We start from the raw sequence: 144,179 nt of genomic DNA on the forward strand, positions 1-144,179 counted from the left end.
GTGAATGGGGAAAAATACTTGTTATATATTATGTGAATATCCTATGGCTTGGGACAAAACTTCCAGGGACAGTATCATATACAGATTCAAAAAAATGCTATACTGAAAAATATAGAAATTACAATGATTCACTCTGGGAAAATTGTGTTGAATGATTTAGTGAAAGTGAGAATGCATCAGAAGAGTGTGATAAAGTGATTTAAAGAAATGCATAGTATTCATTATAAAAAAGTTATCCCGGTAGTTTCCTATTATATTATTTTATATATAATTTTAAATATAGAGTAAAAATAATATGAAGTATTGATACATAGGTATTTGACTATTTGACATAGATTTCTAAAAGCATGGATTTGGGGCTAATAATTTACTTTTTAATTTTAAAATTTCCTCCTTGGGAAAATGGAAGGCTGTAGTTGAATATACAAGGCAGTGGGTGTTGGGTGTCAATTGCTTGCAAGTCCTGTCTAATGTGTCAGGAGCCAGTGGATGGGTTATCTCTACAGGAATATAATCAATAAGGTGTGTATTCAGGTTGAGCTAACTGCTTGTCACTTTTTCTCTCCCAGGAAGTGCAGCTAAAGAAAATAGTCATTCTCTTCTTAAAGTATTAAGATCCAGGCCAAAGGAAATGGAATAGCTAGCAGCTGTTTAAAATGTGGGAAACATAGCACTGCTAACCAGTTATCCACTCCAAATGAGAAATGTGATGTGCTAGAAAACATAATGGAGAAACATGGTTGGGTTCTAGAGGTAAGTACATAGTCCCTCTGTGAAATTGAGGCATCTGATAATTTAGAGGGCACGAATTTCAGGAGCTGACCGAAGTGGGAAACCCAGGAAAGAGAAACACGTCTTATAAGGCCTCCAAGGGCACTTAGTTTTCTGCTAGTCTTTCTAGGAATGCAGATGCCTGGCAACTGAAGCACATAGAACCATCTATTCAAATCTGCAAATACTTGTTTAAAAAGGCTACTCAGAGGACAAAGCATATTTTCAAACTGTGAATTAGAAGCTTCAAATAGAATCGAAGCTCAGAAAAGATTATATGCCTCGAGGAAAGAACAGCCGTGTTCCTAATGATGTTTAGGTTCAAGTTCATAAATGCTCAAACTGGAGAGCCCGTAAAGCATCCAGCAGTTTGGTTGCTTTCTTTTGAGGAATGTGAACTGAATAGATTCTTTTTCTTTTAAGAGGAATCAGCTCTTGCTCTAACTGTTGGTCCACGGACTAACACATGTGTTAAGAAGAAACCACATATTGGCTGAAACTAATGGAGTTGCATTGCCTTTGATGTGGCCTGGCATAAAATTTGGTCCATAATGAGCAACAGACACCAACTCTGTCTAGCTCAAGCTTCAACGCTGGATGTTATTGGCAGGTTGAAATGCAGTTGCTAGGTGGCTGACTAGGGTCACCCAATTACTAAGGGAATCACTCCCACACACATGGCTGGACTAGACCTTGAGTGGTTTAAGCACTGAAAAAATTGTGTCTCTTCATATATGTAATCCAAATGGAAAACAGCACTAAACCACAAAGTAAGTAAAGTTTTTGCTATTCCCAAAATGAGTATTTTAATTCTTTTGAAATTTTGACATTTTAAAAACCTTTTTTCCTCCATTTTTGATGCCTTTGCCATGCTGGTGTTCAGTACATGCTGAATTTATTTAATGGACAAGTAAACACTTCACAAACACTAGCCTCACAGTGAATCACCCTTATATTGTGCTGAGGGGGATGTAACTTATTAAAACCTCAAAGGAGGGCAACTTGGTAGTATTAGCAAAATAAAACACGCACACAGTCTTTGGCTCGACAATTCTCCTTCTAGGAACTCATCTACAAAAGCACTCACACTTGTGCAAAGTAATACACATGCAAGGTTATTTAGCAAAATGATAGAAATAGTTTTCATACTCATAAAAAAATTAGACACATCGAGAGTGAACTGTTATAGATTTTTCTTTAAAAAATGAGAGAATTCTTTATGTATTTTAGAGGCATTATCTTTAAGATATAATGTTAAATAAAAAGCAAATGTTCAAGATAATGTATATAGTGCCATTTGTGTAACATACACATTTACTTCTGTATGTACAGAGCACTTCTGGAAGGACACATCAAAACTGGCAGCAGCATTTGTCTCTTAGGAGTAGAACTGAGGAGTTAGTTGGCCAGCAGAGATGAGAGAGGGGGTTATTTTTCACCGCATTTTTAATCTTTTGAATATTATAGCATTTATAACTAGCTTTCCAAAAAGGAATAAAATCAAATAATCTAGGAAAACTAATTTTTGTGTTAACAAATGACAAACCACCATATGTCTTAAACCCTTGCAGCAACTTAATAGTTAAAACCATGGAAGGAAAAAAGGGGGAATGCCAACGATATGTTTTATTAAGAAAGGGAAAGATGGATTCTCAGATCTGATTCATATTACTGCACATGTGTTCCGTGGGCTATCAGTGTGGGCATTACCTGAGAGCTTGTTAGAAATGCAGAATTTCAGCTCCCACCCCAGACTCACTGAACTGGATTACACAGTTTAAGAAGATTCCTGGATTGAATACACGCTAAGGTGTGAAAAACACTGTTCTATATTCCTCTTCCACTATTCCTCTGTGTCTATGGTACAGCTGTTTTTGTTTTGTTTTGTTTTGTTTTCTGAGACAGGGTGTTACTCTGTCGCTCAGTGCAGTGGCATTATCTCAGCTCACTGCAACCTCTGCCTCTCAGATTCAAGTGATTCTCCTGCCTCAGCCTGCCAAGTAGCTGGAATTACAGGCGCCCGCCATGACGTCTCACTAATTTTTGTATTCAGTAGAGACAAGGTTTTGTCACGTTGGCCAGGCTAGTCACGAACTACTGACCTTGAGTGATCTGCCCACCTTGACCTCCCAAAGTGTTGGGATTATAAGCCTGAGCCACTGCACCTGGCCTATTGCTGTTTTTTTTTTTTTTAAACCAGTGTTAGGTGTTTGGGGACAAACTAAGCTTTGCTTGACCTGGCACAATTATTGACAGAAGCCAGAAATCTAACCTCATTTTTTTTTATATTCTTTCTCAGACTGTGTCCTTTTTCCTCTACAGTATGCTGGCGATGACTGCTGGTTTTCTCTCATATTTGTTCTCTTCTTCTTCCTCAGTAATAAAACTCTTAACTTCTTGTTAGGCACATGGAAGACCATGTAATGGTTATATTCCTCAACCATCCTCATACCTAGATGCAGCCAAGTGACTAGGTTCTGGCTGAAGGGGTGTTTGCATCTCCTGGGACATGTCGTTAAAGAGAGGAGCTGTGCTCTTTTTGAATGTTCCTCCTTCATTTTTCCTGAAATAGGAATGCAATGTCTAAAGCCCTAGCAACCTTGGGTAGCCTTGGGAGTCGGGAGTGGGAACCATGCTTAAAAAGCAACTGGAGAAAAGAAGCCTAATGCAACCATGAGATCCTGGAGCCTGACATACAGGTAAAACTCAGCATTTACCTATTAATAATTAATGATGAGTTTCACATCTTGAAGGCGATTTTTTAATGTAAATAAAATTCTGAGGCTTTTGAATGTAGATGCAAGAAGGCCCCTGACCTCTGTGTGTGTGTGTGTGTGTGTGTGTGAGCACCTATTTGTGTTTGGAGCATCAGAGCTAATTGATGAACCATAATCAACTAAAAAGTCATGTTTATGGTATTAAGATACATTCTAATTATCATTAATACAATTTTCCTAGAAAAGAAAGATGAAGGAGGTAAAGTTGCAAGTGATTTCAGTGTAGTGGAAGGAAACTAATTAGGTAGGCGGGATAGACATGGCCTCAAGATGGTGACCCCTTATGCAGGAAGGTACCCCATGGTAAAGAAGGCCACCTGTGTGTGTGTAGTCAGGTGAATATGCTTTGTATGTGAATGAATTATATATGTGAGCCACACACACGTACACTCACACCTATACACATCAATCAATTGCACATTTGCTCTTTCATTCAATATCTATTTTATTTCAGGTGCTAGGTAGGTGCTGCTGATATAAAGATAATAAAAACTAATGTTTATTGAGAAACTCATATTATTCAAGAATTATGTTGAAAGCTTTAGAGTATCCCATTAAATCCTCCCTAGAATACTTTGAGGAGGTATTTGAAATGAACATTTCTAACTTTTTAAAAAGAAGAATGAATATAAACTTTTATTTTTCTTTCATTTCAACAAATAAAAGAGAGTTTCTAGTTTTAGCTCGACACAAATTGAACTAGAATCAAATTTATATCTGTCAGAAAAATAACAAGTAGGTGACCGTTTAGTTTTTAAAATTTTTTGAATTTTTAATTTTTGTGGGTACATAGTAGATGTATTTATTTATGGGATACAGAAGATGTTTTGATACAGGCACGCAATGTGAAATAAGCACATCATGGAGAATGGGGTATCCATCCCCTCAAGCATTTATCCATTAAGTTGCAAACACTCTTTAAGTTATTTCAGAGTTAGCTTACTATTGACTATAGTCACCCTGTTGTGCTGTCAAACAGTAGGTCTTATTCATTTTTTCTAACTTTTTTTTTTAATACTCATTAACCTTCCCACCAGATAACCTTTTAAAGTAGAGGCTTGTCTTCAAAGCTTGAAACATGTGGCTCAAAATATTGTGATATGTGTTACTAGAGAAACAAGTGTGATGCCAGAATTAGGGTTATAGCTGACACAAAACAAGTTGTATCTGTTTCTCGAAATTGCGATGTCAGTATGCATGCCACTTGTATCTTCAGAAAAGAATAAGTTGTTAATAACTAAACACATTAACTCAGTTTTGAGATAAATTAATAATCTTGCCTTTGGGTAGGAATGTGGACATATTATTTATGAATATTAATTTTTCCTGAACCATTTTAGAGGAATATGAAAACATCACACCTCTCTGTCCTTTAATACTTCAGTGTGTATTTCCTAGAAACAAATACCTTCTCTTTCATAATCAGTATAATTACAAATAAGGAAATTTAACATTTATGGATTATGATGATGTAATCAGCAGTCAATATTTGAATTTTGTCAATTGTTTCCAATATGTCCTTTATATCAAGGGTTCTCAATCCACAGGCCATGGACTAGTACTGGTCCTGGCCTGTTAGCAACCAGGCCACACAGCAGGAGGTGAGCTGCAGGCCAGAGAGCATCACCGCCTGAGCTCTGCCTCCTGTCAGGTCAGCTGCCGCATTAGATTCTCATAGGAGCAAGAACCCTATTGTGAACTGCACATGAGAGGGATCCAGGTTGTGTGCACCTTATGAGATTCTAACTAGCCCCACCACCATCCACTCCCAAAAAATTGTCTTCCACGAAATAGGTCCCTGGCGCCAAAAAGGTTGAGCACTAGCACTTTATAGGTATTCCTCTTCTTCCTCCATCTGCCCTGGCTCAAAATCCAGTCCTGGATTGTGCATAGCATTTTTTGGTCTTGGCTCTCTGGTCATTTAACTGGAACAATATCTCAGGCTTTCTTTGTCTTTTCTGACCTTGACATTTTTGAAGAGTGAAGGTTAGTTATTTTATAGTCTCTCAACTTGAGTTTGCCTGATGTTTTCTCATTATTACATATTACTTTGGTATTTTTATTTTTGCGGGATTAGCACTGAAGTGATGTTGCAGCAATATCAGTCTGCTTATCCCAACATTCGGCAATTTAATTTTGATCACTTGGTTGAGATGGTACCCATAACATTCCTCCACTGTGAAGTTACTATCTCCCCTATGATTAATAAATTGATTATGGAAGATTCTTTAAGGCTATTTGAATATTCAGCTCTTCAGAATGCTTTCACACATGAATTTTTAGCAACTATTGATGATTTTCTAATTCTTTCTATAATTATTAGTTGCTATTCTATTGTAAGGAAGTGTTCCTCTCTGCATTTATTGATTGTTGATATATGTATTCATATCAGCATGGACACATGGATTTTACTTTACTCAGTGGATTATAATTGCTTATCATAATTACTTATTTTGAGGCTCAAATTTCCCCAGATTTAACCTGTGGTAAGCTGTTGTATCTTTTTTACATAATTCTGTGAGCACTTCTTTACCTTCTGCCACAGGAAGATGTTCTGTGTTCATTATATATATTTTTTCTGCCCTTGTCCTGAAATTAGCCTTTTCTCCAAGTGCATTAGTTCCTTTTGGTGGAAAATGCTATTTAGAAATAAAGATCTAGGTACTATGTGTGCGCATTGCCCTGATGTGTCATTGGTCCTATGCCCCCTCAGGAGACAAAGCTAAAAAAAAAATACACAGATATATAAATAAGTACACACATATCTATATTTATTTGCCTATTTATCTATCTATATAAAAATCCTTCAAGTTCATGCTGACTGTTCTAATCCAACATTGCATACTACATTTTCATCTCTTCTTTTTCCATACTTGTAATTTCTTTAACAATGAGAAAACTGGCTCGAATTGTCTTGAATATATTTATACATTTGCTCAAACCAAGAAGACACAAGGAGTGGTTTGATAATCTCTAATCCATACTTCTGTGCAAAGCAAATATAACAATTATATTAAAATTTGCCAATTTCCTTGAGGTAAATTTCACATATAATGAAATGTGCAAATCTTAAGAGGACTATTTGATGAATTTTTATGAATGTGTGCACTTATGTAACTCAAACCTGTATCAAGATACAGAATGTTTTTATCATGCCAGAAAGATTTCCATGTCCCTTCCCATGCAGTGTCCCTCCTGCCCAGATAACTATTTTTCTGATCTTTTTTTTTTCCACCATAGATTAATTTTACCTGCTTTGGAACATTATATAAATGGAAGCACTCAATATATACATTTGCATACATAGCATAATGTCTATGAGATGAATCCACAATTTTGCATGTGTCAATAGTATCAGTAGTAGTTGCTTTTTGTCTGAGTAGTAGTTTGGCTAAGTTGTTGGAATATATAGAATACAATTTTTGGAGTCTATTCTCCTCTTAGTGGACATTTGGGTTGTTTATAGTTTTAGGTTATTATTAGTAAAGTTTCCATATACTTTCTTGTATGAGTATGTTTGTGGACTTTTCATTTTTTGGGGGGATGAATACCTTGGCATTGAATTGTTGGATCATAAAGTAGGTGTATTTTAACTTTATAAAACTGTCAACATTTTTGTTAACTTTTTTGGTGTTATTCTTTTTATTTTCAGACATTCTAGTAAATGTGTAATGGCATTATGTAGTGGTTTTAATTTTAGCTTATCTGATGACTAATGATATTGATAACTTTTTTGATTATGAGCTATTTTTATATCTTCTTTTGTGAAGTGTTTGTTCAAGTATTTCACCTGTATTTTAATGGGGTTTTTGTTTTTTTAATATTGAGTTGTAAGAGTTCTCTATAGATTCAGATGCAAGGACTTGGTCAAAAAGTACTTGGCCAGAAAGATCAAAAAAATTGTCTCCTATGTTTTCTTCTTGAAGTTTTACAGTTTCAGGTTTTAAATTTAGCTTTCTGATCCACTTTGAATTAATTTTCGTGTATGCTGTGAGTTATAGGTAAAAAATCCATATGTTTGGTATATGGACATCTAATTTTTCCACACTATTTACTGAAGACTTTCCTTTCTCAGTTAAATTACCTTTAAGCCTTCGTCTGTCTCAGTTGATCACATTTGTGGATCTATTTCCGGGCTATATTTTGTTACAATATTCTATGTTTCTATCTTTTCACCAATACCATATCACCTTTATTGTGATATCTTTTTAGTATGTCTTGAAATCAGCTTGTGTAAGCCCTTTAACTTTGTTCTTTTTTTCCAAACTTATTTGGCTATTCTAGTTGCTTTGCTTTTCCATATAAGCTTAGAAACTTAATAATTCTACTGAAAATCCTGTTGAGATTTTGATGGAGATTGCAATGAATCTGTAGATTAATTGGAAGTTAAGTGATATTTTAACAATGTTGAGTGATCCAAAGAGTGTTGTTTCTTTTCCCCCAGAAATGGATCTTGAATTCTGTCCAAACTTTTTCTGTGTTCGTTGAAATGATTATATAGCTTTTCTCTTTACTCTTTTAATCTGTGAATTACATTAATTGATTTTCAAATGTAGAGCCAACCTTTCTATCTTAGGAATAATACCACGTGTTCATAATCTATTACCTTTTAAATATATTTCTGTATTTGATTTGTTAATATATTGTTGAGGATTTTTATAAGAGATATTATAAAGGATGGTCACAAGTTTATGTCTTGTAAAACATTCTTTATGCCTGAAGAACTTCCTTTACTATTTCTTGTAATGTAAGCCCTGCCAGAAATGAATTGTGTCAGCTTTTGAAAGCCTGAAAAATTATTTTACCCTCATTTTTCAAAGACACTTTTACTGCACATAGAATTATGGCTAACAATATTTTCCTTACATACTTTAAAGATGTCGCTCCATCATCTTGCTTGCACAGTTTCTGACAAGAAGTCTGTTCCTCTTTATGAAATGAATTTTTTTACTCTGTATGTCTTTGATATTTCATCTACAGTTTTGGTCTTCAGAAGTTTAAATATAGAGGGTCTTCTGTTGGCTTTGCTCCCTGTCATAGAAAACTAAAAACAAATATACAACAGTGAGATTTTTACCAGCAACAACCTAAAGCTCAAATATGAGGATGAGACAGTTCCCAGGGCCATAGAGAAGTGGAAAAATGAGTAGATGGGAGGAGAATAATAAGACTTTTACATTTGCATTACCCTTCCCCATATTCTGCTCAGCACCAACACACAGAAAATCTCCACCTAACTCACCGTTTCTTCACGGGAAGAAGTGAAATTGAGGTAACCAATTATCTTTTCCACCTTCTTGGGTTCCCTGGCAGGAGACATTTTTTTTTACCTTAAACCACAGGAAGCATCATGAGTGCCCCATAGAGAAATATCTCTGAGGACAGGCTGGGACAAAGCGGGCAGGTAGGACTACCATCCCCATCCCTGGAGACTCTGCTTTGCAACTTGGCCAAAGGAGACACCAAATCAGAGTGGCTGTTCAGTGGCACTATGCTGTAGGAGGTATGGTTCACAGGTCCCTGAACATGAACCCCTGGCCAGCCTTTCCACACTGCCAGATAATCCCTTTGGACCTACCCTATTTGGAACAGGCAATGCTTCAACTATTTAATAGAGCCATGGCAAATGTGGGCTAAAGGGACTATCTAGAGCTGAAAAGGAGGCAGAGACATAGTGGTAAAGGTTTACTAAGCAGATATACTAAATGAAAACCAAAACAAGCCAGTCAGAGAATTTAGGGTTTAATAACTAATCCTAAAATGCAAAGACATAAATAAAAACTCACAAGAAACAATAACAAACAAGGAACCACAAACTCCCCAAAAGGACAAAGAAAAAATCCAGTGACTGACCCTAACAAGAAGGTGATTTGTAAGCTCTCTGAACAAGAGTTCAAAATAGCAATTTTAAAGAAACTTGGTGATCTTTAAGATAATACAGAAAAGAAATTCAAAAATGTATCAGAAAAATTGGACAAAGAGATTAAAATTAAAAAAAAAAAACACAGAAAGCTGAGAACTGAGAAATGCATATGCTGAACTGAAGAACTCTTTAGAGGCTCTAAATAGCAAAATGAACTAAGCAAAAGAAACAATGAATGAACTCAAAGACCTGTTATTAGAAAATACACAGTCATAGGAGAAAAAAGAAGAAAGAATGAAAGGAACAAAGACTGCCTGCAAGATATTAAAAATTGGGGTGGAGCCAAGATGGCTGAATAGGAACAGCTCCGGTCTACAGCTCCCAGCCTGAGCGACACAGAAGATGGGTGATTTCTGCATTTCTGTTTGAGGTACCGGTTTCATCTCACCAGGGAGTGCCAAACAGTGGGTGCAGGACCGTTGGTGAAGCACACTGTGTGTGAGCCAAAGCAGGGTGAGGCATTGCCTCACTCGGGAAGTGCAAAGGGTCAGGGAGTTCCCTTTCCTAGTCAAAGAAAGGGGTAACAGACGGCACCTGGAAAATCGGGTCAGTCCCACCCTAATACTGCGCTTTTCCAGCGGGCCTGGAAAACGGCACACTAGGAGATTGTGTCCCGCACCTGGCTCGGAGGGTCCTATGCCCACGGAGTCTCACTGATTGCTAGCACAGCAGTCTGAGATCAAACTGCAAGGCCGCAGCGAGGCTGGGGGAGGGGCGCCCGCCATTGCCCAGGCTTGCTTAGGTAAACAAAGAATCCAGGAAGCTCGAAGTGGGTGGAGCCCACCACAGCTCAAGGAGGCCTGCCTTCCTCTGTAGGCTCCACCTCTGGGGGCAGGGCACAGACAAACAAAAATTCAGCAGGAACCTCCGCAGACTTAAATGTCCCTGTCTGACTGACAGCTTTGAAGAGAGTAGTGGTTCTCCCAGCACGCAGCTGGAGATCTGAGAACGGACAGACTGCCTCCTAAAGTGGGTCCCTGACCCCCGAGCAGCCTAACTGGGAAGCATCCCCCAGTAGGGACAGACTGACACCTCACTTGGCCGGGTACTCCTCTGAGACAAAACTTCCAGAGGAACTATCAGACAGCTGAATTTGTGGTCTCACGAAAATCCACTGTTCTGCAGCCACCACTGCTGACACCCAGCCAAACAGGGTCTGGAGTGGACCTCTAGTAAACTCCAACAGACCTGCAGCTGAGGGTCCTGTCTGGTAGAAGGAAAACTAACAAACAGAAAGGACATCCACACCAAAAACCCATCTGTACATCACCATCATCAAAGACAAAAAGTAGATAAAACCACAAAGATGGGGAAAAAACAGAGCAGAAAAACTGGAAACTCTAAAAAGCAGAGCACCTCTCCTCCTCCAAAGGAACACAGTTCCTCACCAGCAACGGAACAAAGCTGGATGGAGGATGACTTTGATGAGTTAAGAGAAGAAGGCTTCAGACGATCAAACTACTCTGAGCTACGAGAGGAAATTCAAAACAATAGCAAAGAAGTTAAAAACTTTGAAAAAAAATTAGACGAATGGATAACTAGAATAACCAATGGAGAGAAGGGCATAAAGGAGCTGATGGAGCTGAAAGCCAAGTATTGAGAACTACGCAAAGATTGCAGAAGCCTTGGTAGCAGATGCGATCAACTGGAAGAAAGGGTATCGCTGATGGAAGAGGAAATGAATGAAATTAAGTGAGAAGGGAAGTTTAGAGAAAAAAGAATAAAAAGAAATGAACAAAGCCTCCAAGAAATTTGGGACTATGTGAAAAGACCAAACCTACGTCTGATTGGTGTACCTGAAAATGACGGGGAGAATGGAACCAAGTTGGAAAGCACTCTGCAGGATATTATCCAAGAGAACTTCCCCCACCTAGCAAGGCAGGCCAACATTCAGATTCAGGAAATACAGAGAATGCCACAAAGATACTCCTCGAGAAGAGCAACTCCAAGACACACAATTGTCAGATTCACCAAAGTTGAAATGAAGGAAAAAATGTTAAGGGCAGCCAGAGAGAAAGGTCGGGTTACCCAAAAAGGGAAGCCCATCAGACTAACAGCTGATCTCTTGGCAGAAACTCTACAAGCCAGAAGAGAGTGGGGGCCGATATTCAACATTCTTAAAGAAAAGAATTTTCAACCCAGAATTTCATATCCAGCCAAACTAAGCTTCATAAGTGAAGGAGAAATAAAATACTTTACAGACAAGCAAACGCTGAGTGATTTTGTCACCACCAGGCCTGCCCTAAAAGAGCTCCTGAAGGAAGCACTAAACATGGAAAGGAACAACCAGTACCAAGCCCTGCAAAAACATGCCAAATTGTAAAGACCTTCAAAGCTAGGAAGAAACTGCATCAACTAACGAGCAAAATAACCAACTAACATCATAATGACAGGATCAGATTCACACATAACAATATTAACTTTAAATGTAAATGGGCTAAATGCTCCAATTAAAAGACACAGACTGGCAAACTGGATAAGGAGTCAAGACCCATCAGTGTGCTGTGTTCAGGAAACCCATCTCACGTGCAGAGACACACATAGACTCAAAATAAAGGGATGGAGGAAGATCTATCAAGCAAATGGAAAACAAAAAAAGGCAGGGGGGTTGCAATCCTAGTCTCTGATAAAATAGACTTTAAACCAACAAAGATCAAAAGAGACAAAGAAGGCCATTACATAATGGTAAAGGGATCAATTCAACAAGAAGAGCTAACTATCCTAAATATATATGCACCCAACACAGGAGCACCCAGATTCATAAAGCAAGTCCTGAGTGACCTACAAAGGGACTTAAACTCCCACACAATAATAATGGGAGATTTTAACACCCCACTGTCAACATTAGACAGATCAACGAGACAGAAAGTTAACAAGGATATCCAGGATTTGAACTCAGCTCTGCACAAAGTGGACCTAATAGACATCTACAGAACTCTCCACCCCAAATCAACAGAATATACATTTTTTTCAGCACCACACCACACCTATTCCAAAATTGACCACATAGTTGGAAGTAAAGCTCTCTTCAGCAAATGTAAAAGAACAGAAATTATGACAAACTGTCTCTCAGACCACAGTGCAATCAAACTAGAACTCAGGATTAAGAAACTCACTCAAAACCGCTCAACTACATGGAAACTGAACAACCTGCTCCTGAATGACTATTGGGTATATAATGAAATGAAGGCAGAAATAAAGATGTTCTTTGAAACCAACGAGAACAAAGACACAACATACCAGAATCTCTGGGACACATTCAAAGCAGTGTGTAGAGGGAAATTTATAACACTAAATGCCCACAAGAGAAAGCAGGAAAGATCCAAAATTGACACCCTAAGATCACAATTAAAAGAACTAGAAAAGCAAGAGCAAACACATTCAAAAGCTAGCAGAAGGCTAGAAATAACTAAAATCAGAGCAGAACTGAAGGAAAGAGAGACACAAAAAACCCTTCAAAAAATTAATGAATCCAGGAGCTGGTTTTTTGAAAAGATCAACAAAATTGATAGACTGCTAGCAAGACTAATAAAGAAGAAAAGAGAGAAGAATCAAATAGATGCAATAAAAAATGAAAAAGGGGATATCACCACTGATCCCACAGAAATACAATCTACCATCAGAGAATACTACAAACACCTCTATGCAAATAAACTAGAAAATCTAGAAGAAATGGATAAATTCCTTGACAAATACACCCTCCCAAGACTAAACCAGGAAGAAGTTGAATCTCTGAATAGACCAATAACAGGTTCTGAAATTGTGGCAATAATCAATAGCTTACCAACCAAAAAGAGTCCAGGACCTGATGGATTCACAGCTGAATTCTACCAGAGGTACAAGGAGGAACTGGTACCATTCCTTCTGAAACTATTCCAATCGATAGAAAAAGAGGGAATCCTCCCTTACACATTTTATGAAGCCGGCATCATCCTGATACCAAAGCCTGGCAGAGACATAACCAAAAAAGAGTATTTCAGACCAATATCCTTGATGAACATTGATGCAAAAATCCTCAATAAAATACTGGCAAACCGAATCCAGCAGCACATCAAAAAGCTTATCCACCATGATCAAGTGGGCTTCATCCCTGGGATGCAAGGCTGGTTCAACATATGCAAATCAATAAATGTAATCCAGCATATAAACAGAACCAAAGACAAAAACCACATGATCATCTCAATAGATGCAGAAAAGGCCTTTGACAAAATTCAACAACCCTTCATGCTAAAAACTCTCAATAAATTAGGTATTGATGGGATGTATCTCAAAATCATAAGAGCTATCTATGACAAACCCACAGCCAATATCATACTGAATGCGCAAAAACTGGAAGCATTCCCCTTGAAAAGTGGCACAAGACAAGGAGGCCCTCACTCACCACTCCTATTCAACATAGGAGACTCCAGAAAATCCTGATTCAGAGGTCAACACTCTCAGAAATCAAAGGTAGATAAGCCCACAAAGATGAGAAATAATCGATGCAAAAACACTAAAAACTCAAAAAGCCAGAGTGCCTCTTCTCCTCCAAGTGACTGCAACACCTCTCTAGCAAGGGCAGAGAACTGGTCTGAGGCTGAGATGGTGGAAACATAATTGAGGTTTTTGCATTGTTGAAATTTGCATTCGATATTGGAATACATTCCTAAGTAAATGTGGTTATGTTATATATGATTTTAATGCACATTTCTTGCCTTATGTTTTTTTGCAAATGACTTATTACTTGCTGTTTATTTTATATTTATCTTAGAGTATGGAAGTGATGTTAGACAAAAAGGAAATTTGAGCGATTTATTATTCGAGTTCAAAATGGGTTGTAAAGCATTAGAGACAATTTGCAACAGCAACAACACCTTTGGCCCAGGAATGACTAATGAGTGTACAGTGAAGTGGTGGTTCAAGAAGTTTTGCAAAGGAGATGAGAGCTTTGAAGATGAGAAGCATAGTGGCCGGCAATCAGAATTTGACAATGACCAATTGAGAGCAATCATTGAAGTTGATCCTCTTACAGCTACATGAGAAGTTGCTGAAGAACTCATTTGGCATTTGAAGCAGGTGAAAAAGGAGGTGAAAAAACTTGATAAGTGGGTGCCTCAGGAGCTGAGCGAAAATAAAAAATATCATTTTGAAGCATTTTCTTCTCTTATTCTATGCTACGAGGAATGATTCTCAATCAACTTGTGATGTGTGATGAAAAGTGGATTTTATTTGACAACTGGTGATGACCAGCTCAGTGGTTGGACTGAGAAGAAGTGCCAAAGCACTTCCCAAAGCCAAACTTATACCAAAAAAAGTTCATGGTCACTATATGGTGGTTTGCTCCTGGTCTGATCTACTACAGCTTTCTGAATCCCAGTAAAACCATTACATTTGAGAAGTATGCTCAGCAAATCAATGAGATGCACTAAAAACTGCAATGCCTGCAGCCACCATTGGTCAATAGGAAGGGCCCAATTCTTCTCCACGATGATGCTCAACTGCACATTGCACAAACAGTGCTTCAAAAGTTGAATGAATTGGGCTACAAAATTTTACCTCTTCCGTCATATTCACCTGACCTCTTGCCAACTGACTACCACTTCTTCAAGTATTTCAACAATTTTTTGAAGCACTATTTATAATAGAAAACACATGGAACCAACCTAAATGCCCATCAGTTATAGATTGAATAAAGAAAATGTGGAACATATATACAATATGGAATACTATGCAGCCAGAAAAAGGAATGAGATCAGGTCCTGTGTGGGGACATGGATGGAGCTGGAAGCCATTATCCTCAGCAAACTAACACAGAAGCAGAATACCAAATACTGCATGTTCTCGCTTATAAGTGGGAGCTGAATGATGAGAACACATGGACACATGGGGGAAAACAACATACACTGGGGCCTGTCAGAGGTTGGAGTGGGGGGAGGGAGAGCATCAGGAAGAATATCTAATGGATGCTGGGTATAATACATAGGTGATGGGATAATCTGAGCAGCAAACCACCATGGCACTTGTTTACTTAGGTAACAAACATGAATGTCCTGTACATGTACCCCTGACTTAAAACAAAAGTTGAAGAAAAAAATTAAAATAAAAAATTACAAGCCTGGCAGGGCACAGTGGCTCATGCTTGTACTTCCAAGTCTTTGGGAGGCGGGGGTGGGAGAATCACTTGAGGCCATGAGTTTGAGACCAGCTTGGCCAACATAGCAAGGCCTCATCTCTACAAAAAATAATTTTTTAAAAATTAGCCACGGGTGGTGGTACATACCTGTAGTTCTAGCTACTCCAGATCAGAGGCTGAGGCAGGCAGATGGCTTGAGCCCAGGAATTCAAGTTACAGTGAGCTATGATCACGCCACTGCACTCTAGTCTGGGTAATAGAGTGAGACCATGTCTTTAGACAAAACAAACCAAAACAAACCAAAACAAAAACCTGCATATATCCCAGAGAACTGACAACTTACATTCACACAAAAAGCTATACATTAATCTTCATAGCAGCTTACTTGTAATAACCAAAACCTGACTGAAATGCCTTTCAAAGGATGAATTAATAAACTGTGCAATATTCATGTAATATAATACTACTCAGCAATAAATATGAACGAAATATTTGTACTACATGGATGAATCCTCAAGGAATTATGCTGATTGAAAATCCCAAATTGTTACATACCATATTATTCCATTCAGATAATCTTACTGAAATGACAACATTTACAAATAGAAACAGATTAATAATTTCTAGGTGTCAGAGATGGGAGATGAGGAGCAATGGAAAGGAGTAACGTGAGTGTGACTATGAGAGGGCAAAATAAGGAACCTTTGTGGTGATGACACTATTCTGTATTTTGATTGTATCAATGTCAGTAATCTGGTTGTGCTATTTTACTGTAGTTTTGGAAGATGTTACTATTGAGGGAAACTAGGCAAAGAATGCACAGGATCTCTTCCTATTATTTTTTTAAAATGCATATGAATCCATGATGGTCTCAAAATATAAAATTTAACTTTAAAAATCCATTATTTACTATCTGATCCTTAAAAATTATATATTATATATAATTTATATATTATGTTAATTATATTTATATAAAATATATTATATATAATTTATATATTATGTTAATTGTATTTATATAAAATATATTATATATAATTTATATATTATATTAATTATATTTATATAAAATATAATTATATATATAATTTTTAAGGGTCAGATAGTAAATATAATGGATTTTTAAAATTAAATTTTATATTTTGAGACCATCATGGATTCACATGCAGTTTTATGGAAATAAATAAATATATATAAAATATACAAAATATGCCTGTAAAATTATCTGGTGGATATGCCACCCATCCTTTCCTCTAGATGGCAGTTCTCAAAGAGTTCTCTACAGAGACCTTTTCAGAGCATTTGTCAATACTATTTGCGTATTAATACAAAGACCAATTATACTAAGTATACACTAATGTAGGCATTACTAATGTAGGTATACTAATGTAGGCACCTTGGAGATATTGTGGGTTCAATTCCAGACCACCACAATAAAGCAAATATCACAATAAAGCAAGTCACATTGAAAAAAAGAAGTACTAGCGATTTTTGTACATTGATTTTGTATCCTGAGACTTTGCTGAAGTTGTTTATCAGGTTAAGAAGCTTTTGTGCTGAGACGATGGGGTTTTCTACATATAGAATAATGTCATCTGCAAACAAAGATAGTTTGACTTCCTCTCCTCCTATTTTAAATGCACTTTATTTCTCTCTTGCCTGATTGCCCTGGCCAGAAATTCCAATACTGTGCTGAATAGGAATGGTGAGAGAGGGCATCCTTGTTTTGTGCTCGTTTTCAAGGGGAATGCTTCCAGCTTTTGCTCATTTCAGTATGATGTTTGCTGTGGGTTTGTCATAGATGGCTGTTATTATTTTGAGGTATGTTCCTTCAATATATAGTTTATTGAGAGTTTTTAACATGAAGGGATGTTGAATTTTATCAAAAGCCTTTTCTGCATCTCAAGATGGATTAAAGACTTAAATGAAAAACCCAAAACTATAAAAACCTGGAAGACAACATAAGCGATACCATTCAGGACATAGGCACTGACAAAGATTTCAGGACAAAGATGCCAAAAGCAATTGTAACAAAAGCAAAAATTGACAAATGAGATCTAATTAAAGAGCTTCTGCACAGCAAAAGAAACTCTCAACAGAATAAACAGATAACCTGAAGAATGGGAGAAATATTTTGCAAACTATACATCTGACAAAGGTCTAATATCCAGCATGTATAAGGAGCTTAAACAAATTTATAAGAAACAAACAAACAACCCCATAAAAAAGTGGGCAAAGGACATGGACAGATACTTTTCAAAAAAAGACACACATATGGCCAACAATCATATGAAAAAAAGCTCATCACTGATCATCAGAGAAATGTAAATCAAAACCATAATGAGATATCACCTCACACCAGTCTGAATGGCTATTACTAAAAAGTCACAAAAAAACAGATGCTGGTGAGGTTGTGGAGAAAAGAAAGCAATTTTACGCTGTTGGTGGGAGTGTAAAATTAGTTCAGTCTTTGTGGAAGACAGTGTGGCAATTCTTCAAAGACCTAAAGACAGAAACACCATTTGATCCAGAAATCCCATTACTGGGTATATACCTAAAGGAATATAAATCATTCTGTTTTAAAGACACATGCATGTGTATGTTCATTACAGCACTATTCACAATAGCAAAGATATGGAATCAACCTAAATGCCCATCAGTGATAGACTGGATAAAGAAAATGTGGTACATACTTAGAAATAGAATTACTGGGTCATGTGGTAACTCTAAACTTTTTGAGGCACTGCCAAATTGTTTCCCAAAGTGGCTACACCATTTTATATCCCCACTAGCAATGTATGAGAGTTCTAATTTCCCTGTATCCTTGTTAATATTTGTTATTGTCTGTCTTTTTGATTATAGCTATCCTGAGAAGTGTGAAGTGGTTTCTAAATGTGATTTTGATTTGCATTCCCTTAATGACTAATGATGCTGGGCATCTTTTCATGTATTTATTGGCCATTTGTATATATGCTTTGGAAAAATGTTTATTCAGATTCTTTGCACACTTAAAATTTTGGAGGGAAAATTATTAATTCACTAATAATTGTGTAGATTTATCAGGTACAATGTGATGTTTTGATCTATGTATACATTACAGAAATGTTCAATTAAGTTATTAATGTATCCATGAACTCACATATTTATCTCTTTTTTTGGTGAGAACGTTAAAAATCTAGGTAAGCAATTTTGAAATATACCACACATTATTACTAACTGTGGTCACTATGCATTTTAATATATTACTGAAACTTATTTTTCCAATCTAACTAAAACTTTGTATCCTTTGATCAACATCTTCCCTCTCTTCCTCTCTCCCTCTTACCCTTAGCCTCAGGTAACCACCCTTCTACTCTCTGTTTTTATGAGATTGATTTTTTTAGATTCCACATATGTGTAAGATCATGTAGTATATGTCTTTCTGTGTCTGGCTTATTTTATTTAAAATAATGTCTTCCTGTACCATCCATGTTGTTGCAAATGATATATTTCTTTCTTTTAAAAGCTGTATAGTATTCCATTGTGTATATATAACATATTTACTTTGTCCATTCATGTGTTAATGGAAACTTAAGTTGATTCCATATCTTGGCTATTATGAATAATGCTGAAAATAGGAGTGCAGATACCTCTTCAACATATCAATTTTATTTCCTTTGGATACTGATATGGTTTGGCTGTGTTCCCACCCAAATCTCACCTTGAATTGTATTAATCCTCATGTGTCAAGGGCAAGGCCAGGTGGAGATAATTGAATCATGGAGACAGTTTCCCCCATACTGTTCTTGTGTTAGTGAATAAGTCTCACAAGATCTCATAGTTTTATAAATGGGAGTTCCTCTGCACAAGCTCTCTTGCCTGCTGCCATGTAAGACCTTACTCTGTTCCTCATTCTCCTTCTGCCATGATTGTGAGGCCTCCCCAGTCATGTAAAACTGTGAGTCAATTAATCCTCTTTCCTTTATAAAGTACCCAGTTTCAGGTATGTCTTTATCAGTATCATGAGAACAGACTAATACAGTACATTGGTACCAGTAGAGTGGGGTGCTGCTGTTAAGATACTCAACAAATGTGGAAGTGACTTTGGAACTGGGTGGCAGGCAGAGGTTGAAATACTTTGGAGGGCTCAAAAGAAGACAGGAAAATGTGGGAAGGTTTGGAACTTCCTAGAGACTTGTTGAATGTTTTTGACCAAAATGCTGATAGTGATATGGACAATAAGGCCCAGGCTGAGGTGGTCTCAGATGTAGATGTGGAGCTTGTTGGGAACTGGAATAAAGGTGATGCTTGTTATGTTTTAGCAAAGAGACTGGTGGCCTTTTGCCCCTGTCCTAGAGATCTGTGGAACTTTCATCTTGAGGGAGATGATTTAGGGCATCATGGGGAAGAAATTTCTAAGCAGTGAAGCATTCAAGAGGAAGCACCGCAGGAAAGTTTGGAAAATTTGCAGCCTGATGACGCAATAGAAAAGAAAACCTTATTTTCTGGGGAGAAATTCAAGCCTGCTGCAGAAATTTGCGTGAGTAATAAGGAGCCTAATGTTAATCTCCAAGACAATGGGGAAAATGTCTCCAGGGCATGTCAGAGACCTTTGTGGCAGCTCCTCCCATCACCAGCCCAGAGATCTAGGAGGAAAAAACGGTTTCCAGGGCTGGACCCTGGGGCCCCCTGCTGTGTGCTGCCTCAGGACCTGATACCCTGTGTTCCAGTTGCACCAGCTATGGCTATAAGGGGTCAGCGTACAGCTCAGGCTTTCAGATGTTACGATCCCCAGCCTTGGTGGCTGTATTAGTCTGTTTTCATGCTGCTGATAAAGACATACCTGAGACTGGGTAATTTATAAAGAAAAAGAGATTTAATGGACTCACAGTTCCTCATGGCTGGGGAAGCCTCATAATCATGGTGGAAGGTGAAAAGCATGTCTTACACAGTGGCAGGCAAGAGAGAATAACTAAGGAAAGGAGCTTCCCCTTATAAAACCATCATCAGATCTCATGAGACTTATTCACTACCACAAGAACAGTATGAAGGAACTGCCCCCATGACTCAATTATCTCCCACCAGTTTCCTCCCATGACACATAGGAATTATGGGAGCTACAATTAAAGATAAGATTTGGGTGAGGACACAACCAAACCATATTTATTTTGTACCTGGCCCCTCCCAAATCTCATGTCCTCACATTTCAAAACCAATCATGCCTTCCCAACAGTCCCCCAAAGTCTTAACTCATGTCAGCATTAACTCAAAGTCCACAGTCCAAAGTCTCGTCTGAGGCAAGGCAAGTCCCTTTCACCTCTATGAGCCTGTAAAATCAAAAGGAAATTAGTTACTTCCTAGATACAGTGGGGGTAGAGCCATTGGGTAAATACAGCCATTCCAAATGGGAGAAATTGGCCAAAACAAAGGGGGCTACAGGCCCCATGGAAGTCTAAAATTCAGTGGGGCAGTCATATCTTAAAGCTCCAAAATGATCTTCTTTGGCTCCATGTCTCATATCCAGGTCATGCTGATGTAAGAGGTGGGCACCTATGGCCTTGGGTAGCTCTGTGCCTGTGGCTTTGCAGGGTACATCTCCCCTCCTGGCTGCTTTCATGGGCTGGCATTGAGTGTCTATTGCTAGTAGATCTACCATTCTGGGATCTGGAGGATGGTGGCCCTCTTCTCACAGCACCACTAGCCAGTGCCCCAGTTGGGACTCTGTGTATGGGCTTCAACCCTACATTCCCTTTCCACATTGCCTTAGCGGAGGTTCTCCATGAGGGTCCCACCCCTGTAGCAAACTTCTGCCTGGACATCGAGGCATTTCCATGCATCCTCTGAGATCTAGGTGCAGGTTCCCAAACCTAAATTCTTGACTTCTGTGCTCACCCCTGCAGCAAACTTCTGCCTGGACATCCAGGCATTTCCATGCATCCTCTGAGATTTAGGTGCATGTTCCCGAACCTAAATTCTTGGCTTCTGTGCACTGGCAGGCTCAACAAGTGGAAGCTGCCAAGGCTTGGTACTTGAACCCTCTGAAACCATGGCCTGAGCTGTACCTTGGCCCCTATTAGCCATGGCTAGAGCAGTTGGGATGCAGGACACCAAGTCCCTAGGCTGCACACAGCAGGGTGGCCCTGGGTCTGGCCCATGAAACCATTTTTTCCTCCTAGGCCTTTGGGCTTCTGATTGGACAAGCTGCTGTGAAGACCTTTGACATGCCTTGGAGACATTTTCCCCATTGTCTTGGGGATTAAAATTTGGCTCCTCATTACTTATGCAAATTTCTACAGCTAGCTTGAATTTCTCCTCAGCAAATGGGGTTTTTCTTTTCTATCACATTGCCAGTCTGGAAATTTTCCAAAATTTTATGCTGTTTCCCTTTTTAAAACTGAATGCTTTTAACAGCACCAAGTCATGTCTTGAATGCTTTGCTGCTCAGAAATTCCTTCTGCCAGATACCCTAAATAATCTCCCTCAAGTTCAAAGTTCCACAGATCTCCAGGGCAGGGGGAAAATGCCACCAGTCTCTTTGCTAAAACATAGCAAGAGTTACCTTTACTCCAGTTCCCAACTAGCTTCTCATCTCCATCTGAGACTGCCTCAGCCTGGGCCTTATTGTCCATATCACTATCAGCATTTTGGTCAAAGCCATTCAACAAGTCTCTAGGAAGTTTCAAACTTTCCCACATTTTCCTGTCTTCTTCTTAGTCCTCCAACCTGCTCCAACCTCTGTTACCCAGTTCTAAAGTCACTTCCACATTTTTGGGTATCTTAACAGCAGCACCCCACTCTGCCAGTACCAATTTACTGTATTAGTCTGTTCTCATGCTACTGATAAAGACATACCTCAGACTGGGTAATTTATTTATTTTTTTAAAGAAATTTAATAGACTCATAGTTCCACGTGGCTGGGGAGGCCTCACAATCATGGCAGAAGATGAAAGTCATGTCTTACACGGTGGCAGGCAAGAGAGAATGGGAACCAAGTGAAGGGGGTTTCCATTTATAAAACCGTTGGACCTCATGAGACTTATTCACTACTATACAAACAGTATGAGGGAAACTGCCCCCATGATTCAATTATCTCCCACTGTACCCCTCCCACAACACATGGGAATTATGGGAGCTACAATTAAAGATAAGATTGGGATGGGGACACCACCAAACCATATCATTGGCTTACATGGTGCTAGAGGTTCAGGTGCACAGAAGTCAAGAATTAAAGTTTTGGAACCCCCGCTTAGATTTCAGAGGATGTATGGAAATGCCTGGATATCCAGGCAGAAGTTTTCTGCAGTGACAGAGCTCTCATGGAGAATCTCTGCTAGGGCAGTGTGGAAGAGAAACATGGGGTTGAAGCCCCCACACAGAGTCCTGACTGGGGCACTGCCTAGTGGAGCTATGAGAAGAGGGCCACTGTCCTACAGATCCCAGAATGGTAGATCTACTGAGAGTTTGCCTGTGTACCTGGAAAAACCAGAGACACTCAATGTCAGCCCGCGAAAGCAGCCAGGAGAGGAGCTGTACCCTGCAAAGCCACAGGGGCACAGCTGCCCAAGGACATAGGAGCCCACCACTTGCATCAGCATCACCTAGGTGTGAGACATGGAGGCAAAGGAGATAATTTTGGAGCTTTAAGATTTGATTGCCCCATTGGACTTTGGACTCATATGGGACCTGTAGTCCCTGTGTTTTGGACAATTTCTCCCATTTGGAATGAGTGTATTTATCCAATGCTTATGTCCCCACTGTATCTAGGAAGTAACTAACTTGATTTTACAGGCTCATAGGCTGAAGGGACTTGCCATGTCTCAGATAAGACTTTGACTGTGGACTTTTGAGTTAATGCTGAAATGAATTATTACTTTGAGGAGCTTCTGGGAAGGCATGATTAGTTTCAAAACGTGAGGACATGAGATTTGAGAGGGGACAGGTGCAGAATAATATGGTGTGCTGTGTTCCCACTCAAATCTTATCTTGAATTGTAATCATCCCCACATGTCAAGGGTGGGGCCAGGTGAAGATTAGTGAATCATGGGAGTGGTTTCCCCTATACTTTTCTTGTGGTAGTGAATAAGTGTCATGAGATCTGATGGTTTTATAAATGAGAGTTCCCCTGCACCTGCTCCCTCTTGCCTGCCACCATGCAAGACGTGTCTTGCTTCCCCTTTGCCCTCCACCATGATTGTGAGGCCTCTCCAGCCATGTGGAACTATGAGTCCATTAAGCCTCTTTTTCTTTATAGATTACCCAGTCTTGGGTATGTCTTTATTAGCAGAGTGGGAACAGACTAACTCAGGTACATACCCAGAAATGGAATTGCTGGATCATATGCATATTCCATTTTTAGTTTTTTGAAGAACTTCCATACTACTTTCCAAAATGGCTATACTAATTTACATTCTCACCAACAGTGCACAAGGGTTTTATTTTCTCCACATTCTTGTCAACATTTGTCTTTTTGAGTAATAACCATTCTAAAAGATGTGAGGTGATATCTCATTGTGGTTTTAATTTGCATTTCCCTGATGACTAATGATATTGAGCATTTTTCATATATCTGTTGGCTATTCATATCTCTTCTTTTGAGAAATGTCTGTTCAGATTCTTTGCTCATTTTTTAGTTGGGTTTTGTTTTTTATTTATTGAGTTGTTTGAGATTCTTACATGTTTTTTATGTTAGTTCTTTATCAGATGTATGGTTTGTAAATATTTTCTCCCAATCTGTGGGTTGTCTCTTTATTCTGTTAATTGTTTCCTTTGTTGTGCAGAAGGCTTTTAGTTTGATACAATCCCGTTTGTATATTTTTGCTTCTGTTTCATGTACTTTTGGAGTCCTATCCAAGAAGTCATTGCCCAGCTCAATGTCATGAAGTTTTACCCTTCTGTTTTCTTTCAGTAGCTTTACAGTTTAAAGGCTTACATTTCAGTCTTTTATCCATTTTGAGTTAATTTTTGTATATGGTATGAGATAAGGGTCCAATTTCATTTTCTGCATGTGGATAACCAGTTTCTCTACACCATTTATTGAAGAGACTGTTCTTTCCCTATGGTGTATTCTTGGCACCTTTGTTGAAAATCAATTAACTGCAAATATTTAAGTTTATATCTGGGCTTTCTGTCCTGTTCCATTGGTCAAAGTGCCTTTTTAAAATTCCAATAACATGCTGTTTTGATTACAATAGGTTTGTAATGTATTTTGAAATCTGTCAGTGTGATCCTTCCAGCATTGTTCTTTTTGCTTAAGATTGCTTTGATCATTTACAGTCTTTTGTAACTCCCTATGAATTTTAGGATAGTTTTTTCCATTTCTGTGAAAAATGACATGGAATTCTAATATAAATTGTGTTAAATATGCAGATTACTTTGGTTAGTGTAGACATTTTAACAATATTCTTCCAATCCATGAACATGGATTATATTTCTTTTTACTTCTATCTTCAATTTCTTTCATCAATGTTTTATCATTTTAAGTATACAAATCTTTCAGCTCCATGGCTAAATTTACTCCTAAGTATGTTATTTATTTTTTGATGCTATTGTAATTCAGATTTTAAAAATTCTTTGGATAGTTCACTGTTAGTATATAGAAACACTACTGAAATTTTTGTTGTTGTTGTTGCATAACTCAATAGTTTATTCTTTTTTTCTTTATCTTTCTTTCTTTTTTTTTTTTAATTTTGAGACAGAGTCTTGCTCTGTCACCCAGGCTGGAATGCAGTGGCATGATCTCAGCTCACTGCAAACTCTGCCTCCTAGGTCCAAGTGATTCTCATGCCTCAGCCTCCCATGTAGCTGGGACTGCAGGCAGGTTCCACCATACCTGGCTATTTTATTTTTTATTTTTAGTAGAGTCAGGGTTTCACCATGTTGGCCAGGCTGGTCTAAAACTTCTGGCCTCAAGTGATCCACCTGCCTTGGCTTCTCAAAGTGCTGGGATTACAGGCATGAGCCACCACACTCGGCTAGTTTATTCTTAATATATACTGTTAAGTTGTATTTCATTGTTTGGATATGCCCCAACTTGTTTTTCTATTCTCCTATATTCAGATAGTTGAGTAGTTTCCAGTTTTTTGCTATTACGAATAAAAATGTTATGAAAATTCACTTACAAGTCTTATTTTGGAAACATGCTTTCATTTTTCTTGGGTAAATAAGTAGTGAAATTTCTGGGTCTTAGGGTAGATGTCTATTTAACTGTATAAAAAATAGCCAAACAGTTCTCCAAAGTGGTTGTATCATTTTATACTTCCACCAAACAATATATAAGAGTTTTACTGCATATTGTCTTCATTTGGCATTATCATTTTAATTCTGCTAGTTGGTGTGAAATTATGTTTTTAATTTGCACTTTCAGGATTATGTTGAGCACTTTTCATACTTAATTGGTATTTTGTGTCTCTCATTTTGTGAGATATCTTTTTAAGTCTTTTGCCTATTTTTATAGGGCTATTGGTTTTCAAAATTTTAATCTGTAAGCATTCTTATGTGTGATGGATACATATCCTTTGTAAGATATTTGTATTGTATTTGTTTCCAATCTGTGGATTATCAATTCAATTTCTTAATGGTGTCTTGAGTTTCAGAATTGTTTTTTATTTTGACAGTGCTGCAGTTACTATGGTTGCATAACAAACTATCCCAAATTTTTTGGCTTAAAATAATGACAACATTTATTTTACTTATGAATCTATAATTTTGGTAGGACTCAGTATGGATAGCTTACTTCTGTTCCCTTTGATGTCATCTGGGTGGCTGAAAGGCTGGGGGCTAAAATCATCTGAAGGTGTATGTCTGGAAGTTGATTCTGACTACTGACTTTATTTTTTTTTAATTTATTTTTGTTTTTTAGATGGAGTCTTGCTCTGTTGCCTAGGCTAGAGTGCAATGGCACAATCTTGGCTCACTGCAACCTCTGCCTCCTAGGTTCAAGTGATTCTCCTGCCTCAGCCTCCTGAGTAGCTGGGATTACAGGTGCTCACCACCATGCCTGGCTAATTTTTGTATTATTTAGTAGAGATGGGGTTTCACCATGTTGGTCACGCTGGTCTCAAACTCCTGACCTCAGGTTATCCACCCTCCTTGGCGTCCCAAAGTGCTGGGATTACAGGCATGAGCCACCGTGCCTGGCAACTACTGACTTTTGTATGTTGATTTTGTAATCTGAAACTTTATTGAATTTGTTTATCAGTTCTTACAGGTTTTTGGGGGAATCTTTAGAGTTTTCCTCATAAAAGATCATGTCACCAGCAAAAAAAGATAATTTTACTTTTTCTTTTTCTGTGTGAATGCCTTTTATTTGTTTTTCTTGTCTAATTGTTTTGGCTGGGACTTCTAGTACTATGTTAATTAGCAGTGGCAAGCGTGGGCATCTTTGTATTGTTCCTGATCTTAGAAGAAAAGCTTTTAATCTTTCAGCATTGAGTATGATAGCTGTGGGCTTGTCATACATGACCTGTATTATGTTGAGGTACATTCTTTTCTACCTATTTTTTGAGAGTTTTAAAAATGTAAGCAGTTGTTGAATTTTATCAAATTATTTTTCTACATTGTTAATATGATATCACATTTATTGATCTATATATGTTGAAGCATCTCTGCATCCCTGGGATAAATTATGCTTGACAATGGTAAATGATGTTTGTAACGTACTGATGGATTTAGTTTGCTAGCTTTTTTTCTGGTTGTTGAGAATTTTTTTTTAAATTTATTATTATCATACTTTAAATTTTAGGGTACATGTGCACAACGTGCAAGTTTGTTGAGAATTTTTGAAACTGTGTTCATCAGTATATTGGCCTGTAGTTTTCTTTCTTGTAGTATCCTTATCTGGCTTTGGTATCAGGATAATGCTGACCATATAAAATAAATTTGAAAATATTCCCTCCTCTTCAATTTTTGGGAAGCATTTGAGAAACATTGGTACTAGTTCTCGAAATGTTTAGTAGAACTTAGCAGTGAAGCTTTTGAGGTCCTGTGCTTTTCTTTGATGGGAACCTTTTTATTACTGATTCAGTCTCTTTATTTGTTATTGTTCTGTTTAGATTTCTATTTCTTCTGATTCAGTCTTGGCAGGTTGCAGGTTTCTAGGAATTCATCCATTTCTCTTTTTTTGCCATATTTAAAATTGGGCTATTTATCTCTTCATTATTGAACTTGAATTAAAAAAATACATATTCTACATACTAGGTCCTTATCAATGATATAACTTGTAAATATTTCTCCCATTTTGTAGGCCATCTTTTCACTTTCTCGAAGGTAGTATTTTCAGAATGAAAGTTTTTTTCTGAATGAAGGCTTTGGTCCTATCTAAGAAACCACTGCCTAATTTAAAATCATAAAGATTTACACCTATGTATTCTTCTAAGGGTTTTATAGTTTTGACTTTTACACTAATATGTTTGATCCACTTTCAGTTAATTTTTGCATGTGGGGTGAAATAAGGGTCCAATTTTATTTTACTTTCTACATCTAGCTATCTAGTTGTACCAACATCATTTGTTAAAAAGGCTATTCTTTCCCCATCGAATGATCTTGACAAGCTTGTTGAAAATCAGTTGACCATAGATGTATACATTGATTTTTGGACTCATAATTCTATTCCATTAATAAATGTATATATTTTTATGTTATTACCACACTATCTTTATTACTGTCATTTTGTACTAAGTTTTATAATCGGGTAATGTGAGTCCTTCAGTTTTTTTTCTTTTTAAAGATTATTTTGTCTATGCTATATCAACTTTCCTATTTCTGAAAAAAGTCAGCTGGGATTCTGACAGGGATTGAATTGAATCTATAGATCAGTTTGAATAATATCTTAGTTTGCTCAGGCTGTTGTAACCAAATATCATAGAGTGTGTGGCTTAAAAAAGAGGAATTTATTTTTCACATTCCAGAGAGTGGAAATCTAAGGTGAAGGTGTCAGTGGACTCAATGTCTGGTGAGGGCTTTCTTCTTGGGTTGCAGATGGCTATTTTCTTATTGTGTTCTCATATGGTAGAGAAAAAGATCTCCCTCTCTCTTTCTTCTTAGAAAACTAAGGCCACAGTCCTATTGGATTTGGGCTGTACTCTTATGATCTTACTTAACCTTAAGTACATCCTAAAGACTGTATTTCCACATATAGTCACATTGCAGGTTAAAACTTCCACATATACATTTTGGGGAAACATAATTTAGTCCATAGCAGGGAGTATGATTTCTAACAATAGTAAGTCTTCCAATCCATGGACATGGGATATCTTTTCACTTATTTAAGTTTTCTTTAATTTCTTTCAACAATGTTTTGGAGTTTTTAGTGTACAAGTCTTGCACTCCTTTTGTTAAATTTGTATCTAAGTATTTTGTTCTGTTTGGTGCTATTGTAAATGGATTGTTTTTGTAATTTCATTTCAGGTTTTCTTTTCTAATGTACAGGAATACAACTGATTTTATATATTAATCCTGTATTTTGTAAGCTTGTTGAATTTATATATTATTTCTAATTTTTATTTTTAGTATCTTATAAACAAGATCATAATCATGCCATCTGAAAATGTATAGCTTATGTCTTTCTTTCCAACAGTTCCAACCATTTACTTCTGTGTTTTGGTTTTCCTTTCCTGCCCCCATTTTGTATTATTCTATTATTTTTTAGATTTTATCTTAATTTTCCTGTTGAATTTTAGTTATTGTTTATAATTTCATTTTATAGGGGTGCTTTAGAGCTTTCAATATACATTCATAACTTTCACAGTATATAGTTACAATGCACTACTGCACATAAAAAATAGAAATCATACCACTTTGTAAATTCATCTGTCTCTTATGATATAATTGTATATGTGGTACACCAACATATATTATAAATTTTATAAGACAATGTTATAATAAAATTATAAACAGTTATATGGTGTCTTCATCAGTTTGTGCTGCTATAATGGAATACTATAGACTGGTCAGCTTAAACAGCAAACATATATTACTTGCAATTTTGGACTCTGGGAATCCAAAGATGAAGGTGCCAACAGGTTCAGTGTCTGGTGAGGGCGTATCTTTCTGTAGATGGCTGTCTTCTCATTGTACCCTTACATAGCTGAGAAAGAGAGATCATTGTCTTCTTACAAGGGCACTAATGCTATTCATGAGGGCTCCACCCTCATGAGCTAATAATTACCTCCCCAAATCCCCACTTCCTAATACTATCACACTGGGGTGGGGTGAGAATTTCAGTGTATGAATTTTGGAGGATACAAACATTCAGTTCCTAACATATGGATTACACAATTTTAAGAGGAAAATAAAAAAATATATTTTGTTTGTTTTTGCATTTACCCAGATGTCAATTTCTGATGCTCTGCATTTTTTGCTGAGGACACATTTTCATCAGGCCTCTTTTCCTTTTAGTCAGAAGAACTTTAACATTTATTGAGTATAACTATGAATCCTCTTATATTTTGTTTATCTGAAAAAGTCCTTATTTTGCCTTCATTACTGAATGATATTTATGCTGGATATAGGTAAAATGCTGAGCTTTTTTTTTTTCAGTATTTTAAGAATGTTGTTCCACTTTCTTCTCATCTACGGGTTTTATGATGAGAAATCAGCTGTTGATCAGAATGCTGCTTCTGTAGATAATGTGCTGTTTTTCTATTACCGACTTTAAGGTTTCCTCTTTGTCTTCACTTTTCCATATTTAAATATAATGTGCTTCACTGTGGGCTTCACTGTGGGCTTCTTTGTGTTTTTCTGTTTGTTGCTTATTGAGAACTTTGAATCTGTAAACTTTTGCCTTTTATCAAATTTGGAAATATTTCAGTCATTATTTCCTTGCATACTTTTAATAGGTCTTTCTTCTCCTTTTAGTAATTACAGTTACATATACATTTGACTGTTGGATTTCATCTATAAGATAACTGATGCTATGTATTTTTCCCGTCTTTTTCTAATGACATATCTTTAAATTATCACTCTTCTTCCTTATTCAACTGTTATGTCTAATTCGTAATTTTTTATTTCAAAAAATATTTTTTGGTTCTAGAATTTCCATCTTAAAAGTTGTTTTACATCTCTGCTGTGATTTCTCATTTCTCTGTTGAGATATTCATGAATTGAAAGCATGTGAAAGATTATCTGTCACAACCCTCAGAGGAACCAGTGCTGCTGACACATTGATCTCAGACCTCTAGCCTCCAGTACTGTTAGAAAATAAATTTCTATTGTTTAATCGACCCAATTTGTGACAGTTTGTTACAGCAGCCTTACCAAGCTAATATGGGCTAATTGTTTATGCCAATGATGTGACTCAGAATGGAGATGATTAGAGGGCTGGGGCTTTGAGCAACATATTATCAGCCTGACTTTTGCAAAGGAAAAGTGGCTAGAGACTGATTTCAATCACATGGATAATGATTCAGTCTATCATCCCTACATAGTAAAACCTTGCTAAAAATGCTAGACACTGAAGCTTGAGTCAGCTTTCCTGGTTGCCAATATACTGCATATTGTCACACTCAGATGCCGGAAAGGTAGTGCATGCTGACTGCATGGGGAAAGAACAAGGAAGTTTCATGTTTGAGACTCCGCCAGACTTCACTCTCTACCTCTCTTCCTTTCTATTTTTAATTTTTGTGGGTACATGATAGGTGTATATATTTAAGGGGTACATGAGATGTTTTGATATAGGCATGCAATGCCTAATAGTCATATTGTGGAGAATGGGGTGTCCATCCCCTCAAGAATTTATGCCTTGTGTTACAAACAATCCAATTATGCTCTTTTAGTTATTTCAAAGTGTACAATTAAATTGTTATTGACTATAGCCATCCTGTTGTGCTATCAGTTAGTAGGTCTTACTCATTCTTTCTACATTTTGTACCCATTAACCTATCTCCTTTCCACCACCCACTACCTTTCCCAGCCTCTGGTAACCATGCTTCTACTGTTTATCTCCATGAGTTCAATTGTTTTGATTTTTAGATCTCAGAAATAAGTGAGAACACGTGATGTATGTCTTTCTGTGTCAGGCTTATTTTACTTAACATAATAACCTCCAGTTCCATCCATCTTGTTGCAAATGACAAGATCTCATATTTTTATGGCTGAATAGTACTTCATTGTGTATATGTCCCACATTTTCTTTATTAATTCATATATTAATGGACATTTAGATTGCTTTGAAATCTTGAATATTATGAACAGTGCTACAACAAACATGAGAGTGCAGATATCTCTTTGATATAAAGATTTCCTTTCTTTTGGGTATGTACCCAGCAGTGGGATTGCTGGATCATATAGTAGCTCAATTTTTAGTTTTTTTTTTTTAATCCTCCAAACTGTTCGCCATAATGGTTATATTAATTTTCAGTCCCACCAGCAGTGTACAAATGTTCCCTTTTCTCCATATTCTCACCAGCATTTGTTATTGCCTTTGGATATAAACCATTTTAACTGCGATGAGATGATATCTCATTGTAGTTTTCATTTGTATTATCCTAATGATTAATGATGTTGAGCACCTTTTCATAGGCCAGTTTGCCATTTGTATGTTTTATTTTGAGAAATGTCTATTCAGATATTTTGCCCATTTTTAATTGAATTATTAGTTTTTTTTTTCCTACAGAGTTGTTTGAGCTCCTTATATATTCTGGTAGTAAATACCTTGTCAGATGAACACTTTGCAAATATTTTCTTCCATTCTGTGGGTTGTCTCTTCACTCTGCTGTTTGCTTCCTTTACTGTGAAGAAGCTTTTTAACTTGATGTGATCCCATTTGTCCATTTTTGCTTTGGTTTCCTGTGCTTGTGGGTATTACTCAAGAAAGATTTCTTTCCCCAGACCAATGTCCTGGAGAGTTTCCCTAAGGTCTTCTTGTAGTAGTTTTATCGTTTGAGGTCTTAGAATTAAGTCTTTGTTTTTATTTGATTTTTATACAAGGTGAGAGATAGGGATCTAGTTTTATTTTTTGCCTATTGATATTGAGTTTTCCCAACACAATTTATTGAAAAGACTGTATTTTCCCCAGTCTTGTTTTGAAAATCAGTTCATTGTAGGTGTGTAGGATTTGTTTCTAGGTTCTCTATTCCATTCCATTGGTCTCTGTGTCTTTTTATGCCAGTACCATGCTGTTTTGGTTACTATAGCTCTGTAGTATAATTTTTAGTCAGATAATATGATTCCTCAGTTTTCTTCTTTTTGCTTAGGATAGCTTTGGCTATTCTGGGTCTTTTGTGAATCCATATACACTTTAGGATTTTTTTCATTTCTGTGAAGAATGTCATTGGTATTTTGATAGGAATTGCATTGACTCTGTAGGTTGCTTTGGGTAGTATGGGCATTTTAACAATATCGATTCTTCTAATCCCTGAACATGGAATATCTTTCCATTTTTTGGAGTCTTCTTCAACTTCTTTCCTCAGTGTTTTGTAGTTTTTATTGTAGAGATCTTTCACTTCTTTGATTAAGTTAGTTCCTAAGTGTTTAATTTTATGCAAGGCTATCATAAATGGGATTACATCTTTTATTTCTTTTCCAGATTGTTCACTGTTGGGATATAGAAATGTTACTGAATTTTCTATGTTGATTTTGTATTCTGCAACTTAACTGAATTTGTTTATTAGTTCTAATACTTTTTGTGTGGAGTTTTTACATTTTTCTAAATATAAGAACATATCATCTGAAGCAAAAATAATATGACTTCTTCCTTTTCAATTTGGAGGCCCTGTATTTCTTTCTTTTGTCCAATTGTTCTAGCTAGAACTTCCATTACTATGTTGAAGAACAGTGGTGAAAGTGGGCATCCTAGTCACATTCCAGATCTTAGAGGAAAGACTTCAGTTTTTCCCCATTCAGTGTGATACTAGCTGTGAGTCTGTCATATATAGCTTTTGCTATGTTGAGGTATGTTCCTTCTATGCCCAGTTTTTGAGCAATTTTATTATGAAGAAATATTGACTTTTTTCAAATTTCCAATTTTATTTTAAGTTCAGGGATATATGTGCAGGATGTGCAGGTTTTTTACATAGATAAATGTGTGCCATGGTGGTTTGCTGCACAGATCATCCCATCACCTAGGTATTAAGCCCAGAATCCATTAGTTATTCTTCCTGATGCTCTCTCTCTTTCCACCCCACACCTTCTGACAGGCCTCAGTGTATGTTGTTTCCTCCAATGTGTCCTTGTGTTCTTATCATTCAATTCCCACATATAAGTCAGAACATGTGGTATTTGGTTTTCTGTTCCTGTGTTAGTTTGCTGAGGATAATGGTTTCCAGCTCCATCCATGTCCTTGCATGGGACATGGTCTCATTCCTTTTATGGCTGCATAGTATTCCATGGTGTATATGTACCACATTTTCTTTATCCAATCTATAAATGATGAGTATTTAGGTTGATTCCATGTCTTTGCTATTGTGAATAGTGCTGCAATGTACATACACATGCATCTTTATAAAAGAATGATTTATATTCTTTTGGATATATATCCAGTAATGGAATTGCTGGGTCAAATGGTATTTTTGCCTCTAGGTCTTTGAGGAATTGCTATGGTGTCTTCCATAATGGTTGAACTAATTTACACTCCCACCAACAGTGTAAACACATTTCTTTTTCTCTTGAATCTCTGTTGTTTTTTGACTTCTTAGTAGCCATTCTGACTGGCATGAGATAGTACCTCACTGTGGTTTTTATTTGCATTTCTCTAATGATCAGTGATATTAAGCTTTTTTCCCTACGTTTGTTGACAGCATGTATGTCTTGTTTTGAGAAGCGTCTGTTCATGTCCTTTGCCCACTTTTTATTTTTTATTTTTTGTAAATTTGCTTAAGTTCCTTGTAGATGCTGGATATTAGACCTTTGTCAGATGGATAGATTGAAAAATTTTTCTCCCATTCTCTAGGTTGTCTGTTTACTTTGATGATAGTTTCTTTTGCTGTGCAAAAGCTCTTTAGTTTAATTAGATCACATTTGTCAATTTTGGTGTTTTTGCAATTAGTTTTTTTTTCTTTTTTTTTTTTTTGAGACAGAGTCTCGCTGTCACCCAGGCTGGAGTGCAATGGCACTATCTTGGCTCACTGCAGGCTCCGCCCCCCAGGGTTCCTGCCATTCTCCTGCCTCAGCCTCCCGAGTAGCTGGGACTACAGGCACCCCCCACCACGCCTGGCTAATTTTTTGTAGTTTTAGTAGAGATGGGGTTTCACTGTGTTAGCCAGGATGGTCTTGATCTCTTGACCTCGTGATCCGCCCGCCTCGGCCTCTCAAAGTGCTGGGATTACAGGCGTGAGCCACCGCGCCCAGCCTGCAATTAGTTTTGACATCTTCACCATGAAATATTTGCCCATGCCTATGTCCTGAATGGTATTTCCTAGGTTTTTTTCTAGGGTTTTTATAGTTTGGTGTTTTACATTTAAGTCTTTAATCCATCTTGAATTAATTTTTGTATAAGATGTAAGGAAGGGGTCAAGTTTCAATTTTCTGCATATGGCTAGTCAGTTCTTCCAGCACAATTTACTAAATAGGAAATCCTTTTCCCATTGCTGTTTTTTTTTTTTTTGTCAGGTTTGTCAAAGTTCAGATGATTGTAGGTGTGAGGTCTTATTTCTGGGTTCTCTATTCTGTTTGGTTGTTCCATGTATCTGTTCTTCTACCAGTATTGTGTTGTTTGGGTGACTGTAGCCTTGTAGTATAGTTTGAAGTTGGGTAGCATGATGTCGCCAGCTTTGTTCTTTTTGCTTAGAATTATCTTGGCTATTCAGGCTCTTTTTTGGTTCCATATGAATTTTTAAATAGTTTTTTTCTAATTCTGTGAAGAATGGCAATAGTAGTTTAATGGGAATAGCATTGAATGTATAAATTACTTTGGGCAGTATGACCATTTTCACAATATTGATTCTTCCTATTCATGAGCATGGAATGCTTTTCCATTTGTTTGTGTCCTCTCTTATTTCTTTGAGCAGTGGTTGGTAGTTCTCCTTGATCCTTCACTTCCTTTGTTAGCAGTATTTCTAGGCATTTTATTCTTTTTGTGGCAATTGTGAATGGGAGTTCAGTCATGATTTGTCTGTCTGCTTGCCTGTTGTTGGTGTATAGGAAAGCTAGTGATTTTTGCACATTGATTTTTGTATCCTGAAACTTTGCTGAAGTTGCCGTCAGCTTAAGAAGCTTTGGGGCTGAGACAGTGGGGTTTTCTAAATATAGAATCATGTCATCTGCAAACAAAGATTAAGTGAGTTCCTCTCTTCCTATTTGAATACACTTTATTTCTTTTTCTTGCCTGATTGGCCTGGCCAGAACTTCCAATACTATGTTGAATAGGAGTGGTGAGAGTGGGCATCCTTTTCTTGTGTTGTTTTTCAAGGGGAATGCTTCCAGCTTTTGCCCATTCAGTATGATATAGGCTCAATACCTAGTTTATTGAGAGTTTTTAACATGAAGGATGTTGAATTTTATTGAAGGCCCTTTCTGCATTGATTGAAAAAATTGTGTTTTTTGTCTTTCATTCTGTTTATGTGATGAATCACATTGATGGATTTGCATATGTTGGACTCACCTTGCAACTGGGGTTGAAGCCTACTTGATTATGATGGATAAGCTTTTGGATGTGCTGCTGGATTCAGTTTGCCAGTACTTTATTGAGGAGTTTTACTTCAGTGTTCAGCAGGGATATTGGCCTGAAGTTTTTTTGTTGTATCTCTGCCAGGTTTTGGTATCAGAATAACGTTGGCCTCATAGAATGAGTTAGGGAGGAGTCCCTCTTTTTCAATGTTTTGGAACAGTTTCAGTAGAAATGTTACCAGGTCTTCCTTGTACCTCTTGTAGAATTAAGCTGTGAATCTGTCTGGCCTGGGCATTTTTTAGTTGGTGGGCTATTTACTACTGCTTCAGTTTCAGAACTCATTTTTGGTCTATTCAGGGATTCAATTTCTTCCTGGTTCAGTCTTGGGAGGGCATATGTGTCCATGACTTTTTCCATTTCTTCTAGATTTTCTAGTTTATGTGCATAGAGATGTTTATAATATTCTCTATGGTTGTTTTTATTTCTGTGGGGTAGGAGATGATATCTGCCTTATCATTTTTGATTGTGTTCCTTTGAATCTTCTCTCTTTTCTTTATTAGGTTAGCTAGTGACCTATTTATTTTATTCAAAAAGCCAGCTTCTAGATTGGTTGATTTTTTGAAGGATTTTTCATGTCTCCATCTCCTTCAGTTCAGGTCTGATCTTGGTTATTTCTTGTCTTCTGCTAGCTTTGGGGTTTGCTTCCTCTTGGTTCTCTAGTTCTTTTAGTTGTGATATTGAGTTTTATCAAATGCCTTTTTAGCATGAATTGAAATGATCATACCATTTTTATCCTTCATTCTGTCAATATAATGTATCACACTGCATATTATTAGCTATCCTTGCATCCCTGGAAGAAATCCCACTTGGTCATAATGAATGCTTTTGCTAAAGTATTGTTGAATTTGGCTTATTAGTGTTTTGTTGAGAATGTTTGCATCAATATTCATTAGAGAGATTGGCTTGTAGATTTCTTTTTTTGATTCATATTTGTCTGGTTTTGCTATAAGGGTAACACTGGCCTCATAGAATGCATTTGGAAGTATTCTAGTCTCTATTTTTTCAGAACTATTTGAGTAGGACTGGTATTAGTTGTTCTTTAAAAGTTTGGTATACATGTGGCCAACAGGCATTTAAAAAAAGCTCAACATCCACAATCATTAGAGAAATGCAAATCAAAACAACAATGAGATACCATCTCACACCAGTCAGAATTGCTATGACTAAAAAGTGAAAAAATAACAGATGCTAGTTATGTTGCAGAGAAAACAGAACACTTTTACAATGACGATGGGAGTGTAAATTAGTTCAATGATTGTGGAAAGCAGTGTGTAGTGATTCCTCAAAGAGGTGAAGCCAAAATACCATTTGACCTGACAATTTCATTACTACTAGATATATTACCAAAGGAATATAAATCATTCTATCATAAAGACGTGTGCACTCATATGTTTATTGCAGCAATATTTACAATAGAAAAAACATGGAATTAACCTAAATGCCCACAAATGGCAGACTGGATAAAAAAATGTGGTACATATATACCATGTGATACTGTGTAGCCATAAAAAGGAACAAGATCATATCCTGTGCAAGAACATGGGTGGAGCTGGAGGCCACTATACTTAGCAAACTAATGCAGGAACAGAAAACCAAATACTGTATGTTCCACTTATCAGTGGGAGCTAAATGATGAGAACACATGAACACACAGAGGAGAACAACAGACATTGGGGCCTACTTGAGGTGGAGGGTGGGAAGAAGGAGAGGATCAGGAAAAATAACTAATGGTTACTAGGCTTAATACCCGGGTGATTACATATCTGTACAACAACCCTCCAGGATAAGAGTTTACCTATGTAACAAACCAGCTCATTTACCTCAGAACTTAAAATTAAAAAAGAAAAAAATCTTTTACATTGTTTTCTTCATTTCATTTATTTCAGCTCTGATCTTTATTATTTATTTTCTCATACTAATTTTGGGTTTGGTTTGATCTTGCTTTTCTAGTTTGTTCATTTGAAGTTTTTCCTCTGTTTTGATGTAGTCACTTATAGCTATAAACTTTCCTCTTAATGCACTGCTTTTGCTGTATCCCATAGGTTTCAGTATTTTATATTTCCATTATCATTTGCTTAAAGAAATGTTTCAATTTCCTTCTTAATTTTTCATTGGCCCACTGTTCATTCAGAAAAATGTTGTTTAATTTCCATGTATTTGTATAGTTTCCAAAATTCCTCTTGTTACTGATTTCTAGATTTATTCCATTGTGGTCAGAGAAAATGCTTGATATTATTTCATTTTTTGAAGGTTTTAAAACTTGTTTTGTGACCTAACATATGACCATTTTGAGGATAATCCATATGCTGAGGAAAATAAAGTATATTCTTTAGCCATTGGATAATATGTTCCATAAACATGTATTAGATCCTTTTGGTCTATAGTGTAGATTAAGTCTGACATTTCTTGGTTGATTTTCTGTCTGTTGATTTCCAATGCTGAAAGTGGGGTGTTAAAGTCTCCAGCTATTATTGTTCTGGGACCTCTCTCACTTTTACTCCAGTATTTTCTTTATGTATCTGGATGTTCCAGTATTGGGTGCATGTATATTTACAATTGTTATATCCTCTTGTTGAATTGATCCCTTTATCGTTATATAATGGCCATCTTTGTCTCTTATAATTTTTGCCTTGAAATCTTTGTCTGATATAAGTATAGCACTTCTGCTCTTTTTTGGTTTCCATTGGCATGGAATATCTTTTTCCATTCATTTATTTTCAATGTATTTGTGTCTGTATAGGTGAAGTGTGTTTCTTGTATGCAACATGTCAGTGGATCTTGTTTTTTCACCTGTTCAGCCACTTTATATCTTTTGATTGCAGAATTTACTCAATTTATATTCAATGTTATTCTTGATAAGTAAGGACTTACATCTGCCATATTTTTATTTGTTTCCCATTTGTTTTGTGTTCTTCTCTTCCTTCTTTCTTTCCTTCCTGTCTTCCTTTAGTACAGATCATTTTCTCTGGTGATATGATTTAGTTTCTTATTTCTGATTTTTTATTTATCTATTGTAAGTTTTTTGGTGTGAGGTTACCATGAGGCTTGCAAATACTACCAGATAACCCATTATATTAAGCTGATAACATTATTTGCATAAAAAAACAAACAAGAAAGCAAAAAAATAAAACTAATAGAAACTGTATTTCTTATTTTTCCCCCTTCTTTTTTTTGTTTTTATCTTATTGTACTATGTCTTGAAAAGTTGTTGTAGTTATTATTATTATTTCTATAGTTTTGGGAAAACAGGTGGTGTTTCATTACATGGATAAGTTCTTTAGTGGTGATTTCTGAGATTTTGATGCACTCATCATCCAAGCAGGGTACACTGCACCCATTGTGTAGTCTTTTATTTCTCACCCCCCCCTTGCACCTTTCCTACCAAGTCCCCAGAGCCCATTATATCATTCTTATGCCTTTGCATTCTTATAGCTTAGCTCCTACTTATAAGTGAGAACATGCAATGCTTGGTTTTTCATTCCTGAGTTACTTCATTTAAATAATGGTATCCAGCTACATCCAGGTTGCTGTGAATGCCATTATTTTATTCATTTTTATTGAGGAGTAGTATTCCATGGTATATATACCACATTTTCTTTATCCATTCATTGGTTGATGGGCATTTAGGTTGGTTTCATATTTTTGCAATTATGAATTGTGCTGCTATAAACGTGTGTGCAAGTATCTTTTTGCTATAATAATTTCTTTTCCTCTGGGTAGACACCCAGTAGTGGGATTGTTGGGTCAAATGGTAGTTCTACTTTTAGTTCTTTAAGGAATCTCCATACTGCTATCCACAGTGGTTGTACTAGTTTACATTCCCACCAGCAGTGTACAAGAGTTCCCTTTTCACCACATTGACACCAACATCTATTATTTTTTCATTTTTAAATTATGGCCAATCTTGCTGGAGTAAGGTGGTATTGCATTGTGGTTTTGCTTTGCATTTCCCTGATCATTAGTGATGTTGAGCACTTTTTTATATGTTTGTTGGCCATTTGTGTATTTTCTTTTGAAAATTGACTAATCATCTCCTTAGCCCACTTTTTGATGAGATTGTTTTTTTCTTGTTGATTTGTTTGAGTTCCTTGTATATTCTGGATATCAGTCCTTTGTTGGATGTATAGATTGTGAAGATTTTCTCCCACTCTTTGCATTGGCTGTTTACTCTGCTGATTATTTCTTTTGCTATGCAGAAGCATTTCAGTTTAAGTCCCATGTATTTATCTTTGTTTTTGTTGCATTTGTTTTTGGATTTTTACTCATGAACTCTTTGACTAAGGCAATGTCTAGAAGAGTTTTTTTGATTTTATCTTCTAGAATTTTTATGGTTTCTTATCTTTGAATTAAGTTTTTGATCCATCTTCAGTTGAATTTGTATTAGGTGAGAGATGCAGATCTAGTTTCGTTCTTCTACATGTGGTTTGCCAATTATCCCAGCACCATTTGTTGAGTAGGGTGTTCTTTCTCCACTTTGTTTCTGTTTGCTTTGTCAAAGATCAGTTGGCTATAAGTATTTGGCTTTATTTCTGAGTTATCCATTTTGTTCCATTGGTCTATGTGTCTGTTTTTATTTTTATTTTTATTTTTTTTTAGTCAGAGACTTCAACAGAGTTTATTAGTAACTCATATATCAACCAGGCAGAAAATCAGTAAAGATGTAGATGACCTTAACATCACTATCAATCAACTTGATCCAATTGATGTGTCTGTTTTTAAATCAGTCCCATGACTGTATTATAGTTTGAAGTTGCATAATGTGATGCCTCCAGACTTGCTCTTTTGGTTTATTCTTGATTTTGTTGAGTGGGCCCTTTTTTGGTTCCATATTAATTTTAGTATTTTTTTAAATTCTGTGAAAAATGATAGTGGTATTTTGATGGGAATTTCATTGAATTTGTAGATTGCTTTTGGCAGGGTGGTCACTTTCACAATATTGATTCTACCCATCCATGAGCTTGAGCTATGTTTCCATTCGTTTGTGTCATCTGTGATTCCTTTCAGCAGTATTTCACAGCTTTCCTTGTAGAGGTCTTTCACGTCCTTTGTTCAGTATACTTCTATGTATTTTATTTTATTTTTTGCAGCTATTCTGAAAGGGATTATGTTCTTAATTTGATTCTCAGCTTGGTCTCTGATGATGTACAGCAGAGCTACTGATTTGTGGACATTAATTTTGTATTCTGAAACTTTGCTGAGTTCATTTACCAGTCCTAGGAGCTTTTTGGATGAGTATTTAGGGTTTTCTAGGTATGCGATTATATCATCAGCAAACAGTGACAGTTTGATTTCCTCTTTGCCTGTTTGGGTACCCTTTATTTCTTTCTCTTGTTTGATTACTCTGGCTAAGACTTCCAGTACTATGTTAAATAGAAGTGGTAAAAGTGGGCATCTTTGTCCTGTTGCAGTCTGCAGGGGGAATGCTTTTTTTTTTTTTTTTTTTTGATGGAGTCTCACTCTGTCACCCATGCTGGAGTGCAGTGGCATGATCTTGGCTCACTGCAACCTCCATCTCCAGGGTTCAAGTGATTCTCCTGTCTCAGCCTCTCAAGTAGCTGGGACTACAGGTGCCCACCACCATGCCCAGCTAATTTTTGTAAATTTAGTAGAGACGGGGTTTCACCATATTGGTCCGGCTGGTCTCGAACTCCTTGGCCTCCCAAAGTGCTGAGATTACAGGCATGAGCACCATAACTTTCAGGAGAATGCTTTCAACTCTTCCTCAATCAATATATTGTTGACTGTGGGTTTTCATATATGGCTTTTATTACCTTAAGGTATGTCCCTTCTATGCTGATTTTGCTGAGGGTTTTAATGATAAAGGGATGCTGGGTTTTGTCAAATGCTGTTTCTGCCTCTCTTGAGATGATAATATAATTTTTGTCTATAAATTTGTTTATGTGGTGCATCACATTTATTGACTTGCATATATTAAGCCAACCCTGTATCCCAGCTATGAAACCCACTTGATTATGGTGGATTATCTTTTTGATATGCTGTTGGATTCTGTTGGCTAGTATTTTATTGAAGATTTTTGCATCTATGCTCACCAGGAATATTAGTTTGTAGTTTTCTTTATTTGTTATGTCCTTTCCTGGTCTTGGTGACAGGGTAATACTGGCTTCATAAAATGATGTAGGGAGGACTCTCTCTTTCTCTTCCATTTGGAATAGTTTCAGTAAGATTGGCACCAGTTCTTCTTTGAATGCTGACAGAATTCAGGTGTGAATCCATCTGGTCCTGAATTTTTTTTTTCCTTGGCAAATTTTTCTCACTGTTTCAATCTCAGTACTTGTTATTTGTCTGTTAAGAGTTTCTATTTCTTTCTGGTTTAATCTGGGAGGGTTGTATATTGCCAGAAATTTATCCATCCCCTTAGGTTTTTTAGTTTGTGCACATAAAGGTGTTCATAGTAGCCTTGAATGATCTTTTGTATTTCTGTGGTGTCCATTGTGATATCTGCCATTTCATTTCTAATTGAGCTTGCTTGGATCTTCTCTCTTCTTTTCTTGGTTAATTTCACTAAGGGTCTGTCAATTTTGTTTATCTTTTCAAAGAATCAACTTTTTGTTTCATTTATCTTTTGTATTGATTTTTTGTTTCAATTTTATTTAGTTTTGCACTGATCTTTTTATTTTCTTTCTTCTGCTGGGTTTGGGTTTTGTTTGTTCTATTTTCTGTAGCTTTTTGAGGTGTGAGCTTAGATTGTCTATTTGTGGTCTTTCAGACTTTTTGATGTAAGCATTTTATGCTATGAACTTTCCTCTTAGTACTGCTTTTGCTGTATCCCAGAGGTTTTGATAGGTTGTGTCACTATTATCTTTCAGATCAAGGAATTTAAAAAATTTCCATTTTCATTTCTTTATTGACTCAAAAATTATTCGGGAGCAGATTATTGAATTTCCATGTATTTGTATAGTTTTGAGCATTCCTTTTTGGAGTTAATTTCCAATTTTATTCTACTGTGGTATGACAGAGTACTTGCTATAATTTCAATTGTCTTAAATTTATTGGGATTTGTTTTGTGGCCTCTCATATGATCTATCTTGGAGAATATTCCATGTTCTGATGAAAAGAATGTATATTCTGCATTTGTTGGGTAGAATGTTTGTAAATACCTGTTAAGTCCGTTTGTTATAGGGTATAGTTTAAGTCCACTTTTTTTTGTTGACTTTCTGTCTTGATGACTTACCTAATGCTGTCAGAGGAGTATTCTATTGAAGTTCCCCACTATTACTCTGTTGCTATCTATTTCATTTCTTAGGTCTGGTAGTAATTGTTTTATAAATTTGGGAACTCCAGTGTTAGGTGCATATATATTTAGAATTGTTATATTTTCCTGTTGGAGTAATCTTTTTGTCATTATATACCATCTCTCTTTGTCTTTTTAAACTGTTATTGTTTTAAAGTCTGTTTTGTCTGATATAAGAATAGCTAATCCTGCTCACTTTTGGTTTCCATTTGCATGGAATGTCTTTTCCCTCACTTTTACTTTAAGTTTATGGGAGTCTGTGTGTATGGTGAGTCTCTTAAAGACAGCAGATACTTGGTTGGTGGATTTTTATCTGTCATTCTGTATTTTTTAAGTGGAACATTTAGACCACTTTGCCTTCAACGTTAGTTTTGATATATGAGGTACTGTTGTGTTCATCATGCAGTTATTGCCAGAATATCTTTTTTATTTTTCATTGTGTCATGATTTTATAGGCCCTGTGAGATTTATGCTTTAAGGAGGTTCTATTTTAGTGTATTTTGAGTTTTTGTTGCAATATTTAGAATTTCTTTTAGCATTTCTTTTAGTACTGGCTTGGTAGTGGCAAATTCTCTCAGCATTTGTTTGGAAAAGACTTTATCTCCCTTCATTTACGAAGATTAGTTTCACTGGATTCAAAATTCTTGGCTGATAATTATTTTGTTTAAGGAGTCCAAAGATAGGACCCCAATCCCTTCTGGCTTGCAGAGTTTCTGCTTATAAATCTTCTGTTAATCTGACAGGTTTTCCTTTATAAATTACTTGATGATTTTGCCTCACAGTTAAGATTCTTTCCTTCATCTTGACTTTAGATAACCTAGTGGCTATGTCCCTTGGTGATTATCTTTTTGCAATGAATTTCCTGGGTGTTCTTTGAACTTCTTGTATTTGGATGTCTAGATCTCTAGGAAGATTAGGGAAGTTTTCCTCAGTTACTCCCTCAAATAAATTTTCCAAACTTAGATTTCTCTTCTTCCTCAAGAACAAAGAACACCAATTATTCTTATCTTTGGTTGTTTAACAAATCTAAAATTTCTTGGAGGTTTTGTTCATTGTTTCAGTTCTTTCTTTCTTTGTTTTTGTCAGATTGGGTTAATTCAAAAGCCTTATCTTTGAGCTCTGAAGTTCTTTTTTCTACTTGTTCGAGTCTATTGTTGAAACTTTCCAGTGTATTTCGCATGTCTTTAAGTGTGTCTTTTATTTCAAGAAGTTGTGATTGTCTTTTCTTTATGATATATATTTCTCTGAAGAATTTTTCATCCATATTTTGTATTTTTTTGAACATTTCTTTAAATTGGTTTTCACTTTTCTTTGATGCCTCCTTGAGTAGCTTGATAATTAACATTCTAAATTCTTTATCTGGTAATTCAAAGATTTATTCTTGGTTTGGGTCCATTGCCGGAGAGCTGGTGTGATCTTTTGGGGGTGTTATGGAATCTCGTTTTGTCATGTCTGGTTCCTTCTTATTTGAGTAGACTATGTCAGTGGAAAGATCTGGAAGTCAAGGCCTGCTTTTCAGATTATTTTGTCCCACAGATGATCCCTTGATGTGGTACTCTACCCTATGCCGCAGGGATGGGGCTTCTTTAGAGCTGGACTGGAGTGATTGCTATTGCCTTTCTGGGTCTAGCCACCCAGTGGGACTACTGGGCTCTGGGCTGGTGCTGAAGAATGTCTACAAAGAGTCCTGTGGTGTGGCCCAGCTTCAGGTCTCTCAGCTGTGAATACCAGTGTCTGCTCTGGTGGAGGTGTCAGGGGAGTGAAGTGGACTCTGTGGGAGTCCTTGGTATTAGTTCTGTTTAGTGCACTGGTTTTCTCAAATGCTGGTTATGCTAGCAGTGAAGTTGTCACATGGACAGGCTCAGGACTTCTGGTTAGTCAGGGTGTTGTAGGTGGTGGAATTAGCTGTTGTTTTCTCCTTCCTAGGATCAGGTTTGTTCTGTTACGGGTTGCTGTAATGGCTTGAGTTGGATGGCCTCCAGCCAGGAGGTGGCACTTTCAAAAGACCACCAGCTGCGGTAGTAGAAGGGGGATAGAATCTCTCTTTTTTTTTTTTATTGCTGAAAATCCTGTGTTTTTATATTCTTTTTTTGGGAGCTGTTTTTGTTTTTGTTTATTATACTTTTAAGTTTTAGGGTACATGTGCACAATGTGCAGGTTTGTTACATACGTATACATGTGCCATGTTGGTGTGCTGCACCCATTAACTCGTCATTTCAATGAGGTATATCTTCTAATCCTATCCCACCCCCCTCCCCCCACCCCACAACAGGCCCCGGTGTGTGATGTTCCCCTTCCTGTGTCCATGTGTTCTCATTGTTCAATTCCCACCTGTGAGTGAGAACATGCGGTGTTTGGTTTTTTGTCCTGGTGATAGTTTGCTGAGAAACATGGTCTCCAGCTTCATCCATGTCCCTCCAAAGACATGAACTCATCATTTTTTATGGCTGCATAGTATTCCATGGTGTATATGTGCCACATTTTCTTGATCCAGTCTATCATTGTTGGACATTTGGGTTGGTTCCAAGTCTTTGCTATTGTGTATAGTGCCACAGTAAACATACGGGTGCATGTGTCTTTATAGCAGCATGATTTGTAATCCTTTGGGTATATACCCAGTAATGGGATGTCTGGGTCAAATGGTATTTCTAGTTCTAGATCCCTGAGGAATCACCACACAGACGTCCACAATGGTTGAACTAGTTTACAGTCCCACCAACAGTGTAAAAGTGTTCCTATTTCTCCACATCCTCTCCAGCACCTGTTTTTTCCTGACTTGTTAATGATCGCCATTCTAACTGGTGTGAGATGGTATCTCATTGTGGTTTTGATTTGCATTTCTCTGATGGCCAGTGATGATGATCATTTTTTCGTGTCTTTTGGCTGCATAAATGTCTTCTTTTGAGAAATGTCTGTTCACATCCTTCACCCACTTTTTGATGGGGTTATTTGTTTTTTTCTCGTAAATTTGTTTGAGTTCATTGTAGATTCTGGATATTAGCCCTTTGTCAGATGAGTAGATTGCAAAAATTTTCTCTCATTCTGTAGGTTGCCTGTTCACTCTGATGGTAGTTTCTTTTGCTGTGCAGAAGCTCTTTAGTTTAATTAGATCCCATTTGTCAATTTTGGCTTTTGTTGCCATTGCTTTTGGTGTTTTAGACATGAAGTCCTTGCCCATGCCTATGTCCTGAATAGTATTGCCTAGGTTTTCTTCTAGGTTTTTTTATCATTTTAGGTCTAACATTTAAGTCTTTAATCCATCTTGAATTAACTTTTGTATAAGGTGTAAGGCAGGGATCCAGTTTCAGCTTTCTACATATGGATAGCCAGTTTTCCCGGAACCAGCATCATTTATTAAACAGGGAATCCTTTCCCCATTTCTTGTTTTGTCAGGTTTGTCAAAGATCAGATAGTTGTATATATGCAGCATTATTTCTGAGGGCTCTATTCTGTTCCATTGGTCTATATCTCTGTTTTGGTACCAGTACCATGCTGTTTTGGTTACTGTAGCCTTGTAGTATAGTTTAAAGTCAGGTACTATGATGCCTTCAGCTTTGTTCTTTTGACTTAGGATTGACTTGGCAATGCGGGCTCTTTTTTGGTTCCATATGAACTTTAAAGTAGTGTTTTCCAATTCTATGAAGAAAGTCATTGGTAACTTGATGGGGATGGCATTGAATCTATAAGTTACCTTGGGCAGTATGGCCATTTTCACGATATTGATTCTTCCTACACATCATGAGTGAACTCCCATTCACAATTGCTTCAAAGAGATTAAAATACCTAGGAATCCAACTTACAAGGGACGTGAAGGACCTCTTCAAGGAGAACTACAAACCACTGCTCAATGAAATAAAAGAGGATACAAACAAATGGAAGAATATTCCATGCTCATGGGGGATATAATCTTGCCCTATGTTGGCCAGGATTAGTACTCAGGTTTCTCAGGTGATGAGCGGGGCCGTAGACCTCCCAAGAGTTTATGTCTTTTGTTTTCAGCTACCAGGGTGGGTAGAGAAAAACCATCGGGGGGTGGGGGCAGGATTGGGCAGGTCTGTCACTCCTTGGGCAGGGCTTGCTGCAGACGCTGTGGAGGACAAAGAGGTGGTTCTTAAGCCAATGGTATTATGTTCCCAGGGCGATTATGGCTGCCTCTACTGCATTATACATGTCACCAGGGAAGCAGGGGAATACAGGCAGTGATGGGCCTCACTCAGCTCTCATGCAGCCAGCAAGGCCACTCTGACTCCTGCCATGCCCCTCCAATAGCACTGAGTTTATATCCAGGCAGCCTTTGAGCAGGGCTGAGATCTTTCCCCAGGCTACAATCCTTCTCACTGAGAAAGCAAGCAGGGCTCTCAGGCCTCCCTTCCCTGCCTGCCCGTACCTTCAGCTGCAGCTTCTGCAATTGTATGTGCACTTCCCATTTGCTCCCCGCCCTGATTGTGCTCAGGAAAATTCATGCTCAGCCAAAATTATAACAAAGATGAGCTAGGAGCTTCCTTCACCCTGTGGCCCCTCCCCAGTTCTACTGGCTGCCTTCCCTTCCTGGAGAAGCTCTGTGAGATGAGGCCAGGAATGGTTTCCCTAGGCTCCCCCAGGCCTCCGCACAAGGGCCCCAGCCCTCCCTAGGGAGGCAGATGAGAGTCTTTCCCCAATGGAGGTGTTCTCTGGCTGAGCCAGGGCAGGTGCCAAGGTGTCTGTGGAGTCCCCAGGAGCATCCGGGCAGAGGGGAGAAGGAGGCCCTGGGAGAGCACACCTTCCTGCCCTCACTAGAGAGGTATTTATTAACTTCTGCACTCCTGGCCACTGACTGAATTCATGTCTACATTATCAGCTCATGTAAATTCATTGTCCCAACAGCTGGGAATGAGCTCCACCTTGTGAAAGCCTGTGCTGGATGAGGGCCCAGGGGCTGGGTGCTATCTGTGCACTGTACAAGCTCTCTTGACATGCGCAGCTCAGTGGAAGTGCCTGCAGGGCTCTTCCCATTGCTTCTTCTACTTTTATGTTTTGCTTGGCATCCTAAATCTGTTTCGGCTCTGGGTAAGGTTAAATCCTTCTCCTGTGATCTGGATTTTCAGGTTCCCCATTGGGGATGTGTGTTCAGAGGCAAACTTTTCCCTGCTCACACTTTGGGAACTCACAGTTTTTTGGCTGTCTCATAGAGTTTGCAACAGTAAAACTGCTTCTTTCAAAGGATCTGTGAATTCTTTCAGTTTTCCTGGTATGTTCTTGTGGTGGTTCTTGCAGCAAAAGCTCACACTGTGAGCCTCCACACACTGTTCTGTCCATCCAAGCAGGAGCTGCATGTTAATTCTCTCTGCTATCCACCATTTTCCAATTTTGTGATATAGTTATGATTTTTTTATTGGTTTGTCGTTTTGTCTTTCTATTTAGGACAAGAGTAGTGTACACACTGCAGTTAGTGTTATAATATTTAGTGTTTTTCTGTGTACTTACTATTACCAGTTTGTTTTGTATCTTCATATTACTTATTATTACTTAATAAGTGATTACTTACGGCTCATTAATGTCCTTTTCTTTTTGATTGAAGTATTCCCTTTAGCATTTCTTGTAGGACAGGTCTGGTGTTGATGAAATTCCTCAGCTTTTGTTTTGGAAAGTCTTTATTTCTCTCCTCCATGTTTGCATAATATTTTCACTAGATATATTATTCTAAGGTAAAAGATTTTTCCTTCAGCATTTTAAATATATCATGCCATTCTCTCCTTGCCTGTAAGGTAAGGTTTCTACTGTGAGGACTGCTGCCAGATGTATTGGAGCCCCATTGTATGTTATTTGTTTCTTTTCTCTCGCTTGTTTTAGGATTCTTTCTTTATCCTTGATCTTTGCGAGTTTAATTATTAAATGCCTTGAGGTAGTCTCCTTTGGATTGAATCTGCTTAATGTTCTATAACCTTCTTGTACTTGAATATTGATATCTTTCTCTAGGTTTGGGAAGTTTTCTGTTATTATCCCTTTGAATAAACTTTCCACCCCTCTCTCTTTCTCTATGTCCTCTTTAGACCAATAACTCTTAGATTTGCCCTTTTGAAGCTGTTTTCTAGATCCTGTAGGCATGCTTCATTCTTTTCGATTCTTTTTTCTTTTGTCTCCTCTGACTGTGTATTTTCAAATAGCTTTTCTTCAAGCTCACTAATTCTTCTGCTTGATCAATTCTGCTATGAAAAGATTCTGATGCATTCTTCAATATGCCAATTGCGTTTTTAGCTCCAGAATTTCTGTCTGATTCTTTTTAAAATTTTTAAAAATTCTACTTTAAGTTCTGGGATACATGTGCAGAACATACAGGTTTGTTACATAGGTATACATGTGCCGTGGTGGTTTGCTGCACCTTCAACCCGTCATCTAGGTTTTAAGCCCCACATGCATTAGGTATTTGTCCTAATGCTCTCCCTCCCCTTGCCCCCAACCCCTTGACATGTCCTGGTGTATAATGTTCCCCTCCCTGTATCCATGTGTTCTCATTGTTCAACTGCCACTTATGAGTGAACACATGAGGTGTTTGATTTTCTGTTCCTGTGTTCGTTTGCTGAGAATGATGGCTTACAGCTTCATCCATGTCCCTGCAAGGGACATGAACTCATTTTTTTAATGGCTGCATAGTATTCCATTGTGTATATGTACCACATTTTCCTTATCCAATCCATCATTGATGGGCATTTGGGTTGGTTCCATGACTTTGCTGTTGTAAATAGTGCTGCCATAAACATACGTGTGCATGTGTCTTTATAGTAGAATGATTTATGATCCTTTGGGTATATACCCAGTAATGGGATTGCTGGGTCAAATGATATTTCTGGTTTTAGAGCCTTGAGGAATCACCACACTGTCTTCCACAATGGTCGAACTAATTTACACTCCCACCAATAATGTAAAAGCGTTCCTATTTCTCCACAGCTTTGCCAGCATCTGTTGTTTCCTGAGTTTTTAATGATCACCATTCTAACTGGTGATGAGATACCAATGAGATTGTATCTTATTGTGGTTTTGATTTGCATTTCTCTAATGATCAGTGATGATGAGCTCTTTTTTCATATGTTTGTTGGCCGCATAAATGTCTTCTTTTGAGAAGTATCTTTTCATATCCTTCATCCACTTTTTGATGGGGTTTCTGTTTGATTCTTTTTAAGTATTTTAATCTCTTTGTTAAATTAGAATTTCTTCTATGTGTTATCTTTAATTTCTTTGAGATTTCTCAAAGCAGCTATTTTGAATTCTCTGTCTGAATGGTCCTATGTCTTGTTTCTCCAGGATTGGTCTATGATGCCTTACTTAGTTCATTTGGTGAAGTCATGTTTTCCTGGATTATCTTGATACTTGTAAATGTTCTTTGGTGTTAGGATTTATTGTAGTCTTCACTGTCTGGGTTTTTTTGTTCCTGTCCTCCTTGGGATGGATTTTCAGATATTTGAAAAGACTGGAGTATTTTGATCTATGCTGTATCTGCTTTAGAGGGTACCACAATCCCAGTAATGCTGTGGTTCTTGCAGTTTCATAGATGTACTGCTTTGATGGTCTTGGACAAGATCCAGGAGAATTCTCTGGATTACCAGGCAGATACTCTTATTTTCTTCCCCTACTTTCTCCCAAACAGAGTCCCTCTCTCAGTTCTGAGACACCTGAAGCTGGGAGTGGAGTGAAACCAGCATCCCTGAGGACACCACCACTATGACTGTGCTCAGTCAGACTTGAAGCCAGCACAACACTGGGTCTTGCCTGCTGTAACCACTCCCTGGCCACTGCCTATGTTTGCTCAAGGCCTTGGGGCTCTACGATGAACAGGTGGAAAAGCCATCCAGGTCTGTTCCCTTCCCTTCAGGGTGGCAAGTTCCCCCAAGCCCCAGGTGGGTCCAGAGATGTTGTCTAGGAGTCAGGGACTAGAGTAAAAAACGTTTGAAGTCTACCTGGTATTCTATTGCATTAAAACTGAGCTGAGGGGACTCGGGGGAAAGTGTGGGAGGGGAGTAAGGGATAAAAGACTACACATTGGGTACAGTGTACACTGCTTGGGTGATGGGCACCAAAATCTCAGAAATCACCACTGAAGAACTTATCCATGTAACCAAACACCATCTGTTCCCCAAAAACCTATTGAAATAATAATAATAATAAATTATAATAAAATGAATAAATAAAAACACTGAGCTGGCACTCAAACCACAAAACACAGTCTTTCCCACTCTTTCCTCCCCTTTCCAAAGGCAGAGGAGCCTCACTCCATGGCCCACAAGAAGTACTGCTGGATTATCACAGGTATTCATTTAAGGTAGAAAGCGTATTAAGTCAGTTGTGGTGATTGCCGCCTGGCCTGGGACTCACTCTTTGGGGCAGTGGGCTTCCCTGTGGCCCAGGAAAGGTCTAGAAATGCTGTTGGAGAGTCAACTCTTAGAATCAAGGACCCCAAGAGTTTGCTTGGTGCTTTACCTCCCTGTGGCTGAGCCAGTACCTGAAACCAGGTAGTCTCAGAGGCTCACCCAAGGCCCTTGATGTAGTATCTGGGTATCACTGCTGGTTATTCAGAGCCAAAGGGCTTTTCAGCTAGCAGGTGATGAATGCTGCCACGACTTGGTCTTTCCCATCAAAGCAGTGGGTTCCCTTCTGGCCCAGGGTGTTTCTAGGAATGCCACCTGGAAGCTAGGGCCTGGAACAGGGACCTCATTATTCTGACTGGTGCCATATCTGTTGTGGCTGAGCTGGTATCCAAGATGCAAGGCAGAGTCCTCCCCAACTCTTTCCTCTCCTCAAGCAGCAGGAAGGGGTCTCTTTTAGATCTGTGACTTGTGCAGCCTGGGGTTGGGGAGGGGTGATGCCAGCACTCCCTTGGCTGCCGCAGCTGGTGTCTCACTATATTTTGCACCCCCCAGTCCACTGTCTCTGGCCCTAGTTCAGTACTAGGACTTGTCTAAGAATTGCAGTTCTTTTGGCCTAAACTGCCTTTCAAGTTTAGTTAGAGATCCACAGCACTTCAGCCCTCAGTGGTGAGGTTTATGGGAACTGAAATTCTGACTGCTGGAATTAGTGATTCCCCTTTGGCTGGGCCTGGTTTGAATGCTCCCTTTACATGTGGGCATCAGCTGAACTTTGTCTGGCTTTCCTTTTTGCCGTAACAGGATAACACTGAGTTTAATGCCTCACAATTGATGTGTTCTCCCTCACCCAGTGCACGAAAATGCTCTTTGCACCACACCACAGCTGCCAGGGTGTGATGGAGGGGTGGCTTCAGCGATTCAAGACTCCTTCTGCAACCTTTTCAGTGCCTCTTGCAGCGACACAAAGTTAAAAGCAGATACTGCAAGTGCTCACCTGAGTTTTGGTTCTTGTGAAGGAGATTTGCTTGCATAGATAGTTGTTAAATTGGTGTCCTTGTTGGGGGAACAATCAGTGGAGCCTTCTATTCCACCATCTTGCTCCACCTCCCATAGTACTATACCTCTCTTCTTTTGGCTAGTTCTGGTTGGATATTTTTGCTATAATAAAACTGTAGTCATAAGTATAGTGCTTTCCAGAGTTCTTTACTTTTTTTTTAGTGAATTATCAAGCTTGAAGGGTTAGTGGGGATTCCTAAATATGGTAGCCAGCTGTTTAGAAGTATAGGTGGCTTACATAACCTTGAACTTGCAACTGATGTCTGAAGTAAGGACAGTGTTATGGAGGACCGTGTCCTTAACTTTTGAAGTTTGGCTCAACTCTAGTAGTTGTTGTCAAAAGTTGATGTAACATGCCTAGTAATTTTAGGAATGCTGGATATTGTAAAGGCTATATTCTTACTTGTCTGGATTTAATTGACTTCCTTTAAACAGTGTTGGACTGTGTTAGGTTACTTGTGAGTCATCTTGATCATTTGGGGGATTGATTTTATGTTTTGTTAAGAAGATAGCTTTTATTCTACCTAATTCTAATACTCTATAGATCATTTCTACTACTAAACCATGGCCTTCTGGGATCTCCCAGCTAGCTGTTTCCTGGAGATTGTAAATGACTCTAACACATCTTTCATGTGCAAATCAACTAATTCAGGGCTCACACGTTCCCCAACCGCTTCCTTTATCAGGACTCTACGCCCTGGGCCACTATTCTCCTGCCCTTTTCAGCCAGGTCCAGGCAACAGAAAACTAAAGACAGCCGCTCTACCCCAGAGCCTGCTAAAAGTATTCAAACTAGCTAATCCTAAACCTGATTATCTTGTCATGCCCACTCTTTCCTGCAGAAACTACAGTAAAGGCTCTTGCCCACCTTGACCCCTCACTCCAGCTGCCTCCTAACACTGGTGCTTCTCCATGTGGTCTTGGGTGGTGTGCTGTGTCTTCTGTTTGTAGGGATCTGTCGATATAAACCTTTTCCTTCACGATAGTCATTTTAGTCATTTCTATGTCTGCATGTGTTACCACATTGATTAAAAAGAATAAGTACTGTATGATTCCATTTACCTGAAATTCAAAAGCGGACAAAATTAACTTATGGTGTTAGAAGTCAGGGTAGTGTTTTTTTTTTTCCTGGAAGGAGGATGTAAGGAGGCAGGAGCACAGATCCTGATATGCTGACAATCTGTTTCTTGACCTAGGTGCAGCTTGCAAGAGGGTGTTCAGTTTGTGCAAATCAACCAAGCTGCATATTTATAATTTGGGCACTTTCCTCTTGCATGTCATACATGCATCATTGGTTCCAATTTTCTACCTCCCCCTATATCCCTGCCCTTTAACATGTAACTTTACAAATACTCTCTCACTCTGGCTCTAGAATCCACCATATGGCTTGATTTGGCCAATATAATAAATAGGAAGTAAGGGTGTGCTTGTTCTTGGCCTGAGCCTCAAGAGGCCTTGTGTGTTTCTTCTACTCTCGTGCTTTTGTTATTAACATTATATAGACATGGTGGAGCTAGCTCACTCATCCCAGGATGACAGTCTCAGCTAAGTTGCTCCATCCAAACACAGCCTGGAGCTGGGCTCTAAGTTGTTACACAGATGAATGAGTGAACATTGTCAAGATAAGTCAAGCCCAGCCCAGATTTCTGACCTACAGCCAACCCACAGATGCATAAGCTGAAGATGACTGGTTTTATCAAGCTAATTGTTATAATAGTGGAGAAAAGAACATGAGGACAAAAATTGGGCAGTCAGAAGAAAAGAGAGGAAGAAATTGAGACAGAAGACATTTCATTTAAAAAAATTATTCCATTGAGCGGGGTTTGAAATAGCGCACTGCCTGTTCTCCTAATGCTGTATGGTATCATGAAATATATTGTTTACTGAGTCTATGAGCCAGCTTCCTAGGGAGGCTATGGCAATTGAGGACAGGGAAGAGGTAACACTCAGGAATGTAGAAGGAGAATTTGGGTCCAAGTGGGTGGAGGGAAAAATAACTGGGTTTAGTTTTGGGTAGGGCTGGTTTTGAGGTCTCTGAAGGACATGTAAGTGGAGTTTTCCAGCAGGGAGAAAACGCAGAGCTAAAGCTCATATCTTTGCTGGAGATCTAGATTTGGGTATATTCAACAAGCAGGTTGTAGCTGAGGAAGCTGGGACTGGACTTGCCCTCTAAAGCCAGTGTAAAAAAAGCTTGAAACGGCTGTGATGGCTAAGACCAGGTTATTCCATGAAAAATGCTTCAGTCAGTATGAGTGATTCTGAAGTGGTGGTCAATTAAAAACTGAAGGATGATTAGCATTAATTATAACCCAACGGGAATATGATAAACGACTCTTGGTCAGCAAGCAGAGGGTGCCCTGTAGTGCTAAAGCATCACCATATACCATGTGTGCCAAGAATCAGGAGACACCCCAAACTGGAGCCGATGAGGGGGTGTGACTGTCATTGGACCAGCTGGCCTGATTCAGCAGAAGTGGATGGAGATATACTGAATGGGGCTCCTGGGAGGCGTGAGTTGAAGGGGAAGGAAGAGAAGAGACCTCCAAAGTAAGGGAAGAGTGAAAAGTGGGAAGGACTGGGGTGGAGCCCCAAGTAGGGACCAGAGGAGAAAACAGGGATAAAGTAATCAAGGGAGATGGGACAGGAAGATGAAAGAATGAGGTAAACAGCAGGTGGGAAGAGGAGGTCAACCTAAAGGAGAAAGCCAGGTCGAAGAAAGAAGGGAGAGACGAAGAGAAGGGATGGGAAGCAGAGGAGGAGGCAGCCAAGAAAACCTGGAAGCTGAATCATAGAATGGAAGAGGTAGGAGAAGGAGGGGCTGGAGGATAAGATAAAGGTGGGAAACGCAAGAGAGAAAGAACCGCGTCTGGGTGTATGACGGCTAGACAGGAGTTCAGAGAACAGCGGGGTCGCCAGGCCACCACCTTATGGGCCACGGCTCATTGGTTCTAGGAGCTGGGAAAGGGCATCCCAGGAAAGAAGCCCTAGACTTTAGCCTGAGTCTGGGCCACTCTAGGGGACCGGGAGTGGGGTGGCGGGAGAGGACGGGCAGAATCTCGACTTCTGGCCCCAGTCTGTGCATGATCACCCGAGCTCAGCGGACGCTCCTCTCTGACCCAGGCAGGCGGCTCAGGGACGCATGCGGGGATGCAGAGAGAAACCGCTGAGGAATTAGGGCCGGGAGAGACTGGTACCTGCCGGGGGCGCGTGGTGGGGCAGAGCTGGCACTGATGCTGAGAGTGGCTAAGGAGCACGGCGCCCCAGAGCAGAAGGGCTGGCAGAAGCTCAGAAAGCCAGGATGGTTCAGGGTCCAAGGAAGGTCATATGTTGGGTGGGAGCTGTGGGGCAGTGAAGGTGCATAAGGAACTGGAGGAGCTGGAAAGACCCTGGCTTGGGTGTTCGAGGGTGGGGCTGCGTGGTGACCAACGGCACAGAGGGTGTGTGTTGGGGCGGAAGAACCACCCCAGCTGAATCGTCCCCGTGGGGTTTTCTTCCCGTGTCTTAGTTCCAGAAGTTGCCGCATCAGAGGCTAATAGTTGAGGAACAGGTCATGCAAGGACAGCCTAAGGGGGAGGTGAATGTAAAGCGGTGGAGAGGGCGGGCGCGAGGGCGCAGACACCTTGTGGAACTAAGAAGGCCTTCGTTCACCTTCCGCCCCCGCGGCTGCATCCTTGAGAAAGGGGTATTGCTGCGAAGCCGCGCCAGGGCTGGCCGCGGCGAGGTGGGAGGCAGGATGGAGGGGCGGGAGCCAAGGCCGAGGGGGCGGACATGGGGTGGCGTCTGGTGCTCCATAAAGGGGTTGCGGGGGACGCGCTCTCTTCTGCAAGGGCAGCGGCCACCGGCGAGGAAAACGGCGCGATGCAGGTTCAGTGCCAGCAGAGCCCAGTGCTGGCAGGCAGCGCCACTTTGGTCGCCCTTGGGGCACTGGTCTTGTACATCGCGAAGCCCTCTGGCTACGGGAAGCACACGGAGAGCCTGACGCCCGCGGCTACCCGCCTGCCAGCCCGCGCCGCCTGGTTCCTGCAGGAGCTGCCCTCCTTCGCGGTGCCCGCGGGGATCCTCGCCCGGCAGCCCCTCTCCCTCTTTGGGCCACCTGGGACGGTGCTTCTGGGCCTCTTCTGCGTACATTACTTCCACAGGTAGCGTTTTTCCCCTGCGGGTGCCCAGTGCAGCGCACTACCCTGCTCCCGGCGTCCAGGAGCGCAGCGTGGGGCGCGCACCGAGGAACGCCAAGGAGGCAGCGCGGAGCGCTGTGAGGAACGCGGAGGCCAGCCTGCCGGGCGCACCTGGCTGGGGCCGGGGCCAGGGCCGGGGCCGGGGCCTGGACGCTAGAGAGTTTACAAGCGGCTGCGGGACAGATGCCGCCTTCACTCCCCCAGGACCTCATCTGCTCTCAGCAGCTCCAAATCCTCTGGCTGCTCGAGAGAAAGAGGTCTTACGGGCGGGAGGAGACCTGGAAGGCTCAGGTTGGGGAGATCTATTGGACAGGGCTGTTCCTTAACCAACTGCGCGCAGTCGGCGGTTACCTGTGGCATCTCGCGCCCCGCTCCGCTTCTCTTTCTTCCTTCACCTTTTCCTTGCAGGGTGGGGACAGGTTAGTTCTGGGATCCTGGGAGAGTCTTACGCGTTTGGCATCTCCCGAGGGAAACTCAGCTCAGAGGTTCTCATCGATTTAGTCTTTGCAGGTCTAAGGAGGAAGGTGGGTAGAGCCCAAATCCAGACTTCACAGATGGGGAAGAGAATATAGTGAGATCCCACTGACTCAAGCGAGGGTCCCCGCTTCTTAGGCATCTCCCAAAAGGGACCAAGCACACCACCAATTCATCTACCTTTCCAATTTCCCTGGGACTTGAAATGTGAGTGGGTAACTTACAGTTCAAATGTTCTTCTAGATTAAAAAATCCGGGTTCAGGAGAACTTTGCTTTCTGCTCTGGGAAGGAAAGACAGGAAAGAGACCAAAGGATGTCAGGGTTCAGAGAAAGACTGTCCAGCCTCAGTAAAGTCTCACAGGGAAAGGGAAGAACGCACACATTGTTAAATTGCCTACCATGCCCAATCGTTTAGTATCTATGGTCTCACTTAACTCTGTTGTAACCTTTTGAGAGATATTTATTATGTCCACTTTACAAAGAAACTGAGGCTGAGTAAGGTTATGGGACTGAAAGAAGACAATACAGTTGGTGCCCGCTAAGATACAAATCTGAGCTTGTGAATCTCTGAGGTTTAAGACCTTTTAGCCATTTTAAGTAGGCATATATTCTATGCAAGAAGAGAACAGAGCCCATAAACAGAGAAAAGTTATCAAACAAAATCAAAACCTTGAAGGTTTTGCCTTATTTTGAATAGAAGTTTCCTAGGGTCAAAAGATCAAGGAAGTTTGGATTAGAGATTAGGATAAAGAATGCCTCTGGCATAATCTCTCTCGTAAAGAGAAAGTGATGCCTCATTTCGAGAGAAGAAGGTGTCAGAGACAAATTTCAAGCTGGCTTTCTTAATTTCCTCTTATCCTCCGAATCTTCTTTATTGGTCAAGATTTAATATTTATGCAATCTTAACTGAATTCTCACTCTTTTAAAAAGGCAAATGTTGTCAAGTAATAATAACTAAACTGTATCCTTTCAACAAATATTTACTAAAAGCCTGTTGTGAACAAGATTCTTTATTTTACACAGATTTTATTTTACTCACATTTAGATGGTTTAATTTGCACAGAAAGAAAGATGTTGGATACAGGAGATAAGAGATTAGTTTTTTATTTCACTGATTTTTGAACAGACATTTCACAGAGAAATGTGATTTTTATCAACAATTATTTTTATCTTCAAATTAAGTACTGTATGTTGACAACATAAGCAATATTTTTATGAGGTCATTTCATCTTAATGATTAGTGTTTTGTGACAATCCTATTAACATAAACTTTAGGCTTGTTTTTGAAATCAAAAGGCACTTTGCACAATAAATTATGACCAGCGCATTTAAAAAAAACCCCAAAGGAGTAATTATGCATAAAATACCTATCTACATATTGTCCTTCTTCAGAGGAAATTTTAAAATATTAGGAAAGGACTTGGAGATTCATTCTGCCTGAGGGAAAATTGCCCACTGGAAGTACACTCTTGAGTTACTTGTCCCTGAGGCATCAGGATCTGATGTTTGTCTTTCCTCTTTTTTGAATTCTTTCTTTGAGCCCACTGGAGTGTTTGATCTGTTATTATTTGAGTGCTTACAGGGTGTTATACTCTGTGCCAAACACTCTGAGTAAATAATTTACTCATCCCCATACCAACCCATTTAGGTAGGCATGCCCATTTTGCAGGTGGGAAACTGGAGCAAGAAAAGGTTAAATAACTTACTTGCCCAAGGTGACACAATAACGAGGAATCAGAGTTCAAACCCACGCAGTATGAATCCAGATCTCAGGCTCTTCAGGTATGATAATAAACTGTTTTATACTTGTTGGATAAATGCGACCTCATTCTTGCTTTTTAAAAACTATATTTATTCTTAAAATTATTATATAAAAATTTTTTAAATTATAAAAACAATTTTTCCTAACGAAAAATTGAAAAATCCCAAAAGTAGAAAATACTCATAATTACATCTAAGTATATTAAATATTAATGTTTTAGAGAATTTCTATCAAATCTTTTTCCTTAGTAGATTTTCACACATGTTCGTTATGTTGAGCATATGGTTTTTTAGTTCTGTTTAATTACCTAACATTTTATAGTATTTTCCAACATTATCACAGATTTCTTAATATCTGCTTATTTCATCTACTGTAAAAATAATAATTTACCTATATATTCATTTATAGTTGGACATTTAATTTGTCTTGGGGTGAAGCTAAGTTCATTGAAGCTGTGATGTACATTTTTTGCATCTAAATTCTTTTCTAAGTTTAGGTCTATTTTCTTAGGATTCCCAGAAGTGGTTCAAAGGTTATGAACATTCTTTAGGGTCTTGATATAATCATACATATCTGTTTCGAGGCTTAAGGAGTCATTTGGCTTGATACTGAGGGTGCATTAAGGAACAAGCATCAGGCCGTCTTGGCTTTATCTTGTCCTGTGTGTTGCTAAGACAGAGAATAAGATGGAGAGACAAGGAGAAAGGATGGCTCAGGTTTGGCTCAGACTCTTTTGCAAAATGTCCATTGGGGACTGTTCAAAGCAGCAATATGTCCCATCAAATAGAAGTTAAAACTCATTGCACTTTTCTCAATACAAGGGTGGCACACAAGAATGTAGATTCCACAGGGTCAAAGGTTTTTGTCTCACTTTTTTATGGCTGTATCCCCATCGTATACAAGGAGCTGGTACATAGTTGGTACTCACTAGAATTTGTTGAATGCATGAATGAGCTCTACTTACAACAACAGTACAGACAGAATTGTAGGAGAGCTACCAATTACTTGGGAATCATAATTGCTGAGATTGCATAGTTAGGTCAATTCAGATAACTTTCCTCTCTTCAGAATCTATTGTTGTGGCTGTTTGGATTCTTTAGCCACATGGAAATGACTGCTGCCTAAGCATGTTGCCTAATCCCACTGCCAAAGTCATTTGAAGTCAAGAGTTATCTCACCTCTTGTTGACTGTGATTACAGCTGTGGAATGACCCCTTGTCTAAACTCTCTGATTGATCTGCACTTTCCCAGGAAGTCTTAGTGTTCCATACAGTGGTCAATCACACCACTTACGCATGTGGTGGCTGATGTATTTTTCAAGACTTTGATGGGTCCTTGATAACTGAATTGAATGAACAAGACAAAGAAACATTTTTTTTTTTCCAGAGAAAAAGTGACTATATTGTGAAAAGGTTTTGGGCAATGTAACTTCCATGATATACATCTAGAAGCAGAGTATAATGCACACATTAGAGTCTGCTTGAATTCAGAGAGATGTTCCCTGAGGTTTAGATGCTGAAACATTTTTTTGATTAGCCAAATAAAATGATGGCTTCAATAAAGTGCCTTCTTGGTTTATTAGTTCATCCCCCAGCAGAATTTCTCCTCATCCTTCAAGATTCAGGTCAGACATCCTTTCCTCCAAGAAGCCTTGTCTGAGTCTTGTCTTTTCTCTAAATCCAGTTGTGATGCTGTTCTTTGGGCTTTATAGTAGGCAGTGTGGCTTTCCATGAGGCATTTCACACACTGGATCATAATTATCTGTTCTAAGGAAACATAGTTCTCATCTGCCCAGCCTCTTCATTTTACGGAAGCAAAGCACAAAAGGTTGGGTCAGTTAGGGGGAAATCAAGGAGTTGGAACTTGAGTCTCCTCATGAGCCCCTGCCAATGCTTCTCTTATTTCATGAGAGGTGCAGATGTCTCAACTATTCAGAAGTAATCAGACCTCGCTAAGGAAACTACTCATCTGCTGAGAATCAGAATGAGAATTAATGGCTACATTGGAAACAATAGACAAATCTCTCCTCTTACAGATTAAGAAAAAAAAGCCCAAATAAGATAAGCAACATTCCTGCGATCACTTAATTATGTGTTAAGGATGTTCCTGAGTCGTAATTTGAATCAATTAAGATTAATTGAAAGATTTTTTTAGCATGAGAGTCAGCAAACTTTTTCTGGGGGTGGGGGGAGGGGGGAGGGATAGCATTAGGACATATACCTAATGTTAAATGACGAGTTAATGGGTGCAGCACGCCAACATGGCACATGTATACATATGTAACAAACCCGCACATTGTGCACATGCACCCTAAAACTTAAAGTATAATAATAATAATAAAAAAAGCCAGGTCATGATCTCTATTGCAGCAACTCACCCCTATTCTTATAGCGGGAAAGCGGCTACAGACATTATGTAAACAGATGAATGTGGTTGTATTCCAATAAAGCTTTATTTACAAAAACAAGCAGTGGGCCATATTTGGCCTATGGGCCATAGTTTACCAATCCCTTCTTAAGAAAACTATGAATGGCATAGCTTTACATTCAGTGGCCTGATAATTCTATAATAAAATTTGGTTAAATTCTATAGCAAAGCAGCGGGCATATTTTAGAAAATTTCTGCTACATGTAAGTGGGGACTTGGTAGTAAATATTGTTTTCTGAGAATTCTTGGGTTCTAAGTTTTTATTTGAACTTTTATTGGAAAATAGTAGGAGTCTCAGAGTTTTCATTCTAAATGGAATGACATCATAAGCACATCTGAAAAATATATAGCTATGTTTGCCAAAAATATAAACCAGCTTTGGAGATCGTGACCATTTCACTTTTACCACATTGAAGAAAGGACCAACTTTTTGTCCATTTAAAATCTAATTTAATGTCACTTAAAAAGAACAAACAAAATAAAGAATTATGATTGGAATTCAAGGATTCAGACTGGCAAAGTGACATGTACCAAGTTACATGGCAAGAAAGGGCAGAGTGGAGCTCGAAGCCAGGTCTCCTGATCTTTATTGGAGTTCTATAGGCTCAGAACTATGCTAGGTCTCATGGGAGTCATAGGAGTACAATGCCTAGTGCTTGCCCTCTAGGAAGAAGGCAGGCAAGAACCTTCATTGTGTGCTTCTCACTCTTTCTGGTGTGAAACTTGGGTGGCAGCAATGTCAGTCTGACAATATCAGGCAGATGGGAAAATGTAAACTGAGGGGGAAAGAGGCCTGGTTAGCATGGGCCACAGCCAGGCCACTGAACATTCATCTGAGAGGGCCCTAGTGCCTGTCTATGTTTGATTGTGCATGGGACAGGGGGCAGATAGGTGGGTAGGTGTTGAGGGGGCCTCAAAATGGCACCCTTCTTCTCCATTCAAGTTCAGAACTAACTGAGAGATCCAGGAATTAGGTAACTAGAGACATATTGCCACCTTTTATTACTGGTAAAGCTGGTTTGGGGGAATGTGGCTTAGATTTTTGGATTATGTGGGCCTTCTAACACTGTACCTCAGAAATAATTAGCTACGATCATGGCTGGGCAACCACAGGCCTCTCACAGTGGCGCCTGTTCTGAAAAGACAGCAGAAGGGCTGAGCTGTACACATCCTTTGGTAGGTTCTGCTCCCAGATTGACCCATCAGGTAATTCACATTTCCTTGCTGGAGGAGGAATGGGTGAGGGACAGTGGAAAGACTTGCAGTGATGCTCTAATGAAAGGCCCTCAGACAGCTAGAGGGGGAGCATAAATATTTTTTGTTACTAGATGGAATACAAAAGTTGTCTACTTATTGAATTTTGCCACAGCCTGGCAACTTGTTTCTGCAACTTGGGGTACTTCCCGTTCTGCTGTTGACTCCTTGCCATGTATGGCAATGGGGACATCAAAGTCTGGACTCAAGTTGTTTAAAAAGTTTCTGTGCTCAACCCAGGAGCCTTTAATGAGACTCAGCTCAACATAGGAGCTCTAAATTTTAAAAACCCCTGAACTAGGGCCAACAGTGCAATTTGTCTTCCATTTGGTTATAGAAGGGAAAGAAGGGAAACCAATATTTATTGAGCTCTGGGTGTTCCAGGCATTATATTATGTTCTTTGCATTGGCTATCTCATTTTGTCCTTGAGGCAATCCCTGTTATTAGTGCTATTTTACAAGTGATTGCAGTGTAGAGCATTGGTGGAGTGAGTGGGAGTGAGGATGGGAGACTTGACCTGGTCCTTGAAGAATGGCCTGTTCCCAGATTTCTGGGTGTGGACATGATGTCTGTTGGGAAAAGTGGCCCATTTGGTGAACTGTGACTTAAATTTTCCTTATACTTTGTATACTCAGTCTTGGAATATCTCTCTACTTTTAGATTCCAAACATCTTCTGTAACTATGCCATATCATCCAGTCCTACTACCCAAGTCTTAAATTAGGCTCTGGGCCACTTTCAATTTCTTTTTTTTTATATTTGCTCCATATTGTTAAGGCTGATCCTAGAAGTTACTGTGAAGAAAATAGGGTAATTTGCTTTTGACAGTTTTTCTTTCTAACCATGAAACATCCCAAGATCTTTTTTCATGTACAGACTCTTGTTCTCTCTTGCCTCTCTGCCTGCCCTCTTGTATCAGCAATACATGATCTTACTTCTATCTTTTAAAACTTAACTCTGTGTCTCATGTTTTCAGTCAATGCTCTTTACTTGCCAAAAGTTACTTATGTGATAAACAAATCTAAGTTCTAGTGTATTGGGTTGTTTGTTTTCTTATTATTGAGTTTTAAAAGTTGTTTATGTATTCTGGATAGAGGTATTTTGCCAGGTATAAACTTAGCAAATACTTTCTCTTAGTTTGTGACTTGTCTCTTTTATTCTCTTAGCTGTCTTTTGTTTTAAAAAAATTATTTTTAGGTTCAAGTTTACATATGCAGTTCTGTTACACAGGTAAACTACATGTCTCAGGGGTTTGGTGTACAAATTATTTCATCACCCCAGTAATAAGCATACTACCCGATAGGTATTTTTTGAATCATCACCCTCCTTCCATCCTCCACCCTCAAGTAGACCCCAGTTCTGTTGTTCTCTTAGTATCCATATGTACTTGGTGTTTAGCTCCCATTTATAAGTGGGGATATGCAGTTGGTTTTCTGTTTCTGTGTTAGTTTGCTGAGGATAATGACCTGCAAAGGACATGATCTCATTATTTTTCATGGCTGCATAATATTCCATGGTGTATATGTACCACATTTTCTTTATCTAGTCCACCATTGATGGATATTTAGGTTGATTTCCTGTCTTTGCTGTTGTGAGTACTGCTGCAATGAGCATGCACATGCATGTGTCTTTATGGTAGAACAATATATATTCCTTTGGGGATATACCCAATAATGGGATTGCTGAGTTGAATGGTGATTCTGTTTTAAATTATTTGAGAAATTCTTCCTAGCAGTGTATAGGCATTCCCTTTTCTCCATAACCTTGCCAGCATTTATTATTTTTGGCTTTTTAATAGTAGCTATTCTGATTGATATGAGATGATATTTTATGGTAGTTTTGATTTGCATTTCTCTAACGATTAGTGATGCAGAGCATTTTTTTCATATCCTTGTTGGCCACATATATCTTCTTTTGAAAAGTATCTGTTGATGTCTTTTGCCCACTTTTAACTGGATTGTTTGGTTTTTGCTTGTAAATTAGTTTAAGTTCCTTATAGATGCTGGATATTAGACCTTTGTCAGATGCACAGTTTGTAGATATTTTTTCCCATTCTGTAAGTTGCATGTTTACTCTCTTGATAGTTTTTTTTTTTTTCCTGTGCAGAAGCTCTTTAGTTTAATTGGTCCTATTTGTCAATTTTTGGTTATGTTGCAATTGCTTTTGGTGTCTTTGTCATGAAGTCTTTTCCAGGTCCTATGTCCAGAATGGCATTTTCTAGGTTTTCTTCTAGGGTGTTTATGGTTTTAGGTTTTGAATTTAAGTCTTTAATTCATCTTGAGTTTATTTTTGTATGTGGTGTAAGGTAGAGGTCCAGTTCCAATTTTCTGCATATGGCTAGCCAGTTATTCCAGCACCATTTTGAATAGGGAGTCCTTTCCCTGTTACTTGTTTTTGTCAACTTTATTAAATATCAGATGATTGTAGGTGTGCAGCATTGTTTCTGGGCACTCTATCCTGTTCCATTGGTCTATATGTCTGTTTTTGTACCAGTGCCATGCTGTTTTGGTTACTGTAGCCTTGTAGTGTAGTTTGAAGTCAGGTAATGTGATGCCTCCAGCTTTGTTCTTTTTTCTTAGGATTGCCTGGCTATCCCAGGTCTTTTTTGATTCCATATGAATTTTAAAATAGCTTTTTTCTAATTCAGTGAAGAATATCATCAGTAGTTTGATAGGAATAGCATTTAATATGTAAATCACTTTGGCAGTATGGCCATTTTAACAATATTGATTCTTTCTATCCATGAGCATGGAATGTTTTTCTCTTTGTGTCATCTCTGATTTGTTTCAGCAGTGTTTTGTCATTCTCATTGTAGAGATCTTTCACCTCCCTGGTTAGTTGCATTCCTAGGTATTTTATTCTCTTTGCTGCAATCATGAATGAGATTGCATTCTTGATTTGGCTGTCAGTTTGGATGTTGTTGGTGTATAGGAATGCTAGTAATTTTTGTACATTGATTTTGTATCCTGAAACTTTATTGAAGTTGTTTATCAGACCAAGAAGCTTTTGGGAAGAGACCATGGGGTGTTCCAGGTATAGAATCACATCATCTGCAAACAGGGATAGTTTAACCTCTTCTCTTCCTATTTGGATGCCTCTTATTTCTTTCTCTTACCTGATTGCTCTGGCCAGGATTTCCAGTACTATGTTGAAAAGGAGTGGTGAGAGAGGGTATCCTTATCTTGTTCTAGTTTTCAAGGGGAATGCTTCCAGCTTTTGCCTATTCAGTATGATGTTAGCTGTGGGTTTGTCATTGATGGCTCTTGTTATTTTGAATTATGTTTCTTTAATGCCTCATTTGTTGAGGGTTTTTTTTTTTTTTTTTTTTTTTTGAGACGGAGTCTCGCTCTGTCGCCCAGGCTGGAGTGCAGTGGCGCAATCTCGGCTCACTGCATTGTTGAGGGTTTTTAACATGATGAGGTGTTTAGTTGTATTGAAAGCCTTTTCTACATCTATTAAGATAGCCATGTAGTTTTTGTTTTTAGTTCTGTTTATGTAAGTCACATTTACTGATTTGCATATGTTGACTCAACCCTGCATCCCAGGGATAAAGCCTGCTTGATGGTGGTGGATTAGCTTTTTGATGTCCTACCAGATTCAGTTTGCCAGTGTTTTGTTGAGGATTTTTGCCTTGATGTTCATCAGGGATATTGGCCTGAAGTTTTCTTTTTCTGTTGTGTCTCTGTGAGGTTTTGGTATGAGGATGATGCTGGCCTCATAGAATGAGTTGGGGAGGAGTCCCTCTTCCTCAATTTTTTGGAGTAGTTTAAGTAGGAATGGTACCAGCTCTTCTTTACACATCTGGTATAATTTGTCTTAACTGTCTTTAGAAAAACAGAAATGTTTAATTTTGATGAAATCTGATTTTTCCATTTTTCTTTGGCTTTTGATGCCATATCTAAAAAATTTTTGCCTAATCTAAGGTCACAGTGATTTTCTCTTATATTTCCATCTACAAGATGTGTAGTTTTAGGTTTTAATTTCAGGTCTATGACACATTTTGAATTAATTTTTAAAGTAGGGTTCCAAATGTGAATCAAAGTTTGTTTTTTTTTTTTTTTTTTTTTTTTTTGCATGTGGACAGCCAATTGTTTTAGTACCATTTGTTGAAGATACTACTTTTTCTCCAATGAACTGCCTTTGCACCTTAACTTTAAAAATAGGAGAATTATATGAACAGATACTTTGTCAAAGAAAACACGTTTGGCAAATAAGAACATGAAAGGATGCTCATTATTAGTGATTAGGGAAATGCAAATTAAACCACAATGGGGTATCACTATGTGTCTGATAGAATGGCTCAAATAAAAAATACTGACCATACCAAGTGTTTGTGGGGATGTGGAAGAACTGGAACTGTCATACCTTTGATGGGAATTTAAATGACAACCACTTTGGAAAATGTTTGATAGTTTCTTAAAAAGTGAAACATATACCTGTCATATAACCTAGCCATTGCATTTCTGGTTATTTTTCCAAGAAAAATAAAAGCATGTGTTCATACAAATGATGGTAGGAGCAGCCCGACTGGAGCGGCTGCAGTGGAAGAGGCGTGACTGGGGCTGCGCACTTCGCAGAGCTGGCATGGCCAGGAACAGGCATGAGCCCCATCCCCTACCAAGTTGGTGGTGCAGAAGGCCAGTGCTCCTGGGCACAGCTGCAGCCACCCAGCCATGGCTCTGGACCCGGACTTCCCTGTGCTCTCAGGGGCCTGGGAAGCGCCCCTGCCTCTGAAGACTTGGAAGTACCTGCTCCTACTCCTTGGCCTCTTCCCGCTCTAGGCGCCTGCTCTGGGGTGGAGCAAAGTTGTGGCTGAGTCAAGGTGCTGTTGCCCAGCCTGGCATATGCAAGCTCAGGGCGGCATTGACACACCAGCCCCCTGCCGCCTCGGCCCCCTCCAGACTTTGGGTGCTGATGAGCATGGGAGGAGGGGCAAGTGGGGGCTGAGGGTGGCTTAGTGCAAGCTTGCAAGCACCCCTTGGCACTAACAGCCTGGGCACCATGGATGGCATGTGGATCGTGGCAGGAGGCAGACAGGCTCCTGGGTGGAAAGGGGCAGGTCTCGGGTGAAACCCCACCTTCAAGCCAGGGATGGCCTGAAGCCTGGGTGCTGGGCTGTCAATTCTGGATGGAGTCAGTGGCCCAGAGTGACAATTTATGGTGCTTTTTCTGAACCCGCTCATGGTCGCCCGTGGACCAATCAGCACGTGCTTCCTTCTGAGGCTATAAAAACTCTGGACTCATCTAGCCTTGGACAGACATCAGGACTACCAGCTGTGGGAAGGAACTGCCCACTTTGGGTCTGCCAAGAGCTGCTCTGTCACTCAGTGAAGATCCTCTCTGCCTTGCTCATCCTCCAGTTGTCTGCGTACCTCATGAGACAAGAAATCAGGACCTGCTGAATGCGGGGACTGAAAGAGCTGTAACACAAACAGGTCTGAAACATGCCCTCCTGCTTGTCACATTGCAGGCAACAAGCAGGAGAGAATAGCTGGGACCCTTCGGGGAGCCCAGAACTAGGGGAGCCCTGAGCCAGGGCTATGACACCCTCTTTGGGGCTTTGTGGTTCCTGGCGTCTCCAAGCTTCCAGGCACCACCATGTTGCTTTCATCCAGATGTGGGTGCCCACAGTGGAAGCCATTTGGGGTACATCTGGTCCCACCACAGCCTCACGTGGAGCCGGCACTTATGCTGTCATCTGGAGCTGCTTGCCCTGTCACGGCAACCGGTGTGCCTGGCTGTGCACAGTGGCTGGATCCTGCGCTCACTCACAAACACACCCCTCATCGTTCTGTGCCTGGCTCACCCTTGGCAGGTGTGGGATCCAGGCCTGCAGTATGAGCCAAGTGCAGCCTGCCAGGCTGAGTGGACAGATTGAGCTCAGTGGGCATGAACAACGCTCAGGCAGAAGGCACTGCTGGCCACAGAGGTTTCCAGCTGGTGAAGTCACACCCCAAGGATCTCGTGACACAAAGACTTGTATACAAATGTTTGTAGTAGCTTTATTTGTAGAAGCCAAAAACTAGAAAGAGTACATGCTTTACGATTATGTTTATATAAAATTCTATGAAATTCAAAATAATCTATGGTGACACAAAGTACATCAGTGGTTTCCTGAGGGCACAAGAGGGACAAGAAGGTAGAACTACAAAGGGTGTGAAGAACCTTTTGTTGTGATGGATATGTTCATTATTTTTATGTCACATGGCTTCATGTGACATAAAATATATCTACCAAATTGCACTGGTATATATATATATATATATATACACCCACCCACCCACACACACACACACACACCAAATTGCACCCTTTAAATATGTTCAGTTGACTGTATAGTAATTTACTTCAATAAAAATAAGAAAACTAGGTAGGCCTGTGAAAAAATTATATGTATATGTGGCCCTGTGTCACTGAGAATTGTTCAAAGTTTCTGTGAAGTTCATCTGGAAATGTTCAACAAGTGCCGATAAGCTGTTTCACTTTTTTGAGGTGCGAGTAGGAGGAGGGCCAAGGGAAATAATCTACTCAAGGGAAATAATCCAAAAGGAAGAAATCAGTCTACACAAAGTTATAGTATTACTGTTCACAACTGTGAAACACTGGAAGTTATCTAAATGCTCTACAACTGGGGATTGATTGTAATCAATATGATTAAATTACCATATATTCTTCAAAAATATTAGTTGCCTGGACTATATCTGTATATGGAAATAAATATGTAAAGCATTTAGTTAAAAAGTAGCACATGAAGAGTACACTCTGATTTAATCCATGTTGACATGTACAAATGAAAATTGACCATCATTGGAATATAAAGTGATGTAAATAGCTGATAATTTAGGTTTGTATTTTTTCTTGTAGTATTATTAAAGTATTTAATTATTTAACTCCTATTATACCTAATAGAAGAAATAATACTGTATTACAAAATTTTAAGATGTATTTTACAAACTGACTATGCAATTAAATCTCAGCAGAGATATGACACCCCATAAGTAGTTACTGTTCTGAGGGATTTTAAAAGTCACGCTTCGTGTGTGAGATCTCCCCCACTGAGCTGCTATGACACCACCCACTTATGAAATTGTCATCTTTCTATTTCTCCTTTGTATCAAGATGTTGAAGATCCCTTAACATGCAATCATGTTACCTGGCAAAGTAGCGCTTGGCAAAGTCCAAACTATTTTCCTTTTAATATTTTGAATCCGAGAGGATCTCATCTCTTTCATCCTTAATCATGGTAATTTATGTTTTCCACTTTTTTTCCAGATCTTTTTGACTAGAGCTTTAGAAATTGTATCGATCGTCTCAGAACTAGATTTTTATTTCATTGAGTTTCACTATTGATTTCGTTTTACATTTAATTGTTTTCTGTTTTGATCTTTATTATGTTTTTTTCTTATGCTTACTTTGAATTTAATTTGCTCTCCTTTTTCTATTTTTCTTAAGGTGGAAGCCAAGGTTATAAATGGAGACTTTCTCTTTCTTCTAATGTGGGCATTTATTGCTTTGAATTTCATCCTAAATATTGTTTTATGGCACCTCACAGATTCTGACATGTTGTTACCATTTTAATTTATTTCAAATATTTTAATTTCTCCTTTGATTTATTCTCATATCTATGGGTTATTTAGAAGGGTGTTATTTAGTTTCCAAATGTTTAGGAATTTTCCAGACATGTTCTGTATTCATTTCTAATTTAATTCCACTGTGGATAGATAGCATACTTTGTATGACATACATCCTTTTAAACTTACTGAATTTAAAACTTGTTTTATGGCCCAGAATTTGGTCTATCAATCATAATAATTGTTCTGGGTAAACATGAAAAGAATGTGTATACTGCCAAGAGGAGGAGTGTTCTAAAATTATCCATAGGTTATTTTGATTGTTAGTGTGCTTCAAATTTCTATATCCTGATGATTTTCTCTCTACCTATTCTACCAATTATTGAGAGAAGAGTATTGAGATATCTGATCAAAATTGTAGACTTGCTTTTTTTTCTTACAGCTCTATCAGTTTTTGCTTCATGTATATAATAATATAGTCTATTATTACATGCATAGAGACAGAATTCGTATGTCCTCGTGATGAATTGATCCTTTTATCGTGATGAAACAATCTTCTTTATTCTTGGTAATATTTTGCTTTGAAATCTACTTTTGTCTTATATTAACTTAGCCACTACAGATTTCTTTTTACTAGGGTTAACATGGTATATGTATCTACATTTATTCCAACATTTTACTTTTAATATGTTTCTGTCTTTAGATTTAATGTTTGTGTCTCAAAGGTGGCATACTGTTCAATTTTTCTTTCCCCCCGCCCCTGCCATTCTCACAATCTCTGATTTTTAACTGGGATGTTAGAATGTTTATATTTAATGAGATTATTTATATAGTTTGAATTATGTCTATCATCTTGCTATTTGTTTCCATTTGTGTCTCTGTTATTTGTTCCTATTTATATTCCATCTTTTGGATTGAGTGTTATTTGATTTCAATTTATATTGTTGTCAGTTTATTCATTATAACTCTTTTGTTAATTTGCTTAAAGATTTATTGCATATATCTTAAATTTATCAGTCTACCTTAAGGTGATATTATACCGCTTCAAGTATGGTATAAAAATCTGAGATAATGTACTTCCATTTCTTCTCTCTTGCCCTTATGTTATTTTTGTTGTTTTACTTATATACGTGCTATAAAAGCCTCAACTTATTACTATTATTTTTGTTTAAATAGTCAATTATCTTTTAAACAGTTTTAAATAAGATAGTAAAAAAGTTATATATTTACTTATGTGGTTGCCATATTTGATGCTCTTCATTTTTGAGGGTTGATTTATGTTTCTATGTGGTATCATTTTTTCCTTTTACCTGAAATCAGAATTTATATTTCTGAAAGTGTTTTTATTTCTTCTTTGTTTTCGAAGATACAAAATTCTAGGATATAGCAATCCGGATTGACAGCTGCTTTCTTTCATTAGTTTAAAGATGTTTCACTGTCATCTTGCTTGCATTATTTCCAACAAGAAATCTGTTATTGCCCTTATCCTTGTCCTCTGTACTTAACGTGTCTTCTTATCTTTGCCTACTTTTAATATTTTCATGTTATCACTGGATTTGAGATGTTGGGTTACTATATTCCTTGGTATATTTATGTTTCTTATTCTGGGGTTCCTTAAACTTGAATCCGTGAGCTTAAGGCTTTCATCAAAATTGGACGATTTTCATACACTACTCTTCATTCCCCCCCGATTTCTCCTCTCCCTTCTTTTATTGAGGAAAATATCTGTGAGACCTACATGTATATTAAACTGTCCTACAACTCACTGATGCTCTTTTCATTTTTGTGGACTCTTTTTTTTTCTGTGTGCTTCTTTTGGGTAATTTTTATTGCTATTCTTCAAGTTCATAATCTTTTCTTCTACAATATCTTGTCTGTTGCTAATCCCCTCTCTGGTATTTTTATCTCAGGGATTGTAGTTTCCATCTCTAGAATTTTGGATTTTGGTCTTTTTTTCTCTCTTCCATGTCTCTACTTAATTTTGTGAACACATAGAATGCAGTTATAACAGCTGTTTTAATATCATTGCTAACCTAATATCTGTGTCATTTCAGTGTCAGTTTTGATTGATTAATTATTTTTCCTATAATAGGCAGTGTTTTCCCCCCTTTTTGCATCCCTGGTAATCTTTGACTGGAGGGTCAGAAATTGTACCTCGCTGGGTGTTGGATATTTTTGTGTTTCTATAAATATTCTTGAGCTTTGTTCTGGGATGCAGTTAAGTTACTTGGAAACAATTTGATCCTTTCAGGTCTTGATCTGATTTGTTCAGTGGTTCCAGAAGAGTGTTAATGCTAGGGCTAATTAATAATTTCCTCTGAGGTAAAGCCTTCTTGAGTATTCTACCCAATGTCTCATATGAGCTTTTCTATCTGGCTTTTGGGTACAGGCTCTATTTGTGGCCATGTGTGATCACTGGATACTGTTCCCTTTAATTCTTTTGGGCGATTCTTTCCTCACACAAATGCACGAATTAACACTCTGCTAATACTTGAGGAAAATTCTCTGCAGGTCTCTGTGTGTCTCTCTCCTTTTCAGCACTCTGTCTTGAAAATTCTAGATGTCTTGATTTCTTGAAATCTCAATTTTGTTTTCTCAACTCAAGAAGTCTTTTAGCTTCTCCCTGGGATCCCCTTCCCTGTATCTCAGCCTGGAAGTTTTCTCAAAACAAGAAGCTGGGTCAGTTATGAAGTGGTGTCATTTTTTTCTTGCCACTCACTGTTTTTCATTGCCTAATATCCAGTGTTTTGAAATAATTATTTCATGTAACTTGTCTTTTTTTTCTAGCCTGGAGGATAAATCCAATTCCTGTTATTCCTCCTTGACTGGAAGCAGAAGTGTCTCCAATGGGTTTTAGTATTTATCTTTGCTAATTTGATAATCTGCAATACTGGCTGATTTATTGGTTTTAGTGACCTCTACTTGTACTCAATGTCATGTTTTTTTCCCCCAAACTTTCCATCTTCAGGCTTGACGTATAGTGCTTTGGGATGTATTTTACTTAGAAGACTAAGTGGGATAGCAGAATGATGTCTTCCTTTACATGAGTCCTGTGGCTCCAGGTAGCTGCAGCTGGGAAGGTGGCTGTAGGACTATAGAGTAGGAGATAAAGAGTGGGAGATACTAACAGATGCTTATGAATGATTGGTTTGAAACTTTCACATGGAAAATTATGTTGCAGAAACCTCAGAATGTGCTTTTGTTCTTTTTTTGTTTGGTCCAAATGAACAATGGAATGGAGGTAGATGTAGGAGGGAGATATGCTGAGGTGGATCAATCTTTGAATGTTGCCTTTGATCAGGGCTGCTGAATCCCTGGACATTTATTTGTTTTAAAAATTTAATTCAGGGGGTATATGTACAGGTTTGTTACATGGGTATATTGTGTGATGCTGAGGTTTGGGCTTCTAATGATCCCATCACCCAAGTGGTGAACATAGTACCCAATAGGTAGTTTTTCAACCCTTGCCCCTCTCCCTCCTTTTCCCTTTTGGAATCCCTGGTGTGTATTGTTCCCATCTTTGTATCAGGACAATATTTAAATGTAGGTGGAAACTCTTTAAAAGTTCTCAAATTGATGGCAATATCTAGGCCTCATTGCTGCAAAACTGTACAGAGCTGTTTGCTTCCAAATAACAACAGAAGACTTGGGATTGTTAATGGGTACATTAATATAATTAGATTGAATGAATAAGTTCTAGTATTTGATACAGACTGACTACAGTCAATAATAATTTGTTACTCATTTAAAGATAACTAAAATAGTATAATTGGATTGTTTGTAACAGTAAGGATAAATACTTGAGGTGGTGGATACCCCATTTTACGTTAATGTGATTATTACACATTACATCCCTGTATCAAAATATCTCATGTACCACATAAATGTATACACTATGTACCCACAAATATTAAACATAAAAAATTTTTGAAAAGGAAAAAAGACCTGTAAACCTGGGCTGCACTAAGAAGCTAAACAACTGAAATTAGAAAACAACAATTTTCTTTTTGCAAACATTGAGAAATAAAGTAGACAAAATTATAGCTGAGAGAAATGGCATATATTTATCCAACAGTGAAAGTGCCTGTTATGTTCTTAGCCTATCTTTATAGGCTTGCTGAGCTTTGTACTTCAAGCTGAAAACCACCCCATGTCAGTATTTATATTTTCTTTATTTGGTAATAATCAGTTAGCACGAGTGGCTGAGCAAATGTTGCTTCACGATGCCAAAATCCACCCCAAGTTGATCAGTTTATAGAAAAAGGTAAACTAGTTATTCAAATAAGTTGATTTAGTTACTCAGGCCAAGAAGTTGACCTGATTCTCTTTGATTTTGATCTTCTGGGGTATTAAAAATTTTTTTAAAGTGGAGCCAGTGGTCAATAGCATGTCTCTTATAGGAGGTTTCACTCCAATGATCATTATTGTTTCTATCGTTCAGAGGAATCCTCAAAGTTTTTTAAAACCTTGGTAATTCATTAGATGTTTGGATTGAACATCTATTTTAATGTAGAGTCAGGAAGAAAGATACTGAGTGGACAGTTCCAAGGTCTCCCAATATTACCAGGACACGCCATAAATACTTAAAAACATAAACAGGGAACCTAAAAGTTTTATGCTGTATTTTAGATCTTCACAAGCTAATCATCTCAAAGATTATGCATGATTTAAATGGATCTGCCAGATTAGGACCATTAGATAATTAAAACCAGATAACATTTGCATGGGGTTGACAATGGGATGTGGCTGCCCTGTCTTCCAGCATGGCAGAGTAAGATGGGAAGAAATCTGAAGTCATTGCTTTTTGGGGAAAATATCATTATATGTCTATGAGGCCTTAATATTTCTCTTACTAGAGAAAGTAATTAGGTTAATATTGCTGTGCTAATAGAGTCTTAGAGCCTGAAAACTGGGCTAATCCACACTGTAAATACTGGAGGCCGTGTGTTTCCCCAGTTAGGGAAAGGAGAGGAGTCAGGTGTGCTCTTTTACAAATCTCATTGCATTATTATTGAGCTCTTGGAAAGGTGTTAAGCCTTCATTTTAGAAAAAGGGATTAGATGTGGAGGGAATCACTTTGCTTTCCCCAGGGAGACATTTCTCTATTGCTTTTCTAGGGTTGGGATAGGTATATAGAAGGTTTGATTCTAGAATTTATAAAATAATATTCTGGGGACTTTGAGTAATATTTTAGGGAGGGCACCCATCCAAGAAACTAGATGAGTTGCTGCCTTTCTCTGCAACAGCCCTTAGGATACTATCTTCTGATCTTCTCCCTAAACTTGGTATCCAGTTTATTTTGCTTGTCTTCCTGCAGGCCATTCTTGTGGAGACACCGAGTAACAAAGTCTTGAAGTAATGTGTGATAAGCTCTGTAGGGCTATAGGATTATAGAGAAGCTACTCAGAGAGAGGGCAAGGGTATGAAGAAAAAGAGCAGGTGCATAAAAGGAACAGGGAAAGGGGAGTAAAAGGAAATGGGGAAAAAGGTTGAAAGGAGATACAACAGTAAAAAGAAGAAAAGCTGGGAAAGGAGAAAGGAAGCACAGCAAAAAAGATGGAAAAAGAAGAGTGAGTGCTGATGCAGGTTTTCCAGGGGCCTATATTGGGCAAAGCATTGAACAAGTTACACCCAAAGACCAGGAGCCTGAAATCAGGTGCCTGTTCTCAAATAACAAGGGCTTATTAAGAATCAGTGCCATTGACCAGGATAGTTAAACAGAAATACAAAAAGTGCTGGAGAAGTTCAGGGGAACTGTGAGATATAGAGGGAAAATCAGGGGAAGATGGACAGGAAGATAGGAGCTCTGCATACCCTTAGACATCTTGGTTTCAGGTTCATTGGTCAGAACTCTCTCCCCATCCCCACAGTCTACCTAGATGCTTACATCAAAGGCAATGCTTGCTTGATAGATTTCTAAGTAGCAGTAGCAACAAGATGGAAAGAAGAATGGAATGTCCCATTAGAGGATATAGGGCCAGGACTTCAGAAAGAGTTCATATATATTAATCACGTGTCATAGAATATCCCGGAGCACCTGTCCTCTCACCTACCTAAAATACTTGATTCCCAATGGTCAATGACTTTTTTAAAAAAAGGGGGGATTGGTATGTTCATAGATATTATGGGAACGTACAATTTTTTAAAAGCTGATGATAAAGTTCTATAGGTACCTTCACAAACCACTCTGTTCTACTTAAATCTTAACAGTTCCTGGAGGAAACTTTGATATTACTCTTCAGAGCTGACTTTGATGGTTGGAGTGTGTTGTTTGGTTTTGTGTGTGTGTGTGTGTATGTGTGTGTGTGTTGGTTTGTTTACTTTTACTTATGGGCACTGATGTATTGGTTACTAGAAAGTTCATAGATAAATTTTTGTCCTATTCAGTAGACAAACACAACTGACTTGTTGACACAGAGTCTAGGTGCTGACTTCATTAGTCAATTCACCTTACTTTCATATCTTTATTTTCATTTGCCTCCTTTTTCTTTAAATTTTAGGCCATCTTGCAGCACTTTATACATCTATGTTTATGGCCTTAAATCTTTTCTTTTTCTTCTTTTTAGAGCAATTTGGGAATAACTAAAATAAAATTGAAATACAAATTAACATTTTTTCTTTTATGCAAATGTATGTTAAAATATTCAAAGAATAAAGAGGTTTTTGAAAGAATAATAGTAGGTTCTAGCATGACTCAGTGAAAATATGGTATCGCTTAGTAAGAAACACTTTCTAAAAAACAATTTATGTTAGCCATAATTAAGAAAAAGAGGGATATTGAATAAGTCAAAGAGTGGTTTCCAGGAAAGTCTTTCTTTGTCAGGAAAGATACCATAGGATTTTCTGCAGACAGCTTACTCATTTTTTTCTTGATTGAAATCTGGAAAGGAAAACATGCAAGAAAACATTCCATTCTGGACTCGGCAGCAGGTCAAGCCAAAGTGGCAACATTTGCAGCCTGGAGATCAAACAGTCTGGGAGCTCAAACATTTAGGCAATAAAAGCTGATGGAAGCCAAAAAGCTGCGCCACTGGTATCTGGTGTCAGGGTAGCTGCTGGGGGAGATCTGGCCGTGGTAGTGGGGCCCAGCCATGTAAACAAGTTCAGAGGTAGAACTGGAGCTGTGTACTGGGTTGAAGTGTGTCTCTCCTAAATTCATGTTTTCTCTAGAACCTTAGACTATGACCTTATTTGGAAATAGGGTCTTTGCGACGTCATGCATTGCTTAACATTGTGGTTACGTTCTGAGTAATGTGTTGTTAGGTGATTTCATCATTGTCCAAACATCACAGAGGGTACTCACACAAACCTAGATGGTACAGTCTACTAAACACCTAGACTATATAGTATATCCTATTGTTCCTAGGCTACAAACCTCTATAGCCTGTTACTGTACTGACTACTGTAGGCAATTGGGGTACAATAATCTAATGAGACCATAATCATATATTTAGTCTGCCATTGACCGAAATGTCATTATGATGCATGACTGTAGTTAAGATGAGGTCATACTGGATTAGGTAGGTTCTAAATCCAATGTGACTAGTGTCCTCATAAGAGGAGAGAAACAGACACAAACACAGGGAAGCACCGGGACGATGGCCATCTGAAGACAGAGGCAAACATTGGAGTGATGCAATGACAAACCAAGGAATGCCAAGGACTGCAAACCATTGCGAGAAGCTAGGAACACTCAAGTAAGGACTCCTCCCTAGAGCCTTTAGAGGAAGCATGGCTCTGCCAACCCCTTGATCTCATACTTCCAGCCTTCAGAACTGTGAGACAATACATTTCTATTGTTTTAAGCTATCCAGTCTGTGGCAATTTGTTATGGCAGCCTAGGAAATTAACACCAGGCACACTTCAGAGCAGGACAGGTCAAGGGATAACCAAATAGGTCTCCTGTTACTAGAATTATTTACAATGTCAGAGTAGTTCTTGATGTTTACTTGGCCCTCTCTTGGCAAAGGCTCTTTGTACTTTCCTACACTAAAGGTCTGGCCAAGTAGGGGTTCAGATTCTCTTCAAGTATAGAAACTCCCCCTGATTTTTATGTTTGCTGGCCTTCCAAGTAAGATTTCCATTGAAGAAAATGCTCCATGGCTAAAAGCTTTAAAATCCATTGGTATTATCGGCAGATTTAGACTCTGTAGAGCCTAGTTTCGAAAGTGCTTCATAGGGCTGATCCGAAAGTGAGATAGCACTAGCCCTATCAGACGATTGTTCAACCTGAGACTCTGCATCAGAAGGTCAGGCAGCACTGACCTGTGTCAGGCCTGGAGCAGGCTCTGGGAGGCTGCTTTCATGATGAGTTCCTTTTTGTTCAGGAGACTATAAGGAAGCTGGTCCTGTTTTAGAAGCAATAATAGCCTTCGAGTTTGCTCTAGGGCAACTCCAAAATCAAGAATCCCCAAGGTGCTATACTCTGGATTTCTAGGTCACAGATATCCAGATCAGAATTGACCAGAAATTGGCCAGAATGGGTTCTGGGGATGTGGATGAATTTCCATTTCTCATCCATTCCTACTCCATCTCCATTTTATCATTCTCCATTCCTACTCCCTCAATACCAAAATTAAAACAAATTGTTGATTACTAGGTAGCCTTCACTTTGAGTTTTTCCTATGGTATAACCCTTGAAAAAAATTGATCAACCAGACCATTACAAGAAAAAAAATTATGGTTTTACTGAGTTAAGCCTTTTACTAGGTTTTGCGGTCCAATTTCTCTGTGTAGACATAAACTCGGAAAAGCCAAAACATCTAAGCAATGCAAATTTAAACAAATTAGTTAAGTCTGCCACTGGGAGTCATTATGTCATTGGCTTTTAACCTGCTGCACATTAAAATCATCTGGTGGAACCCTTAAAAATGACTTCTGCTCAAAGTCATGTGCCCAAGACTGTGATTAATTTGTCTTCAGGGTGATTCCTCCCCTTTAATATTTCCAAAGCCACTCAGGTGATTTGCTTGTGCAACCAGGGGTGTAATCCTCTGATGTGGACATGTGACTGAAATAGAGGAAAATGCTAGAGAGCAGATACTCTGGAATCAGTGCCACCTGGACTTGAATCCCAACTCCGATACCTAATAATTATGTGACCTCAGGCTAACTTAATCTTATTGTGCCTCAGTTTCCTTCTTTGTAGAATGGGAAAATAATACCTATCTCCTAGGGTTGTTATAAAGATTAAATGAGTTAATATGGGCAAAGTACTTAGAACATTGCCTGGAGCATAGTAAGCAACATATAAATATTAGTTGTCTGTGGTCCTTTGCTGACATTTCCCTTAGTGGATGCCTGAACTGAAATTGATCTCAATAGTCTAATATTACTCCAACAAGTTATATTAACTTCCTGTGACTGCTGTAATAAATTACCGCAAAGTGGCTTAAAACAAAATAAATCTTACTGTTACTATTCTGAAGGCCAGAAGTCTGAAATCAAGGTGTCAGCAGGGCCATACTTCCTCTGAAAGCTCTGAAGGAAAACCTGCTCCTTTCCTCTTTCAGCTTCTGGTGGCTATTGGCATTCCTTGGCTTGTGGTCACACCTCTCTTTGCTTCATCTTCATATTACTTTCATCTCTGTGTGTCTTTCTTCTCCTGGTCTTTCTTGTATAAGAATCCATGTGATTGCATCTAGGGCCCACATGGATTATACAGGATGAGCTCCTTTTCTAAGGATTCTTAATGTAGTCACATCTTTTGCCATAGTAGATAATATTCACTTTTTTTTTTTTTGCTATCATAAGGTACTATTCATAAGTTCCTGGAATTAGGACTTAGAGATATCTTTTTGGGGTCTACCATTCAACCCACTATAAAAGATGGCATAAGAAAAAGTAAGCTTGGATGGGAGACATCACTGACTCATTCTGTCTTTAGTGGACTTCACATTTGGCCTGCACATCCCATTCTCTAATATGTCTAAAACCATTATTTACACAACAGGTACCATCCAAATATACAAACAAGTGACTATTTATTGTCAATGTTTGTGGTTACTTCTCGGCAAGGACCCACAGAAGAGGAGCAAGTGCTCAGAGGACTGGTTGTCCCAAAGGCCTCTGGCTTATAGAGAGCTCCAACAAGGAAAGGCTTCTTGGTGGTTTTGCTCCAAAGAGAATAATTTTTGAGAAACTCTATTTTGTGCTTAAATGTGTACCCAAAATCTCACCAATGATGGCTGTTTTTGTTTTTGTTTTCATTTTAGAGATAGGGTCTCACTATATTGCCCAGACTGGCCTTGAACTCCTGGGCTCAAGAGATCTTCCTACTTTAGCCTCCGGAGCAGCTAGGACTAAAGGCCGCATGACTATGCCTGGCTAATTTTGGGTTTACATTTGGAAAAGTCTGATGCTTATTTTAAAAGAGAACAGGGCGATGCTACATTATCAGGACATTTTCTGTCCCAAGTGATAGAAAAATCAATCTGAATAGGCTTAAGTGAAACCCTAATTTATTAACTCTCATAAGTGGAAAATTCCAGCTTCAGGTCCAGATCAATGCAGTGGTTCCAAACATACTATCAGGACCTGGTTTCTTTCTCCAGCTCTTGGCTCTACTTTTGCTGGCTGTAGTTTTAGAAGGGCTGTCCTTAGGTACTGGCAAGACAACTGTAGTATCTAAGACCTACATTCTCTCAGGTTCAAGGCACATGAAAATAAACAGTCCTAGAAAAAAATGTAAGCAAAACCTTACCGAGATTTGTTGGGTTGAATACTCATGCCTGAGACAACCAATGTGATAGCACCCCCTCCTGTTCTGTTTGGCTGAGGACCTTGGAAAGGATGACCCCTCTTAATATGTGGGCTAAGATTGAGGAAAGAGGTAGGTCTGTTCTGAAGAACCAGTGTAGGTACCATCAGAAGGGAGAATGAATATTGGGTGGCAAATACAACAGATGACCACTGTAGATGCAATTAGGTCCTTGGACTAAAATGTCTGAAATCCAAACCTGCGTTTTCTTGAAGGACTTGTGGGATTTTTTTTTTCTAGTTGTATATGTTGGTCACAATTTCCCTTTCCACTTGGAAATAAGTGAGTTGTTTTGAAGCAGAAGACCCATATTTAAATTCCATCTCTGCTGCCTCTGTAGCTGTGTGGCCTTGGGCACATTACCTTATCTCTGTGAGCTTTAAATTCTTCACTGGCCTGGTGGTAACACACACACACACACACACACGCACACACACACACACACACGATCAGGATAGAGGCCATCTTACCAGGACCATTCATCACCAGGGCACATAAACAGAATAAGCCCACCTGAACACAGTCTGATTGATACCAAAGAACCATCTGTCCCTACATCTTTTTCATGGTCCTGAAACATGTTGGAAATTTCTACCATTCGAGTAATGGAAGGAATGTTTAAAGCAACATGTTTCCAGAGAGCCAGGTGAAAAATGCAAATTGATGCCAGGGAGAAGCAAAATGAAATCCTGCATCACTGACTACTCCTTATCCGCCACCTTAGAAGGGATGAGCCAAAGTCACCTTGTGTGATCATTCTCAACATGCAAGGCAACCATCAAGAGACTTCAGGCAAAATGATCTTTCTGATTTTCCACATTTGTTTTAGGATTCTTCTGTAACTGCTTCTCCTGAGGCAGTGTTCCCTGGGGATATCCAATACCACAGGGAATGTCCATATTGAAAAACTATACCTAGAGCTCTTCTTTCTCCAAGTTGTCTCCAGTTGCAAAAATGACCTCTTCATCTCCATAATCACAGTGCTCATTTTCACAGTGGAGTTGCTATTAGGTAGGACAAATACCATCTGATTATGATTTGATTAAAGCATTCATATTAAGCATGTGTGAGTGACAGGCTCGACTTTTTTTTCAGGGAGTTAGTGTTTACCTTCAATCTTCTAGACTGAGGTAAGAGATTTTTTGAGAAAGATACCCGGGTCTTTTTCCCATTCTCCTAGATCAGTTGCAAGTGTACTCACAACAGATGTTATGTGGTATTCTACTTCTAAAAGATTGTTGGCCATAGGTTTTAGCTATCACTTAGAGATAACAGGTAGTAGAATTATCCTTCCTATTATGGGTAGGAAGGAATTCCTATGGGTAGGAATTATCTCAAGATCCCTCACAGACGTGCACTATCATGCTCCAAAAGGTTTATTTTTCCTAGAAATTGCCTAGCCTTCAAGTCTTTTCAGTTCTCTTATCAAAACTTACTACTCCTTTGTCCAAACCCCTTACTATTCCTTTGTCCAAACCTCCGTAACCCCTGTTACAGCAGCCACAGGGAGCTAATATACCTTGTTGGAGTTATATTAGGCCATAGAAATCAATTTTAGTTCAGACATCCAGTAAGGGAAATGCCAGCAAAGGACCACAGACAACTAATATTTATATATTGCTTATTATGCTTACTATTCCTTTGTCCAAACTCCTCAAATATCCTTCCTTTAGATTACAGAGTAGTATTCTGTGGTGTGGACCTACCTCAGTTGAATTGGCAGTTTTATTTTTCTTCAGCCACTTGAATGTATCATTCCACTATTTTCTGGTGTGTAAGGTTTCTTTTGAGAAATCTGATAGTATTATAGATGTGTCCTTGTATGTGACATATCACATTTCTCTTGCTGCCTTCAACAATTTCTTTGTCTCTGTATTTTGGCAATTTGATTGTAATGTGTCTTGGTCTAGATTTCTTTATATTCATCCTATTTGTGGTGCTTTGAGCTTCATGAATCTGAGTGTTCATTTCCCTTCTGGAATTTGGGAAATTTTCAGTCATTATTTCTTTAAATAAGCTTTTTGTCCTATTGTCTCTCTGCTTTCCTTCTAGAATCACCATAATGAATATATTTGTTGTCTTGATGATGTCTCATATGTCCCTTAGGCTTTCTTAACTCTTTCATTCTTTTTTCTTTTGCACCTCTAACTGGATAATTTCAAATAACTTGTCTTTGAGTTCACTGATTCCTTCTTAGGTTCGATCAATTCTGTTTTTGAAGCTTTCTATTGATTTTTTTTCTTTCAGCAATTAGATTCCTCGGATGCAGAATTTGGTTCTTTTTATAGTTCCTATCTTTTTACTGAGAATCTCATTTTTCGGGTATTACTTTCCTGATTTCCTTTGGTTGTTCATATGTTTTCTCTTGTAACTCATTAAACTTCTTTATAAGTATTTTGAATTCTTTGTCAGGCATCTAAAAGATCTCCACTTCTGTAGGGTTGGTTGCTGGAGATTTGTTTTTTCCTTTGATTGTGTCATGTTTCCTAGATTTTTTATGTTTCTTGTAGCTTTGCCTTGGTGTCTGCAGATTTGAAAAAACAGCCATCTCTCCCAGTCTTTATGGAGTGGTGTTGACAGTTAAAAACCTTCATCAATTAGCCCAGCTAGAGATTTGGAGAGCTTGTCACATAGCAAGCTGACTGCCTCTTTTCCTTTGTTCTTAGCTGCCCCCATCAAACTATACTCATTCTGTCAGTCCTTTGGGTTGAGTGGAACAGGGACTGGCATTCTTCTGTCAATGTAGTGAAAGACCAAGAGGTTGGAGGTATACACCACTCTTCTCATTCTCTTCTTGGTGAGATGCCTAGGTTCTGCAATTTCTCCCAATCTCACAGAGCTCTGTTATCCTGTAACAATCTGTTTATGCCCTCTCCATTGTTGAGTTGACCCAGGGGTCCAAACTATGGCAGTACTGTCAATGTTCCACGTGAGGCAAGATAGAAACTGTCCCCTTGGACAATTCACTGGAAGGCTGGGATGCCAGATGGGTCATTCCACTTCTCTCCCCCTCCTAATGAGAGAAGTGTGGGTTGAGGCCATATCCCTTGGCATTGATCTGTGCTGGCTTTGGGGAGAGGCTGACATAAGTAAAGTGTAATTGCTTTTCTTATTTGTTTTAATGTGGCTGTTCTTCATTTTATGCTCATCTAGGATACTTGCAACTTCTCATAAAAGTAGTCTCACAAAGGTATTTTGGTGTGTATATTATTGTTAGCTTGATGTTTCTGTGGAATAATGAGGGGAGGGACTATTTATTCTACCATCTTGCTGATATCACTCTCCTGAAGTGCAAAAGTTTTAAATTTGGATGAAGTCCAATTTATGAATTTTCCTTTTATGGATGGTGCTTTTGGTGTCAAGTCTAAGACCTCTTTGCTTAGTCCTAGATCCTGAGGATTGTCTCCTGACTGAAAGGCTAATTTTCCTTCATTGATTTGCTTCTCCACCTTTATAAAAAATCATTTGAGCCTATTTCTGTGGCTCTATTTCTGGGTTCTATATTCTGTTTTATCAATCTATGTGTCTATCCCACCACCAACAGCACATAGTCTTGATCACTATAACTATTTAATAAGTCTTAAATCTGGTAGGAACTCTTTTTTTTCGCAATTGTTTTAGTTATCCAAGTTCCTTTGACTTTCCATATACAGATGGTCCCCGAAATTCAATGGTTCTTCTTAAAACTTTTTGACTATATGAAGGTGTGAAAGCAAAATGCATTCAGTAGAAACCATATGCAGTGTCCACACACTGTTCTGTTTTTCACTTTTAGCACAGTACTATTAAATAAATTGCATGACATATTCAACACTTTATTATAAAATAGGCTTTGTGCTAGATTATTTTGCTGAACTGTAGGTTAATGTAAGTGTTCTGAGTAAGTTTAAGGTAAAACAAGCTAAGCTGTTATATTTGGTGGATTAGGTGTATTAAATGTATTTTCAACTTCTGGTATATTAAAAACAATGGTTTTATCAGGAAGTAATCTCATTGTAAGTTGAGGAGCATGCATACATTTTAGAATTATCTTGTCTATATTTATTTAAAAATTTCTGGGATGTAATAAAAATTGCATTGTCATTTTGGGGGAGAATTAATATCCTTACTATATTGAGTCTTTTATTCCATGAACATGATATGTCACCATTTTAAAAAGATCTTTAATTTATTTTATTAATTATTTGGAGTTTTCACTATAGAACCCTTGTACATGTTAGATTTACAACAAAATATGGTAGTTTTTGGGTCATTGTAAATTTTGTGATATTTTTAAATTTCAGTGTCAACATATTCATTAATAGCAAATAGAAATTTAATTGTATATTTTGTATCCTGCAAATTCACTGAAATAATTTATTAGAAGTGAGGGTTTTTTTCTGTATATTTTTGGGGATTTCCCACATAGATAATCATGTGATTTGCAAATGACTTTTATTTCTTCTTTTCTAATCTATAAATTTTTTTTCTTACCTTTTTACACTGACTAGAATTTCCAGCATGTTGTTGAATAAAAGTAGTAAGAATGCACATCTTTGTCTTGTTCACAGTCTTAAGGAAAAAAGATTCAGTTATTGACTATTCAATATAATGTTAGCTGTAGATGTTCTTTATCAAGTTCAGGAAGTTTTCCTCTACTCTTATTTTCTATTTCTTATAATTTTATCATTAATAGAAATAGAATTTTATAAAATTTTTAAATTATTGATATAATCAGGTTATTTCTCTTTTTTTATTCTGTTAATGAGGTGGGTTACATCAATTGATTTTTAAATATTCCAGCCTTGCATCTCTGAACTGTATCTCCAGTTGGTTTTGCTATATAATTCTTCATATAGAATTACTGAATTCTGTTTGTTAAATGTTTTTGCATCAATTTTTATGGGGACTAGTAGCCTGTAATTTTTTTCTTGTTCTTCTTTGCACTGTCTTTATCTGGTTTATCTTTATCTTTTTTTTTTTTTGGATTAGGGTAATACAAGCTTTATAAAATGAATTGAGAAGCTCTTCTATTTTTTGGAAGAAATCACATAGAATTGGTACTAATTATTTAAATGTTTGGTAGAATTCTCCAGTAAAGCCATCTGGACCGGGATATCTCTATTTTGGGGATATTGAAAATTAAGAAATAAATTACCTAGTTTATTTTATAAAGTGGTTACAAAAAACAAAGATGAATGTAGTTTTTAATTTACCTTGAGACTTTGTCTTTGATCCATGAATTATTTAAAAGTATGCTGTTTAGTTTCTAAGTTTTGGAGAATTTCTTATTTTTATGTCTGATCTCTGTTTTGATTCTATTATGGTCAGGTAACATATTCTACATAATTTTACTTTTTAAAAATTTGTCTAGGGTTGCCTTATGATATAAGATGTGGTCTACCATGGTATATATCCCATGGCCACTTGAAAAGAATGTGTATTCTGCTGTTGTTTGATGCTGTGTAATAGAAATGTTGATTATATCTTGTTGGTTGATAGTGTTGTTGAGTTCTTTTATATCTTTGCTGATTTTCTAGTTTTCCTGGTTTTCTGGTTTTCCTATCTATGGTTTAGAAATAGGTGTTGAAACCTTCAGCTTTAATAGTAGATCTATTTATTTTTCCTTTTGGTTTTGCTTCATATAATTTGCAGCTTTGTTGCTTGATGCACACACATTTAAAACTTCTATATCCTCATAGTGAACTTACCATTTTGTCATTATATAATGTTCCTCTGTAATTCTGGTAATTTTATTTGCTCAAAGTCTACTTTATCTGAAATTAGTATAGTAACTCTACTTCATTTTTACTTTTAACATTTATTATTTTTTATTGTGTCAAAATACACATAATAGAACTTAACATTTGAACCATTTTGAGTGACATTAAATACATTCTTAATGTTGCACAACCATCACTTCTATTCAGCTCATGACTCTTCATCTTATAAAACTGAAACTCTGTACCTATTAAGAAAATAATTCATGCCTGTAATCCCAGCACTTTGGAAGGCCGAGGCGGGCAGATCACGAGGTCAGGAGGTTGAGACCAACATGGCTAATACGGTGAAACCCCGTCTCTATTAAATATACAAAAAATTAGACTGGTGTGGTGGTGGGCACCTGTAGTCCCAGCTACTTGGGAGGCTGAGGCAGGAAAATCGCTTGGACCAGGGAGGCAGCGGTTGCAGTGAGCTGAGATTGTGCCACTGTGCCCCAGCCTGGGTGACAGAGTGAGATTCCATCTCAAATAATAATAATAATAATAATAATAATAATAATAATAATAATAATTCCCTCTACTTCCAGCCTCTGGAAGCCACCATTCTACTTTCTGTTTCTATGCTTTTGACTACTTTTAACTATCTCATATAAGTGAATCATATGGAATTTGTCTTCTTGTGACTGGCTTATTTCACTTAGCACGTTGCTCTCAGGGTTCATCCGTGTTATAGTATGTATCAGAATTTTCTTCCTTTATAAAGCCATTGTAAGTATATACCACATTTTGCTTATCCATTTATTCATCTGTCAATGGACACTTGATTGCTTCCACATTTTAGCTATTGTGAATAATGCTTCTATAAATATGTGCACAAATATTGCTTCAAGACCCTGTTTTCAATTCTTTTGGATGCATATTCAGAAGTAGATTTGCTGTATCGTGTAGTAATTCTGTTTTTAATTTTTGAGGAACCACTATATTGTTTTCCTTAGTGGCTGCACCATTTTACATTTCTACTATCAGGGCACAAGTGTTCCAGTTTCTCCACATCTTTGCCAAGACTTGTTATTTTTTGTTTTCTTAATAGTAGCCATCTTAATTGGTTTGGTTGGAGATGGTATCTCATTATAGTTTTGATTTTAATTTCCCTAATGATTAGTGATGTTGAGCATCTTTTCAGGTTCTTATGGGCCATTTGCTTAGCTTCTTTGGAGAAACATTTATTCAAGTCCATTGCCCAATTTTGTTGTTGTTGTTGTTGTTGAGTTTTAGGAGTGCTTTATATATTCTGGATGTCAATCTCTTGTCAGATAAATGCTTTGCAAATATTTTCTCCCATTCTGTGGGTTGCCTTTTTCCTCTATTAATAGTGTCTTTGATGCACAATTTTAAAGATTCTCCATGAAGTCCAGTTTTTCTGTTTTTTCTTTTGTTGGCTGCACCTTTGGTAACATATCCAAGAAATCACTGCCAGATACAGTATCATGATGCTTTTGTCCTATGTTTTCTTTTAAGAATTTTATAGTTTTTTTCTTATATTTAGGTCTTTGATCAATTTTGAGTTAATTTTTCTATATAGTATTAGGTAAGGGTCCAATTTATTTATTCTGCATACAGATAACCAGTTTTCCCAGCATCATTTGCTGAAAAGACTGTTCTTTCTCCATTGAATGGTCTTGACATCTGTTTTAATCAGGGTTCTTCAGAGAGACAGAATTAATAGGAGATAGATATATATCTATATCTGTATCTATCTAACTATACCTACATCCATCTATCTATCTATGTAGAGAGAGGCAGGGGGAGATATAAGAAAGGATTTATTGGGGAATTGACTCACTTGATTATGTAGGCTGAGAAGTTTCATAACAGATCATCTGTAAGCTGGAGTGCCAGGGAAGCTGGTAGCATGGCTCATTCCGAGTCTGATGGCCTTAGAACCATGGAAGCCAATGTTGCAATTCTCAGTCCAGGACTGAAAGCCTGAGAGCCTGGAGAATTGCTGGTGAAAGTCCTAGAGTCCAAAGACCAGATAATCTGAACTTGTCTCATGATGCAAGATATTATCTACCATGGTATATAGCCCATGTACACTTGAAAAGAGTAGAAGAAATGAATTCTGGCTCCAGAAGACAGATCAAGAATTTGCCCTTCCTTTACATTTTTATTCCATCACCCACATTGAGGGCAGATCTTCTTCACCCAGTCCACCAACTCAAATGCCAATCTCTTCCAGAAACACCCTCACAGATACACCTAGGGTAGCCCAATCATTCAAATCAAATGCTAAATCACTTGGGTTTCCCTTTTACAGAAGGGAGACGTGATCAGTTTCTACTGAAGCATTGAGAATAATTAGTACTTTATCAGCTGCTGGGTATCCCTTAATCCAGTCAAAGTCACATCCAAAATCAACCATCATAGCACCCTTGTCAAAAATCATTTAACCATATATATTAGGGTTTATTTCTGGACTCTCTATTGTATTTCATTAGTCTATGTGCCTTTTTAGATTTTTATTTTTATTTTTATTTTATTTTTTTTGAGACAGAGTTTCGCTCTTGTTGCCCAGGCTGGAGTGCAATGGCGTGATCTCGGCTCACCGCAACCTCTGCCTCCCAGGTTCAAGTGATTCTCCTGCCTCACGCTCCCTAGTAAGTGGGATTACAGGCATGTGCCACCACGCCTGGCTAATTTTTCTTATTTTTAGTAGAGACAGGGTTTCTCCATGTTGGTCAGGCTGGTCTCGAATTCCTGACCTCAGGTGATCCTCCCTCCTTGGCCTCCCAAAGTGTTGAGATTACAGGCGTGAGCCACCGTGCCCGGCCTATTTTTATTTATTTTTAACTTTAAGATAAAGTTGAGGGGGCCCATGTACAGGTTTATTACATGGGTAAGTTGCACGTTGCTGAGGTTTGGTGTACAAATGATCCCGTCACCCAGTTAGTGAGCATAGTAGCCAACTGGTAGTTTTTTTAGCCCTCAGCTCCCTCTCACCCTTCCCACTTTATTAGTCCCCAGTGTCTGTTCTTCATGTCTTTATGTTCAGGTGTACTCAACGTTTAGCTCCTACTTATAAGTGAGAATGTGCAGTATTTGTTTTCTGCTCCTGTATTAATTTGCTTAGGATAAAGGCCTCTAGCTACATCCATGTTGCTGCAAAGGACATAATTTAATTTCTTATGGCTGCATAGTATTCCAAGATGTATATGTAACATATTTTCTTTATCCAGTCCATCAGTAATGGGCATCTAGGTTGATTGCATGTCTTTGTCTTTATAGACTTCTATTGTCTGTATGCCAGTACTATATTGCTTTGATTACTATAGTTTTTAGTAAGATTTGAAATCAGGAAATGTGAGTCCTCAATATTTTTTCTTCTTTTTCAAAATTGTTTTGGCTTTTTGATGTCTCTTGAGATTCCATTTGAATTTTAGAGTGGACTGTTTTATTTCTGCAAAAAAAGAAACGTCATTGGAATTTTGATAGGGATTGTATTGAGTCAATAGATTGTGTTGGTAGTGTGGACAGTTGAAAAATATTGTCTTCTAGTCCATGAACATGGAATGTTTTCCATTTTTATATTCTTCTTTAACTTCTTTCAGCAATATTTTATGATTTTTTACTATACAAGCCTTTCACGTGTTTAGTTAATTCCTAAGTATTTTCTTCCTTTTGATGCTATTGTAAATGAGACTTTCTTAATATCCTTTTCACATTGTTTATTGTAAGTGTATAGAAATGCAACTGATTTTTGTGTGTCAACTCTCTATCCTGCTACTTTGCTTAATTCATCTATTAACAGTTTTTTAAAAATGTATGTAGAATCTTTAGAGTGTTCTAGACACATGATCATATCATCTGTAAGCAGAGATAATTTTAGTTCCTCCTTTCTGATTTGTATCTCTTGGATTTATTTTCCTTGTCTAATTGCTCTGGCTAAAACTTCTAGCACTATGTTGAATAGAAATGGCAAAAGCATGAAGTCCTTGCCCATGCCTGTATCCTGAATGGTATTGCTTAGGTTTTCTTGTAGGATTTTAATGGTTTTAGGTCTAACATTTAAGTCTTTAATTCATCTTGAATTAATTTTTGTATAAGGTGTAAGGAAGGGATCCAGTTTCAGCTTTCTACATATGGCTAGCCAGTTTTCCCAGCACCATTTATTAAATAGGGAATCCTTTCCCCATTTCTTGTTTTTGTCAGGTTTGTCAAAGACCAGATAGTTGTAGATATGCGGCATCATTTCTGAGGACTCTGTTCTGTTCCATTGATCTATGTCTCTGTTGTGGTACCAGTACCATGCTGTTTTGGTTACTGTAGCCTTGTAGTATAGTTTGAAGTCAGGTAGCGTGATGCCTCCAGCTTTGTTCTTTTGGTTTAGGATTGACTTGGCGATGTGGGCTCTTTCTTGGTTCCATATGAACTTTAAAGTAGTTTTTTCCAATTCTGTGAAGAAAGTCATTGGTAGCTTGATGGGGATGGCATTGAATCTATAAATGACCTTGGGCAGTATGGCCATTTTCACGATATTGATTCTTCCAACCCATGAGCATGGAATGTTCTTCCATTTGTTTGTATCCTCTTTTATTTCATTGAGCAGTGGTTTGTAGTTCTCCTTGAAGAGGTCCTTCACATCCCTTGTAAGTTGGATTCCTAGGTATTTTATTCTCTTTGAAGCAATTGTGAATGGGAGTTCACTCATGATTTGGCTCTCTGTCTGTGACTGGTGTATAAGAATGCTTGTGATTTCTGTACATTGATTTTGTATCCTGAGACTTTGCTGAAGTTGCTAATCAGCTTAAGGAGATTTTGGGCTGAGACGATGGGGTTTTCTAGATATACAATCATGTCATCTGCAAACAGGGACAATTTGACTTCCTCTTTTCCTAAATTGAATGCCCTTTATTTCCTTCTCCTGCCTGATTGCTCTGACTAGAACTTCCAGCACTATGTTGAATAGGAGTGGTGAGAGAGGGCATCCCTGTCTTGTGCCAGTTTTCAAAGGGAATGCTTCCAGTTTTTGCCCATTCAGTATGATATTGGCTGTGGGTTTGTCATAGATAGCTCTTATTATTTTGAGATACGTCCCATCAATACCTAATTTATTGTGAGTTTTTAGCATGAAGCGTTGTTGAATTTTGTCAAAGAACTTTTCTGCATCTATTGAGATAATCATGTGGTTTTTGTCTAAGGACTTCATGTCTAAAACACCAAAAGCAATGGCAACAAAAGCCAAAATTGACAAATGGGATCTAATTAAACTAAAGAGCTTCTGCACAGCAAAAGAAACCACCATCAGAGTGAACAGGCAACCTACAGAATGGGAGAAAATTTTTGCAACCTACTCATCTGACAAAGGGCTAATATCCAGAATCTACAATGAACTCAAACAAATTTATAAGAAAAAAACAAACAACCCCATCAAAAAGTAGGCGAAGGACATGAACAGACACTTCTCAAAAGAAGACATTTATGCAGCCAAAAAACACATGAAAAAATGCTCATCATCACTGGCCATCAGAGAAATGCAAATCAAAACCACAGTGAGACACCACCTCACACCAGTTAGAATGGCCATCATTAAAAAGTTAGGAAACAACAGGTGCTGGAGAGGATGTGGAGAAATAGGAACACTTTTACACTGTTGGTGGGACTGTAAACTAGTTCAACCATTGTGGAAGTCAGTGTGGCGATTCCTCAGGGATCTAGAACTAGAAATACCATTTGACCCAGCCATCCCATTACTGGGTATATACCCAAAGGACTATAAATCATGCTGCTATAAAGACACACACACACGTATGTTTATTGCAGCACTATTCACAATAGCAAAGACTTGGAACCAACCCAAATGTCCAACAACGATAGACTGGATTAAGAAAATGTGGCACATATACACCATGGAATACTATGCAGCCATAAAAAATGATGAGTTCATATCCTTTGTAGGGACATGGATGAAACTGGAAAACATCATTCTCAGTAAACTATCGCTAGGACAAAAAACCAAACACTGCATGTTCTCACTCATAGGTGGGAATTGAACAATGAGAACTCATGGACACAGGAAGGGGAACATCACACTTGGGGGACTGTTGTGGGGGGGTGGGAGGGGGGAGGGACAGCATTAGGAGATATACCTAATGCTAAATGACGAGTTAATGGGTGCAGCAAAACAACATGGCACATGGATACATATGTAACAAACCTGCACATTGTGCACATGTACCCTAAAACCTAAAGTATAATAATAAAAAATAAAAAAAAAGAAAATTTACAAATTGTCCTCATATTTATACAAGATATGTGAGGCAGATATTTACTGTTGCCACTTTATAATAAATAATTAAAATATGAACTATAAAATAAATATAGATCCTATTAACTGATTAAAAAAAAAAAAGAAATGGCAAAAGCAGCACCCTTGCCTTGTTCCTGATCTTAAAAGAGGAGCTTTCATCTTTGAGTATGTTTGCTTTGGGTTTTTAATATACAGATTTTATTATGTTGAGGAAGTTTCCTTCCATTCTCAGTTTGGTTGGTGCTTTTATCATGAAAGAGTGAATTTTTCAAATGCTTTTTCTGCATCAATTAATTGACCATGTGTTTTACCCTCTGTAAGCCTGACAACGCTATGGATTGCATTGATTGATTTTTGTATCTTGAGTTATCCTTGCATTCTAGAATTAAGTCTTACTTGATCATGGTCTATAATTCTGTTTATATGCTGCTGAATTTGGTTTGCTAGTATTTTGTTTAAAAAATTGCTTTGATGTTCATAAAAAATACTGCTGTATAATTTTTTTTTTCTGGTAGTGTCTCTGTCTAAATTTGGTGTCAGGATAATGCTGACCTCATAGAATAAGTCAGGAAGTGTTCTCTCCTCTCTCCTCTTTAATTTTTTTTTTTTGGAAAAGTTTGAGAACAATTGGGGTTAGTTCTTCAAATGGTAGAAGTATTTCTACTACTGGTAGAATTCACCAGTGAAACTGTCAGATCAAGGGCTTTTTTTTTTCATTATGAGATTTTGATTTTTGATTACTTATGTAATCTCCTTACTAGTTATAGGTCTTTTCAAATTTTCTATTTCTTCATGATTTAGTCTTGGTAGGTTTAGTATTTCTAGGAATTTGAACATTTCATGTAGGTTATCCAATTTTGGGGGGTACAATTGTTCATAGTGCTCTCTTAGAATTCTTTTTATTCCCATAGAATAAGTAGCAATGTCCCACTTTTATTTCTGATTTTAGTAATTTGAGTCTTGTCTCTATTTTTCTTAGTCAATCTAAGTGTAGAATTGTCATTTTAAAAAAAATTTTTTAAAGAAAGAGCATTTGGTTTTATTGGTTTTACCCTTGTTTTTCTATTCTTGATTTCTTTGATCTTTGTTCTAATCTTAATTATTCCTTCTTTCTGGTAGCTTTGGGTTTAGCTTATTCTTTTCTAGCTCCTTAAGTTGTAAAGTTAGGTGGTTGATATAGGATCTTCCTTGTTTCTAATATAATCATTTGTAGTTTCAAATTTCATGCTTAACACTACTTTTGCTGCATCCTATAAGTTTTAGTATGTTATGTTTTCATTTTCATTCATATCTAAGTATTTTCTAATTTTCCTTTGCTTTCTCTTTTGATCCATTGATTTTTTTTAAAGAATGTGTTTTAAAATTTTCACATATTTATAGATTTTTCAGTTTTACTTTTGTTACTGATTTCTAACTTTATCCTGTTGTGGTGTGGTCAGGGTTGTTTTGTATATTTCTGTTAGATCTAGTTGGTTCATTACGTTAAGTCCTCTATGTCATTACTTATATTCTATCTAGTTATTCTATTCATTTTTGACAGTGTGGTATTGAATTCTTTAACTATTATTGCAGAAATGTCTCTCTTTCCTTCAATTCTGAAGTTTTTGCAGTCTTTATTTTGATGGTCTGTCATTAGGTGCATAAATGCTCATAAGTCTTCTACCTTCTTGCTATACTGAACCTTTTAATATTAAGTACTTTTTTTGTTTCTTGTAACCATTTTTTTAAAAATTTAAAGTCTATTTTGTCTGTTAGTGCAGCCACATCTGCTCTTTTTTCATTTCCATTTGCATGAAATGTCATCTTCCATTTTTTCACTTTCAATTTATTTGTGTCTTTGGAGCTAAAGTGAGTCTCTTGTAGAGATCATATATTTGGATCATTTAAAAAATCCATTCTGCTCGTCTATATTGGTTGAAGAGTTTAATACATTTTCATGTATGTTATTACTGAAAAGGAGGAACTTACTTCTATAATTTTTATATTTGTTTTCTATACACCTTATAACTCCCCATCTCTTGTTCCCTTTTGTATATATTCTATAGCTATTTTCTTTGCAGTTACCATTGGAATTACATTTAACATCCTAAATTTATAACATTCTAACTTATAAACCAGCTTAACTTCAATAACATAAAACTCTGCTACTTTAACAGCTCCCTTCCCATCTCTTTTTGATTGTTAATGTCATAAAATTGCAACTTTATATATCATGTGTCACAAAACATAAATAATTCCTTGAAATGCATTAAACTCTTATATGGAAAAAAATAATGAGTTAGAAACCATAGTTTCAGTGATATTAACTTTTAGACTAATAATTGTTTTTTAAAAAGTATGAGTTTCTTAAATCATGTAGAGAACACAAAGTTAAGAAACATTGTTATAATAATACCAACTTTTACAATGTCCCTATGTTTACCTTCATTGATATTTTTATTTGTTTATATAGATTCTAGTTACTGTATAGTATGCTTTCATTTTAACCTTCAGGACTCCCTTTAGCAGTTTTTGCATGGCAGATGTAGGGTAGCAAACTATCTCAGCTTTTGTTTATCTGGGAATGTCTTAAGTTTCTCCTCACTTTCAAGTTTTGACAGATATGGTATTCTTGCTTGACAGTTTCTTTTTTATATTAGCACTTTGAAAATATCAGCCCACTGCCTTCTTATCTCTAAAGTTTCTGATGAGAAATTTGTAGATAATCTTATTGCAGATGATTTGTATGTGACAAGTCATTTCTGTCTCTTGCTGCTTTCAAGATTTTCTCTTTGCCTTTGTATTTGGAAAGTTTGATTATAATGTATATCCATGTGGGTATCTATGAATTCATCTTACTTGGAGTTAATTGAGCTTCTTGGAGGTTTATATTCATGTCTTTTTTCAAATTCGAAGAATTTTTCACCATGATTTCTTCCAATATTCTCTCTACTCCTTTCTTTCTCTCTGCTTCGTCTAGGACTCTCACAGTGTGTATGTTGGGCCCCTTGATGATGTCTCACAGGTCTCTTGGGCTCTGCTCACTTTTCTTCAATTTTGTTTTCTTTTTGTTCCTCAGACTTGATGATTTCCATTGCCTTATCTTTGAGTTCTCTGATTCTTTCTTTTGCCTACTCATATCTTCCCTCGAAGCCCTCTAGTAAATTTTTCATTTCTGTTATTTTAATTTTTAGCTCCAGATGTTCTTTTTAGGTTTTCAAAATCTTTATTTGTATTGTCATTTTGTTTTATACATTATTTGCTTGACTTCATCCACATTTACTTTTAGTTTATTTATTTATTTATTTTTTGAGACAGGTTCTTGCTCTGTCATCCAGGCTGTAGTACATGGTTCAGTTAGCTCACTGCAGCCTCAACCTCCTTGGCTCAGGTGATCCTTCTGCCTTAGCCTCTTGAGTAGCTAGGACTACAGATGCATGCCATCCATGCCTGGATAAATAAATAAATAAATTTAATAGAGATGAGGTCTCACTATGTTGCCTAGGCTTTTAAATTTTATTTTTGTGGGTATGTAGTAGGTGTATGTATTCATGAGGTACATGAAGTATTTTGATACAGGCATGCAGTGCATAATAATCACTTCCAAGATACAAAATAAAGCCCTCTTTACTCTCTAATCTCCTTTCCTTAAGCAGATGGTGGGAGTAAATTTTGTTGTGAGCTGTGTTGCCTGGTGTTGCAGGAGGAATGGCACAAGCACTTCCTTAGCCACCCTGGCTGGTGTCCCATGTTCACTGACTCTAAGCCCAGCACAGCACTAGGACTTGCCTAGGAATTGCAGTCCTTGTGGCCTAGACTGCCTTTCAAGTTTGTTTAGGATCCCAGAGCACTTTAGCCCATGGTGGTAAGTCTTGTGAAAATTCAAGTTCCAACTGCTGGGATGGGTGATTCCCCTCTGGCTAGGGCTGATCCATATGCTCCCTGTGTGTGTTGGCATTGGCTGAGTTTAGCCCAGTTTTACTTTCCATTGTGACAGGGCAGCACTGAGTTCAATGCAGAGCCCCACAATCACTGCACTTTCCATTCCCCAGGTTTACAGATTCTCTCTCTGTGCTATGTGGCTGCTGCCAGAGGGATAGTGGAGGGGCATCACTGGCAATTCAAGACTATGTTTCTTACCTTCTTCAGTGCCTCTTTCAGCAATATGAAGTTAAAACCAAGTACTGTGATTGCTTATCTGATTTTCTGTTTTTACGAAGGTGCTTTTTGTGTCTGTAGATAGTTGTTAAATTGGTTTTCCTGCAGTGGGGATCATTGTTGAAGGCTTCTGTTTGGCCATCTTGCTCCACCCTCCCTCTTTTCCAGTTCTTAAAGTATCTTCAAGACAGTTATTAAAGTCTTTTTTGAGTAGATCTGCTGTTAGGTCTTTTTCAGGGGCAGTTTCTGTTGAGTATTTTTTCCTTTGAATGGGCTATGTTTTCCTCTTTTTTTTGAATGCCTTGTGATTTTTTTTTGTTGAAAGTTGGGTATTTGAATTTAATGATGTGGTAACTCTGGAATGCAGACTCTTCTTTTTCCTCAAGGTTGTTTGCTTTTTGTTATTGTTTTGTTTGTTTATAAAAATTGCTTTAGGCTGTCTCTGTGCCAAGGATCAGCCTGAGGTGTAAACATAAGGTCTTTACTAGTATTCTCTGAGCTTGCATCTTTCTGTGGTCATGTGTGTTAACTTTCTAATTTTCCCCATATATTCAGTTGTTTGTGAATGTCCTTATCGTTAATATCTGGCTCCCAAAAGGAGAAAAAGAGAAAAATGAAAAAGGGAGTGGAAATAGGGTGCCAGCCCTTTAAATCTCTGGAAGTCATTTCAGCTGGATGGGGAGGGGTTTGCAACAATGGAATAAGGTGTAACAGCAAAGACACACCACCTCTTTGTCTGTATCTCTCTAATCAGAAGCAGCAATCATCAATCTAAGCACATATGCCTGATACTTAAAGGACAGGATCCTTTTTGCTTATCTTGGCTCCTTCAAGCTGTGTGCAAGCTGCTGCAGGAATACATGCACAGCTGCCTGCCACAGGGGTGGGGATAGGAAATGGGTAGCTGTTACTGTGCTAAGAGTATTGAGTTGAGCTGAAATCAAAGGTAACTGCAATGTACCATCCAAATGTTTCCCTGAAAGTTGCAAGCCTTCAATAGACTCCAGATTTCCAAACAGTTATATCAATCATACTCTGTCAGTGCAATTATTGCCTAAGCAGGGAGACAGATTCCTCATGCTTCTTACTCTTCCAGCTCCCCAGGATGCTCTCCCTACCTTCCTTTATTTAATGTTTCTATAATACATCTTTTCGCCTTTTTATTACTTTTACTCTGACTATATTATTATATTTGAGTGAGTTTCTTGTCATCAACCTATTGTTTGGTTATGTTTTAGTCAACTCTTGTCTTTTAATTGTCTTTAGCCAACTCTTGTCTTTACAATGATTTGAATTCTTTACATTTATTGTAATTATTAACGTATTAATGCTTAAGTCTGAAATTTTATTTTTTGTTTTATATTTGTGCTCTCTGTTTTTCTATGTGCTTTCTTTTTTTATGCTTCCTGGTGATTATAGGAACATTTTTTAGAATTTCATTTTGATTTATCCTTAGATTTGATACAAGAGAATCTCTTTCATATAGTTTTTTAGTGATTGCTCTTGGTGTTAAATTATATATGCACAATTTTTCACAGTTTAAAAGTGTTGTCATTTTACCAGTTTGGGTGTAGAAAACATACTTCCCGCAATGCCACTTTTTTCTTCCTCATTTATAATATAATTGTCTTAAATATTCCCCTTTCGCACATTTAGAATTACATAATACAGTGTATTGGCATCTATTGATTTTTAAAAATTCAGTTTGAGACCTTCTTGATTCTTGGTATGTTAAGTTATTTTCAGTTGAAACCTGGACATTTTGAAACCTGAATGTGGAGGCTCCTTGTTACTTTTGTGTGGTGGTGGGATTTTTGGCTCCCTGTTAGTCCTCCACTGATATCTGTTTGGCTGAGAGAGTTGGGAATGTTTCCTTTCACCTGCCAACTGGTTTCTACTGACACCATGGAATGCAGTGGAGGAGGGGAGGTGGCCTTGTTGTCACTGGGAAACGGTGAATATTCCAACTCTCCACTAGGGCTTCTCTGATACTACCCAGGCCAGCAGGAAGATGTGGAGTTAAGAAGTCCTGGCTCCCTATGTGGTCTCTACTAACACTGTGGAGAAGTGGGATGAGCTTGTTACTTCCCAGTAGGAATTCCTGACTCCCTACCCAGCCTTTCCTGACACAGCCTGGCAAGGGGTTAGAGAGAGCCTATCACAGCTTGGTAAGGGGGAAGCACAGGCTTCTGCACTTCCCTCAGACTTTGCTGGTGGGGTGAGAGTGAGCCAGTTTTTCTGTGGTGTTTGCTATAGCAGAGCAACTATATTCTAAAAGTTTTTGTCTTTCTGGTTTTTCCCTTTTTCTCATTCCTTGGCTAGAGAAAGTAAGATTTTGTTTGGCCTTTTTGATCTGTGATGGTTCCATTTTATGGTTGCCAACTTCATCAGCTCTAAATCTGGAATATATGAGGCAAAATGAAAACCCAGGAACACACTGCTTTGTTTTTCTTCAAATTCTAAGGTCTCTAGCCCATGTGCCTTGTTCTCTCCAACTTTTAGAATCTTCTCATGTTTGCTTTTTAAATAATGTCCAGAGACTCAATTATATGTAGCAGGAGGAATGTGGAAAAGCATCTCTACTTCACACCCCCCCTGGAAGTAAAAGTTATGATGCATATACAGTGAGATAAAATTTGAAGCTCTGCATGCATATGATGTGTGCCACTTATAGCACATGATAGGGTCTCTTTCATTCAAAATTAATTCCGGGCCTACTGTGTGCCAGGCACTGTTCAAGGCATTGCAGATATAGTGATGAACAAAATAGATAACATTCCTCTCTTTATGGTGCATACATTCTTGTGGGAAGAGGTGGACAATAAACACAGAAAGCAGAATATGTTAGTAAAAAATGCTACTGGAAAAAGTAAAGTAGATTCATGAAGCTGGTGAGTGCTGGAGGCATTGGAGGTTATTTCTTTTACATAAGGTGGTCAGGGAAGCTAACATTTGAGCAGAGTGGCTGCAGTGAGATGGACAAAGATAAAAGTGGTAGAAGAGAGCAGAGATGTAGTTGGGGAATCAGACTGTCTAGGGTCTTCAAGGCAGTCAAGAATTTGGGCTTTCATTTAGTCATGAAGGAGGTTTTCAGAGAGAAGTAATATGATCCAGTTTACAGCTTTACTTGGTCTGCTATATGAGAATAGATTGCAGTGGAGTAAATGTGGTGGTCAAATGGAGGAGGCTTTTACAAATACCCAGGAGAGGTTTAATGAGAGATTAAACTCAGATGGAATAGTGGAGTTGGTGAGATGTGGCCAGATTCTGAAAATATTTTGCAGATAAAGATGACAGAAATTGCTAACAGATTTTATGTGGGATATGAGAGAATGAGAGAGAGAGAGAGAGAGATCAAAGATGGTCTAAGGTCTTTGGCTTAAGCAATTGGAAGAATAAACTTGGCATTTACTGAGATGGGGAAGACTGAGGGAAGTGCAAGTTTGGAGAAGAATGGGGAATCAGAGGTTTGGGTTTGACTGTGTTAAAATTGAAATATCCATGAAACTAGAGGTATAGTAGGAGGTTGCCCATATGAGTCTGAGTTTAAGGACTGCAGATATCCTGTCTGGAGACATCAATTTGGGACTTGCTGTCCTATAGATAATTGTTTTTGTCCGTTTTGTGCTGCTGTAACAGAATACCTGAGACTGGGTAATTTACAAAGAGCAGAAATCTATTTCATGCGGTTCTAGAGGCTGGGATGTACAAGACCAAGGTGCCAGCATCTGATGGAGGCCTTCTTGGTGTATTCTCACATGGAGGAAGGCAGAAGGTGAAAGGGCAAGAATAGCAAATCCACTCCCTTAAGTCCTATTTATAGCAGCATTAATCCATTCATGTTGGCAGAGCCCTCATGACCTAAACACCTCCTAAAAGGCCCCACCTTTCAGCACTGTTGCATTGGGGATTAAATTTCCAGCACACAAATTTTGGGGGACACATTCAGATTATAGGAATGATATTTAATGATATGTCTAGATGTGATCACGTAGACAGAGACTGTAAATAAAGAAGAAAAAGAGTCCTGAGTTCTGGGGGCACTCTCATATTTAGAGGTCAGGAGGATGAGGAGAAACCAGCAAAGGAAAATGAGAACAGATCAGTGAAGCAGAAGAACCAAGAGAGTGTGATGTGCTGGAAGCTGGTAAAGAAAGTGTTTCCAGAAAGAGGGAGTGATTAATTTGTCAAATAAGAAGAGAGTTGTAAACTGATTCTTGGGTTTGGGAATGTGATGGTCTCTGGTGGCCCCACCAAGATTTGTTTCTATGGGAGGAGGAGGAAGGAGGAAAGAAGTGGAGGAGAAGACAGAGATGGCGAGCATAGGCAACTCTCTGGAGTTGCTATAAAGGAAAGCAGGAAAATGGAGTAGTAGATGAACAAGGTTACAGGGTCAAGAAAGGAGTAATTACTATACAGAACAGTTAAATATATACATGGAAACTTTGTATTTATATATAGAGTTTGAATTTATTTTGATTGACAATGAGTCTAAAATTTCATATAGTGAAAAGTCTTCAATTGGCTTGATAATCTTAGCAATAGCATTTATATTTGAAGAAGACTTAGTTAAATATAAGTTGGTCTATGCAAGATGTGTAATTTTAAAGCTTTTTTTCTTTGGTTTAATTTGGATTTGCAATTTCAGTTAACCCTTTCCAATGAATCCCCCCAAATGAATATTTACTTAGCAATGATAAAAAAACTTTATATTTACAGAGTACTTATCAGTCTCGGTATAAGAACAAACATAAAAGAATGAAAATTTACATTAGAGGTGTAGGAGGTAATTAAAGTGATGTGGTCCCAAATCAGGGAAACTGAGTCTCAGACCATAGGTGGAGCATGGGATCTGAAGGGGAAACTCACCTACAACTCTACAGCACCAATTGCCAGCCTCTTGGGCTAATAGACTCTCTCCGGCTTCTCGTCATTGTCTTTGTCTTTTTCTACAGTGAAACAAGCTTTGAACTATTTCCAGCTTTCCAATAGCAAAGTTATTCAGATTAGATGAACTTTATTTGTTCTCCGGGACTTCTAGTTCTCCAAAGTCTTCTGTCTGTACCATGTGTTCACCAAACCTCCTTCTTTTTCCTGCTGGGAAACCCAATTGGCTACATTTCCCAGCTTCCCTTGCAGTTGGGTGGGGCCAAAAGAATGAGGGTGAAATTTATGCCACTTCCAGCCTGAAGCATGGCCATTAAGAAAATCTTCTACACAATCCTCCTTGTCCTCTCTTCCTTTGCCTGCTGGATAGATGCAGAAGATTCCTTGGAAGGTCCTGGGTCCTGAATGGCTGTGGAGCAGAAGCTTGAAAAAGCATCTTACTGTGGCATGAGCAAGAAATGAGCTTTTATTATGTTGATCTTTTGATACTTCGTATTTGTTTGTTACAGTAGTGAGCCTGCCCTGATTAATACATACTTCTACTACAAGTATTACAAAAATACAACTTTAAAAAAAATACCTTTCTGTAGCCTTTCAGGATCCTTTCCTTCTAAGAAGTCACCTTCAGGCTCCCAAAGCTCTCATGGAGTGTGAATGCAAGGAGAAACAAATAGCAGTTACTTTTTCCTGCATCATCTTATTTAATTTGATAGGAATCCAATGATTCTCATAAAACAGTAGTCCAATGAGTCCAACCTCATAATCCAATGAGGTTAATAATTAACCTCAGTTTACAGATGAAGGAGTTTGTCCAAGATCACAGATGAAATAGTGAAATCCTTCGAGCCTGACCTTTTTAACCACAGAGCACTTGCTCTCCCACTATATCTTCACTCTGTTCTTTTTTCCTCTGGGGAAGGAAGTAAAATTCATGAATCTAATTCACTTATGCACACTCTGGTATTAGAGACTCAATTTCCTTTCCCTTGTTGTGTGTATTTGTGTTTTCAAGGAGGTGAGAAACAGAGAAGGTAATTATTTACTGAAAGACATGAATTGTAGGCACTGTTGTGATTGGGTAGGGTGGCAGGCATTCTGCAGATTACATAGTAGACCTGAGTCCAGGTGTGAAGGGGAGAGGGAGACAGCAGACAGCATTTACTTTCTAGGGAGACAGCATAGGAAACTAACCTTTCCTTCGCCTTCAACTTTTTAATACAAACAATTAAAGATCCTCATAGTCCATTAACTAGCCAGGAGAGCAGATGGTAGAGGTGAGAAGTTTCGGCATCCTGAGAACACCTGAGCAGCCTCCCTGTTCCAACAGAATTGTCAATATTTAAGCCAAGAGAGGAAAGATGTGGAACTGCTGTTGCCAAGGGGGAAAGTGCAGGTCTTCAATACCACCTTGATGTTTTATGTTTATAAAATTTGGCTCAGCTGGGTGCAGTGGCTCATGCCTGTAATCCCAGCACTTTGGGAGGCTGAAGCAGGTGGATCACGAGGTCAAGAGTTCCAGACCAGCCTGGCCAATGTGGTGAAATACGACATACAAAAATTAGCTGGGCGTGGTGGCGGGCGCCTGTAGTCCCAGCTGCTTGAGAGGCTGAGGCAGGAGAATTGCTTGAACCCTGGAGGTGGAGGTTGCAGTGAGCCGAGATCACACCACTGCACTCCAGCCTGGGCACCAGAATAAGACTCTATCTCAAAAAAAAAAAAAAAAAAAAAATTGACTCACTCATAATGCAACACCTGTCTGCATACTTTTGCCAGTCACTCCATAGTTTAAAATGTGCTTCTTCATAGGAAGCATCAAATTAGATAGCTGCATCCTCAGCAATTTTAGGAGGCAACACTCACATATGATCCAGGTAAAAAAATGGTGACCTACATCCCTGACATGAAGCCCAGGGCATTTCTTAGACTTCCTGTTTTTGAGAAGGAAATCTAAGACAAACCTCCCAGACTTTGAAGGATAGGTGTTCTTATCCAAAATGCAACTGTGATTATCTGTGAAATCTGCAGATCTTGTCTGCTCTTTCTTGTCTGCAAAAGATCAGATGAATGCTCTGGAGATGTGTGTGGTTGTCTAGCATGAGCATGTGCGTGTGCATTTGTACATGTGTGTGTGCATGCATATGTGTGTGTGTTTTTGTGTAAGAGACAAAGAAAGAAAAATGAATATAAAATTTACAGAATCAAATATCAGTTTTCAAAGCTTCAGGATCCAGTTGTGTGTATAGGATTATCTGCCCTGTTTAGGAAAGTGTTTTCTGGAGTGGAGCTCCAACTCTGTGATGAATGTGCCAAACTAGGGGTTCCTTCTCAGACAGTCATCATATCCTTAGTATGCCATGGCTTGAAGAAATCCCACAATGAGTAAATATTAGGTCTTGTCTGATGTTATAGATCCCAAGCTTACTTAACTATGGATTCTCTTTTTTGAGTCTATCACTCATTCACATACAGTGACAGTACATCTTTTTGAAAATGCCAATTCAAGAGTAATTAGAAAGGTTTAATGTAGAAAACTGGGATTATCAGAAGAACTAGATCTTGCTCTTACTCTATCACTAATAGGCTTTATAATTTTTGATAAATTATTTTTATTTAGTTCTTTTTCAAGTGAGTATTTTTTTCTGCTTTGAAGGAAACATTTCTTTAAGGATATTTATTGTACTTATTTAAAATTGTTGTTCTGTCATGATAATTCCACTTTGCATGGTACATGTTATTCATTATTTATTACATAAATTATTTATATATTACATATTGTTGATTATTTCTTAGTGGTTGTACTTTTCAGGTATGTAATTATTTTGGCCTGTGATATACATCCTCCTGGAGAAGATAATTTGTATTGGGTTAAGGCGAAATGGCAGAGCCTGCTTTTTGAAACTTCTGGTGTTAGCTTAAGAAAGAGGTGGGGATGAGACCATGTTCTTTTTTAACAGTGAATCCTAACCTTTCCTCCCCATGTGTCCCAGGACATTTGTGTACTCACTGCTCAATCGAGGGAGGCCTTATCCAGCTATACTCATTCTCAGAGGCATTGCCTTCTGCACTGGAAATGGAGTCCTTCAAGGCTACTATCTGATTTACTGTGCTGAATACCCTGATGGGTGGTACACAGACATACGGTTTAGCTTGGGTAAGTGAATCTGGCCACTTCTCACCTACTTCCCAGCTAACAACCCTTCCCACAATCTACATCGCCATGCCCTCTCCCTACTGCAATGACCTCGTAATGATCCCATCTTCCCCTCCCTCACCCCTACCCTGGTCTTTTCTCCATATGGTAGCCAGGGAGATTGTTTAAATACATATCATGCCATTTCCCATCACAAAACTCTCCAGTAGATTTCCTTTATTCTCAAAATAAAATACAAATTCCTTCCCACTGCCTTTAAATCCTAAATATTCTTGGTCTTTCCAATTTCCCAACCTCTTTTCCTGGCTCCCTGCACCTCCTTTTCTCTGCTCCAGTGCCAGTGGCCTTCCTGCTGTGCCACAAGCTGTCAAGCTTGTCCAGCCCCAGTGTTTTTGTATAGGACTGTTCCCTCTACAGGGATGTCCTAGTACAGGGGTGTCCAGTCTTTTGGCTTCCCTGGACTACATTGGAAAAAGAAGAATTGCCTTGGGCTACACATATAATTCACTAACATCAATGATAGCTGATGAGCTTAAAAAAATTTCATAATGTTTTAAGAAAGTGTATGAATTTGTGTTGGGCCACATCCAAAACTGTCCTGGGCTGCATGTGGCCCACAGGCTACAGTTTGGACAAGCTTGGCCTAGAAGGCTTTGCCCCCATGTATTCATGGGGGTTGGTTCCTCACTTTATTTAGTTTCCCACCAATTTGCACCTCCTCAAAGGGACTTTCCCTGACCACCCTATCTAAAATAGTTGAAGACACTGCTGTGTGTGCTGTCCCCCTTCCCTCCCCGCTCCCCTACCATCCCCCCCTCCGATACCCTTTCTTCCAGGCTAATGATCTTTTGACTAGACAAGGTAGAAAATCCTTGTTTTATATCGAATCAAATAAGGTGAGAATAGACTTGATTGTTTTAACTAAACTGTTCTTGCTTTTTGCCTGACACATTTTGAAAAGCACCAATGTGCTTTGCTGACAGGTTGGGCTGGGCCTCTCTGTGGGGTGGTGAGTGTTTCTGGGCTGTAATAATGCCTTCTGGGATGCAGGATCTAGCATCCCTGATCCTGGCTGTCCTCACCTCAGAACAGGGCCCTTTCTGCACCAGTGGATAGTGCACGTAGAGACACCTCCAGGATATGTGGCTAAGTAAAATAAATAAAGATGTGAACAGTGTGTGTAGTATGCTATTTTTAATGTCAGAATGTGTGTGTGTGTATGTGTGTGTGTGAACTGGCAGTGATGGAAGTCAGTTTGTTAGTGGCCACGCCTCCAAACTAGCTTACGTTATTTCATGAGAGTGGGTGTTTCAGTCAGGAATGTGTTCAGAAAACCATATAATAGTGACTGGAATAATTCAGAATTCATAGTTCTTACATAACAACAAGTGTCGAAGTAGGTGGCTTCTGCATTCCTGTGGTTGCTTACCGACACCATTAATAACTCAGGCACTTTCTATCTCCCCTATTCTTAGCATGTTTACCTGTGGTCCTCTTATTCATCACTTCATGGTTGCAAGATGTTGACTGTAGCTCAAGGCATTACATCTGGCAATCAAGACAGGAAGAAAGAGGAAGTAGGGGCACCGGTCTGGCCTGCACCTTTTATCAGAAAAGCAAACGATTTCCAAGGAAGTCCCCCCACCAAGACTTCACTTTACATCTTATTGGTGGAACTAGCTCATGTGACCACCTTTCTCAGTCCAACCTCTGTAGTGGGGGATGGCAAAAGAAAAGGGGCTGGAATCGGCTGTTGAGATATGCAATCTCGATTTGACTGTTTGTGAATGAGCTAAAGGCTTACTATTATGATCCATTCATTTATTTGTTTATTTATTTAAATACTGGACAATGGTGCTGCCTCCTGCTCTCCTCTCTTTTCTGATCTGTCTCCATCGATGGTGCCACTGTGTACTTTCAGCCTGAGTCTAGGAAACAGCACACCCAGTGCTCCCCGTTCAGGACCAGGACTCATTGCCCTCTCTGCTTTCTGCCATATCTTAGGACCATTCTTAGATTTAGAAATTAGATGCCCTTCCCTTCATTTTATGGAATTAAATGCCCCTCCTTTCATTTTAGCTTGGTTTGTGAAAAAAGCACCACAATCTGGACACATTTTTAAAAAAATTTCTCCTTTCTCTCTTCTTTGTCAAGGTGTCTTCTTATTTATTTTGGGAATGGGAATCAACATTCATAGTGACTATATATTGCGCCAGCTCAGGAAGCCTGGAGAAATCAGCTACAGGATTCCACAAGGTAATGTCTCCCCTGCCCCCAGACTCTCACTCTTCCCTGGAGCCTGTCCCAGGGATGATGCTATGGTAGCAGATGGAGAGGGGATAGTGAGTGCACGAATGATACAATACCTCTCAGCTTGCTCTTGACTTCCTCTGCAAACCCAGTCCCATCACAGTACGTCTGCATTTCTAATCTGAACCCAGAAGCTCCAGAGAGCTACCAGAGCCCTCAGGAAGGTGCGAGACCACAATACCCAGAAGGTGGGAGAGAGTCGGAGATTTGAGTAGGGTTGGAATCGGCTACCTACAACCTCAGGGCAGTAGGTAAGATTGTCGTGTAAAGAGGGCTGATCCTTTCTAGGTTTGCAAATGATGCTGAATGCTTGGCCGATAAATGTGTCCCCTCCAATTGATCTAGACTTATCTTGTGAGCAGTTAAGGCTAGAACTTGTGTATTTCCTGCCATTTGTATATACTTTTAAAGGTGTAGAGAACTATATTTACTTAATCAAAACTTAGGATGGGAGGTCTTACAAGCACAAGTGCATTTTTGGAGATAAAGGTGAGCATGTTTATAATCCTAACTGTTCCAAAGAAACCAGGGTATGAGATTGACAAATATACGCAGATGGGAGTGAATCAGTCCAAGTCATCCTTCAATAGATTTAGATGGGTATTTGTGTAGGTCCTTGGCTTCCACCGTTTTTGATGTAAATACAACCCTTTATTTACATCAAAAAATTTCCTCAATTATGAGATGATGTTAGTGCACATTATTAGTCATTGATTAAGAAATTAATGACAAAGTTACTATGAATTCAATGACATATTCAAATAAATTTGAATGTTGTTAATATCCTAACAGTATCTACATCAAACAAAAATAATTTAGGAGGTTAAGATGTGCCATTTACTGTATTCATAGACAATTTATAGGCCCTTTGCATTAGATCCATGGTTCCTCCCAGGGCCTAGAGAATCACATGTTGGGAACCACTGATGCAGTCTCATCTTCAAGAAAGATTCAACTCTAAGGGGCTTTGATTTTAAAAACATCCACTCCATAACTAGATAAATAAGAGCAGAGAAAGTGCTTAAAAACCAGTTGCCAAGATTAGTTTCCAACTTTTGAATTACAATAGAGAATGATTTAAAACAAAATATTTTTATATAACTATAGAAAGAACAAAATTGTTTCAGTTGAAACATCCCCAGTTTAATGTGGGTAATAAAATTTGAGTGTGGATATATTTAATATCATTAGAAATATGCTGATTTCTAGATACAGTCCTGAGAGAAGAAATACCTGGTTGGATAGAAAATAAAACATTTAAAATCTAGAAGCCGACTTCACCAGCCTCCAGCAGGACAAATACCTGCAGCTCCTACTCTCTACTTTAAATATGAACAGAGGAGAGTGCTTTGCAGAAGGGTGGGGAGGGGCAAATCCCAGAAGAGAATCTAAATTCCTTCTCCCTTGAGTTCAGATTTTTATTATTTTAATGTAGTGCGCAGTTTCACATTTTGGGACTGTGAATGTGAAAGTGTGTATGTCCAGGAAAGGAGTGGGGAGGTAAGAGGTGGCCCCAAAACCTTCCTTAATAGAACAAAACAAAAACCAGACCTCCTACACTTCTCCCTTGTCCTACCCAAAGCTAATGGTCCAGCAGTTGTTACAGATTTGGATGGAGCCTGTTAAGCAGTTGAGGCCACTCTTTGTGACTCCAGAATGTTCTCCAGGCAACAGGCTGTTGTTGCTTTGTCTCCCCTTCTCCCCAAGAGGATTCCACCAAACTCCTACAACTGTGGAGGGAGTCTCCAGCCCCACATTTGTTCTTGCTGCCTTTGTGTATTTTGGAACAACACAGATGGGTTTAATGTCACAATGATTCAGTTGCAATGATTGACCTTCCGATTCTTCTGCACGCAGGTGGCTTGTTTACGTATGTTTCTGGAGCCAATTTCCTCGGTGAGATCATTGAATGGATCGGCTATGCCCTGGCCACTTGGTCCCTCCCAGCAATTGCATTTGCATTTTTCTCACTTTGTTTCCTTGGGCTGCGAGCTTTTCACCACCACAGGTAAACTTTTCAATAAAAGTGGCAGCATTCACGTAGCTCTCTTCTTTTCCAAACAGGCTTTTTTAACCCGCAGAGGAAGATTTAGAAACCGAAGATATTTAATTTCTTAAGGGAAGGTTGATACAATAATCTGGGTTAGCATATTCTGACTTACTGGGCTCGTATTGAAGTTGGAAGTTAGCTGGATGACAGTAGCAGTAATGAAATTTTTTCTAAGAACAAACTTAAGTCCATGTAAACAGAGGCAACTGAGGAGATGGCTGGGAAGGTCCTGTGCCTGTCTTGTTGAAGAAGGCTGTCCAGCGAGAAGTGCCTTGCACCTTCATGAGTTAGCTGACCCAGGCTTTGTGCCCACCAGGCAGGCTTACCTGGAGATGGTTAGATAAAGCCTCAAGAAGCAGAAGAAGCTGCTTCCATTTCCATGCTTCAATTTCATCCCCTCCCACCACATTTCCGGAAGTGTGCTCCATAGGTGGGACCATGGCTAGCACTTTCCAAAGCGCCACAGATATTTATTTATTTATTTATTTATTTATTTATTTATTTATTTATTTATTTATTTTTGAGTCGGAGTCTCACTCTGTTGCCCAGGCTGAAGTGCAATGGGGCGATCTTGCCTCACTGCAGCCTCCACCTCCCAGGTTCATGTGATTCTCCCACCTCAGCCTTCCAAATGGCTGAGACTACAGGCCCACCACCATGCCCAGCTAACTTTTTGCGTTTTTAGTAGAGACAGGTTTCACCATGTTGGCCAGGCTGTCCTTGAACTCCTGACCTCAAGTGATCTGCCTGCCTCGGCCTCCCAAAGTGCTGGGATTACAGGCATGAGCCACCACGCCTGGCCTCCACAGATGTTCTGAGGCACAGCAGGCTAGAGAGCCACTTGGAAAAAGTACTATCTTGGTGACTATGTGGCTGCTATTTTTGGCTACAAGATTTGGTGCTAACAGTTCAGGTAATCACAGAGCCCTGGAACCCCAGAAGGATTATTTCCCCTGGAATCTCTGCAGTGCCAGAGTTTATTTTGGTACTGCCTTCCTTCCCTGACACCCAGCCTCTATAAATCATAACCAATGCCAACCCTGGCTTCTGGGGAAGGTAGGACAAGAAATCGCATGTATGGGGCAATCTTGGGACTGCCCCATCTGCTGGGATATGCCAGGAATTGCAGGTGTTTCAGAACCCTTCCTCTGAAGGTCTGGCCTAAGGCTTCACTAACCCACTAACCTGGGGTGGAGTCCGGACAAAAGAATTAACTAAAAGTATTGCTGGAAGTGAAAGGTAATATATTAGGTTGTTATCAGGCTTTAACTTGCCAAGTGTAAATTTCAGATCCTTTCCCTAAAATGGCTTTTGTGGAAAGAGAAAGCCTATAATTACTGGAGACTGTGGATACTCAAACACGGAATGAGTGGTCTTGGAACCAGGACCCTGGGGTTATGACTCAATGCCTAGTTTTGAAGATTTAACTAAGAATGAGTTCCTTTTTTCTGAGTAGAATTGTTCGAGGACAACAGTTCTGAAATAAATGAAGCAACAGCTCGTGACCTATTCCTACCACCTCCTAGACTCTGTGAGGAAGGGTGGCAGAGGGTTCCCAGCCCATAAAAGAGTCATAACAGTTCTTACCATCTCAGGCTGGGTCTGCTGCCCACCAGAGGCAGAGCGGGAATGGCAGAAGAGAAGGCATCACTCAGCACTTGGAGGGTCCCTGGGAAGTGTGGACTCTACTGTGCTTGGTTAGGGGAGGGATGGTAATTCCACCAGACGTTTTCAGCTGCTGCAATAGCAAAACCCAAATTGAGGCCTCATCCTGTGATGTCAGACCTCCTGGAGAAGGGCCAGAAGGTGTAGTTTTTAATAGACTAACAGGACTTTGTGAAGGCTTCTATAAAACAAAGCCAGGCACTCACAGCAGAGGCAGCACGGGTGAAGGCAGCCCACCAGACTTCTCAAATCACAGTACTGAAAACCAGCCACCTTTTGTAACTTATTATTTGCCCCCTAATTCAAACTAAGATACTTTAATACAGTGTATCATCTTGATTATGCCTTGAGGGCTGCCAGCATCAACTAGTTAGGAGGACAGCCTGGCAACTTAAGGAGACAGGATTCTTATAAGATGCATTCGTCTCCTGTGGCTGCTGCAATACATTACCACAAACTGGGTGGCTTAAAACAACACAGATTTGTCCTTTCATAGTTCTGGAGGCTAGAAGTTTGAAATCGAGGCGTAGGCAGGGCCAGGCCCCTGTGATGCCTCTAGGGAAGAATTCTTCCTTGCCACTTTTTAGCTTCTAATGGTGGCCTGCAACTCTTGGTGTTCCGTGGCTTATAGCTGCATCACTCTGATCCCTGCCTCCGTCTTCACATGGCCTTCTCTCCTGTGTGTCTCTGTCTCTGTCTCTTTGTCTCTTCTCCTCTTCTTTTTAGGACACAGTCATATTGGATTAAGGGCACACCTTGCTCCAGTATGACCTCATCTTAATTTTATCTGCAATGGTCCTAGTTCCAGAAAAAAAAAATTACCCTCTCAAGTACTGGGGGTTAGGACTTCAACATATCTTTTGATGAGACAAAATTCGACCCACGATACATGGTGATATTTTGCTGGCACTCCCAGGCCTCATGAAAGGATATTTTCCCGGGAACATTGCTTCGCCATAGTCTTTGGTTCCCTGTATTTCCCAGCTGAATCCAGACAAGTGCTTCCTTCTGGATAGTACATTTTTTTTTTTCTGGTAGAATATACATAACAAAAATTTTACCGCTTTAGCCATTTTTAATTGTAAAATTTAGTGGCATTAGGTACATTCATAATGTTGCACAGCTATCACCACTACCCTCTGCCTATTACTTTTCATTTACCAGCAAAAGAAGCTTCAACATTTACAAGAAATAGGCTGTGGGAAGGGGAAATAAGAATCATAAATGACCATCGAAATAGTCAGGCCCAAAATAACTGTAGGTTGACTTGTAACAAAGATTTGGTAACAGCAAACCTCAGCTGTCAGCCACTGCTCCATTATATTTACAAATTCCTTTCTTGTCTTTTAGGTTCTACCTCAAGATGTTTGAGGACTACCCCAAATCTCGGAAAGCCCTTATTCCATTCATCTTTTAAAGAAACCAAATTAAAAAGGAGCAGAGCTCCCACAATGCTGATGAAAACTGTCAAGCTGCTGAAACTAGTTTTCATAATAGTCCTTCATATACATGTATGTATGTGTGTATATACAATAGTAGGTCTCCTGGTGTTCTGCCAGCTGGCCTGGGGATTCTGAGTGGTGTCTGCTTAGAGTTTACTCCTACCCTTCCAGGGACCCCTATCCTGATCTCCAACTGAAGCTTCAAAAAGCCACTTTTCCAAATGGCGACAGTTGCTTCTTAGCTATTGCTCTGAGAAAGTACAAACTTCTCCTATGTCTTTCACCGGGCAATCCAAGTACATGTGACTTCATACCCACTCCCTGTCAATGTAGGACAACTCTGTAATCAAGAATTTTTTGACTTGAAGGCAGTGCTTACAGACCTTATTAAAGGTATGCATTTTGTACACATACAGAGTAGCAGAGATTTAAACTCTGAAGCCACACAGACCCAGAGCAAACCCACTCCCAAATGAAAACCCCAGTCATGTCTTCCTTTTTCTTGGTTAATTAGGAAAGATGAGAAATTATTAGGTAGACCTTGAATACAGGAGCCCTCTCCTCATAGTGCTGAAAAGATACTGATGCATTGACCTCATTTCAAATTTGTGCAGTGTCTTCTTAGTTGATGAGTGCCTCTGTTTTCCAGAAGATTTCACAATCCCCGGAAAACTAGTATGGCTATTCTTGAAGGCCAGGTTTTAATAACCACAAGGAAAAAGGCATGACCCTGGATGGCTACTGAGAGGGTAGAGAACAGTTTTACAATAGACATTGCAAACTCTCATGTTTTTGGAAACTAGTGGCAATATCCAAATAATGAATAGTGTAAAACAAAGAGAATTAATGATGAGGTTACATGCTGCTTGCCTCCACCAGATGTCCACAACAATACGAAGTACAGCAGAAGCCCCAAGCAAATTTCCTTTCCTGGAGCTTCTTACTTGTAGTTCTCAGGACCTGTTCAAGAAGGTGTCTCCTAGGGGCAGCTTGAATGCCTCCCTCAAACGACCTGCAGGCAGAGACTGAAAATTGCAGACAGAGGGGCACATCTGGGCAGAAAACCTGTTTTGTTTGGCTCAGACATATAGTTTTTTTTTTTTTTTTTTTTTTTTTACAAAGTTTCAAAAACTTAAAAATCAAGAGATTCCTTCATAAAACTCTGGCATTCTAGTTTCATTTAAAAAGTTGGAGGATCTGAGCATACAGAGCCCACATTTCCACACCAGAACTGGAACTACGTAGCTAGTAAGCATTTGAGTTTGCAAACTCTTGTGAAGGGGTCACCCCAGCATGAGTGCTGAGATAGGGACTTTCTAAGGAAGGGGCCGAACGCTTTTAATTGGAATACATGAAAATATTTGTCTTCTCAGGCCTATGTTTGTGGAATGCATTGTCAATATTTAACAAACTGTTTTGAGAAATGAGCACCAGTGGTACTAAGTACAGAAACTCACTATATAAGTCACATAGGAAACTTGAAAGGTGTGAGGATGATGTAGATTACTGAAAAATACAAATTACAATCATATAAATAAATGTTTTTGTTGTTCATTAAATACCTTTAAAATCATGGATGTTAAGGAATTTTGTTTGAATTAAAATATCCTGGGACTTCTGGAAATTTTCACAAGGTATTGGGGTGTGCGTCCCTGTACCCTCTGTCCCCCATTCCCATTCACCCTGTCTGTAGTGTCGTTTCCTTTCTTCTCTTCTCTCTTCACGAAATTAGGGGCTGTGTGCTGGAAATAAAGAAGTATGACTTATAGAGCCTCTCAGCCACAATTCAGAACTACAAGGAAGTACAATAAAGGTGCAGGAAAATGTCGTGAGGTTAGATGCCACTCCTGGTGCTGAGGAATACACAGGGGGAATGAACACACTTGGTGAAATAAATCTTCAGGTGTAGCTTGAGCTCTGTGACATAAAAGACTTCCAGTTCTCTCCATGACATTCAAAACTACCTTGCTTAAGTCCTTTATTTTACTACCATGTAAAACATCCAGGCCGGTCCTCGAGATGAAATAAGTATACAATAAATGGCAGTACTCACAGTCTCAGGACAAAATTGCCATTTGGCAATTTCATTTTTTGCCACAAGAGGGCGCCTTCTAAAATAGTATTTAGTCCAACCTTGACTTAATTAGGTAATTAACATATTGAGGGGACCTCAGTCCTGTTGCCTGATGGTGGACCTTTCGAGTTAGCATGATCGTGGAACTTCTTAATCTGAATATAGGGTAGGGTAGTGTGAACTCTATGAAAGCTGAAACCTTCCCTTGATAATTCAGGTATTCTCAGTGTTCTAGGGCCGTTGTGTTCAATGACAGTTTGTCATTGTTTAGGGCTAGGATATGTATGTGGATTAAATACAGTAAAGGTCTGAACCTGTGCTCATCTCTAAACGTATTTCTTCCCACTTTTAAAAATAGAGTGCAACAAAATTATAGTTAATTGAGGTTTCCATGGAGTGTTTTTTGGCTAAAATAATCTAACAGTGTCCTAGCTCACGAGATACTCTATCTTGGTCTTGCTGAAGCTTTCACGGAAGAGGCGTTTTCCTGCCAACCTTGAAGAAAATGTTGAGTTTTGTTTGTTTTTCAGAATTTAGACTTAAAGAGCTGAAGCTGACCTCAGACATCAGCTATTCCTACCACTTCATATTATAGGTAGTGACACTAAGACCCACAGAGTTAAAAGGCCCCCTCACAGCTGGTACAGAGCTGGTCAGAGCAGCCATCTCATTTTGTCCCTTTGAGGGTCAGACGTATGCATTTTCTGCTTAAGGCATAGCCTTTAGGGCTGCCATCTGGATTTCTACAGAGCTCATGCAGGAGAAAAATAGCCAGAGCTTAAGTGCTGTTGCACAGTTCAGTTTATACACCTATTGTCCCATGCCTGTTTGTGTGTGAGGCTTCCCTTGCTCTGTGGGAGCATCAGGCTTATGCCCTTTCATAAACCTATTTGACAGAATAGAGAGTTTTCCCTCATTGGTGTAGTCAAGACAACATGTGTGTTCAGCATGGAAAAAGGTTTCAGGTCATAAACCCCCTTATCCCTAATGCTTACTTTCATAAAGAACAACACTGGCTCCACTGTATTCTAAAAGGAAAAAGGAGCTCTAATGAGAAATACGCAATTAAACAGCTATTTAGGCGGCTTAGACCCTTTCAGGAACAAATAAATAAATCCGTGGTTTTACAACCCTGAAGTTTGATAATAGCTCTCTTGGATTTTTGTGGTTACCTCATGGCAATCTCACTAAGAAGCAGGGGAGCAAGCTCTTGGCACATGAAGGAATAGGCTCATGAAGATTCATTTCCTTTCCCTCTTGGCCTTTTGGTTCTCTAATAAGCTGTGAGCTGAGGTCCACACAGGGAAAACAAGGAGGGTAATGGCAAATGTAAAGTGAATTTTTCTAGAGAAGGATGCTGATTATTTTACAGCATCTACACTATCCTGTGATGAAAGAAAGAGGCATACAGCCAGGTGGCAATGTGAGTTCTTGGGTGATTTAATAAGCCGTTGAGTGGATTTAATTTCTAAGTAAGAGATTTGTTCATTCTTTGTACAAGTCCATGGAGTTGTGATCTTAAAAAGTTCTGTGTTATTTGCATTGTGCCACATTTCTCCCCATCAACCTTAGCTTGAGATTTGGATGAATAAAATAAATAATTGGAGAAGGTTAAAGTATGCACCAAGCTATGTTAGTTTCTTTAGTCCTGTCTTTTTGGGTTGAGGGTTTGGTTTTGCTCAATGCAGTCACAATCTAGATACTTTGTTGGAGGGATAGTGAATATCCCATCCGACATGGCAAGCTGGCTGGGAGGAGGAGGACAACAGAGAAAGTGGAGGAAGCAGGGGAGTAATGAGCGAGGGTCCAAGGGAGGGCTGGCAATGGAAGGCCCTTGGGAGAGAGGGGCCTCCCACTGACAGAGTGGGCTTCCTCCCTTTCCTGTGTCCAGACTGCACAAGCCTGGTCCCTTCTTCATCCTCCCAGGAAAAGACATCCCTCTGACAGAGAGAATAAACACTTGTTAGAGCTCCATTTCATAAGAGAAGAAGCTGACTTTTAAAAAACACAAGCCATTGGCTGTGCTTCACCATAAATAATTGTATTTCTGTCTGCTCACCTCATAAAGATAGTTTTAGTTCTGCATAGTAGTGACATTGTGAGAAAGCGGTGAAGTAATTGCTCTTAGAGTGTGTGGCAGCATCCAAGTCGGCTGAGGCCAACGGGGAGATGGGAGCATCCGGAGGAATAAGCAACCGCCAGGGTTCCCCTTTTCAAGGCCTTTGTTTTCCTTTACTGCAGATGCACTCCCCCAGAAAGGATCCTTCCTTATAGAGAAGAGTTTTTAAAGTGTTGACTAGAAAGCAATACTGTAAAATCAATTAAATTTTGTCCATGTATTAATGCTTTCATTTGTTACAAGTTGCCTTTCAGATACTATTTCATTAAAATAATTCTTTGTGATGGTTTATAACAGGATAAGCTCTGAACAGGTAAGTAAGTGAGGGGAAGTAAAAATAGGAGTAAAAAGTAAAATAAAGCCAGAGATAAAGTTAAAATGCAAAAATGCCCCCCAGAAGATCATGTACAGTGGCTATATCTAAGCATAAGTTGGGTCCTGAGTCTCCAAAGTACAGAAGGAAATTACCAGTTGCTAAATCCACAACATTCATAAAAGAAAAGCAACTTGACTAGGGAAACACAACTATTACTGATACTGAGACTCATGATAAATTTCTACGCTGTGTGATGTGGGGAACTATGTTCATGAGAACATCTTTACAATAAATGCAAGGGTCACTTTGTGCAGCTTCTTATAATGTCTTTCCACAAGGACAACATTCTAATGCCTCAGCTCAATTCGTTAGAAGCAAAGGGGATGAGGAGGTTTTTTTTTCCACTTAGGATGTAGAAAGTCACCAGATAACCATTCCTACTCTAAAAATGAGAAAAAACCAGATAGTATATAAGATTATAACTTTTCGAGCCTTTTAATGAACTGAGATAGGAGAGCAACCAGAAGAACTGAATTTCAAAGGAAACACACAAACGGTTTCACTTTCAGCAGAGTATAGGAGGAAGAGGTAATGGCCATAAGAGTGGGAAAGAAGAAAACAACAGAAATTTCAGTGAATTATCGATAGCTTGGTGGAACCTAGGATGAGTTTAGAATCCCTGGGAGACTCAGACACTTGGCTGACCAAGCATCCAGATCTGCCCCAGGATGAGGAGTTTCCTGGGACACAGGACTTTCTGTGCTCAAACTGGGAAAGTCCTAGGCAGACCGGGATGACCTGGTCACCTTAGTCTGCTTGCCGGATCTTTTACCCAGACCTCCACCTAGAGCTTATAGGTGGATTGGGGACAGGGAAGGAGATCTGAGAGGGCCCTTCTTTGGTGGTGCATAGTCACAAAAGCCCACTGTATTAGTTTGTTTTCATGCTGCTGATAAAGACATACCCAAAACTGGGAACAAAAAGAGGTTTAATTGGACTTACAGTTCCACATGGCTGGGGAGGCCTCAGAATCATGGCTGCGGCAAGAGAAAAATGAGGAAAAAGCAAAAGGGGCAACCCCTGATAAACCCATCAGATCTCATGAGACTTATTCACTATCACGAGAATAGCATGGGAAAGACCGGCCCCCATGATTCAATTACCTCTCCCTGGGTCCCTCCCATGACATGCGGGAATTCTGGGAGATACAATTCAAGTTGAGATTTAGGTGGGGACACAGCCAAACCATATCATCCCACCCCTGGCCCCTCCAAATCTCATGTCCTCACATTTCAAAACCAATCATACCTTCCCAACAGTCCCCCAAAGTGTTAATTCATTTCAGCATTAACCCAAAGTCCACAGTCCAAAGACTCATTTGAGACAAAGCAAGTCCCTTCTACCTATGAGCCTGTAAAATCAAAAGAAAGCTAGTTACTTCCTAGATACAATGTGGGTACAGGTATTTGGTAAATACAGCCACTCCGAATGGGAGAAATTGGCCAAAACAAAGGGGTTACAGGGCCCATGCAAGTCCAGAATCCAGTGGGTCAGTCACATTTTAAAGCTCCAAAATGATCTCCGTTGACTCCAGGTCTCGCATCCAGGTAACGCTGATGCAAGAGGCGGGTTCCCATGGTCTTGGGCAGCTCCACCCCCGTGGCTTTGCAGGGTACAGCTTCCCTTCCAGCTGACTTCATGAGCTGGTGTTGAGTGTCTGTGGCTTTTCCAGGCACACGGTGCAAGCTCTTGGTGGATCTACAATTCTGGGGTCTGGAGAACAGTGGCCCTCTTCTCACAGCTCCACTAGGCAGTGCCCCAGTAGGGACTCTGTGTGGGGCTTTGACCCCACATTTCCCTTCCACACTGCCCTATCAGAGTTTCTTCAAAAGGGCCCTGCCCCTGCAGCAAACTTGCCTGGGCATCCAGGTGTTTCCATACATCTTCTGAAATCTATGCAGAGGTTCCCAAACCTCAGTTCTTGGCTTCTGTGCACCTGCAGGCTCAACATCACATGGAAGCTGCCAAGGCTTGGAGTTGTTACCCTCTGAAGCCACATTCTGAGCTGTACATTGGCCCCTTTCAGCCATAGCTGGAGCAGCTGGAACACAAGGCACCAAGTCCCTAGGCTGCACACAGCATGGGGACCCTGGGCCCAGCCCATGAAGCCACTTTTTCCTCCTGGGCCTCCAAGCCTGTGATGGGAGGAGCTGCCGTGAAGGTCTGTGACATGGCCTAGAGACATTTTACCCATGGTCTTGGGGATTAACATTAGGCTCCTTGCTCTTTATGAAAATTTCTGCAGCTGGCTTGAATATCTCCCCAGAAAATGGGTTTTTCTTTCCTATCACATTGTCAGGCTGCAAATTTTCTAAACTTTTATGCTCTGCTTCCTTTGTAAAACTGAATGCCTTTAATAGTACCCAAGTCACTTCTTGAATGCCTTGTTGCTTAGAAATTTCTTCCACCAGATATCCTAAATCATCTTTCTCAAGTTCAAAGTTCCACAAATCTCTAGGGCAGGGGCAAAATGCCTCCAGTCTCTTTGCTAAAACATAACAAGAGTCACCTTTAGTCTAGTTCCCAACGAGTTCCTCATCTCCATCTGAGACCACCCCAGCCTGGACCTTATTGTCCATATTGCTATCAGCATTTTGGGCAAAGCCATGCAACAAGTTTCTAGGAGGTTCCAAACTTTCCCACATTTTCCTGTCTTCTTCTGAGCCCTCCAAACTGTTCCAACCTCTGCCTGTTACCCAGTTCCAATTCCACATTTTTGGGTATCTTTTCAGCAATGCTCCACACTACTGCTACCAATTTACTGTATTAGTTCATTTTCATGCTGCTGATAAAGACATACCTGAAACTGGGAACAAAAAGAGGTTTAATTGGACTTACAGTTATACATGGCTGGGGTGGCCTCAGAATCATGGTGGGAGGTGAAAGGCATTTCTTACATGGCGGTGGCAAGAGAAAAATGAGAATTATTCACTATCAGGAGAATAGCATGGGAAAGACTGGCCCCCATGATTCAATTACCTTCCCCTGGGTCCCTCCCACAACACGTGGGAATTCTGAAAGATACAATTCAAGTGAGATTTGGGTGGGGACACAGCCAAACTATATCACCCACCCTCTTCCAGGCCTTTCTGTTATAGAAAGCAAAAGCTGCAATCCTCTGGGAGAGGGATACGAAACTCTCCTTCTCTAAGACCCAGGGAAAGTTCCACTGACTCTAAGGGACAGGATAAAGCAAAAAAGAACCAGAGAAGAGGGCGTTCAGGAAACTGCCCAATCCCCTGCTATACTGTCACTGAGAAAGGGGTAGAAGCAAAAACTATTTCTTCTAAGAGGGTGGATGGGGAGCAGGCAGCAAATCCACCACCTCCCACCAGGAGCCTTGTGCCAAGTAGCAAGCATTAGCAGGCTACTGCATGGACATCGGGAAATGGCCCCAGTCTCAGGCAATGTTACACTGATGCTGATGGAGGGGACAGGCAATGTTACACAGATGCAGAAGCTGTCTGTCCTCAAGGAGGGGACAGGAAACCCAATCAGGACAGAAGCCTACAGAGCTACAAAGAAGAGGTCTGCATCACTAGGGGTCCCTCCTGACTAAGACTCCCCCACAGTCCAGCATTTGGCTGCAGAGTGTGGGATATGGCGCAGGAATGCTGGGAATTCCATACCATACCATAGTGGCCCAGCCCCTTAGGACTCACCGAAGACTGAGGCCAGAGTAGGGGTGCCTAAGAACTATCCTAAGTCTAGCATAAACCTCACACCCAATAATGAGCAAGAGCAAAGAAGAAAAGAAGGGAAATTTCAACAAATTATCGATAGTTAAGTGGGGCCTAGCGTGAGTATTTAGAATCCCTGGGAGCCTCAGATACTCAGTTGACCAAGCATCCTGTTCTGCCCCAGACTGAGGGGTTTCCTGGGACACAGGACCTTCCATGCTTAAACTGGAAAAGTCCCCCACAAACCGGGATGAGTTGGTCTCTACTGCTGGGGAGCACACAGAGAGAACCACCCATGTGGCACAGGCATGCTGAGAGCTGAGAGTAGAGAAGAAACAAGGAATAGCCCCTCTGGCCCTCCAGGCCTCACAGTAAGCACAAGGCAGCAGCAGCTCATCTTGGAAAGAATCTGAAGAGTGTGGTGCATTACAAGTTAATTCAGTAAAACAAACCCCAAATCTAGCCTGTTCCCCCAACCCCCAACTTACGATCTGGTAGAAAAGGCAAGCTTAATTCTGGGTATAAATACTATTTACCTCAGTCTCTACTCTTCCTTTATGTTTGGCATTGAATAAAAAGTATGAACACATATACACATACATAAAACAAGGCGAAAAACAAAAAGATAATCCACTGTGAAGAGATAAAGCAGTCAACAGAATGAGACAAAGAAATGGTCCAGATATTAGAACTATCAGATAGGGACATTAGACTAATTATCATTAATATATAGAAGGATCTAGAGGAAAAGGGGGGCAACATGCATGAGCAGATGAAGAATGTCAGCAGAAAGACAAAAACTAAACAAATTCCAAGGGAAATGCTGACAAATCTCCCCACAATATCAAGAGATAAAGAATTAATGGGCTTAGCAGCCCGGATACAGTAAAAAATCAGTAAATTTGAAGACAGATCAATAGATTCATCCAAACTGAAACAAAGAGAGATAAAAATATGTGTAATTAGAGTCCCATAAGGGTCAGGGAGGGGGGGGAAGAAGGGGGAGGGGAGAGAGAGAGAAATTGAGAGAGAAGATTTCTTTTTTTTTATTATTTTTATTTTATTATTTTTATTATACTTTAAGTTTTAGGGTACATGTACACAATGTGCAGGTTTGTTACATATGTATACATGTGCCATGTTGGTGTGCTGCACCCATTAACTCGTCATTTAGCATTAGGTATATCTCCTAATGCTATCCCTCCCCGCTCCCTCCACCCCACAACAGTCCCCCGAGTGTGATGTTCCCCTTCCTGTGTCCATGTGTTCTCATTGTTCAATTCCCACCTATGAGTGAGAACATGTGGTGTTTGGATTTTTGTCCTTGTGATAGTTTACTGAGAATGATGATTTCCAGTTTCATCCATGTCCCTACAAAGGACATTAACTCATCATTTTTTATGGCTGCATAGTATTCCATGGTGTATATGTGCCACATTTTCTTAATCCAGTCTATCATTGTTGGACATTTGGGTTGGTTCCAAGTCTTTGCTATTGTGAATAGTGCCACAATAAACATAAGTGTGCATGTGTCTTTATAGCAGCATGATTTATAGTCCTTTGGGTACAGTAATGGGATGGCTGGGTCAAATGGTATTTCTAGTTCTAGATCCCTGAGGAATCGCCACACTGACTTCCACAATGGTGGAACTAGTTTACAGTCCCACCAACGTGTAAAAGTGTTCCTATTTCTCCACATCCTCTCCAGCACCTGTTGTTTCCTGACTTTTTAATGATCGCCATTCTAACTGGTGTGAGATGGTATCTCATTGTGGTTTTGATTTGCACTGAGAGAGAAGATTTCTTAAGCAAGTGCATAAAGAGAAAGCAGAGAGTTAGTCCTCATCTGGAAAACTGTGAAGTGGATGAAATCTAATGTGAGCAAATGATTATCCTCTTTCTTCTGGCATCATACTTTCTGGTATGATGCCAGAAGAAAGAGGTTACCTGTTAAAGAATATCCAAACTGTGTTAGCTGTTGACAGCACAAGGTCTGATTGTATCCAGGGGATATTTGCATTTCATTGAAGGAACATTTGCATAATAATGGAAGGTCTTCAAGGTTCACATTAATGAATTTATAGTGAAATATCACACCCTCTGCCCAGTTAATGGGACTAATTTGAGGTCCAGACCTTACGTAAGACCACTCATAGACATCATTTGAAGTGGTACTCACATTAAACCTTCTAGGATGAAGGCTGGACTTTTATACCCATTGTTTCAGTTGTGGCTCAAAGGGGTCCAGCCACAGGGCAGAGATGGGCTGGAGCTGTGAGCCTGCTTCCTGGGTCAGTAATTTTGTTTCTGTGCTCTATGAGACTGATGCACAAACTTGGAGGCTCAGGACTGTGACAGTCCCCAACACCAGACAGTCTAGCAGAGCACCTAAAGCCACGAACGTTCCCTCCAACAGTTGCCCTATGGCTGTGCTTTTCAAAGTATGGTTTCTGGACCCCTCCATCAGAATTGCCAAGGTGCTCCTATTCTGTCTGATCTACTTTGACATTTAGTCAGGTTCTCACCACACTTTATCCTACCTTTTCAGAGCCACCACTATCTCTCAGAATTGTCATAAAAGTTTCTCAACTGATCTCCTCACTTTCATACTTGCTTCCCCATAGTGTATTCTCCATACGGCATGCAGTCAGAGTGATACTTTTGTAAGTACTTGTAAACCTTTTCACATCACCTTCAAAACAGTATTTGGGCTCCCATCTCACCCAGAGCAAAAGAGTAAGTCTTTGCAGTGGCCTACAAAGCTCTAAAGAACCTGGGCTCAATTGCCTCTCTGACTTTATCTCCTGTTGCTCTCCATGTGGCCCACTGTCCACTAACATTCTGACTTCCTGGAAGATCCTCAAAACCCCCACAGCCCCAGGATGTTTGCACCTGCTCACTCCTCTGCCTGGAATGCTCTTCTTTCAGACATTCACGTGGCTCACCTCTCACTTCCTTCAGGTGCCTGCTCAAATACCACCTTGTAAGAAAGGTCTTTCCTGCCCATTCTGTTCAACATAGTGCCCCACTCCTACCCTTGGTACACTTTCTGCCTTATCCCTATAATGGTTTTCAAAGCACTTACACCATCTAATACACAAGACAGTTCCTAGTTTATGTGTTCATTCTCTGTCTTTCTCCCATTAGACTATAAGCCGCCTGAGGGCAAGGACTTGTGTGCTTTGTCCTCTGCTGTGTCATCAGTATTTGCATGGGTGCCTGGCATAAAATGAGAGCTTAGTAAATATTTATACTACGGGAAGAGCTAGAAGCAAATTTTCCTTTCTCTAAATGTGGGGGTACTTGGAGAGAAAAGGACTCCTAAACATGGCTAAAACATGTACAAACTTTAATGCTGCTTCCCATGATCCTGAGACCTGGGAGGAATAAAAGAAAGGATGTCAAGCTGAATGGGATTCTAAAGGCTAGATCTTGCCATTCTAGGTAATTAATACATGACTCCTGCTCATGATAGAGAAGGTGGTGGTGTTTGCATCAGCATATGGATCTCCAAGGGGGCTGGGCCTGGTCTCATCCAGTCAAGCATAGAGCAGAGTGTCCAGGCAGGTTGTGGCAGGTGTGGTGGAAGATTGGCAGTGGCCACTGGATGATGTGCATATCCTGATGCCTCAGGCAGTCCTGGACAGACAGTCATTTGGCTCCTTCTTTTTGGCATAGGTTGGCCACTTGTCAAGTGTGGCCAGGCCTTCAGGCTGGGCTGCTCGGTCATAAGTAACACACTAACCCGGCCGGGCGCAGTGGCTCACGCCTGTAATCCCAGCACTTTGGGACGCCGAGAAGGGCGCATCACGAGGTCAGCAGATCGAGACCATCCTGGCTAACATGGTGAAACCCTATCTCTACTAAAAAATTACAAAAAATTAGCTGGGCGTGGTGGCGGGCGCCTGTAGTCCCAGCTACTCAAGAGGCTGAGGCAGGAGAATGGCGTGAACCTGGGAGGTGGGGCTTGCAGTGAGCCGAGATCGCACCACTGCACTCCAGCCTGGGCGACAGAGCAAGACTGTATCTCAAAAAAACAAAAACATGCTTGTAATCCCAGCACTTTGGGAGGCCGAGGCGGGCAGATCACGAGGTCAGGAGATCGAGACCACGGTGAAACCCCGTCTCTACTAAAAAACACACAAAAAAATTATCCGGGCGTGGTGGCGGGCGCCTGTAGTCCCAGCTACTCGGAGAGGCTGAGGCAGGAGAATGGCGTGAACCCGGGAGGCGGAGCTTGCAGTGAGCCAAGATTGCGCCACTGCACTCCAGCCTGGGTGACAGGGCAAGACTCCGTCTCAAAAAAAAAAAAAAAAACAAAACAAAACAAAAACAAAACAAAACAAAAAAAACCGCAATACACTAACCCTTTAAACACACACACACACACACAAACACACACACAAACAAGCACAGTTCCACATTTCAACTCTCATTCTGGTGCCTAAATTCAACCTGTCCTATGATTATGTTGCATTTTCAGCTTTATATTTAAAGTCTACACAGAATTCCACTACATTAGGAAACAATCTTGTGACAAAATGTCTCATTACAAGTGTCATTTTCTTGAGGAACTCCCATAGAGAGTGATGTGGTTTGGCTCTATGTCCCCACCCAAATCTCATGTCGAATTGTAATCCCCACACATCAGGAAAGGGGCCTGGTGGGAGGTGATTGGATCATGGGGGTGGATTTCCCCCTTGCTGTTCTCATGATAGTGAGTGAGTTCTCATGAGATCTGGTTGTTTGAAGGCATGTGGCACACCCCCCTTCACTCTCTCTTGCTTCACCATGGTAAGATGTGCTTGCTTCCCTTTCACCTTCCACTATAATTGTAAGTTTCCTGAGGCTTCCCAGGCATGCTTCCTGTTAAGCCTGTGGAACTGTGAGTCAATTAAACTTCTCTTCCTCATAAATTACCCAGTCTCAGGTAGTTCTTTACAGCAGTGTGAGCACAGACTATTACAGAGGGGATTGTCCATGGATCTTAATTAAGGGAGTGGGCCAGATGCTTCTTATGCACATTAAACACTGAGGACAGTGTCGTTGGCTTATATCTTGTAAAAGCTAACTTTCTACCTCTCCTTGCAGTTTGATTCAAAGAAGTCTAAAAGAGTCCTATGACACAAATGTTTTCCTTTCTAGCCACCCGTGGGATCAAATTTCCTACCCTGGCACTTTTTGGGAGACAGCGACTTTTACGTAAGTTAAAGCACCAGGTGACCTGAAATTGCTCTAAATTAAATGTGTCTTGGCAAGGATTAAATGGTTTGGTTGATCCCTTGTCCCAGGGCAGAGAACAAGGTGAGGAAACAGAAGTAGGGGAGAAGGCTGCAGAGGGAAGTGGCTGAGTGGTACTTGGGGTGCCCTCTGGTAGTAGGGACTGCTTAGGTGCACAGATGGGAACATGAGCAGGTGGGATTGAGGTCTGAACTCTGGGCACCCCAGACACTGGGGAGGCCAGGAAGGTAACTAGGAGTAAACTTCAGAGGAGAGATATTTAATTAACTGCAAAGAAGACAACACATCTGATTGTGAACTCCTCATTACTGGAGTGTTCCAGAGAGCCTGGAGGATGACTTGCTGGGGAAGCTCAGGTTGAACAGAGGCCTGAGTTTGGACTTGGGCTCTCTAAGCCTCCTTCTAGATTTATAACTCTAAGTGCCAGGCATTGAATATATAATTCCTGGTTCACCAGTTTGCCTGGGCCAACCTGGACTGTAGGTTCATGTGGTTTATGGGAATCAATCCAGGTCTGTGTAGAATTTTCTGAGGCATTAATAATTCAGTTGCATTAAGCTCTGAGGCAAAGCCAATAACATCTGAATATGAGTCAGTAAAAAAATACAGGACTCAAGAAGTTTAGTTCAAATCAAAGGAAAACTGTATCTCCTGGAGCACTAACTTCCAAATTCTGGGCCACAGCTATTCTAGGAGTCAAGTGTGGTGAACAATCACCTGGGCGACACAAGGAAGCATCTTTGGGGAGAGCTGGCTCTTTGTGGTAGGGGGATGGACAGTGCCTACAGAAATGGGGTCAATGCTTAGACACTTTATTCACATTCAAGGAAGCAGGTGGGGGAAAAAAGATGAAACTATAATGGCTGGTCAGAAACTCTAGAAGGGTCGTATATCAGTGACTTCATTATGCAAATCACTTCATTAGACAGAAAAAATTTTCTGTTTCATTTACTTTTAGGAGAAACAAAAACATCATAAGAGAGAAAAATGATATGAGAAATTTGTTTAATCTATTTGATAAGAAGTTATTTATTTACAATAAACTGCATCTATTTCAAGTATACAATACAATGAGTTTGACAGTTGTATACACCCATGTCACAACCACTGCAATCAAGATACAGAATATTTCCTTACCTTCAAAAACTTCTTCATACCACAGTCCATTCTCCCCTTCACCCATGGTTATAGACAACCACTGATTTTCTTTTCTTCAGTATATATGCGGAGTCTTCAAATAATTCACAGAAAATGCATAGTATGGAAAACCTATGATGGATTTAAAATATTTTTTGTGCCAAAATAAACTTGTACTAGGTAGTTATAACATATCTGAACAGGATCTAGTTTGAGGCACTAAGAAGGATAAGAAAGACATAGGTTTGAAAGACCCCCTATCACAGCAACATGAATTCTGCTAAAATTGAAGCAAGAACGAACATCCACTTGACGCTGAAGCTTGGGTGGAAGAAGGGTGAAATCATTGATGCTTCACAAAATGTTTAAGGAGGCAATGCCCCAAAGAAATCCACAGTTACAAATGGGTAGCTCATTTTAAGAAGGGACAAGATGATATTGAAGATGAAGCCTGCAGTAGCAGACCATCACATCAATTTGTCAGGGAAAAAATAATCTTGTTCCACTCTAATAGAAGAGGACCGATGATTAACAGCATGAACAATAGCCAGCACCATAGACATCTCAATTGGTTCAGCTTACATATTCTGACTGAAAGATGCCCACATAAGCTGGAGCCAAGAGCAGAGCTTTCAATGGACATTTTAAACAATGGGATCAAGATCCTGAAACATTTCTTTGAAGAATTATAACAGGAGATAAAACATGGCTTTACCAATATGATCCTAAAGACAAAGGACAAGCAACATAATGGCAGCCAACAGGTGGAAATGGTCCAGTCAAAACAAAATTGGACCAGTCAAGAGCAAAGGTCATGGTAATGGTTTTTTGGTGGATGCTCAAGGCATTTTGCTTGCTAACTCTCCAGAGGGTCAAATAATGGTAGCATCTGCTCATTATGAAAATGTTTTGAGAAAGTTAGCCAAAGCTTTGGCAGAACAATACCCAGGAAAGCTTCACCAGAGAGTCCTTCACCACGACAATGCTCCTGCTCATTCATCTCATCCGACAAGGATAATTTTGCAAGCGTTTTGATGGGAAATCGTTAGGCTTACAGTCCTGATTTGGCTCCTGACTTCTTTTTGTTTCCTAATCTTAAAAAAGTCTGTAAAGGATACCCATTTTTCTTCAGCTAACAGTGTTAAAACAAAACAAAACACAGTATTGACATTGTTTAAATTCCCAGGACGTTCAGTTCTTTAGGGATGAACTAAATGTCTGATGCCATCACATACAAATGTGTCATGCCTTTGATGGAACTTATGTTGAGAAATAAAGTTCACATTTTCTATTTTATCTTTTCATTCAATTTTGTTCACAAACTTTTCAACTCCCTCTTGTATTAGTTTGCATTTCACCTAAATGGAATCTTAAGTATGCACTCTATTATATGTGGATTCCTTCACTTACCATAAAAATTATAAGATTAATTCATGTAATTGATTGTATCAGTTTATTCCCTGCTTTTCTAAGTAATATTGCATTAAATATCTCAAAGTATACCACATTTTATTTATTCTTTGATGGATACTTGAGTTGTTTCCAGTTTTTGACAATTATAAATAAAGCTTCTATGAATATTTGTGTAGAGATTTTTAGCAAACATACATTTCATGGATAAATAAATAAATTTCTTGGGTAAATACATAGAAGTGAGATTGCTGGATTAGGTATGCATATGTTTCTAAGAAACTGCCAACAAGTTTTTCCAAAGTACCTGCATAATTTTCCATTTCAGTCAACAATGTATGAGAGTTCCAATTGTTCTGCATATTCACAAGCACTTGATATTGCCTTTTTCTTTAGCAACTGTAATAGGTATGTAGTAGTAATTTTTTTGTCTTAAATTTGCATTTCCTTAATGAGTAATGATGTTGGGCATCTTCTCATATGCTTATTTGCCATCTATATTTCCTCATTAGTGAAGTGTCTAGATCTTTCCTCATTTAAAAAAAATTGTGTTGTTTTCTTATTGCTGAGATTTTTTGTTTGTTTGTTTTGACAGGGTCTTAGGCTGGAGTGCAGTGGCACAATCATGGATTACTGCAACCTCAATCTCCTGGGCTCAAGAAATCCTCCCACCTCAGCCTCTTGAGTAGCTGGGACTACATGTGTTCACCACCACACCTGGCTAATTTTAAACATTTTTGTAGAGACAAGGGTCTCACTATGTTGCCCAGGCTGGTCTTAAACTGGGCTCAAGATATCCTCCCATCTCAACCTCCCAAACTGCTGAGATTCAGGGCCTGGGCCAATCTACTGTTGAGTTTTGAGAGCTATTTACATATTTTGAATACAAGTGTTCAGTCAAATGTATCTAATGAAAATATTTTCTACCAGCCTGTGCCTTGTCTTTTCATTCGTGTAAGAGTGTTTTTAACAGGTAAAAAATTTTAATTTAAATGGAGTCTAATTTATTAATTTATTTCTTTTACGGATCATACTTCTGGTGTTATAGCTAAATAACTTTGCTTAACTCAAGGTTATAAAGATTTTCTTATTTGTTTTCTTTTAGATGCTTTATAGATACACTTTTTAATTTTATTCTATGGTGCTTTTTGAGTTAATTTTTGTGTAAGATGTAAGATACAGATTGAGGTTAACTTTTTGTTCTTTTATTTTTCCTGATGACTATCCAATTGCTTCAACATCATTTGTTGAAAAGAGGAACTCTTCTGTATTGGTTTGCTTTTGCACATTTGCCAAAAATCTGTTGACTATATTTGTAGAATCTATTTCTGCATTTTTTATTTTATATGATTGATCTGTATGTGTACATTTTTTAAGAATACCACAATATATTGATAACTTTAAACTTATGAGTTTTTATATTAAGTAGTGTGGGTGGTCCAACTTTTTCTTTTTCAAAACTGTTCTGGCTGTATTAATTCCTTTGTCTTTCCATGTAAGTTTTATTTTTTATTTTATTTTATTTATTTATTTATTTATTTATTTTTTTTTGAGACGGAGTCTCGCTCTGTCGCCCAGGCTGGAGTGCAGTGGTGCGATCTCAGCTCACTGCAAGCTCCGCCTCCCGGGTTCACGCCATTCTCCTGCCTCAGCCTCTCCGAGTAGCTGGGACTACAGGCGCCCGCCACCACGCCCGGCTAATTTTTTTTTGTATTTTCAGTAGAGACGGGGTTTCACCGTGGTCTCGATCTCCTGACCTCGTGATCCGCCCGCCTCGGCCTCCCAAAGTGCTGGGATTACAAGCGTGAGCCACCGCGCCCGGCTTGTCTTTCCATGTAAGTTTTAGATTCAGCTCCTTATTATCTATGAAATAGATCTTTGAGATTTTGATTTGTATTGCATTGTAACTATTGCTCAATCTGAGGGAATTGACATCTTATCAAGATTAAATCTTCCATTCCATGAACATCGTATGTCTCTCCATTTATTTAGATCTTACTTGTTTTCTTTTATCAATGTGTTGTAGTTTTCTGCATATGAATTCTATACATATTTTGTAGGACTGACACCTAACTAGTTAATTTTTTGTATGTTATTGTAAGTGGCACAGTTTTGTAAATTTTGAACTCTATATTTTTGGAATTCTGTGCTAGCCTATAGAAATGCAATTGATCTTTGTACCTTGATTGTGTATCCTGAACTCACTTATTAGTTCTATGAACCTTTTAAAAATTGATTTTTAGAAGGTTTTAGAGGAAAAATAATGTTTTCAGAGGGAGTTTTATTTATTTTCAATCATCTTTTAAAAAAATCTTGTTACATTGGCTTGAGTTTTTGTAAAATATTGAATACGAGTGGTGATAGGGGGCATCATTACCTTGTTTCTAAGCTTAGGAAAAAAGCGCTTAGCTTTTCAACATTAATAGCTATAGTTGTTTGTTGTATGTTGTGTGTGTGTGTGTGTGTGTGTGTGTGTGTGTGTGATATGCCATCTATCAGTATGGAAGTTTCCTTATTTTTTTAGATTCCTGAAAGTTTTTTTTTAAATGATAAATAGATGTTGAATTTTACCAAATATTTTTGGGTATCTATTGACATAATCATATGGTTTTTCTTCTTTAGTCTGTTAATATTGTGACTTACATTGATTGATTTCTGAATGTTGAACCAAATCTGGTATAAACACCTATTGGTTATGATATATTATCATCTGTAGTTATTGCTGGATTTGATTTCCTAATATTTTGTTGAGAATTTTTGCAGTTATGTTCATGAGGGATATTGGTCTATAGTTTTGTTTTCTAGTAATGTCTTTGTCTAGTTTGAGTATTAAGGTAATGCTGGCCACATAAAATTAGTTAAGAAGTTGCCTGTCTCCTGTTTTCTTAAAGAGATGGTATACAATTAGTATTATTTCTTCCTTAAATGTTTTGTAGAATTCACCAGTGAAACAATCTAGGCCTGTAGTTTTCTTTGTTGGAAGGTTTTTAATTGCAAATCCAATTTAAAATAAATATAGTATTATCTGAGTTATTTATTTCTTCTTCAGTGAGTTCTGGTAGTTTATATCTTTCAAGACATTGAACTAATTATGTAAATTATCAAATTTTTGGACATAGAATTGTCTGTTATATCCTCTTATTTTTCTTTTGATGTCTGTGTTTTCTTTTTTTCTCCCTTGGTCAATCTTGCTACAGGGTCATCAATTTTACTGATCTCTTCTAAGACCAGCTTTTTGTTTCATTGATTTTTCTCTATTGTTTTTCTGTTTCCGTCTTGGCAATGATTTTTTGGACTTGAGAAAATGAAAAGACAACTTACATAATGGAAGAAAATAATTACAAGCTATGTATCTAATAAGGAGTGAATATCCAAAATATATAAGGAACTCGTACAACTCAATAGCAAAAGAACAAATAACCCCATTAAATAATGGACAAAGGACTTAAATAAACATTTTTCCAAAGAAGACATAAAAGTGGCCAAAAAATATCTGAAAAGATACTCAACACCACTAATCACCAGGAAATTGCAAATCAAAAGTACAATGAGATATCACATTTTGTTGATTTTTTTTGTCTAGTTGTTCTATCAATTCCTGAGAGAAGGGTGTTAAATTTTCCTACTATAATTTTTCTATTGTTTATTTTTGCCTTAGTTGTATCAATTTTCACTTCTTGTATTTTGAGGCTCTATTATTACGTGTATACACATTTTTTATTATTAAATCTTACCAATTAATTGAGATAAAAAGGCCCCAATAGATAATGTTACCATTATGAAGGGCTCTCTTTATCTTTGATAATACTGTAATTTTTACTCTTTATCTGATAGTCTGTTTTATCTGATTTTAATATATCAATTTCAATTTTCTTAAGCTGACTATTTACATGGTATTTCTTTTTTCTTCTATTTACTGTCCATCTTTATAGTAGTCTATGTCTTCATATTTAAAACATGTTTCTTGTAGACAACATAAATTTAATCTTGCCTTTAAAATAATCCATTCTGGGCCGGGCGCGGTGGCTCATGCCTGTAATCCCAGCACTTTGGGAGGCCGAGACGGGCGGATCACGAGGTCAGGAGATCGAGACCATCCTGGCTAACACGTGAAACCCCGTCTCTACTAAAAATGCAAAAAATTAGCTGGGCGCGGTGGCAGGTGCCTGTAGTCCCAGCTACTTGGGAGGCTGAGGCAGGAGAATGGCGTGAACCCGGGAGGAGGAGCTTGCAGTGAGTCGAGGTCGTGCCACTGCACTCCAGCCTGGGCGAGAGAGCGAGACTCCATCTCAAAAAAAAAAAAAAGATAATAATAATAATCCATTCTGATAATCTTTGGCATACTTAGTACATTAGCATTTAATGAAATTACTGAAATGATTGGATTTAGTCCTACCAATTTATTATTTATTTGGTTGGTCTCTTTGCCCATTTTTCTTTTGCTATTCTCTTTCTGCCTTCTTTTGCATTATATATGTATTTTACAATTCAATTTTAATGTTCTATATTAGATTTTTAGCAATATTCCTTGGTGTAATCTTTCTAGTTGATGTACTATGGTTGGCGTTTCATAGGGTAAGTTAATTTAGAGTTAGTAATTTAAAGTTAGTCTCATACCACTTTATTTAATATATATAATCCTTGCAATTATTTAGGTCTATTCATTTATGCCTCTACCATTCTCTATATTATGGTTACTATATGTATTAGATACACATACACTGTAAATTCTATAAGGCAATGCTAAAAGTTTGTCTCTAAACAGTCGTCTGTATTATAAATAAATTGAGAGAAGAAATAGTCTTTTATAAATATCCTTATGTTTGTTCTTTTCTGAATTTTCCTGTGGTATCATTTCCTTTCAGCCTAAAAAACTCAGTATAACATTTCTTGTGATACAAGTCTGGTGGCAATGAATACCCTTAGTTTTTCATTATTTGAAAATATATATCAGCTTCATTCTTAAAAGACATTTTTGCAGAACATGAAATTCTTAGTTAGTAGGGTTGTTTTCTACTATTGCTTTAAAGATATTGTTTTACTGTATGCTTCCTTTGTTTCTGATGAGAAGCCATGATTATTCAAATAGTGTTGAATATAGTGGGTCATTTTCTTGGGGTGATTTCATAATTTTCTCTTTATCTTTGGTTTTCAGCTGTTTGACCACGATGTGCCTAAGTATGATTCTTTTCAAATTTATCCTGCTTGAGATTCACGGAACTAGTTTAGTCTGTTAATTTAAGTCATTAACCAGATTTTGGAAATTTTTGGCTATGATTTCTTGAAATATGTTTACTGTCCTATTATATTTCTCCTTTCCTTTATTGACTACATTTCCACATATGCTAGATCTTTTGAAGTTGTTCCATAAGTCAGTGAGGTTCTGTTCACTTTTTTCCTGTTGTTCGGATTCTTCTTATTGATTCATATTCTAGTTATTACCTTCAGAGGAAAGCCACATAAAGTGAAAACTCATTATGTTCCATGGTGTTCCTTGCTGTAGGCTTTAGTTCTCCTCCAAAAAATACTTGCTTTTGCTCAGTCTCCAGAGTCTTGTGTAGAAGTTTTTGTATTTTGTCCAGATCTTATAACTCCTGTTTGCAGCAAGTTCAGTTTTTTAGATGCTCATTTCCCATACAGTGAAGAGTATTGTTTTTACCTTGAAGTCAGCACAGATTTAACACAATTCCTTACAATTTATGCAATCATATTCATAGACTGTTCTCAATTAATTTGTAATTATAGTTACCTAAGGCTTGTAAAAAATAATTAAAGGTTAAAAGCTATTCATTATACCACACTTATCCATACGAGAAAAGAACTGATACACTCACAACATTTTTCATTGATTTATACCTAGTTAACTAGAAATATCTTGCTGACTCTCAATGCCTTGGTTTCTTTATTAGTCAAAAAATAGTAAAATATATTAGCTTGTCCTGAAAAATATTCTAAAGATTTTGCTTGCAAAAACGTGCGGTTAAATGCATTTCGGATATGTAGCACTAAACAGAGTTGAATAGAACTTTTTGCAGTACTTTTCAAAGCCCCTAATAATACTAATATGTGTTTTGAGTTTCCAAAAAGAGGACAAAGTTAGTTATTACTTAGTTTTCCTTTTTTCTCAGGCTTTAATATGGCTTAGCATGCCACTGTTAACTGATGCTGTCTTTCTTTAAAATCTTGATATTTTATTAATTACAGATTTTCTACATGAATCTTATCTTTTAAATGCTGCATTAAAATATTGTTTATCTTGATTACTGAGTTTTATGGTGACCCCTTAAATTTTGCACTGGAGGCAAGTACTTTGTTTACCTCAGGTGCCTCACTTGACCCTGCACTGTCCGCAGCTGAATGGATAGACTTACTAATACGGTGTTGCATTTCTTAACACATTAAATCAAACAAACTCATCAGCTTACAAGACCCTCCATGGTTTGGCTCTTATCTTATGAACCTTACCTCACTCTTTCTCTACTTCCTTCTTGTCACGTGAATGTTTTGCACTCACTCCTCCCTCCCAAGCTTTTGTTCCTTTTCCGACCAAAGCAAGAATGTCTCCCTCTCTCCATTTCTTTTCAGCTAATCCAAATCCTTTTTAAGAATGCTGCTTAAGTCTCACTCCCTCCTTTAAATCTTCCCTGATCTCTGGAGGAAGGCCACAGACTCTATCCCTTTCCTGATTTGTTGTTAATGTGTTCACCAACAATCACACACAACTTGGTCCTGAATTATGCGATGCCTAGCATGATTTCTTGATCTTCTCATGGGTACATGTCTTGTCCCCTCTGTGGTCCAGGGCCCATGTCTCACACTTAAGAATCCTTTAACACAAAGCATTGTGTGGAGCTACACAAGGCTAAGTAAATACTGTTAATTTGATAGGTTGCTCCAGAATTCCTTGAACTCACTCTAGTTCTCTTGATCTTTGCTCCTCTCTTTTTCTTACCCTTAAATTAGGGCGGGATCCATAATCTTAGGTTCAGTTGAATTTGGGCTAAACTTATACTCATCAGCTTTGAATTCAACTCTAAATTCTAGGTGTAAACATAGGGTGAATTCCTGAAGGATTTGCAAATTTATGGACACTTTCCTGCTAACCACATGTAGATCTAATACCTGTGGTAGACTAGGCCCCAGAATGCCTCCCACAGGTATAAACAGCAGAGCTGTTCCCTTCTAGAAATGTAGGACTGAAAAAGACTATACCCAATGGGGTAGTGAGTGGGGTTATGTGCGTTCTTGCAACATGTTGTCTCTCTTCTATAAGCTGAGTTGTTTGACCTTCTCCTTCACCAAGAGCCTAAAATCATGCTGGGCTTCCTGCCCCAACTTTATCTCTGTACCAAGTTAATTGCCTGTCTTATCTGCTCAGAATATTGCAACCAGGAGGGACGGATGTTCAAAGGGCACTTCATGGCTTACTGAAGGTTTTCTCCAGCATATATCTGAAGCTTATGTGAAGACCAAAGGAGAGCAAAGGATCTAATAAAGGGAAATCTGACATAACCCTCTAAGGCTTCTTTCTACTGAGTTGGTCTTCAATACCAGAAATTGAATCCATATTTTGTGCAAAGAAAATTATAATCAGTTGGACAACTAATTGATTCTCCAACTATTTCTTTTGATCATAACCATTTGTCAATGGATGCCTCATTCTGATGTAGCCTGAAATAAAGATTACAGTCTAATGCTGGTTTGCTAGTTGATCCTCTTCAGAAGGGTCAGTTTAGGGCTTTTTGAATGGGCAAGAGACTGCCTAATCCAGTGCCTTCTGGCATAGACAAGAGAAAAAAAGTGCTTGGGAAGAGAGCTGGACAACTCTAAGGGGCTTGGGGCATGGCATTTTTGTCTTCATGGTGTTTGTATTGTAATAATGAACATGAGACTAGGGAATGAGAATCAATTTATAGGTCAGCTATTTGTTCGACTGTGATGACCTTTTGCCAGCTCCCAGGATCCCTGGTTAGTCACTTGGACCATCACAGGTAACTATGCAGAGAAAAACTCCAGGCAAACACATTGTATGTACTATTCCAGTTTTTCTCTCAAATACTTGGTGAGCTGGGCTGATCGCTCAGCTTCAGACAGGACTTATTCTGACATCTAGAGTACATGTGCACAATGTGCAGGTTTGTTACATATGTATACATGTGCCATGTTGGTGTGCTGCACCCATTAACTCATTATTTACATTAGGTATATCTCCTAATGCTATCCCTCCCCTCCCCCGCCACACCACGACAGGCCCCGGTATGTGATGTTCCCCACCCTGTGTCCAAGTGTTCTCTTTGTTCAGTTCCCACCTATGAGTGAGAACATGCAGTGTTTGGTTTTCTGTCCTTGCAATAGTTTGCTCAGAATGATGGTTTCCAGCTTCATCCATGTCCCTACAAAGGACATGAACTCATCCTTTTTTATGGCTGCATAGTATTTCATGGTGTATATGTGCCACATTTTCTTAATCCAGTCTATCATTGTTGAACATTTGGGTTGGTTCCAAGTCTTTGCTATTGTGAATAGTGCCACAATAAACACATATGACAGTGTGGTGATTCCTCCAGGATCTAGAACTAGAAATACCATTTGACCCAGCCTTCCCATTACTGGGTATATACCCAAAGGATTATAAATCCTGCTGCTATAAAGATTCATTGATTTTTTTAAGGGTTTTTCATGTCTCTGTCTCCTTCAGTTCTGCTCTGATCTTAGTTATTTCTTGCCTTCTGCTAGCTTTTGAATTTGTTTGTTCTTGCCTCTCTAGTTCTTTTAATTGTGATGTTAGGGTGTCAATTTTAGATCTTCCTGCTTTCTCTTGTGGGCATTTAGTGCTATAAATTTCCCTCTACATGCTGCTTTAAATGTGTCCCAGAGATTCTGGTTCATTGTGTCTTTGCTCTCATTGGTTTCAAAGGACATCTTTATTCTGCCTTCATTTTGTTATTTACCCAGTAGTCATTCAGGAGCAGGTTGTTCAGTTTCCATGTAGTTGTGGGGTTTTAAGTGAGTTTCTTAATCCTGGGTTCTAATTTGATTGCACTGTGGTCTGAGAGACAGTTTGTTGTGATGTCTGTTCTTTTACACTTGCTTAGAAGTGCTTTACTTCCAATTATGTGGTCAATTTTAGAATAAGTGCAATGTGGTACTGAGAAGAATGTACATTCTGTTGATTTGGGGTGTAGAGTTCTGTAGATATCTATTAGGTCTGCTTAATACAGAGCTGAGTTCAATTCCTGGATAGATATCCTTGTTAACCTTCTGTCTCATTGATCTGTCTAATATTGACAGTGTGGTGTTAAAGTCTCCCATTATTATTGTGTGGGAGTCTAAGTCTCTTTGTAGGTCTCTAAGGACTTGCTTTATGAATCTGAGTGCTCCTATATTGGGTGCATATATATTTAGGATAGTTAGCTCTTCTTGTTGAATTGATCCCTTTACCATTATGTAGTGGCCTTCTTTGTCTCTTTTGATCTTTGTTGGTTTAAAGTCTGTTTTATCAGAGACTAGGATTGCAACCCCTACTTTTTTTTTGCTTTCCATTTGCTTGGTAGATCTTCCTCCATCCCTTTATTTTGAGCCTGTGTGTGTCTTTGCACGTGAGATGGGTCTCCTGAATACAGCACATCGATGGGTCTTGACTCTTCATCCAATTTGCCAGTCTGTGTCTTTTAATTGGAGCATTTAGCCCATTTACATTTAAGGCTAATATTGTTATGTTTGAATTTGATCCTGTCATTATGACGTTAGCTGGTTATTTTGCCTATTAATTGATGCAGTTTCTTCATAGTGTTGATGGTCTTTACAATTTAGCATGTTTTTGCAGTGTCTGGTACTGGTTGTTCCTTTCCATGGTTAGTGCCTCCTTCAGGAGCTCTTGTAAGGCAGGCCTGGTGGTGACAAAATGTCTCAGCATTTGCTTGTCTGTAAAGGATTTTTTTTTCTCCTTCACTTATGAAACATAGTGTGGCTGGATATGAGATTCTGGGTTGAAAATTCTTTTCTTTAAGAATGTTGAATATTGGCCCCCACTCTCTTCTGGCTTGTAGGGTTTCTGCTGAGAGATCAGCTGTTAGTCTGATGGGCTTCCCTTTGTGGGTAACCCGACCTTTCTCTCTGGCTGCCCTTAACATTTTTTCCCCTTCATTTCAACCTTGGTGAATCTAACAATCATATGTCTTGGGGTTGATCTTCTCGAGGAGTATCTTTGTGGTGTTCTATGTATTTCCTGAATTTGAATGTTGGCCTGCCTTGCTAGGTTAGGGAAGTTCTCCTGGATAATATCCTGCAGAGTGTTTTCTAACTTGGTTCCATTCTCCTCATCACTTTCCAGTACACCAATCAAACATATATTTGGTCTTTTCACATAGTCCCATATTTCTTGAAGGCTTTGTTCGTTTCTTTTCACTCTTTTTTTTTCTATTCTTGTCTTCTCACTTTATTTCATTAATTTGATCTTCAATCACTGATATCCTTTCTTCCACTTGATCAAATCAGCTATTGAAGCTTGTGTATGTTTCACGAAGTTCTTGTGCTGTGGTTTTCAGCTCCATCAGGTAATTTAAGGTCTTCTCTACACCGTTTCTTCTAGTTAGCCATTTGTCTAACCTTTTGTCAAGGTTTTTAGCTTCCTTGCGATGGGTTAGAACATGCTCCTTTATCTCAGAGAAGTTTGTTATTACTGACCTTCTGAAGCCTACTTCTGTCAGCTTGTCAAACTCAATCTCCATTCAGTTTTGTTCCCTTGCTGATGAGGAGCTGCAATCCTTTGTAGGAGAAGAGACTCTCTGGTTTTTGGAACTTTCAGCTTTTCTGCTCTAGTTTCTCCCCATCTTTGTGGTTTTATCTACCTTTGGTCTTTGATGTTGGTGACCTACACATGGGGTTTTGCTGTGGATGTCCCTTCTGTTGATGTTGATGCTATTCCTTTCCATTTGTTAGTTTTCCTTCTAACAGTTAGGCTGCTCCACTGCAGGTCTGTTGGAGTTTGCTGGAGGTCCACTCTAGACCCTGTTTGCCTGGGTATCACCAGTGGAGGCTGCAGAAAAGCAAATATTGCTGCTTGATCCTTCCTCTGGAAGCTTTATCCCAGAGGGCCACCCATCTGTTTGAGGTGTCTGTTGGCCCCTACTGGGAGGTATCGCCCAGGCAGGCTACACGGGGGTCAGGGTCCTGCTTGAGGAGGCAATCTGTCTGTTCTCAGAGCTTGAACGCCATGCTGAGAGAATCACTGCTGTCTTCAGAGCTGTCACACAGGGATGTTTAAGTCTGCAGAAGCTGTCTACTGCCTTTCGTTCTGCTATGCCCTGCCCCCAGAGGTGGAATCTAGAGAGGCAGTAGGCCTTGCTGTGCTGCAGTGGGCTCCTCCCAGTTTCAGCTTCCCAGGTGCTTTGCTTACACTGTGAGCTACTCAACCCTCAGCAATGGCAGATGCCCCTCCCCCTGTCAAGCTGCAGCACCACAGGTTGATCTCAAACTGCTGTATTAGCAGTAAGCAAGCTCCGTAGGCATGGGATCTGCCCGGCCAGGCATGGGAGGGTATCTCCTGGTCTGCCAGTTGCTAAAACTATGGGAATAGCACAGTATTTGGTCAGGAGTGTATTGTTTCTCCAGTTGTAGTCTGTCCCAGCTTCCCTTGGCTAGGAAAGAGAAATCCCTCTACCCCTTGTGCTTCCTGGGTGAGGTAACGCCCCCTGCCCACTTCAGCTTGCCCTCCATGGGCTGCACCTGGTGTCCAACCAGTCCCACTGAGATGAACCAGGTACCTCAGTTGGAAATGCAGAAATCACCCATCTTCTGCATTGATCTCACTGGGAGCTGCAGACTGGAGCTCTTCCTATTTGGCCATCTTGCAAAAATATGTATATTTTTTAACAATAAAAGGAGACATAGTTACAAATAAAAAAGTAATATGACAAATAACAAAAAACTTTTATGCCAATAAATATGAAAAATTTTAAATAAAAAAATCAAAATTTTCTCAAAAAGAAAGATTTAAAAATGAATAATAGGGGCCAAGTGTGGTGGCTCGCACCTGTAATCCCAGCACTTTGGGAGGCCAATGTGGGCAGACCATGAGGTCAGGAGTTTGAGATCACCCTAGCCAATATGGTGAAACCCTGTGTCTACTAAAAATACAAAAATTAGTCGGTCATGGTGGTAAGCGGCTGTACTCCCAGCTAGCTGGGAGGCGGAGGCAGAAGAATCACTTGAATCTAGGAGGCGGAGGTTGCAGCGAGCTGAGATTGTGCCACTGCACTCCAGCCTGGGCAACAGAGCGAAACTACGTCTCAAAAAAAAAAAAAAATGAATAATAGGTCAGGAGCGGTGGCTCATGCCTGTAATCCTAGCACTTTGGGAGGCCAAGGTGGGTGGATCACTTGAGGTCAGGAGTTTGAAACCAGCCTGGCCAGCATGGTGAAACCCCATCTCTACTAAAAATACAAACAAATTAGTCAGGCATGGTGATGTGCACCTGTAATCCCAGCTACTTGGAGGCTGAGGCAGGAGAATTGCTTGAACCCAGGAGGCAGAGGTTGCAGTGAGCTGAGATAGTGCCACTGCACTCCAGCCTGGACAACAAAGCAAGACTGTGTCTCAATAAATAAATAAAAATTAAAATGAAAAAAATAAAAATAAAAATGGCGTGGAGTAGCTATAAATGATGAAACTGAGGCCCAGAATGATTAATATAGTTACATTGTTTATAATGGCCAAAGCTGAAACACTAGCAATGACCACTATTTAAATGAATTGCTAGTTAAAATCAACACACCCAAAAGATATCGCACCCAGAATGATTTACAGGCAAGTTTTACTGAACTTCCAAGGGACAGATGATTTCTATCTTATGCAAATTGTTTCAAATGAAATGCTACATAGCTCATTTTATGAGGCTGGAATAACCTTGATATTAAAATTGTAAATAGTCAACTTATAGGTATAGACAAAAATCTCAAGATGTTTGCATACCATATATGCATAACAGGATATTACCAATGGTAATAGTATCACCATCCTGATACTAAAATTTGGCAGAGACACAACAAAAAAAAGAAAACTTCAGGCCAATATCCTTGATGAACATTAATGCAAAAACTCTCAACAAAATATTGGCAAACTGAATCCAGCAGCACATCAAAAAGCTAATACACCACAATCAAGTAGGCTTCATCCCCTGGATGCAAGGTTGGTTCAACATATGCAAATCAATAAATGTGACTCATGACATAAATAGAACTAAAGACAAAAACCACATGATTATCTCAATAGACACAGAAAAGGCTTTCAATAAAATTCTGCATCCCTTTATGTTAAGAACTCTCAATAAAAGAAGTATTGAAGGAACATGTCTTAAAATAATAAAAGCCACCTATAATAAACTCACAGTCAACATCATACTAAATGAGCATATGGTGGAAGCATTCTCCATGAAAATTGGCATAAAACAAGGATGCCCACTCTCACCACTCCTATTCAACATAGTATTGGAAGTTCTGGCCAGAGGAATCAGGCAAAAGAAACAAATAAATGGCATACAAATACGAAGAGAGGAAATAAAACTATCTTTGTTTGGAGATGACATGATTCTATATCTGGAAAATCTCATAGTCTCTGCCCAAAAGCTGCTTCAGCTGATAAACAACTTCGGCAAAGTTTCAGGACACAAAATCAATGTACAAAAATTACTAGCATTCCTATACACCAACAATAGTCAAGCCAAGAGTCAAATCAGGAAGGCAATCCCATTCACAATTGCCACACACACAGAAACAAATGCCTAGGAATACAGCTAACCAAGGAGGTGAAAGATCTCTACAATGAGAATTACAAAACACCACTGAAAGAAATCAGAGAAAACACAAAAAGATGACAAAATATTCCATGCTCATGGATAGGAATAATTAATATCATGAAAATGGGCATACTGCCCAAAGCAATTTACAGATTGAATGTTATTATCAAACTACCAATGACATTCTTCACAGAACTAGAAAAAACTATTTTAAAATTCTTATGGAACCAAAAAAGAGTCCAAATAGCCAAGGAAATCATAAACAAAAAGGACAAAACTGGAGGCATCATGTTACCCAACTTCAGACTATACTACAGGGATCCCATAACCAAAACAACGTGGTACTGGTACAAAAAACGGCACATAGACCAGTGGAACAGAATAGAGAGCCCAGAAATAAGGCTAGACACCTATGAACTCCAGATCTTCGACAAAGCTGACAAAAACAAGCAATGGGGAAAAGACTTCCTATTCAATAAATGGTGCGGGGATAACTGGCTAGCCAGATGCAGAAGATTGAAGCTGGACCTCTTTTTTACATCATACACAAAAAATCAACTCAAGATGGATTGAAGACATAAATGTAAAACCCAAAACTATGAAAACCCTGGAAGACAACCTAGGCAATACCATCCTGGACATAAGAATGGGCAAACATTTCATGACAAAGCCAACAAATCTATCACAACAAAAACAAAGATTGACGTGTGGGATCTAATTAAACTAAAGACCTTCTGCATAGCAAAAGAAACTATAAGCAGAATAAACAAACAACCTACAGAATGGGATAAAATATTTGCAAACTATGCATCTGACAAATGTCCAATATTCAATATCTATAAGGAACTTAAATTTATAAGAGAAAAACAAACAACTCCATTAAAAAGTGGGCAAAGGATATGAGCAGACACTTTTCAACAGAAGACAAACACGCAGCCAACAAGCATATGAAAAAAATACTAACATCACTAGTCATTAGAGATATGCAAATCAAAACCACAGTGAGATACCATCTCACACCAGTCAGAATGGCTATTATTAAAAAGTAAAAACAAAACAAAACATATACTGGCCAGGTTGCCGAGAAAAGACAACACATACACTTGCTGGTAGTGTAAATTAGTTCAACCATTGTGGAAAGCAGTATAGCAATTCCTCAAAGAGCCAAAAGCAGAACTAATATTCGACTCAGCAATCCCATTACTGGGTACATACTCAGAGGAATAAATCATTCTATATGTGCATGAATGTACATTGCAGCACTATTTACAGTAACAAAGACATGGAATCATCTAAATGCCCATCAATGACAGATTGGATACAGACAATGTGGTACATATACACCATGGAATACTATGCAGCCATAAAAAAATGAGATCATTTCTTTTCTGGGAACATGGGTCCAGCTAAAGGCCATTATTCTTAGCAAGGTAATGCAGGAACAGAAAACCAAATACTGCATGTTTTC

General features: G+C 38.9%; 1 protein-coding gene across 1 annotated transcript; it reads left to right on the forward strand.

Annotated features, from left to right (window-relative positions):
* Nucleotides 1-56,663: 56,663 nt before the first annotated feature.
* SRD5A2 (steroid 5 alpha-reductase 2) lies at nucleotides 56,664-113,014 on the forward strand. The gene is made up of 5 exons (XM_055252735.2): nucleotides 56,664-56,944; nucleotides 105,249-105,412; nucleotides 107,567-107,668; nucleotides 109,580-109,730; nucleotides 112,788-113,014. Exons 1-5 carry the CDS (start codon nucleotides 56,664-56,666, stop codon nucleotides 112,852-112,854), a joined length of 765 nt encoding a protein of 254 aa, XP_055108710.1. The 3' UTR covers nucleotides 112,855-113,014.
* Nucleotides 113,015-144,179: the final 31,165 nt, after the last annotated feature.

Source organism: Symphalangus syndactylus, chromosome 18, assembly GCF_028878055.3.
Source record: "Symphalangus syndactylus isolate Jambi chromosome 18, NHGRI_mSymSyn1-v2.1_pri, whole genome shotgun sequence".
Classification (NCBI taxonomy): Eukaryota; Metazoa; Chordata; class Mammalia; order Primates; family Hylobatidae; genus Symphalangus; species Symphalangus syndactylus.

Coding starts and splice junctions, on each gene's coding strand:
- SRD5A2 (XM_055252735.2), top strand. CDS start 56,664: ATGCAGGTTCAGTGCCAGCAGAGCCCAGTGCTGGCAGGCAGCGCCACT. Junction 56,945..105,248: donor TGCGTACATTACTTCCACAG/GTAGCGTTTTTC, acceptor CATGTGTCCCAG/GACATTTGTGTACTCACTGC. Junction 105,413..107,566: donor AGACATACGGTTTAGCTTGG/GTAAGTGAATCT, acceptor TTCTTTGTCAAG/GTGTCTTCTTATTTATTTTG.